Below are 141,616 nucleotides of genomic sequence, written 5' to 3'. Positions count from 1 at the left end.
GCTATGGAGATGACATCCAGCCAGATGAAACTTATCAATTAAGCTCTAAACACACCTTGAAGACATAAACACTTGGATGACTGGTAGCTTTCTATGTTTAGACATAACTGAAGTCATCTTATTTGAAGCACCTAGATACTCACTACCTATAGATATCAAGTCATGGGATTTGCACAGGGTTTCTGTCCTTCTCTTGTGCCTCAACGCCCGCTTCTGTTTGTTTGTCTCTACCTGTCAGGCCTCAAGCAGATTGGATCCTCCTGTATGAGCTGGGTTTTGCTCAAGGTTTCTTTCCGTTAAGAGAGATTCTTGCTTGCTGTGGACGTTTCAGGCTGTGGGTTCTGTAAATTGCCTCAAGACGATTCGGTTGTATTAGACGCCATATGAATGGACATGAATTGGATTAAACAAACTGTAATAATTAGAAACTAAGACACAGAAAAGCCTTTTAATTACCTTTGTAATCTGAAATGAGTTATCATTCTACTTAAGGACTACTTAAAGACTCCTTTGACTTAAATGGACTCAGTCGCTAAGCTTTAGGCTGCAAGGTGGAAGCCAAATTTCCCATTAAAGGCAGCATTGTTTATTATACCTCCATGCATTAATGCGTTTTCATTGGGTATATGCTGCATTTCTGCAAGACACTATATTCATAGTTAATGAGTTCATTTATATTGGGATGTAATATAGAAAAGTCTCCCTATTAAATAATATAAACATGCCATATTAATTAGGTTTAGTGAAGGCTAACCTGTGTCTTGATATGTTGCACAAATTCAGTTTGTTCAATAAAATGCATTTTTATGTAAATATACCGTATGCAATCCAGGAGAAATTGCAGTGCATTGAGGATTTTTGTTTTGTTCTCACGTCTAAACATGTTTCACAGTGGATTATAAAAGAGTTGTTGAAACAGTAATATGAGCTGAACAGGAGTTGAAGCATGTTTAGAAAGTAAAAACTCAAAATTTCTCAGCTTTACCTCTTTTGAAAAACTGTTAAGATCCTGATTTGTTGTAACCAATTTGCATTACTGCTTCACTGGCCATTATGACATAAATTCAATAAAAGCAGAGCTGGAGAAAATCAATCCAGAGTTGGATGTTCTGGCTCAAGAGGCCTAAACCCACGGCTACTGAGTAGATTTACAGCAGTCATTACATGCATGTGTGAATATCAGGTGCTATAAGGGCTGCTTCTTTCTTCTTTTTATTGCATGGTTTTGATCAGAGGAGAAGAAGTTTATGAATAATATGTTTATGTCCACGTAAGTGATACTGAAACTCTGATTCGACTGTTTGGTTTCAAGCCAGCTGCAAGAGTGGAGACAGGAAATCATTTCCATTACTTCCTGAGCTTTTATGAAAGAAAGTAAGGTGATGATGCAGCACGGTCAGCCATTACAGTGAGACTAAAGATAAGAGGTGGAGGATGGTGGGCCAGCAGCCAGAGCTCCATGTCTCCCCCCGTAGTCATTAGGATCTTCCCTGGAGAGGGAGTCTTTCTGTTTGCTGCCTGTCAGCAGCTGGGCCCCCTCTGCCCCCAGAGAGAAGCACAGTCATATACACTGTGAAGCATCCTCTATTGTGAAAGAGAAAGAGAGAGCTGCTGCTTTTCTGGGCTTTTATAGAGTGATTGCTGGTTTATATACGTGATATTCATCTGAATTCATTTGAATATCACATAATATTCAGTGTTAAGTTGAGAGCTGTTTTTCCCTAATAATCTAAGACCTGTTAGGTTTCCATACAACACAATGCTCATTTCTGTGTGGAGGGTTTAATGCTGATGTTTTTTTGACAGCATGATGTTGTCAGGTTAAAGTGCACTGTTTATTCAGGAACTCCATTAAAGGTTTAGTCATCTGGCAGAGTTTTACATTTGCAGTGCAGCAAGGTCCAGTCATGCACATGGATCTCTTTCTCTTGCAACTTTGGAATGAGTGCATGAAATGCCTGCTCTGAGAGCTAGAAATATAAAGGATGGTGCTGAGAGTGCATGTTAGCTAAGGTTATACAAACTGTTGTGTTACTGATGCAACTAATCAAGTGAGTGAGTGAGTAATTAAGACAGTTAGTCAGCAGAGGAGGGAGGGTGTGGTGTTTGGGACCTTATCTGCTCCCTGCAGGACAGTGTGTGAGTTGAGTGCATGTCAGACGGGGAGGGGCCAGCTCTCCTCTGTAGATCCTTACGGTAACTCTTTACTCTTTCTCCAATTACCGAGCCGTATCACTTGCTAACTTCCTGTTAGTGGCTCTGACTCTGCTGTCTGCATGTGAGCTCTCACTGCTAATGCTGCATTTTGTACAGCTCTGCACTTCCACCAGCCAGGGCCCCGAGGAATACAGCATCCTTAATGCAAGGGTAGGTTTTTCAGCTTAATGCTGCCATTTGGAAATACAAGCAAATGAAGGCTCAATGCCTTCCACTCTGCTGTTTATTTTTGTACTTACAGTGAACTCAGTTTTTAATATCAGTGTAAGACACAAAAGTATTTAGAGTTGAATTAAGTTTACGGAGCATTTCGATTGAATGGATAGTTGTTTAATATTTGATCATGTTGGCTGGATCCCTTCAGACTCTGTCTTTACTGATGTGCACTGTGTGATCCTTCAGCAGCGCTCTTGTGCACCTTGAATGCATGGACTATGGAAGATTTTACTCCCATTTGCACTTCTAGCTATGAAGTAAATAACAACGCCTTGATGGCAGTGTCTTCTTAATCTGAAAAGAATGTGGCTGCTGCTTTAGGAGTATATATCTTGTATACACCTATCACACATTATATTATGACCATCTTCCTAATATTGTGTAGGTCTCCCTTGTGCCGCCAAAACAGTTCTGACTCATCAGAGAATGGGCCTTCTGAGCCTTCAGGCTTGCTCCAGTGCATCAGTTTGGGATCTAGGGAATTTGGAGGCCAGGTCAACACCAAGTTGTTCCTAAACCATTTTTGTGTGTGTGCCCGTGTCAGGCTGCATCCTGCTGGGGATGGCTGTTGCCATCAAGGAGTGTCATCGCTATGGGGTGGGGGTGTCTGGTCTGGTCTAGGTGGGTGCTACATGTCTAAGTAACATCCGTATGAATGCCGGGTCCAAACGTTTCCCAGCACAACATTGCATTGTCACAAGATGGTCAATGTTATTAACTTCTCCTGCCAGTGGTTTTAATGTTGTGGCTGATCGGCGTGAGTTTAGACTTTATTTCATAGAATTTTTGTGATTGCGTCTTTAATTTTTAAATCCTATCTGCTCCAATTCCTGTTGACTGTGTTCACCTTATTGTGAATGAACAGGAACATTAACAGACTGAAATGTGTCTTATGCTCCAGCTGTATGGAAGGGCCAGTCATATTTTACATAATGGATAAGTGGCTTAAGATCTCTTTTTTGATTTCTTTTGCAGCACCTATGGCAATACGTACCAACTGCACAGATGTGTTTCAGACTCTCACTCAGCGATCGCAAACGCGTCTTCTGTATAGTTAGAACTCCGCTTAGATTTATGCCACCTTGCTGGAAATGTAACTACATGATGCAGCGATGCAGACTGCAACAGCTGTGGTCGGTCTAAAATGTCTATGAAGGTTCTCAGTCATCCAGGTTATAGTATATTCAAGGAAAGTTGAAAGCAGGGCTTGTAGAGTTTCTTGAAGACGTTTCGCCACTCATCTAAGTAGCTTCCCCAGTTAACTGATATGCATTTTCTCCAAGGGCCGGACAAGCTCAGCTCTTTCATGCATCCAACATACAATTTACTCCAGCGTCTTCTCTCTTCTCTACACTGCAGTCATTTCTGTAAAAGTAATTGTTCAACATTTATTAACCTTCAATGAGCTGCTTGGTTCGAGTCGGCATAGTTTGAAACCTACAGAGAAAGTCAACATAGCTGAATAGCAGTTGGATAGGTTTTTAGCTGCATAATTACAGAACAATGTTAACACAACTGCGCGATAGTGAAAATCCTTAAAACAGTGAAGGCCACTTGCATAGGCGATACCATAATCACAGCCTATGATGTTGTCGTAATGTTGTGTGATGGATCATGCACCACTAACTTGCGGCTTGTGATTTTGTGCAGGAATGTCGCCACAAGTCCAAATACTGTGAGGCTCAGTCTTCATTCTGTTACCCTTGTCATAATGTCAGAATGATTTAGCAGACGTTTATTTAAATGAAAAGAATCCAATCTCTGAATATGTGCTGGCTTTTTGTTACATGAATTGCATAGTTTCTGAAAGCAGCAGACGTCTGTAGGATTCGTTTTTATGTAGAGAGTAACGAGAGCCCAGCCACGCCTTTGTCTTTTACAAAATGCTGACTTTCAGATGTCTGCTTCTGGAACCCTCTCTCTCTCTTTATTTGTACTTAAATGGAATAGACATGCACCAATTTCAACCATAACAGAATTTTAAGTATTTTTAGTTTAAACTTGTGTTACCTCCTTCCGCAACATACAAATAAAATCAACAGAGACCAAGTGTTTGCTGTTATTTGACAGCTAGCTGTAGTGTGGTTTACCGTATCCTTCTTTTTTACAGTTCTCTCCTCCCACACCTGGTTGTAAGACACCCACTTCAAAAACAGTAGAAGATGAGCAAGTCTCCCACCCCTAAGGGCACTCCGGTGCAGCGCAGCCCCAGTGATGGGGTCCCCGAGGGCCTCCAGTCTCCTCAGCCTTCCACCCCCGGCTCCGGACCTCAGCATAAGAAACGCATCTCCAGCCTCCTCCAGAGTCCGGTGAGACCTGTCACTACGATTTATTATTTTTCCTTTTCCCCTCTCTCTTACTGTCCCTCCTCCCTAGATGTGATTATCTCCTCAAATAAATCTGTTCTCAAATGACGCTTGACAGCTTGAGTTACTGTCAGAGCCGGAGCCCATTCTGAGTGCATAAGGGAGGGCGGCAGTGGACGCTGATGAACATGAAGCGCCACATGAGTGAATGTGAATTAAAAGGAGTTCTGATAAGAAACTGATTCATTAAATATGTTTACTCACCATCACCCCTGTAGTGTGTAGGAGTGTTTGTTAATCAGCGCATGTGTTCAAAGCCCACATGAATGTTTATGTGATTAGAGCAAATTATTCTGACAGCATGAGTTTTAGTCGGAGGCAGTCGAGAGGTCAACGAAGACAGAGATGTTTAAAGACTCTAAATGAATATTATTATGTATAATCTGTGCATACATATATGTGTGACAATTTATTGACATCTGATCTGTGTGTGTTCAGTCATTCAGAGAGGAGCTGGATGTGCTGATCCAGGAGCAGATGAAGAAAGGCGGCAGCTCATCCAACCTATGGGCCCTGAGGCAGCTGGCCGATTTCATGGCTTCACATGGCTCTCCAGCTGCACTCCCTGTCTCTCCTTCCAGTATGTATTGAATTCCTTTTGCATAGACTTTTAATATATTGAGTACGCTTTCAAATAAATTGCAGTTTTGTTGACCACATATGCACAAACATTGTTCGTGGCTAGATTTGTTGCAAGTCACTTTGAAAAAGCAGCATTGCAGTGTTGTTTTTACCTACAAGGTAATTCTTTATTCACATGCTCCTCGGATGCTCTAATTTCCCCCCATCTACGGGGGAGTCGTATTTCTCACTTGGTGTGTTTATATACTTTTAAGCTTGGTGCACAACTTGTCGAGTTGTGTTATTTGAGTTGTTGTCCTGATTTAAGGTAGAAATAAGGTTAATTTTCACAATTTTACATTGCACGAGCACACAGTTAGCCCAAAAGTTTTGCCGTCAGCGTAAATCTCTATTATCCATTATTATCCACTCTTTGCGTGACAACAAAGAGCAATGGAAACGGTTTGCTAACATTTGCCAAGTCTGAGTAAGGGTTATGGACTTCTGTCGTGTTTCATATGTGACGTCAAGTCAGCAAGTCGTGTGCCAAAATGTTTGGGAATATTCTGACATCACATGAACACAAAGTTAATCCCAGTGTTTTGTTGTCAGCCTGAGTCGTTACTATCCACTATAAGGCAACCAGCTGTTAACTTGAATATTAATTTTTTTTTAGCGCATTAAGTGTTGTCTCTGACCACCATGACGTTTCTTTAATTTCCTCTTGATAATTTCTTAGTTGTTGTTTATTTGCTATTTGGTTGGTGGCTGCCTCCTTGTTTGCATATATGTATTTTCAAAAACTTTCAAACTATGGCGGACAGAGTATACAGGGATTTGTTCAGTGTGAGATTTGCACAAGCTGTTTGTGCTCTTTGATTTGGTTGGGAGCATAGCAGGGCGTGGCCACTATCTTTTGATATGAAGATTTTTTTCCGGCCAAGCAGCTTAAACACATTTCAATCGGTGGTGCATATTTATTATTTTTTTCTCCTAGTATCCACAAATGTTAAAATATGATGGATAATCTTCCAGGCTACAAAGTCAATCAACATCCGATAACATTACCTGAGGGTAGAAACAAGTCCCTGTAGGCCCACAATGTAGAGATGATTTATCAAACCACTTGAAATCAGACAATGGATGTACATTACAGACTTTTTTTGCCCACCTAATAAAAGATCGATTTGAAGCAGCTCTATCACTGATGTGCTTGTTAACTTAAACCATATTAACCCTGAGAGAATGTGCACTGGCAGAGCTGTCTGCAGACAGATGAGCGTGGGAGGTGTTGGCGGTCCCTGGCCACCTTTCAGTGTGTAAATGGACTTGAGTCATCAATAATGGTTTTAGTTCCACCTGGGCTGTTCTTCCTGTGACAAGTTAGAACTTCCTCTGAGAGAAATGTCTATTACTGAAAATGCATTAGTATCAGTCCACTGTTTCTCATGACTGAAGGAAAAAGAATTGTAATACACTGGATGAGAAGCACCAATAACTTAATCAGGAGAACATTTATCTGTGTTTGTAATAGGCTCTTGAGTACATAAGGGGAGGGAGAGGCTGAAAACTGATAACAAAAGGAAAGATTTCCATGTAATCAGGAAACCGAGGCAAATAAAGAAAGTGTAAACGATAAGCATTTTTAAAATCATGCTTGTTTTGAAATGGGCACATTTAAACAAATCAGTCACTCCCACACTACCATCTTCATTCTGCTCTCTTTGTCTGGTTTTCTCTCCTCCACCCGCTGCGCAGACATGATGATGGTGACGCCCATCAACGACCTGCATGGCTGGGAGCCCGGCAGCATGGTGAAGGGCGAGAGGCTGATGCGTTGCAAGCTGGCCAGCACCCATCGCCTGTTCGACCTCTACGGCTGGGCCCAGATCAGCCGCACGTGCCTCACGGTTGGTTTTGCTGCCTTTCATCCATTGCATTCCTGACTCTTTTATTTTCTTTTAGCTTGTGAAAGACACTTTGATTGGTCATTAGAGCCCGATAGAGGATGAGCTTGAGCTTGTCTCTGCATTAATCTACTTCTGCAGCTGACTTGAGCTGTCTGATAAGTGGAGAAGAAGTAGAATGGACTTGTAATGAGTCATTGATCGATTTGACAGCAGTATTAATGCCCTGTCAGTTAGATCCAAACATGAACAGAGGAAAAGCTATTAATCTACATATTATATGAGTAGGATTAAAATGAAACATGGGGCATATCAACCTGCATTTTGAGCAGTAGATACAGAAGAGAAGTGCTCTGGTGACTAGGTTATGAAGATGACAGAGATCTACTTACACCAATAGAGTTTTTTCACAGTATAATAAGTTTTTACTCTGCTGCCGTCATGTGTTCTCACCAATATCACTCATCTTTACAGCTGCGTGTGAGCAAAGAACAGGAACATTTTCTGGTGCTTCCAGACGGCCTGGCCTACAGTGAAGTGACTGGATCCAGTCTGGTGAGTCAGGATTTGGGTTTCACCGTAGAGTGCATGACTATACGGTATACGGTCTCTCTCTATATTAGAAAGCTAATGAACATTTTGTCCTCAAAGTTAATGTTAGAAGCAGGACAGTTGGGCAAGTTGAAGGGTTTGAGCGACTTTGACAAGGGCCAAATTGTGATGGCTAGAAGACTGGGCCAGAGCATCTCCACAGCTGTAGCTCTTGTGGGTTGTTCTCATTTTGGTGGTGGAACCTATCACAAATGATCCAAGAAAGGAAAAGCAGTGAACCAGCAAGAGGCCCACATGCGGTCAAGGCTCTGTAATGCACATGGGGAATAAAAGCTGGGTTCTGGACCAACAGACGAGCTAGCTCAAAATGATGAAAAAGGTTTATGCTGGATCTGATAGAAATGTATTAGAACACACAGTGCTTCATAGTTTGTTTTTTATGGGGCTGTGTAGATACAGACCAGTCGAGTTGTCCACGCAGACCCCTGTCCATTGTCGAGAGCTCCTACACTGGACATCTGAGCATCACAACTGGACCACAGAGCAATGGAAGAAGGTGTCCTGGTCTGATGAATCATGTTGGCTTTTACATCATGTTTCCATGTAAAACCGTGTTCGCTGATGGCAGTGACCTAAAGCCTGCCACAAGGCAAAAATGGTTCAGGAATGGTTTGAGGAACAACAAGTTCATTGTGTTGAGTTGACCTCTAAATTCCCCAAATCTCAACCCAATCAAGCATCTCTTGATGCTGAGCAAACAAGTCCTACCCATGGAGGCCTCACCTCACAACTTGCAGGACTTAAAGGAACTGCTGCTATGTCTTGGTGTCTTGAAGCAAGTTACAGAAAACATTCATGCAGCTACAAATAACACTTATCACTTGTTGTATTAGAATATCAATGGTTTAAGCACAATTCATTATGTTGACAACCAAACTTTCTGTCAAACTACGGATGACGTATTTTAAAGCAGTGCACGTGCTAAAGTACTGTACCTTTTCACAGGTAAAGGTGAATATCCTGGGTGAAGTGGTGGAGAGAGGCAGCACCAACCTGGGAGTGGACACCGAGAAGTTCAGCCTGCACTCTGCCATCTACTCGGCCCGGCCAGACGTTCGCTGTCTGTTTCACCTCCACACTCCGTCCACAGCTGCGGTGAGTCAGCCTGGGTCCAGTCTGAGGTGGAGCACGGTCTTAGCTTACAACTGCGTCTTATTGGTTGAAGGAGACGCAAACACACAGTTGATTGTCTCTCACATCATTAACATTGCGCATTTTAAATCAAATTAAATGTGAGGTGTAGCAGTTTCAGTGCTGTCTTACAGAGTTTAAGCTCCAATGTCATTCCACATTGTGACTTAACACTACGAATGTGCCTGTCATGACCTTTACTGCCACGACTGACAGCTAACTGTCCCCAGGTTTCAGCTATGAAGTGTGGCCTCCTGCCGTTGTCCCATGAGGCTCTGCTGGTTGGTGACGTGGCCTATTATGACTACAACGGAGTCATGGAGGAGGAGGAGGACAGAGTGGAGCTGCAGAAGAGCTTAGGACCCACTTGTAAGGTAAGCAGCCCACAAGAGACAAAAATAAATGTCACATATAATTACTTCATTCAGCAACTGCTGCGCCTTTGCCTCCCACATTTGTTTCATATTTGATGATGAATGAAGTGTAAGGTATAAGGTGATGTGGCCTTACTCTGGGTTAATTATTGGAGCAGGTGCTGGTGGTCACAGCTGATTTAGTTTTATTCTGTAAGTGTATTTTGTGATTCATCCCAGGTTCTGGTGCTGAGAAATCACGGCATTGTGGCTCTGGGGGAGTCTGTGGAGGAGGCCTTCTACACCATCTACCACATCCAGGCTGCCTGCCAGATCCAGGTAACACACAAACACACACAGTACACTGACAAAGTGCTGCCGTGGCAGGTGTGGGTGTGTATGAAAAACTGAACAGAAGCTAATGTAGATGCACCAGTTTTACACTTAGGCGGTTGCCCTTCTCTTGGTACCCTTTCTCTGTAATTCACCCAGCAGCTCTGCACTGCAGTATAATACACTATAGGAGTGTCAGATGCCAAAGAAACACTGCAGTAGTACTGCAGGTGCGACAGTGCTTTATAGAGAAGCAGAAACCTGACAATAAGATCACAGAGGCTTGTAAACTACCGCAAGGTTATATTTTCCTCATTCACAATAGATATGGTAAAGATGCTTTTTGTGCATGGCACTGAGGAGACTCTGGCCTTAATGGTGCTTGCTTGTGTCACCAGGTGTCAGCGTTGTGTTCTGCCGGTGGAGAACAGAACCTGATTCTTCTGGATCGGGCCATTCACAAACCCAACCCAACCGGCACCGTCGGCTGGGCCGGCTCCACCTTTGGACCCCTGCATAAGAGCCGTGTCGGGGAGCATGAGTTTGAGGCCCTCATGAGAACTCTGGATAACCTGGTAGGAAACACGGACACCAATTTTACACATGAGAATCAGTTTCCTTCAGATTTCTGTGGCTCATTGGTGAGCTAATGCTTGTGATACAGAGCATGGATGCTAGTCACTCTGATTATAGGATGTGTTAGATCTAATGTTGTTGTACTTTGATGCATACCACAGACCATGGGCGTCACACCCGTGGGGGATGGGGGTGTTGCAACACCCCCCCTTTTTCAACAAACTGATTTCATCCCCCCCACTTTTTCCTAAGGTATTAAACCGTTTGCCCGCCCTGGCTGTGTACCAGCGTACTGAAATGGAGCGCACCTCAGTCCCCCAGACAGTTAGATTGATTGACAGCCATCCAGCCAATCACAGTCATTTGACCAAACCCACTAGTCCCGGCCGCCCGGCAAAGTAAACACTAACACGGAGCTGCCGACCATTCACTCGCAGCAGCAGACAGCAAACAGAGCAGCGGTATGAAACGATAATTTAACTAGTTAATAATGTCGAATTTTCTCTGTAAATAACGAAACTATTAAGCAAGCCAGGTGGCAAACAAAGTTAATGCAAAGTTTTGCAAGCATTATTCTTTTTGTTAGGAATGCCAAAAAGGAAAAGGCAGCAGAAGATTGACTTATTTTTCCACTCAAGTTGTCATGTAATTAGGAGACAGGAGGGAAACAGAAAGCTGTCAATCCATAAATGAACTAATTCAATTTTGTAGTAGTACATATTCTTGCATTAATGCCATATGTGTTCATTTACGTAACTTAAAGGTATTTGTTGGAGCTTAAGACTTTCTTTTCAATGAAGAAAATCCCCTACATCAACTCATCCCTGTTATTGCTCTCAGAAACTAGAAAAGAATAGAAATGAAGACAATGAAATGCAATAAAACTATTAAAATCTTATTATCTAATAAGACGAATAAAATAATAATATAGAGTACGATAAAGCAGATAAAAGAACAACAAAAGGAATGAATGTTTCCTCATCAAAATCAAGTTTACATAAAATATTTCAACACTTCCATGTTCAGGAATATTAACACTGAGTTCTTTATGTAGGATGAGGAAGGGAAGTCCAGGCAATGCAATATTATTTGCATATCCTGATGAAGAAAATCTAGAAAGAGACTGAAACAGGGGCCAAAGGCGGTTGCGGTGCTCATGTGCTACCCCTAGAACCCCCCCACTTTTAAAATTGCTGCTCCACCCCTGCCACAGACTACAAGTCAGGATATCTGATCTCCTGATTTTAAACATTCTTCTTTTAATCTCCCAACTTTATGGCAGTGTGAGGCTAAAGTGCTAGATTGATTATCTGTTCTACGATTTGTGGGAAATAAAAGTGTGGCACGCTAAAAGGCTTGCATCATAGCCAGCTCACTGCGGCTACAGCTTTTTTAACCTCACAGAATAAAAAGTGATCGTCTTACAGAAAGCACAGGAAATATCCCACTGAAGACCCACTTTTATTGTACATGACTATTTACTATTGTCTGACTTGTAAATACAATTCAACATAAGTCTTTCCTTAAGGTAATTCAATTCAGAGGATGATATGTACGTGACAAACCAACGCTAGTCTGTGGTCTGTATTGGGCCGTCGGTGAGCATTTGTGACCCTGGTTTTGTTAGTGTTGACAAGGACGCCACTAGTCTGACCCCTAATTCCGGCTTTTCAGATTATTCAGAGTCAGGAAGTGGAATGAGTTGGTCAGTGAGGTCCCTTTGATTGACTGTTTATCTTAGAAACCCAGTTCATGAGAAGGAAACGAAGCAATAAAATGAAAAGGTTTAAAAAGCACATGGAAAGCTTTTCTTGATCAACATCTTCATCTCATCTGATCATTAGAAACAGGGATATTGTGACAACAACATGGCCATCTAGAATGAATAAAATGAAGAGCAACTGATCAGCATGTTTCAGAATAGTCCAGCTGTGTGCAACAGTTTGTAGCCCTTCCTAGCCTCCCAGGTCAGCCTTTGTTGTGGATAGTGCTTAGTTTTGGGTTTGGTGTGTCCGTACTTTAATACAACCAAATCTGTCTGTTAGTGACTTAATCAACTTTCCAAGGAAGCCTTGAAAACAAATTGCTCATGATCACTACGTAACAACGAGAGAATTCATTCACATAAAACAAATCCATCACAGACACACACCCCACAACAACCAGGAGGAAACCAGTCTTTTCCTGTTCCTATTGTCCTCAGTTATCTGATGATGTGAATGCTTTCTTGTCTCCACCATCTGCCCTACATCACGTGAGCACATCACTGGCACTTTAACAAATACTGCTGCATTTCCTGTAGCTGCTTCACAATAAAAGCATAAAAGCCTTCCTGTGGTATTGTCGATGGAAAGCTTTTAATGTGGAGCAGCAGAATCATCAAATGTATAGCTGGCCTCTGGAGTAGTTTAAGACATCAAATACATCTTTCATTCATGTGGAATAAAAGTACAAACCACAGAAACTCCACAGCTCTGGAGGCTGTACAAAGACAGACTTTAAGAAATGTGTCTTTCTTTTTAACAAAGATAAGTGCTACACTACTTAAATGATATCGTAGCATTGTAATCAATACCATACTATTATGATTAAGCCTAACATGACATAGTGCACAATAAAGTAGTGGGAAAGAATGCTGCTAACTGCTTCCCTCTGTTGTGTTTCAGGGCTACCGTACTGGCTACGCCTACCGCTTCCCCGTGCTGCTAGAGCGATCGCGGACGAAGAGGGAGGTAGAGGTGCCGGCGACGGTCACAGTCTTCCACCAGTTTGACGACGACGGAGTCCACCCGGCTCTGAGGCAGCACCCTTTTGCCCAGCGCCAGCAGCAGGAGAGGACCCGATGGCTCAACACCCCCAACACCTATCAGAAAGTCAGCCAGGACCAAGCCAGCCCGGGACACCAGCGCACCATTGTGAGGCTCTGTGAGGGAGGATGTGGATGAATCCGGGGAATTAGTACTCGACACACTGACCACACTAGTTATTGTAGTAGCTAATCCTACACTGAAACATCAGCAACCAAAATGTGGCCAGTGTGACCTACATATGGAGTAGTGTTCTGAGCTAAACCCGGGGGATTGGTGGACTGTGTCAGTTTGAATATGGAGGGCTAAAAATGATGAAGGAGCTCTGGAGAGTAGAGGGATCAGAACCAGAAGTGAGATTAAGGTAAGCTGAGAGGAAGGACAGACGAAAAAGCCCAAAACTTTTCAAAATGAAGAGCCTCGTTTTGAGATGATGCAGGGAGGAGGCGGACACACTAACATCTTTCTGATATACATTTTATTTGGAAGCCAAGTCTATTTCTGCTTCCAAAATCAACAGTTCTTCCTCTGATTCAACCATGGGGCTTCTGTGGTTATTTTCAAATACCTTAGAGGAAAGATGTAGCAGAGCTGCAGCGATGACTCCTTTAGAGACAAAAAAACAATATGAGAGTGGTTGTCTTACATCTAATGGGAGGAGCTTTGCAATCCCTCCCACCTTCCTCTCTCTTCTGTTCTCTGCATTGCAGGGGGAAGCCCACCATCTCTGGAATAACTCCTGCAGTGCAGAGTCTGCCCTCTGCTGGCAAAACATACGTCCTATTAATGATTCCCTCTAATGAAAACAAAAAATACACCTTTTTAAAGGATTGAAAAGGCTTTTTAACAGTGAATCTATATGTCATAATCTCTTTGATACTGTTTTGATGTTGGTTTTCTCTCCTTTAGTGGCAGAAGACAGAAGAAATGACACAGTCTGGCAGCACAGCCATTAAGATAGAGAACCCAAACCAGTTTGTGCCTCTTTTCACCAACCCTCGAGAGGTGATCGAGACACGTAACAAGGTAACTATCACCCATCTTCGCTTCCGTCATACCAAATGAAAAGGTTTATAAAAGCAGTGTTGCTCTCCTCAGATCCGACAGCAGAATCGCCAGGACATGAAAACGGCAGGACCGCAGTCTCAAGTCCTCGCCAGCGTCATAACAGAAGACAGTCCCCCGGTAAATTGCAGTCTTTTGCCTCTTTTCCTCTCCAAGTCCTCCATTTGATCTTAAAAGCTGTGATTTTGTGTTTCTGCCTGTCCATCCATCAGTCCCCGGTCAGCCCACCCAAAGTCCCGCCAGAGCCAGAACCTCCCAACCCTTTCAACCAGCTGACGGACCAGGAGCTGGAGGAGTACCGCAAGGAAGTGCAGAGGAAACAGGATGGAGGCACCAATGGTACACTTCATGCTACTCAAAGCTGCTCAAATGGCTGTATTAACTCCATTTTAGTTCATTCAAATGACTTTAAGTCTGTTAATTTAATAATAAACTAACCACTGTTTTAATTACATCTTTCTTTAAAACACTATACCAATAGACCTTCTTTAGTAATAGGTTTTATCTTATACACTTTATGGCTAAAACTTGAACACTTGACACTTGAACATCATCCCTTAAACTTGGTCTAGAAAGCAGGAAAATGCTGTTGGGCAAAGTAGTAAACAGATGAATGATTAGATTTGATCTAAAACCAAAGAAAAAAAGTCAATCAAATCAGTGTTTTATTTAATTTGTCAGACAAACAGTCATTCACTGCTACCATAACGGTGTCTGTATATTTTTGGCTGTGTAGTAAATGCAGATTAATATGCCACCACTCACTTTCACATCTAATACTTTCTTCTGACCTTCTTAAAGGTGTTGTGTGTACCATTTTAAATACCAGCATGTCAAATTCAAAATTAACTTCATTTCATTCTACCAACTATTCTTTTAAGATCTCTTTAGTGTGAAGCATTTTTACTGCGTGTAATTTACTATAAAATTAACTATAGATGAGGGTGGACATTCTCTGATCTTTTTTGTTCATGACTTAGTTAAATCTTGTGATCAAGTTAAAATGCCACACACGTCACCTTTAAGCAAGCTTCACTTGTGGTGTAAACTGTTCACTTCTCTTTGCCTCACGTGTCTAACTTGCCCCACAGCCGAGCCCTCACTGTCACTCACTGTTTGTGTCTGTGTGCGTGTTTGTGTGAGTAGGGGAGGAGGTGGAGGAGGAGGTGGCTAATGACAAGGAGTCTACCCCTGCTACCTCCCCCGCTAAGAGCCCTCCACCCAGCCACCCTCCTCTGTCAGGTGAGGCCTGGCCGAGCGCTGACCCTCTGCTCGGCTTGCCTTATGTACTGATTATCGAATCACGGCCTGCTCTAAGTCTGACATGAGCTCATGTGTGACTCAGTGCTGCTTCTGCCCTCTCATGCGCTTCACATACTCACTGACAGCCGTGTTACTCCTCCTCATATGAAACACACACTGACTCTGTCCTGTGACAGCACACAATCTGACATAACTAGGCAACAGAATGTTTGCTTTGTGCATATTCCCAGAGATTGTCAAAGGGATTGCCTGTAGATTATTTCCTTTTCATTTGATATAAATATAATAACGTATTTGTTTTATCTCAGAAGTACTTGTTTTACAAAATTGCCAAGTACAAGGTTTAACTTCCAATGTTTTCTGGAGCTCAGCGGCACATGGGTATTCAGTAGAAGACTTAGTGAAGAAAGTAGTACAGTGCCTTTAAAAAGTATTCATCTCCTTGGATGTTTTCCCACTGTGTTGCTTTTATAAATCACAGTCAACATAATTTGACTTTTTTGACAAAATTTCTATACTGTCAAGTGAAAAAAAGATTTCTACATAATTACGTCAATTAATTAAAAATATATGCTAAATTAATTAATAATAAATTAATTCATTAATTAACATAAGTGCCTGCATAAGTCTTCACCTTCTTCAAATCAGTATTTAGTAGCTGCACCTTTGACAACAATCACAGTCTGTGTGGACAGGTCTCAATCAGGCTTGCACATCTGGACGTTGTAATTTTACTTCATTCGTCTTTGCTCAAGTTCTGTCAGATTGCACGGGGGCCGAGTTTGCGCTCAGGTGATCTCCATTTCACAAACTGAAGGGACTGTTAGCACATGTAATTGCCTGGACCTCTGTTGAATAAGGTCAGCCGCTTCAAAGGGGCTCAGCATTTATGCAAGCACTTATATTACATTATATGATCTTAATGAATTGACAAAAAAAGTAAATATATTTTTTCTTCTAATAATAGCCCGAATATATGAACCATTTATCATTTATACAAACAACGTAAGAGGAAAATTCCAAAGAGGTGAATACTTTGTATCGGCACCGTATGAGGACCTTATTTTTTCTGGTTATTTTGTGTAAGTGTCCCCCCATGCAGGAAGTATGTGGTACTTTACGCTCGGACTTTAACAGTCCTGCTCTAAATCTTAACTTCAACTGAGACAGCTGTCGACGATTCAACTGTGTTTTGGAGGCAGTAGGTTTGTAGTACTTTTGAAGTGTAATGTGTTGTACTGACACATGTTTCTATTATTTGGACAACCCCATTTTAGTCAGTGGGCTAGGCTAAATAAGAGAAACACTTTTGAGTTTAACTCAGTCCAGTTTAACAGCACCACACCTTATGGTGTTTTAATATATACTGGACATTATAACGGTCATGAATAAGGATTTAGTGTAGGAATGTTATAATAGAATGCCTTCGTTTTTCGTTGTACCTAATGAACTGGCAAGTGAGTGTATAAATGATCCAGTCTCTATCCCAAATCTCCTTCTTATTATAATTTGATAAATTCATTTGTCAGCTCAAAATGAGACAGCATTCAGAATGCTGCAGTTATACTCTAGTGATATTCTGAGACCTTCTGCATCCTCCTATTACAATAGGCGTGAATGGTGTTTCATTTGTTTAAAATATTCAACGGTGTCCTCTCTCTACAAAGACAGTGTCCTAGTTTCTCTGGATATTTGACACCCCTCACTGCTGGAACAAACTGGAGTGGAGTCTCATGAAGGAGTAACACAGGCTTTTGTTGATCTTTGTCCAGACATTTTGACTCCACATAAGAGAAGAACACAGCAAGTTCATCGACTTAAACAAAAATGAAGACTCGTTTAGCTGTGAACCAGCCTTGAACATGTTATGGAGTCAAAATGTCTGCTGACTACTGTTTGGTTTACATTTGGAACATTTCAGTCCTTGGTAGGGAAATTCATTTGTCTCTCTAGCTACTGTATCTACTGTGCTCTTCTCTCCTCTGTCTGTGTGTCTTTCCTTTTTTGTGTTACTCCACACTGGTTCATAGGGCACACTTCTGGTGCTTTGGTCTTGTCTCACTAGTAAGTACAGAGAAACCAAATAGCAACCCACTTCTCATTAAGCAAGCATGTTCATCTGCAGTGACTAGCATGTAGCTTTGCAGCTCCAGTCGCCTCGAGAGCTTCCGCCTGATTGTTGATTATTCTGTGCTTCTCTTTTTCTTTTAAACAATGCTCGGAGCAGAAGAGGAAAAGACTGATTCTCCGGCCATTCAGAATGGAGGCGAGGAGGAGAAGCAGACCACAGAGGAACTGGAGAAAGGGATGAAGGCTCTTTCAACCAACGACACCTCCTCCACGCCCGCTGCTCTGCCTGCCAAACCGCAAGGTGGCACCCCCGAGGGTTCGCCCTCCAAGTCCCCGTCCAAGAAGAAAAAGAAGTTCAAGCCGCCGTCGTTCCTGAAGAAGAGCAAGAAGCAGAAAGAGAAAGCAGAGACCTGAGACGTCCAACACAGATGCACCAGACCTTGGTGAAATACTGCTGTGAAATACTTCCTAGTGTATGATTGAGTAGCAGATGTTCACCACGCCATTTAAGATGTCAGTCACAAACACGGTGCACTAAATTGACCTTTACATATTTTACTTTACTGCTGCTACTAAACACTGGAAATTATTTTCACATACTATTTGACCAAGGTCAGAAACACAACCCATTATTTTGACACTACTTCTGATCATACACACAGACACACAGACGCACTGTCCCTGTATTACCCTCGTCTTAATTACACCTGCTGTGCTGTCAGTCCATTATTTCACTGTACAGGTATTCAGACATGTACCTTTCTGGAATCACTGCTGAGATCCTGTGCAGTCGCCACTCAGAATTAGTTTCATACTTTCTTTTTCGAATCCACAACTTTGCAAGACACAGTGGAAATTAAAGTCCCCATGAAATATGCACCTCTCATCCATGTATAGGCACTTGGCATATGTAGATTCTAGGACATCGCTTTGGTTGATAATATTATTCATCTTCTAGTCATGATTTGGTTCTAATTATCAGATAGATGTTGCAGGTATACTCTGTGAGCACAGGTGCAGTACATTTAGAAATATACTGATAGCTATTGATTGTGCTCTTCTGAATGCTGGTTTTGTGTAAAAATGTTGACGTTATTACAGCAGGGAGGAACCAGGAAAAATATGCTGGCAACAAAACAAGCCGCTATGAGCGCTACTATCAAAACCAAAAGAATAAAGCATAAAGAATCTGTTACTTGTCAATGCAGTCTTAAACCCAGTAATAGAAGGGCCTGATGGTACTAAACATTCCACTTTTCTCATTTTCTTTTCGGTGTATGTGTGCAAAATACCTCTTAACAGTAGTTATTTTCTGTTTGAGCCAGTAGCTGTTATCAAAACGCTGATGTGTGATGTTTGCTCATGGTTTTTAATTTATTTTATATTAGAATGTATAAGTGAGTGTTGCAAGGTTACCATGTATCAGTCATTAAAGATCAAGTTTGATTTAAAATCAGCTGAGCGTCTGCTTTTCATCTGTCCTCTTCCTCTTGCTTACCTTACACTTTATTTGTCTCATATTTCCGTCATGTTACTGTAGCCTTGCAGAGTGAAATGTTTATAAAATGATACAAAAGGAGGATTGCAAAAGGTATATAATGTTATGGATGTTGGACAATATAACAACTACGACCAGGTTAGTCAGTAGAGTTGCTTGCACACAGGGGCATGCCGTCAGAACATGCAAACCAAGCAATTGTTTTTGGGCTCCATCAAAAAAGAAAAATAAAGGCCCCACCTCAACAGATGGCTATTATTTAGCATACTTAGCATATTTAGCATACATACAAATAAACCCCCTTGTTCATAAACCCCCTTATCGATGCACTGTAGGGCTTGGCCCTCCACTCTACATGGATCGCTATAATGGATCGCCATGGATCTACATAAACTACTATTTATGTAACTAACTAACACATAATTCTTAAAAAAAAAAAAAAAAAAGAATTGTGGGTACAAATGAGTTTTTGTATGTAATAAGAACTGTAAAAATGCGGTTTTCTTATTAGGGCCCGAGCACGAAGTGCAAGGACCCTATTGTTTTCGTACTGTTTATTATTATTAGGGCCCGAGCAACGAAGTGCAGGGGCCCAACGGGGCCATGCAACGGAGTTGCAAGGACCCTATTGTTTTCGTACTGTTTCTTTTTATTATTATTATTATTCTTTTCTGGGTCTTTAAAAAATTCTCACGACTTCAAATATGCACGAAAAGTCCTGAAAATTTGCAGAAAGATTCGTTTGCCCGAAAATTGCAACGTATCAGGGCCTCGAGCATGGGCGTGGCAAAATGGCTCAGTAGCGCCACCTACGGACCTTGTACGGACCAGCCCCTGAAGCCCGTTGCGTCTAAAAATCTGGAAATATGTCACGTATATGTAACATCCCAGGACGCACAAAAAAGTCTCTTGGAGCCATATTCTAAACCCAACAGGAAGTCTGCTATTTTGATTAAAAGTGTGAAAATTGGAGAAAATTGGAGAAAATTGGAATTAATCATCATTTTTTTTTAAGTCATTAAACCTATCAGATAGACTTCAAAAACTATGGAATTAGGTAGTTGAACCCTTGATGAACATGAGCATATTTTCTTTTTGACTTTTCGTCTATGTGGCGTGGGTCTGCTGGCCCCTCAACGTTTTTTTGATGCGCCATGAAACAGGAAGTTGCATTAAACGTGCTTAAACGTGCTGTAAACATGCTTCAATTCAGTCCAAAGTGCATGAAACTTTACAGTATTGTTACTGGTCCCTAACTGAACACATCCATATGTCAATATTCATGCAATTGTTGTAGCGCCACCTATTGTGGGCTGATTTAAATAGAGTCTGTTGTATGAGCTGCCATTCCTGTCGGGATGATTTTTATTGTCTTCAGATGTTATCACGACATACTTATGATCTTCATGGTCACTCCCTGCGAAGATTGTGAGTTTTCGTTAAACTTTAGGGCCTTTTATGGTAGTGAAAGTGAAAAGTTGCTCTTTCTCCCTCATTTCATCATCAGTGCACACGTAGTTCGCTACTTTGTCCAGCAGATGGAGCCAAATCATTTCTCTCTGCTGGCTGAATGTCAGAGTGTGTGTGTGTGTTGGTTAAACTTCTAATGATTGGTGAGGCTGTTTTAACATACTTTGATGACACAGAGAGAATAATTATACAACTGTTTGTTGATGCCACAGAGAGAATACATTCAAAATAGTTTGGTGTTGCCGCCGCTATGGCGATGCTAGTTCCGTTAGCCTGTCTATGGTGTTTCGCATTGTACGTTAGCATTAAGCTAGCGGAGTTTATTCATCGTTGTTATAGATAGAGATAGATAGATAGATGGATGGATAGATGGATATGTAGGTAGATAGATAGATAGATAGATAGATAGATATGTAGGTAGATAGATAGATAGGTAGATAGATAGGTAGATAGGTAGGTTTTATTTGTCCCATGCACAGTTATACATAGTACAATGCACAGTGTAATGTATTGTTGTACCTGCAGCCAGTAGTAAAAAATATATAGTACTACAGTAAACAGTAGTTTGCACACAAGGTAAGCAATAGCCTATAAGTGTAATGTACACCGATAGAGAAATACAATACAATAAAAATAAAAATATAGACTAAATCAGAGCCGAGACTCTCTGTGCTGCCGCTTCTGGCATGCACGTCTCCACCTGAGGGTGGCAGTGTGGCGATTGCGATTGTAGTAGTTTCAAGAGAAGAAGTCGTTTTGCAGCTAAACTTCAGCCTTAATGATCGTTCAGGAGTTAAGAGAACATTTCTCTGTGAGTATTATAAATGCGTAGTCATGTGTGTTGCTGTAACCTCTTAGTATAAGGTCGCGGTCGTTTGATGTTGCCGCCGCTATGGCGATGCTAGTTCCGTTAGCCTGTCTATGGTGTTTCGCATTGTACGTTAGCATTAAGCTAGCGGAGTTTATTCTTCGTTGTTATAGATAGAGAGAGAGCTAGATAGATAGATAGATGTATGTGTAGGTAGATAGATAAATAGATAGATGTATAGGTAGGTAGGTAGGTAGATAGATAGATAGATAGATAGATAGGTTTTATTTATCACATGCACAGTTATACATAGTACAATGCACAGTGAAATGTATTGTTGTACCTGCAGCCAGTAGTAAAAAAATATATATATATAAGTACTACAGTAAACAGTAGTTTGCACACAAGGTAAGCAATATAAGTGTAATGTACACCGTTACAGAAATACAATGAAATAAAACTAAAAATATAGACTGGTAAACTTAAAAGGGGGTTAGTTGTATATGTACATAAATTTACAGTATTTGTCAGTCTTTACTAGATGTAAAGAGAAGAGATACTTTGATATATTTAAGATATATTCTTAATTTTATATTTAATCATCTTTTGTTGTATGTATTTCAGTTTCACAGTAAACTTAAATTAGGAGTGACAAAATAAATCCTTGAAGCAAGAAGACTTTGCCTGTCATTGGAGAACTGTTAGCTATCGTGCCACGGTGCATTGTTACTCCACTGTATCCCCTGAGAAATGCAGTGACCCCGTCCTTGCCGGTCGCCGACAAGCGTGGATTGCGAGGGCCCGTTCAACGCTGCTTGCAGCTTTAATTAGGGCCCGAGCAACGAAGTGCAGGGGCCCAACGGGGCCATGCAACGGAGTTGCAAGGACCCTATTGTTTTCGTACTGTTTCTTTTTATTATTATTATTATTCTTTTCTGGGTCTTTAAAAAATTCTCACGACTTCAAATATGCACGAAAAGTCCTGAAAATTTGCAGAAAGATTCGTTTGCCCGAAAATTGCAATGTATCAGGGCCTCGAGCATGGGCGTGGCAAAATGGCTCAGTAGCGCCACCTACGGACCTTGTACGGACCAGCCCCTGAAGCCCGTTGCGTCTAAAAATCTGGAAATATGTCACGTATATGTAACATCCCAGGACGCACAAAAAAGTCTCTTGGAGCCATATTCTAAACCCAACAGGAAGTCTGCTATTTTGATTAAAAGTGTGAAAATTGGAGAAAATTGGAGAAAATTGGAATTAATCATCATTTTTTTTTAAGGCATTAAACCTATCAGATAGACTTCAAAAACTATGGAATTAGGTAGTTGAACCCTTGATGAACATGAGCATATTTTCTTTTTGACTTTTCGTCTATGTGGCGTGGGTCTGCTGGCCCCTCAAAGTTTTTTTGACGCGCCATGAAACAGGAAGTTGCATTAAACGTGCTTAAACGTGCTGTAAACATGCTTCAATTCAGTCCAAAGTGCATGAAACTTTACAGTATTGTTACTGGTCCCTAACTGAACACATCCATATGTCAATATTCATGCAATTGTTGTAGCGCCACCTATTGTGGGCTGATTTAAATAGACTCTGTTGTATGAGCTGCCATTCCTGTCGGGACGATTTTTATTGTCTTCAGATGTTATCACGACATACTTATGATCTTCATGGTCACTCCCTGCGAAGATTGTGAGTTTTCGTTAAACTTTAGGGCCTTTTATGGTAGTGAAAGTGAAAAGTTGCTCTTTCTCCCTCATTTCATCATCAGTGCACACGTAGTTTGCTACTTTGTCCAGCAGATGGAGCCAAATCATTTCTCTCTGCTGGCTGAATGTCAGAGTGTGTGTGTGTGTTGGTTAAACTTCTAATGATTGGTGAGGCTGTTTTAACATACTTTGATGACACAGACAGAATAATTATACAACTGTTTGTTGATGCCACAGAGAGAATACATTCAAAAGAGTTTGGTGTTGCCGCCGCTATGGCGATGCTAGTTCCGTTAGCCTGTCTATGGTGTTTCCCATTGTACATTAGCATTAAGCTAGCGGAGAATATCCGTCGTTGTTATAGATAGGATAGGTAGATAGATAGATAGATAGATAGATGTACAGGTAGATAGGTAGATAGATGTACAGGTAGATAGATAGATAGATAGATAGATAGATAGCTAGATAGCTAGATAGATGGATAGGTTTTATTCATCACATGCACAGTTATACATAGTACAATGCACAGTGAAATGTATTGTTGTACCTGCAGCCAGAAGTAAATAAAAATATATATAAGTACTACTACAGTAAACAGTAGTTTGCACACAAGGTAAGCAATATAAGTGTAATGTACACCGATAGAGAAATAAAATGAAATAAAAATACAAATTTAGACTGGTAAAATTAAAGGGGGGGATAGTTGTATATGTACATAAATTTCCAGTATTTGTCAGTCTTTACTAGATGTAAAGGGAAGTAAGAGACACTTAGAGATACTTAAGATGTATTCTTAATTTTATATTTCATCATCTTTTGTTGATGGTAAACCTCAATTGGGAGTGACAAAATAAATCCTTGAAGCAAGAAGACTTTGCCTCTCATTGGAGAACTGTTAGCTATCGTGCCACGGTGCATTGTTACTCCTCTGTTTCCCCTGAGACCTGCGGTGACCCCGTCCTTGCCGGACGCCGACTGGCGTGGATTGCGAGGGCCCGTTCAACGCTGCTTGCAGCTTTAATTAGGGCCCGAGCACGAAGTGCAAGGACCCTATTGTTTTCGTACTGTTTATTAGGGCCCGAGCAACGAAGTGCAGGGGCCCAACGGGGCCATGCAACGGAGTTGCAAGGACCCTATTGTTTTCGTACTGTTTCTTTTTATTATTATTATTATTCTTTTCTGGGTCTTTAAAAAATTCTCACGACTTCAAATATGCACGAAAAGTCCTGAAAATTTGCAGAAAGATTCGTTTGCCCGAAAATTGCAATGTATCAGGGCCTCGAGCATGGGCGTGGCAAAATGGCTCAGTAGCGCCACCTACGGACCTTGTACGGACCAGCCCCTGAAGCCCGTTGCGTCTAAAAATCTGGAAATATGTCACGTATATGTAACATCCCAGGACGCACAAAAAAGTCTCTTGGAGCCATATTCTAAACCCAACAGGAAGTCTGCTATTTTGATTAAAAGTGTGAAAATTGGAGAAAATTGGAGAAAATTGGAATTAATCATCATTTTTTTTTAAGGCATTAAACCTATCAGATAGACTTCAAAAACTATGGAATTAGGTAGTTGAACCCTTGATGAACATGAGCATATTTTCTTTTTGACTTTTCGTCTATGTGGCGTGGGTCTGCTGGCCCCTCAAAGTTTTTTTGACGCGCCATGAAACAGGAAGTTGCATTAAACGTGCTTAAACGTGCTGTAAACATGCTTCAATTCAGTCCAAAGTGCATGAAACTTTACAGTATTGTTACTGGTCCCTAACTGAACACATCCATATGTCAATATTCATGCAATTGTTGTAGCGCCACCTATTGTGGGCTGATTTAAATAGAGTCTGTTGTATGAGCTGCCATTCCTGTCGGGCTGATTTTTATTGTCTTCTGATGTCATCACGACATACTTATGATCTTCATGGTCACTCCCTGCGAAGATTGTGAGTTTTCGTTAAACTTTAGGGCCTTTTATGGTAGTGAAAGTGAAAAGTTGCTCTTTCTCCCTCATTTCATCATCAGTGCACACGTAGTTCGCTACTTTGTCCAGCAGATGGAGCCAAATCATTTCTCTCTGCTGGCTGAATGTCAGAGTGTGTGTGTGTGTTGGTTAAACTTCTAATGATTGGTGAGGCTGTTTTAACATACTTTGATGACACAGAGAGAATAATTATACAACTGTTTGTTGATGCCACAGAGAGAATACATTCAAAAGAGTTTGGTGTTGCCGCCGCTATGGCGATGCTAGTTCCGTTAGCCTGTCTATGGTGTTTCCCATTGTACATTAGCATTAAGCTAGCGGAGATTATCCGTTGTTATAGATAGATAGATAGATAGATAGATGTACAGGTAGATAGGTAGATAGGTATAGATAGATAGATGTATAGGTAGATAGATAGATAGATAGATAGATAGGTTTTATTTATCACATGCACAGTTATACATAGTACAATGCACAGTGAAATGTATTGTTGTACCTGCAGCCAGTAGTAAAAAAATATATATAAGTACTACAGTAAACAGTAGTTTGCACACAATGTAAGCAATACTTACAAGCATACTTATAAGAAGGTCGCCGTTGTTCGATGTTGCCGCCGCTATGGCGATGCTAGTTCCGTTAGCCTGTCTATGGTGTTTCGCATTGTACATTAGCATTAAGCTAGCGGAGTTTATTCTTCGTTGTTATAGATAGATAGATAGATAGATAGGTAGGTTTTATTTGTCCCATGCACAGTTATACATAGTACAATGCACAGTGTAATGTATTGTTGTACCTGCAGCCAGTAGTAAAAAAAATATATATAAGTACTACTACAGTAAACAGTAGTTTGCACACCAGGTAAGCAATATAAGTGTAATGTACACCGATAGGGAAATACAATAAAATAAAAATAAAAATATAGACTGAATAAAAATATAGACTTAGAGGCGGGGTAGTTGTATATGTACATAAATTAACAGTATTTGTCAGTCTTTACGAGATGTAAAGACAAGAGATACTTTGATATATTTAAGATATATTCTTAATTTTATATTTAATCATCTTTTGTTGTATGTATTTCAGTTTCACAGTACACTTAAATTAGGAGTGACAAAATAAATCCTTGAAGTAAGAAGACTTTGCCTGTCATTGGAGAACTGTTAGCTATCGTGCCACGGTGCACTGTTACTCCACTGTATCCCCTGAGAAATGCAGTGACCCCGTCCTTGCCGGACGCCGACAGGCGTGGATTGCGAGGGCCCGTTCAACGCTGCTTGCAGCTTTAATTATTATTATTATTATTATTATTTGGATTTTTAAAAAATCCTACAGGTGTCTAAACATGCACAAAAATTCCTGAAAATTTGCAGAAAGATTCGTTCGCCCCAAAACTTAAATGTATCAGGGCCTCGAGCATGGGCGTGGCAAAATGGCTCTATAGCGCCACCTACGGACCAGCCCCTGAAGCCCGTTGCGTCTAAAAATCTGGAAATATGTCACATATATGTAACATCCCAGGACGCACAAAAAAGTCTCTTGGAGCCATATTCTAAACCCAACAGGAAGTCTGCTATTTTGATTAAAGTGTGAAAATTGGACAAAAATAGCGTTTCTTGGAGTCTGTAAATGAGGTATTAAATCTTATCAGATTGACTTCAAAACTATGGAATTAGGTAGTTGGAATCTCGATGAACAAAAACTAAAATAGGCGCATATACTTTTCGTCGAAGTGGCGTGGGTCTGCTGGCCCCTGAAAGTTTTTTTGACGCGCCATGAAACAGGAAGTTGCATTAAACGTGCTTTAATTCAGTCCAAAGTGCATGAAACTTTACAGTATTGTTACTGGTCCCTAACTGAACACATCCATATGTCAATATTCATGCAATTATTGTAGCGCCACCTATTGTGGGCAGGAAATGTCTGATTTTAAATAGAGTCTGTTGTATGAGCTGCCATTCCTGTCGGGCTGATTTTTATTGTCTTCAGATGTTATCAGGACATACTTATGATCTTCATGGTCACTCCCTGCGAAGATTGTGAGTTTTCGTTAAACTTTAGGGCCTTTTATGGTCGTGAAAGTGAAAAGTTGCTCTTTCTCCCTCATTTCATCATCAGTGCACACGTAGTTCGCTACTTTGTCCAGCAGATGGAGCCAAAGTATTTCTCTCTGCTGGCTGGCTTTTAGTGTGTGTGTGTGTGTTGTTTAAACGTGTAATGATGATTTTAGCTGTTTTAACATACTTTGATGACACAGAGAGAATAATTATACAACTGTTTGTTGATGCCACAGAGAGAATACAGTCAAAAGAGCCGAGACTATCTGTGCTGCCGCTTCTGGCATGCACGTCTCCACCTGAGGGTGGCAGTGTGGCGATTGCAATTGTAGTAGTTTCAAGAGAAGAAGTCGTTTTGCAGCTAAACTTCAGCCTTAATGATCGTTCAGGAGTTAAGAGAACATTTGTCTGTGAGTATTATAAATGCGTAGTCATGTGTGTTGCTGTAACCTGCTTATATAAGGTCGCGGTCGTTTGATGTTGCCGCCGCTATGGCGATGCTAGTTCCGTTAGCCTGTCTATGGTGTTTCGCATTGTACGTTAGCATTAAGCTAGCGGAGATTATTTTTCGTTATCGATAGATAGGTAGATAGACAGGTTGCATTTGTCTCATGCACAGTTATACATAGTACAATGCACAGTGAAATGTATTGTTGTACCTGCAGCCACATACTTTGATGACACAGAGAGAATAATTATACAACTGTTTGTTGATGCCACGGAGACAATACATTCAAAAGAGTTTGGTGTAGCCGCCGCTATGGCGATGCTAGTTCCGTTAGCCTGTCTATGGTGTTTCGCATTGTACGTTAGCATTAAGCTAGCGGAGATTGTCCGTCGTTGTTATAGATAGATAGATAGATAGATAGATAGGTTTTATTTGTCCCATGCACAGTTATACATAGTACAATGCACAGTGTAATGTATCGTTGTACCTGCAGCCAGTAGTAAAAAATATATAAAATATATAAGTACTACAGTAAACAGTAGTTTGCACACAAGGTAAGCAATACTTATAAGCATACTTATAAGTGTAATGTACACCGTTAGAGAAATAAAATGAAATAAAAATAAAAATATAGACTGGTAAACTTAAAGGGGGGGATAGTTGTATATGTACATAAATTTATAGTATTTGTCAGTCTTTACTAGATGTAAAGGGAAGTAAGAGATACTTAGAGATACTTAAGATGTATTCTTAATTTTATATTTCATCATCTTTTGTTGTATGTATTTCAGTTTTACGGTAAACTTCAATTGGGAGTGACAAATCCTTGAAGCAAGAAGACTTAGCCTCTCATTGGAGAACTGTTAGCTATCGTGCCACGGTGCATTGTTACTCCTCTGTTTCCCCTGAGATCTGCAGTGACCCCGTCCTTGCCGGACGCCGACTGGCGTGGATTGCGAGGGCCCGTCCAACGCTGCTTGCAGCTTTAATTAGGGCCCGAGCACGAAGTGCAAGGACCCTATTGTTTTCGTACTGTTTATTATTATTATTATTATTATTATTATTATTATTATTTGTCAGGAACTTTGGAAAATCGTACGCATGCCTAAACATGCACATAAACTCCTGAAAATTGGCAGAAACATTCGTTTGCCCCAAAATTGCAATGTATCAGGGCCTCGAGCATGGGCGTGGCAAAATGGCTCAGTAGCGCCACCTACGGACCTTGTACGGACCAGCCCCTGAAGCCCGTTGCGTCTAAAAATCTGGAAATATGTCACGTATATGTAACATCCCAGGACGCACAAAAAAGTCTCTTGGAGCGATATTCTAAACCCAACAGGAAGTCTGCTATTTTGATTAAAAGTGTGAAAATTGGAGAAAATTGGAGAAAATTGGAATTAATCATCATTTTTTTTTAAGGCATTAAACCTATCAGATAGACTTCAAAAACTATGGAATTAGGTAGTTGAACCCTTGATGAACATGAGCATATTTTCTTTTTGACTTTTCGTCTATGTGGCGTGGCTCTGCTGGCCCCTCAAAGTTTTTTTGATGCGCCATGAAACAGGAAGTTGCATTAAACGTGCTTAAACGTGCTGTAAACATGCGTCAATTCAGTCCAAAGTGCATGAAACTTTACAGTATTGTTACTGGTCCCTAACTGAACACATCCATATGTCAATATTCATGCAATTGTTGTAGCGCCACCTATTGTGGGCTGATTTAAATAGAGTCTGTTGTATGAGCTGCCATTCCTGTCGGGATGATTTTTATTGTCTTCTGATGTTATCAGGACATACTTATGATTTTCATGATCACTCCCTGCGAGGATTGTGAGTTTTCGTTAAACTTTAGGGCCTTTTATGGTAGTGAAAGTGAAAAGTTGCTCTTTCTCCCTCATTTCATCATCTGTGCACACGTAGTTCGCTACTTTGTCCAGCAGATGGAGCCAAATCATTTCTCTCTGCTGGCTGAATGTCAGAGTGTGTGTGTGTGTTGGTTTAACTTCTAATGATTGGTGAGGCTGTTTTAACATACTTTGATGACACAGAGAGAATAATTATACATCTGTTTGTTGATGCCACAGAGAGAATACATTCAAAAGAGTTTGGTGTTGCCGCCGCTATGGCGATGCTAGTTCCGTTAGCCTGTCTATGGTGTTTCGCATTGTACGTTAGCATTAAGCTAGCGGAGTTTATTCATCGTTGTTATAGATAGAGATAGATAGATAGATGGATGGATAGATGGATATGGAGGTAGATAGATAGATAGATAGATAGATAGATAGATATGTAGGTAGATAGATAGATAGGTAGATAGGTAGGTTTTATTTATCACATGCACAGTTATACATAGTACAATGCACAGTGAAATGTATTGTTGTACCTGCAGCCAGTAGTAAAAATATATATATATAAGTACTACAGTAAACAGTAGTTTGCACACAAGGTAAGCAATATAAGTGTAATGTACACCGATAGTGAAATAAAATGAAATAGAAATAAACATATAGACTGGTAAACTCAGGGGGGGGGGGGGGGGTAGTTGTATATGTACATAAATTTACAGTATTTGTCAGTCTTTACTAGATGTAAAGAGAAGTAAGAGATACTTAGAGATACTTAAGATATATTCTTAATTTTATATTTCATCACCTTTTGTTGTATGCATTTCAGTTTCACGGTAAACTTCAATTGGGAGTGACAAAATAAATCCTTGAAGCAAGAAGACTTTGCCTCTCACTGGACAACTGTTAGCTATCGTGCCACGGTGCATTGTTACTCCACTGTTTCCCCTGAGATCTGCGGTGACCCCGTCCTTGCCGGACGCCGACTGGCGTGGATTGCGAGGGCCCGTTCAACGCTGCTTGCAGCTTTAATTATTATTATTATTATTATTATTATTATTTGTCAGGAACTTTGGAAAATCGTACGCATGCCTAAACATGCACATAAACTCCTGAAAATTGGCAGAAACATTCGTTTGCCCCAAAATTGCAATGTATCAGGGCCTCGAGCATGGGCGTGGCAAAATGGCTCAGTAGCGCCACCTACGGACCTTGTACGGACCAGCCCCTGAAGCCCGTTGCGTCTAAAAATCTGGAAATATGTCACGTATATGTAACATCCCAGGACGCACAAAAAAGTCTCTTGGAGCGATATTCTAAACCCAACAGGAAGTCTGCTATTTTGATTAAAAGTGTGAAAATTGGAGAAAATTGGAGAAAATTGGAATTAATCATCATTTTTTTTTAAGGCATTAAACCTATCAGATAGACTTCAAAAACTATGGAATTAGGTAGTTGAACCCTTGATGAACATGAGCATATTTTCTTTTTGACTTTTCGTCTATGTGGCGTGGCTCTGCTGGCCCCTCAAAGTTTTTTTGATGCGCCATGAAACAGGAAGTTGCATTAAACGTGCTTAAACGTGCTGTAAACATGCGTCAATTCAGTCCAAAGTGCATGAAACTTTACAGTATTGTTACTGGTCCCTAACTGAACACATCCATATGTCAATATTCATGCAATTGTTGTAGCGCCACCTATTGTGGGCTGATTTAAATAGAGTCTGTTGTATGAGCTGCCATTCCTGTCGGGATGATTTTTATTGTCTTCAGATGTTATCACGACATACTTATGATCTTCATGATCACTCCCTGCGAAGATTGTGAGTTTTCGTTAAACTTTAGGGCCTTTTATGGTAGTGAAAGTGAAAAGTTGCTCTTTCTCCCTCATTTCATCATCAGTGCACACGTAGTTCGCTACTTTGTCCAGCAGATGGAGCCAAATAATTTCTCTCTGCTGGCTGAATGTCAGTGTGTGTGTGTGTTGGTTTAACTTCTAATGATTGGTGAGGCTGTTTTAACATACTTTGATGACACAGAGAGAATAATTATACAACTGTTTGTTGATGCCACAGAGAGAATACAGTCAAAAGAGTTTGATGTTGCCGCCGATATGGCGATGCTAGTTCCGTTAGCCTGTCTATGGTGTTTCCCATTGTACGTTAGCATTAAGCTAGCGGAGTTTATTCGTCGTTGTTATAGATAGAGATAGATAGATAGATGGATGGATAGATGGATATGTAGGTAGGTAGATAGATAGGTAGATAGATAGATGTATAGGTAGGTAGGTAGGTAGATGGGTAGGTAGATAGATAGATAGATAGGTAGGTAGATAGATAGATAGATAGATGTGTAGGTAGGTAGGTAGATAGATAGATAGGTAGATAGATAGGTAGATAGGTAGGTTTTATTTGTCCCATGCACAGTTATACATAGTACAATGCACAGTGTAATGTATTGTTGTACCTGCAGCCAGTAGTAAAAAATATATGGTACTACAGTAAACAGTAGTTTGCACACAAGGTAAGCAATAGCCTATAAGTGTAATGTACACCGATAGAGAAATACAATAAAATAAAAATAAAAATATAGACTAAATCAGAGCCGAGACTCTCTGTGCTGCCGCTTCTGGCATGCACGTCTCCACCTGAGGGTGGCAGTGTGGCGATTGCGATTGTAGTAGTTTCAAGAGAAGAAGTCGTTTTGCAGCTAAACTTCAGCCTTAATGATCGTTCAGGAGTTAAGAGAACATATGTCTGTGAGTATTATAAATGCGTAGTCATGTGTGTTGCTGTAACCTCTTAGTATAAGGTCGCGGTCGTTTGATGTTGCCGCCGCTATGGCGATGCTAGTTCCGTTAGCCTGTCTATGGTGTTTCGCATTGTACATTAGCATTAAGCTAGCGGAGATTATCCGTCGTTGTTATAGATCGATAGAGAGATAGAGAGAGAGATAGATAGATGTATGTGTAGGTAGATAGATAAATAGATAGATGTATAGGTAGGTAGATAGATAGATAGATAGATAGATAGATAGATAGATAGATAGGTTTTATTTATCACATGCACAGTTATACATAGTACAATGCACAGTGAAATGTATTGTTGTACCTGCAGCCAGTAGTAAAAAATATATAAAATGTATAAGTACTACAGTAAACAGTAGTTTGCACACAATGTAAGCAATACTTATAAGCATACTTATAAGAAGGTCGCCGTTGTTCGATGTTGCCGCCGCTATGGCGATGCTAGTTCCGTTAGCCTGTCTATGGTGTTTCGCATTGTACATTAGCATTAAGCTAGCGGAGATTATCCGTCGCTGTTATAGGTAGATAGATAGGTTTTATTTGTCCCATGCACAGTTATACATAGTGCAATGCACAGTGTAATGTATTGTTGTACCTACAGCCAGTAGTAAAAAAAATATATAAGTACTACATTAAACAGTAGTTTGCACACAAGGTAAGCAATAGCCTATAAGTGTAACTGGTAGAGAAATAAAATAAAATAAAAATAAAAATATAGACTAGTAAACTTAAAGGGGGAGTAGTTGTATATGTATACATTTACAGTAGGCCTATTTGTCAGTCTTTACTAGATGTAAAGAGAAGTAAGAGATACTTAGAGATACTTAAGATATATTCTTAATTTTATATTTAATCATCTTTTGTTGTATGTATTTCAGTTTCACGGTAAACTTCAATTGGGAGTGACAAAATAAATCCTTGAAGCAAGAAGACTTTGCCTCTCATTGGAGAACTGTTAGCTATCGTGCCACGGTGCATTGTTACTCCACTGTTTCCCCTGAGATCTGCGGTGACCCCGTCCTTGCCGGACGCCGACTGGCGTGGATTGCGAGGGCCCGTTCAACGCTGCTTGCAGCTTTAATTTTTATTATTCTGCTAATTTTCTTAACCATCGCCATGACAAAGCGCAGAGGCGGACTAGCCTCCAGATCGGTAGAGGGCGCGCTTTGCAAGAGGTATACCGGAAGTTTGCCTCCAAACCATAACGGAACAATCACTGGCGCAGACAAGCGGTCGTCGACGAAATACAAATAGACCCCAGTTTTCATTTAATTTGTCTGCAGTATTTGTTTTCTGTTAAGAACTACGTTTATTTGCGGTCCAATAAATTGACCTGTTCGGAAAATGGGTAGGAGCAGGAGTCGAAGTCCTCCAAGACGAGGTAAGACGCTAGAAGTAGCTAGCTACGGTAGAGTTAGCTTAGCATCCAATGCAATTGTTTTGCTCTGATAACGTTGTTGCCGCTGTTTGATTATAAAAAGACAGTCACCTTTGTCTTTATGTGAACACGCTCTTCTTACCAATGCCTACAAGATACAACCCAAGTGATCAAACAACAAAATGACATTGAACTGCTTTGTATCGCTGAAACAGTGAGTTGCTCGGGTAGCTAATAGAAAATTCTAGCATTCACTGTAGGCTCCAGTACGTTTCCTTCTCGTTGACATTATTTAGCGTTATAGATAGATGGATGCTAAAAGGGCGAGTCACCTGAACACAAACGCCTTGTGTATTTACTTAGCAGCAGAACAAACAATACTTTCTAATAAAAAATGAACTAATATTTTTTTTCCATTAACAAAGAAATACATGCTTTGCCTCTTTTATATAACTTTTAAGTGGCACAATTTTAATTTCTACCTGGAAAGACTGTGAAAACAAACTTAGTGAAGCAGAGTTTTGTATTGTTACCTCTATACGCTTCCACATTGGATTTAAAATTAACCAGTTGGGATGCGATTAAGTGTGGAATTTCACCTTTAATTCAAGGAGTTCAACAAAATTACAGACATTTAAAGATTGCCCCACCATTTTCACAGGTTCAAAAGTAATTTGACAATTAACTGGATAACTTTAAGCAGCTGCATGGTTTATCTCCTTATTATTATGACAAATGAAGTATTAAAGGCCCTGAGTCTGAGTGCTGAATTCTCAATTAGCAACTCTTTCAGAAAGTGGAGGTGTCAGCTTAAGTGGAGTGGGCAATCACTTGGCTTAAATAAACAAAGGAAACACATCAGAAAAAGAGCTGACGCAAAACATTTATGGATGGGGGATCTTTAGGCATGCTTCCAGGCTATATGGGTAAAAGTATTCTGTTTAAAATGCCCCAAATGCATGGTTAATGTCATGATATCTCTTGCTCTTTCCCCTCAGAGAGAAGACGTTCCCGCTCACCCTCAAGGGAGCGTGAGCGGAGGCGAAGGGAGAGGGATCGCTCTCGTTCTCGAGATAGGGACCGAGACCGGCGCAGAACTCGCTCACGATCTCCGCATAGGAGACGTTCAAGGTAAAAAAAAATAAAAATAGTGTCTTTCTTTTTTTTTTTTTTTTTCCCTTTATTTTTATATTAATTTTCAATAATACACATTAATACACATTCAACAATACCCAATAATACACATTAATACACATTCAACAATACCCAATAATACACATTCACACAAAATGTATGCATACATGTTCCAGACAACATAATCTAAATCGACACTAAGGCATACCAACTGTTCCAAAACAAACACAATGGAAAAACTGGACATCCTGTAGGAAACACCCACAACAGCAGAAATAACATACAATAGACAAACAGGCAAACAAGACAAACAAAACAGCAAACAAACAAAGAAAAATTCAAAAAAAACTAAAACAAACTACAACATCATGAGACCCAAGAACTGTTCAGAGAGAGCTCCAACCCTCCCCTTACACTTAACTCCTTCCCGCCCCCCTGTGACCCTCCTCTGCTGCAAAAAATAATAATAAAAAAAATAATAATAAAAAATAAAAACCATACATGCCTATCTACATTAGGGTCTTGGCTAACTCTAGCGCCTCTTTCCTGATTTGAATGGCCCTTCCACTAGAGAAATAAAATAAAATAAAAATAGTGTCTTTCTGTTAAACTATTATTGTTTTCCACGTCCCTTGATATTTATGAGGTATTTCCTTCTGCAGTATGTATGATACAGAAAGATGGTGAAAGTCTATTACATTACATTTATCTTATTTATTTTCCTTTAAAGAGCACATTAATCGAATGGTTTAAACAAACATTAAGTACTTTAGTTGCAGATGTGCCAGCTCACAGTAGTTGTGATAACCCTCCTGCAGCCATCTTTGTGATCGTTCTGCAGGTCTCCTCCTAGACGTCATCGCTCCTCTTCCCCTGACAGACGTGAAGATGACCGCAAAGAGGTTAAGGAAAAGACAGCAAAGCCTATTCAGATGTCAGGTATTTGGCGATGAACATACATGCACACACATTAAGAAGGAAATGTAGTTTCAGTGCCACTAGCAATTGCAATCAGAATGATGAAAAGTATAACATTCTTTTTATTTTATTATTTGCAGCAGAGGACATGGAGGGCAAAACAGAAGAGGAAATTGAGATGATGAAACTGATGGGATTTGGTTCCTTTGATAGCACCAAGGTGAGATTACAGTGGTGTCCTGTGTTGTGCAGCCACAAGGAGGTGCAGTTTAGCTCAAATAAAATTTAAATGCACACCACAGCTAATCTTAAAGACACATAGTATGTCTGTGTCAATTTCAGTGGTGAAAATGTTAAAAATCAGTTGCTGTTGCAATAGAAATATCCACAATGCCCAAACAACAACTAGGATCTGTGAATGTGCCTGCTTTTTAGTAATGTAGTCATCACCCATCATGTTTTTTTTTTTCCCCTTTTCCGTTATCATGACACCCTTTCTCTGGGTTATCTAGTGACGAAAACAAACAACAAAGTGTATGGGTCTAAATTAAAATGTTTTCTGGAGAACTTCTTCAATATTGTGTTAGTCCCCCTTTTGCTACCTAAACAGCCCTGACCTGTCTAGGCATGGACTCCCCTAGACCCAAGATGTTAGCGGCATATACACTGCTTGGCCAAATAAAAAGTCGCCTCCTGGATTTGACTAAGCAAATAGGTATCCTATTGGATAATTACTGCAAGGGTGATTATCTTTCAGCTGGCAACAAGTTATTTAACCCCAACTGATGCAATGAATAGCTTCTCATTTCTTAAACAACCATGTTGAAAGACACATCCTGTTTTCGTGGAAAAGATGTTAGTCTGTAAGAGCATTTGAAACCACTAAGAGCTTTTAAACGCGTACAATGTGAAGGGAACTCAAGAGATTGGGACTGAACAGCTGTGTCAACCAGCAGGCAAACCGGGGAAAAAAGGCTTCAATTTGCTAGGGAGGATAAAGATTGGACTCTGGAGCAATGGAAGAAGATCATGTGGTCTGATGAGTCCAGATTTACCCTGTTCCAGAGTGATGGGGGCATCAGGCTAAGGGGGCACCCGTCATGCCTAGTGTCTACTGTACAAGCCTGTGGGGGCAGTGCTATGATCTGGGGTTGCTGCAGTTGGTCAGGTCGAGGTTCAGCAACATTATGTGCCCTAAGAATGAGGTCAGCTGACTACCTGAATATACTGAATGACCAGGTTATTCCATCAATGAATTTTTTCTTCCCTGATGGCACGGGCATATTCCAAGATGACAATGTCAGGATTCATGGGGCTCAAATTGTGAAAGAGTGGTTCAGGGAGCATGAGGCATCATTTTCACACATGGATTGGCCACCACAGAGTCCAGACCTTAACCCAAGTGAGAGTCTTTGGGATGTGCTGGAGAAGGCTTTGTGCAGTGGTCAGACTCTCTCATCATCAATACAAGATCTTGGTGAAAAATGAATGCGACACTGGATGGAAATAAATCTTGTGACATTGCAGAAGCTTATCAAAACAATGCCACAGCGAACGCATGCAGTTCTGATGTTCACACGCCCATTTTTGGCACTTTCAGAAGTGGACAGGGGTCAGCATAGACACCCTGACTGTTCTGCGGCTGTGCACTCCCATATGCAACAAACTGCGAAGCACTGTGTATTCTGACGCTTTTCTATTAGAATCAGCATGATCTTCTTCTGCAGTTTGAGTTACTGTGGCTCGTCTGTTGGATCGGACCACATGGACCAACTTTCGCTCCCCACATGCATCAGTGTGCTTTAGCCTCCCACATTTGATAGATACGGACCACTGCAGACCAGGATCACTCCACAAGAGCTGCAGTTTTGGAGATGCCATGACCCAGTCGTCTAGCTGTCATAAACTGGCCCTTCAAACTCACTAAGTCCCTACGCTTGCCCATTTTTCCTACTTCTAACACTTCAGCTTTGAGGACAAAATGTTCAGATACTTTAATTATATCCTGCCCACTAACAGGTGCTGTGATGAAGAGATAATCATAGAAAAATTGTGGAGATAATAAGTTTATCTTTATAGTAAAATCTCAAATCTTATTTTTCTGAATACCAATTGAAATCAAGCAGAGACCATTGCATTTCATATTGTCACTAATCATCTTGAAAATATTTTTCAAAACAGGGGAAGAAAACGGACGGATCAGTAAATGCATATGCTATCAATGTGAGCATGAAGAGAAAATACAGGTATGTCATTAAACAAAAATAAATATTTTCAAGTTTGCTGGTTTTTCAGATGCACTTAGCCACAGACAATTTTCCAGACGATGCATAGGCCCTTGTTTTTGTAAATGTTAGTCATTTCAAAGTTCTTGTTTAATCCCCAGTTATTGGTCATATTGCTTAGTTAACAACACAAACATTTCAGTCCTTCAACAGTGAGCACTCACAGCATCAACCGCGGTTAAAGTAGCCAATCCCCTCTGCAGGTGTTTCTATGCAGAGATCCCGACACTCCCATTGGTGCTTGATGATGTAATCTGCAAGTGTTGCGAGGGAAACAGTGATGTAATGTTTTCTTATATATTTATTTCTTTTAGGCAGTACATGAACAGAAAAGGTGGATTCAACAGACCGCTGGACTTCATTGCTTGATCAACAACTAGTTTCCTGAGAAGTTTATGTCTGTTCTCCCTTACAGTAGTGGGTGGCATTGGGTGCCCTGTTGTTTCTAACTTGTTTTGTGCAACGCAACTCTGTATATACATATATCTTTTTCCTGAGTGAAGGCATAAATGTACATAATAGTGCTTGCAGTAAGTCACGGCGGAGTAATGGTAGGAGACTGAGCTTTATGTTAAGATGGATAGTGTTTTGTATTTGCAATAAAAGAATTTTAAAAATGATGTTGCAATCTTAACTGTGAAAGATATACACATATATATTATATAATGATTAATTATGCACACTATGACAATGATTTAAAAAAAAAAAACTGACATCAGTATTGGACAGGCTTTAATCATCCACAAAGGAAATTGCTTGGTCACAGTAGCTTAATTGCACATAAAAAACAGAACCACAAGTAAAAGACAAAATAAGATATAAGTAAAAAAATCTAGTAAAATACAATAGTATAAAAAAATTTACAAAGCATATGAACAAATGTACAAGAAATGGAGATGGAAGTGTATATTCTATACATAGGAAGGATTAATATGGTGCAATAATGTGCATTAACATAAATAACCTGGAGTTATGTGTTGCAGAAAGGAGAGTTGTACAGCTGGATAGAGTAACGTTACAGTCAGTGTAGCTGGCATTTCTGGTTTAACTCATCCTGCACTCAGAGATGGTTCTTGGGTTTGTTTTGTTGTGTGCCCATGTTATTTTTTGCTAATGCTAGTTTCACTTCATGTTCTTATACTAGCGTATACTTATTTGTTTTTCTGGTACTGGTGCCATCTAACATAATCTAATTTATTTATGTATCCTATTCAGAGGTTTTCCATCCAGAATAAAATGTAGTTTTAGGTGAAAGACGATTTTCCTTTAATAATATGTTCTGAAATTAAATTGAACATCCGTCTCGGTTTGATTGGAGAAGCAAGAAACCAACAGTAAGCGAGCATGTGATTCTGACCAATCTTCCAACACGAAATAAGGCAAACAACACAGCGAGAGCCAATCATCGTTATACACCGCGAAACAGCATGGCAGAGGGGGCGTGTCACCTGTCAAAAGCGGGCGTTGTCTCTTCAGCTCGTGGCCATCGGGGACCAATAGCTCACAAGTTTATCAGGAAACAACCAATCACGGTTAGTTAGTCAGCAACTCAGAAATGACCTCCATTGTGGCTCTTTTTAGTGTATTTTCAGCCAGTGTGAATATGAGCCAAAATGGCTGATCCAGCCCCTCAGTGGCAGTCAACGCCGAATCCTCTTGATAATTGACGGTTTAAACAGCCAATAAGAAGCGCGAGTTGGTATTTCCAGTATCCAATCATATAGCTGAACAGAGAAGCTTTGTGGTGAAGTACAGTAGTTAGCTGCCGTCCAGATCAACAAGCCACTATTTTGGAAGCAGTTTGAGAAACAGTCACTCTTCCTCAATTGATGTCAGTCGCTATCTGCGTTTCCAGACAGACGTGTTACGCGTTATCAGCGATAAACCAGCACAAAACCAGCCAGCCACATAGCCCCGAACCGATAAGGTTGGGTGACATCGTCGGTTGAACTTTAGGACAGCTAGCTCATTCTTTTTTTTTACGTTCAGTTCACATCAGGCAAGTGTGTGACAACCTGTACAAGCGGAACTTCTGCTTTCATTTCATTTCTGAAGATTTATAATTTAGCTAGAACTTCCCATCGTTTATTCGGCAACTTGTCATTAGCGCTAACGTTAGCCAACTTTTTTCCTGAAAAACAGAACAGCACTCGGTTTATTTTTATATGTCAAGCTACCGTTCGCTGTGTTTTTGTCAACAAGGCACCCTTTCTCGAAGAACTACCTACGGAATTGTCGACATTTAGCCAGCCATTTGGTTTGAAAGGGGACAAATTAAGCTTATCTGTTGAAGAAGACGTGTTATCGTCAGCCCCGACTAGCCAGCTAACAACAAGCCTTTCATAAACCATCATTTTAACCATCACTAAGGAAGAGACTTGTTTGGTGCTGCATTCACGACCTTTAACTTTTAAACAGCCCGACGCTGCAGGAGCGACTTTTTAACGTCCCCTCTCGTATTTTAAAATAATACCTGAGTGTTTAAGAAAGGAGAGCGAGACCTGAAGCAGGCTGTGTACAGTCACGGAATCCCTCATCGGATTTTTATAATATCAGTGTTATTGTTGAAAATGGCGGCGGTCGGAATGGTGCAGATGTTGATCGAAGCAGCTGAGTACCTTGATCGCAGGGAACGAGGTAAAGTATAATTGTATTATTTGCTGCATTTGTTTTTTTTTTCCTCTTGCCCCCGAGAAATTACAATGACACCCCTCCCCCCCAAGTCGTGAGAATTTGTATCATTTTAAAGCGGTTTTGAAATCAGTTAACGTATCCTTTTATTAATCAAATAAGCGGGTAGTGCATTAAATATATTAACGTTTTTTTTAATTTGCACAACAATCCAGCAGGCTGCATCGCCTGCCCCCTCTAAACAGCCACTAATCTCTAGGACATAATAGATATATTTGGTGCATAAGGCATATGTGCAGTGACAAAGGTGCATTTGCATTGCTGATGAAAGAAATAATGTATATGTGGCAGATGCAGTCAGACATTGTTTTCATGGAGGCCCCTCCTTTCCCTCTGTTGTGGTTTGCTAGTGGGGTTTATTTCAGTTCAAGATGACATCATGGTCCAGGCTGAGGGGAGAAAATACTGTCTAAAGATCCTGCATGATATCCATTCATTGCATGCCGGCGATTCAGTGCAAGGCAATGCTCATGGATTCCAAAAGATCAAGCTCAGATGTGGTTCATTTTGCAGCCTGGCTTCATTTCACTGTCTGTATTTTTGCATTGCCAGATATTGGGACATGTGACCACTATGTTGTTTATTTGCTTGCAGAAGCTGAACACGGCTATGCCTCCATGCCACCCTTCAGCAGTGGAGAGAGGGAAAGCTTGAAAAGGAAAAGCAAAAGCAAGAAAAACACAAGTAGCAGGTAAAGGTTGTTCAGGTTCTCGTGCCCCAAAACCTTTGCTTTTTTGAGTACTTCAAGTGTGCCTTCACTGATTGCAAAATTAAGCTGTTGTCACAATTATAGTTTGCTATGAACTGACTTGTTTTATGTGTTTGGGTGCCATGCCAAAAAATACCATGCTAGCTCAGAATTTGAAACCACCCCCGTTAAAAACCGTGGACTGGGTTTTAAGTTTGCAGCCAAGTCTGTATATGCATATTTATTTACACACATATTCATGAAACTTTCCAGTTAAGGAAGCCATTTGAGTGTCTGCTGGTATGCTTAATGAATCTACAGAATGTCCCTACTGCTCCAACACTATTTGTGAACATCGCTCTCTGAAAGTCTGAGAGAAAACGACTCCAACCAAATGCAGGGGCAGTAAATAATAAAAAGTATGCCAACGACATTAACATGTTGTTGCTGAATTCAGAGTGAAATGTATATTGACACTCAATTATTTGAATTTAATTCATGCATAACACGCCAAAAAGATGCTCTGTTATTGTAAGCTGTGGGTGCATGTGTATGTGTGAATCTGTTGGGTTAAGATCACATGCAGATGTCCCATTGCGTTCTTTAAAGCATGTGACTGACAGCAGCAAACATCAGTCTGGCTTAAAGCAAAAGACCACTCTGTAAAGCAAAGTGGGTCAGTCAAGGTGACTGCAGAAGACATTTCGGTGAGGGGGCATGTTCTCAACGCCAGTCACCTGAGTGGACACTAGTGCGTTCACTGTCTGTAACGTGAATTCCATCAATCAGTTCCCAAGGACAGATATATGTTGCATTCCCACCCCACAGATCAATATGTGCTCTGTGATTAGATTGCAGTTAAGTTCCATGATCCTGTGCAGGTGGATGTACAGTTAATACTGTAGACAATTTTTCTGTCTACCTGCTTTTGTATTTACTAAAAAACTTGAAAGGCGAAAACAAATAATTGGTGTAAAAAAAATGTCATTCCCTAAAAACACTGACAGGAAAGGAGATAATGCATAATAACCTGTTCAGATTGTATGTATACTCTGTTAGCTGAACCTTCATATGGTCCATATCTGCTAATCTGTTATGTGGAAATGATCTTGCAGGGCACCTGAGGTGGAACATGTTTATATATAGGCCTCTTACCTTGTGTGACCCAGTGTACAACTCTTAGCTTTCAAAATGTTCATTTTAATGCCTCAGAAAATCAGAGTCTATCCCTTACTTGACCCCTTACTTATGTTTCATTACTTCCATTGCTTACCTTGTACATTGTGTGGATTTAGAAGGAAAATAAATGAAATTTCAGTATTATTTTAACATTATACAGGGCTGGTTTCCATGAGTACTTTTTTTTTTATAGTTCCTGTGAAAATACCCCTTTTTTTGATGAAAATACACCTTTTTTTGTGTCCTATCAAGCAGGAACTGCGAATGATCATACTGTAGTTCTACAAAGTTAGTTACAGGTTCTTAATTACCTTTTACTTTATGTTAGGTGTTTCCATAGCACAAGGGAAACCTCGACGCATGTAATTGTATGTTGACTGATCAAACACATGAATGTAGCACATTTTTTTATTTTCAAGAACAAAAAAATGGGTTGGTAAAACATTGGCTAGCAAACAGCACCTCTTAACGTTCACAAATGGAACAAAACTGTGATGTATGGAGCAGTAAAGTCCAGGCTGCCTATGTACAATATTGTTGCATGAATTGAGTGACATTGTTTTACAACCTTCAACCAGCTATTGAATCATTTAAGCGTTCCCAGTGTTGGTCCAAATGGAAACAGAAAAAGGCCTTGAAGGTATGTAGCTTTCTGGTGGACTCCCATTGTGTAGTTCCCCTCAGAGAGTGACCCGAACTGTTTGGTCTGAAATCACCTGATGATGGTGTGGCTGTTCAGAAGAGCTATAAAAAGACACCACTTGGAAGAGCGGTGAAACGTCTTCAGGAAAACAAGTCCAATCGGCTTTTTGTTTTAGCTTTGTTTTTGCGCCATGACCTTGTCTTTTCAGCTGTCACATGTTACTTTCACATGTTCACCTGACATGTTTTGGGAGCATGTTTGTTTAAGGGATACCCTGAACTAAAGTGTCCACAGACTGGCTGTGTGCCATGCTTGATGTCCTATTCATGGGGCACAGAGGTGAAGCATGCAAAACACAAATAAATACAGTACGTGTCGTCTGCATTTTACGCATCATAAGCCACTATGTAGCCATGATACACATTCTGTGAATCTAAAGTTAGTCTACTATACTCAGACTTTGAGTATTCCATAGCTTCAGCTATTCACAGCCCCAATAGTGAATCACATCCCCTTTTGCCCATTTTGGTGTGTCGACTGCCATTAGTGTCCGTCTTCATTTTCTGGTTCTTGAGTTGATTATTTATTCAGAAAGCGTGTCAGTGTCATGTGTTGTCTGGCCATCAGTCCAAAACCCAGTGATATAACCAGTGAGATATAAATAGAAGTAAATCCTTTCTCCGGAGAAGCTGCAACCAATGAACGATTGGTATTTTTCTGCATAAATGATTATTAGATTATCATATTTGATTGATCCGTTTTTCTCTAAATCAGCTAATTGATCCAGCTATAATTGACTGTCGACAGTAAATTTACCTGCATTTACCTCATTAGTGTACACGATTAACAGGAAATGGTTTTTCATTCATTGTGTGTAGACACATGTACATAGAAAACTCTGGTATTTGAAACGATCTTGTCATTAATCAGATTGATTAACATGTCTCTTGAGTTTGACTAAGTTGTTATTGGCAGTGATTCATTTGTCGTGTGCTTCTATTGGCACTATGATCTAAAGGACGCAGGGTGTGCAGTTCTGCAGGAACATGCTTCCAGCTCAGCTTATGTCTTAATATGCTTAGGTGGCACTACAGTTTTAGATGTGCCTAGTGAACATGGGACTAGCTTGTTATGTCGAGTGGACTCAAGCTCCTGCAGATTTTGCCCCCGTTTCCAGTCATAAAACCCTCACCAGCATTTACTTTTCCCATTTACAAGGTTATGTTAAACTGCAGTGACACCCGTGTTAGTTGTGAGCACATTTTCACTATTACTCATTGCTATTTAAAGGCACTTGTTATTAATAAGGGTTTCTACAAAGCCTAGATGATTTGATATGGTCCGATGTGATCTTGGCTCTCGTTCATTAATAGGCAGACCAGCACTTGTACTAACTGAATTTGCCTCCTGGGGAAAGGGTTGATGTCTGCAGAAGAGTGGGTCATGGATTGACCATCATAAGTGTTATTTGATCGATGTTGTTGGTGTTAAGATTTGGTGAAATGTAGGGCAGGCAGTCATGTATATGTTTGAAGTCACTCAACCCACTATGTACAACCCCCTCCAGTTTCTGTGTTTTTCCTGAAGCATGGATGTGTGAGTACTGGGGGAGGGGACTCACCATGTTTCTGGTGTGTATGTGTGTCGGTAGTAGTGACTCCCCCCTCCCCCTCATTTCTCTCTCGCTCTCTCGATCCTCACCTCCTCCTCCTCCCTTCCGTGTCTTTCCTGCTCACTCTTGGCAGTCATTGGAGAACACCAGCTCCACCATTACAGAGATGGAGAGAGCCATCCCCCACCTCACACACACAGTGTATAAATACTGTGCACTATGGAGCACATACCGTGTTCTTGACATCGTTGCAGGCACTTAAGCCTTTCAACGCCCTGTGTTGTTGTTTATGCTAATATGGGAGACTTGGGTGAGGCCAGAAGAAGCCTTGTAGACCAAGCTGAAGAAAAGCTTTCTAAACATTCTGCATTAAGGCCTCTGACATAGACAGTTGTACATTGAGTAGTAAGACTTCATGGGTCAGTATAGGAAGATTCATAAATTCAAAGTTGGTAGTGTGTGTATATACACTGATCAGCCACAACATTAAAACCGCTGACAGGAGATGTTAATAACATTGACCATCTTGTGACAATACAATGTTCTGCTGGAAAACGCCACTGGAGCTAAATATATTCTGAACGACTAAAAATGACACCAGAGTTATATGGGTGAGTAAACGATCGTATTATATGCCAAAAATAAGGTCCAGGTTGTAAAAAACGGTAGTCCCCTTTAATTCATGTGGCTGTTGTTAAACCAGCCAGTCCAAGATTAGCTTATTGCAAATATATTGGTATTGCTGTATGCAGTTTTTGGGCCGATATATGGAACATTATTTCCTAAATATTCCCACTATAGAACAGGCCGATAACGATCTATGAGTCAGTATTAGTTGTTTCCATTCTTATGTCAGTTATCACTCTGCTCTTTTATAATGCCACTAATGAATTGGCTGATTCAGGAGTCACATTGATCTGTAGTCGAAGAAGTTATTTCCTTGCTACAGGTGGTTAGTTAGACAGATCTGTTTGAATTATTATTATTAATATATTATAGTAGTATGGTGATCCAGTGGAATATGGTGTGATACTGTGTAATAGCCAACCATATCAATGTGGTTCTATTGGTAAAGCCGGCAATTTAGGAAGTAGCAATGCAAACTATTCATTATTGTACATCACTCACAATGAAGAATCTAGGTCTTCCTCTGTGTCACTTAATATCAGTTGTACAGTGTGGCTGCACTGGGTGTGTTAGGTAGAGGGGCCGAGGGTTACAGGACACAGGCAGGAGGTGGGAGGTGTTCCAGGTCCTGAAATCCAGCCTGAATAAGTGGGATCACTACCCCGCTGGCGATGTTATGTCACCAGCGGCTGTCTGCCCTGTGCTGGAATGCACACTAGCTGGACGGGGCGAGTGAGATACAAAGCACCCAAGGTGAAACAAGATTGATACCTCGCATCCACACACATGCATGACAGTTTACAAAATGAGGGAGTTTGTGGTTCTTTCTGCATCAACTCATAGCAGGACTTGAAGGGTTGTAACTGAGGGTTGTTGTCAAATATGGCAACAGCATGGCGGTAACAGTATAGAGCTGAAAATGCACAGGCTATTCTGGGACTTGTGGTGACGGGATTAGAGGGTCAGGTGGAGGTGGAGGAGAGGTCAGGAATGTAGAGGGGCTCTTCTTTGCTTTCTCCTCATCTGTCCCACGAACCTTTTCTCACACAGGTCAAACCGACACTTTTTTTCTAACCAAAATGTACTCTTGACCCCTTTTCTGCATCTGCTGTCTGTGTGTGCTGCTTTAAAACTGCAATGCAGGAGTTATTATGCTGGGCACTAGCGCACCTCCATCTTTCATCTTACGTTCATTATGTTGGCCCTCACCTCCACCCTGTTCATTACTTCATGCACAATGGATAATTAGGCAGTATGAAAGGGCATACAGTAGTCCCGTCTACTCCGGGCTTCTGTTTCTGGTTACTGTTACTATGTTTACCCCTGGGCCTCCTCATCACGTATCTGTGTGCGAGTGTGGTCCTTAAAAAAGCTTCCTCTGTAGAGCAGGCCATGGGTACCAGGATGCCCAGCCTACTCTTCGTTTGTCCTAGAATCTCATTTTGTCGTCCACTCTGACTGCTCATAGACTCCCACACAGCCTTTACTCTTGCGCTCACTCCCCTGCATTGAGGCCCTGTACCGCAGTGATGGCACATGAAGTGAAAAAATACCCTGTTTAATCAGCAGCTCTGTTATTATGTGCAGTTTCTGATGTGTGCTTTTGTTTTATCTTCACAGGTCTACGCACAATGAAATGGAAAAGAACAGGTATGAAAACAATCTTCATATCTTTGTGCATATTTATGCTGCTCCTCAGTACATAAGAATATGAGCTCACACCACCCAAAAATCAGAATCAGAATACTTTATTAATCCTTCAAGGAAATTGTTTTGTTGCTGTTGCTCCCATAAAGTGACAGTTGCAAAGTGACAAAGTCAAATACAAATAGAATAAAAAGTAATATAAATATAAATAAAAAATAAAATAAAAATAAAAAAATAAATAAAAGTGAGATGCATAAAGTATTCACAAGAGTGTTAAGATGACCAACACTCAGCGGGAGGAGTTATGAAGTTTGATGGCCGCAGTTGGGGGCGGCTGTGGTTCAGTAGGTAGAGCAGAGAGAACAGTGTTAGCTGAAGAATCAGGAAGAGATAGTTGTGATTAATAAAGACAGATGTAGGAGAGGAGGAGGACAGTAGACAGCAGGTGTGCCCTCTTCCTTCCGCACCCTGTGGTTTCAAACATAGACTGATGAATGTATAAAGGAATTTCATAGTAACCAGTTTACAATGGATGAAAGCACTTTTGTTTTTTGACTGCCCGTGGAACCTGATTTCTGCGTTTGTGTAGGAAGACGTTTCTCGAGGAACAAATTCTGAGCTAATAAGGAGACAAACGAGATGAGCTGGTTCACAATTTTGATTTCCACTCAAAAGAAAGCATCCATCCTTCAAACCAAGAGCAGAGAAGCAAAAACCACTACAAAATGTTCTAACAACTCACACTGATGAACCCCTGAACCCGCTCAAATGCTGGCATCACATAGAGCAGTTAAAATTTTTTGCTACATTGATGTCAGAGGTTTACCTCCAGTTATCGAACATTTAGTTGCAGTTGTTGCTGCTTATGGAGGCACAACTAGCTATTACTTATTTTCACTCTGTTGATTAAGGTTGAAGAAAAGCTTCTTGGTTCAAAAATCCATTCATTATCGCACAATTATTTGTGTAGTGTGAGAGAACAACTAAGCTTTTACATGTCAAAGTTAGATTTTCCTGTTTCTTATTTTTTATAACTAATTAATATAATATGTAGTTGAAGAACCAGTGTGGATAATAAGCATACAGTAGTCCAGTTTGGACGAATGAAGAATACCAACATTAAACAGGATGAGGTGTTCACATGCATCACTGTCCCAGATCCTATCAGAATAACCCTGGGCACTTGCAGGTGAATTAAGGTCCTAACAAGGAATGTGGATCTTTTTGAATTGGCTACATCAACAACAAAACAAACAAACAAAACCCAAATTTAAAAGTGGGAACCTGGGAATGTAATGGTTTGTATTCTTTCTAAGCCAGTCCTTGGATGACAGAGATTGATAACGATAATGATGTTTGGGTACTTAAAACGGTTTCTAGTCACTGAAACATTTATTTATTTATTTATTTTATTTTTTTTGCCGTGCCCTCCCGACACTGATGAGACAAATGAGGTATCATAGTTGTATCAGGTGACTCAGTGTGTCCTTTGGCTCCTGAGAGGGGCTGATCTTGTTTCAATAACGTACAACTGAGCAGGCACTTGACAGCATTTTGTGGAGCTGGTAGACTTATGTTCTATTTTAGGCTGTGCGAATTTGTCAGTCCATTTCCCTGTCTGATTTGCTTTTCATTTGATTGCGATAATCAGTTTGGTGGAAATGATTTAGAGCTGCAGCGGTTAATCGAATCATATACTGGTTTCAGCTTCATAAATGTGCTGATTTTCTTAATTATATATGAAAGCATCATGAGTATCAGTAGAGGTCGATTAATCCAGTGTTGATTTATTAAATTGGTTTTGAAAACATCTCACTGAGTTGTAGGAAATTATAAGATTTCTGGCATTTTTATAACAAAAGATGACACTGAAAATAATTGAAGACAGATAAACAGATCAGATAACTACACATATTAACAGATATGAGTAATATATTTTTTATTTGATCAAACTGCTGCTTTTTGAATCTGAATATTAATCTTTCTTTGTTCGGAGTCTCCAGCACACACAGTGCCTCTTTCCTGTGCTACTTCATCCAAATCAGCAGCTCAGTGGACTGCCTGAATAATACATAGCACTGAGGCCTGTGCCTGGGATTTAGCCCTCTGCATGTGTGTGCAGGATTATGTGTGTGGAGACTCCTCACACCTGACAGAAAGTCAAAATTATGACCACTTGAGAACATTCATAGCTTCATAGCTTTTAACTGGTTTCCCCCAGCAGTAGACTGATGATAGAAAGCCATCACAGGCAAATAGTAAACGTGTCAATGCAAACCGCTGCTAGCAAAGCCAGAGGAGCAACATTGCCTCAAGTGAAATCATACCACGCCTTAAAAGTCTTGTTTTGTACTTCCTTCTGTCGTTGCACACAGAAACAGGAGCGTGCGTGTGTGTGTGTGTGTGTGTGTGTGCATGTTTACATTCACGTAACACGACTCCAAGCACCACCAGCACACCGATTTTACAAGTGTCCCCAAGCAAGGAATGAACTTTCATTCCTAGTGGTCAAGTGTAAGAGTGAAGACAACGCAGGTGATTTACTGCTGGTCAGGCAAAGTTCACCAGGTGACCTGGTTGTAGTTTGTATTAAGCGAGAGGCTGCTGCAAGAGAAACAACTTTTGGTTGAAAACGACAGCATAGCTGCAACAGTTCTTATGCAACACATGCAACTTGCACATTCACCTGATTTTGGACCACACTCAGACTCGGCCATGTGTACTTTTTAAATGCACACGGCTGGTCCAAGTGCAAGTGTGAAGTGATGCCAGAGAAATGTAGGTTCTGGCATTAGACTGTAGCTCCACATGCATATCACCCATTGACACACTGAACTAGAATAACCTGTTGTTGAAATAGCACTGTGTTAAAGCTACATAGGCTTGTATGCATTGTTTCCTTTTCACTCAAATGCCATGTGACCTGTGCTGTTTGATTGCTCATCAGTGTTGTTTGACAAACATTAACTAGCCCCACTGATCCCTTACTATGTCAGAACACCACAGATGAGGACATTTCCATGTTATGTAATAGCAGTCTGCATGCCCTTTGGACTGAGTCAGCTAAGAAACAGACACTTGGTTTCAGCTGCTTAGTACTGCTTTGTATGTGCATGCATGGACTTCACTTGCAGGGTGTATGCGTGTGTTTAAAGGGCAAGGGGTAAGAATATATTTGTGTGTGTCCTCTGCCCACAGCCAAATCAGTCTCACACTTCTCGAATTTGAATAAACTCTTTTCTGCAGTGACGTTCGCATTTGGGTTGCGTGCGGCAGACAGTAAATGAACAGCTCATCCAGCCAGGCCAGTAAAAACATAAAAAAAAAAAAATGTACCCACCGTCTGACGTGCACACACCCACTCACTCAGCCAAACACAGGCATACAGACACGTACACACTCTTGACGAGGCTGGAGCTGGAGGTGTGTGTTGTGTAACAGCAGGGTCAAGTGGTCACCAACACCCACCAGACCTTAGCAACTGGCAAGGCTGCTGGCTTAGAGCGGCTGGGATCCGTACAGGAGGAAACGAAGTGGAGATGAGGAATGTAAATGTGAACTGTGTATATGCGGGGGTTGTTGCAGGACAGATGACATTAGTAATCAGTTCAGATCTGCTCATATGTCTCAGATGATCTTTGGTTTTACAGCATATTCCTGTTTTCTTGTCATCTAGGGAACGTTTACACTCAATGAAATGGCCTATGTAGCAGCATTATGTAAGAATGCTGAATGCTGACGTACTGAAAATATACAAATATACATCATTTCATACGGAACCTTAATATCAACAAACTGTTTACTCACTACCTCTTAGTATAGATGATTAGCTCTACCATTTGTGTCAAAAAACACAGGTTAGGTGTATTTTCATAAAGAAAGCACATAAAGAAAATACACTTAACCTTTAATACATTTTTCTAAAAATTCTTTCATTTTGCTGGTGAACAGGACTTCATTGTTTGTGACATTTGTCATGCTTTGATCCCAAATTTTCACAGAATTCTCACACTGAAGACAGATCCTACAGATACATCTGCATATGTGGACAAACAAAGTCTTTTGTAGGTCCTGAATGACCCACCCAAACTCTGTTGATCAGTGTCCTCAAGTGACGACTCTTATCAGTGTCATCACCAGCTGACAGTGGTGTGAAGTAAGACAACAGTGAGTGTATCAGACCTCTGCTGCCTGCTCTCATGGGCTGTAAATACAGATGGATGAACCATCTGTGATTTCAGCCATAGGTTACCTGAAGAGCGGGTTTGAAGCCCAGTGTGGTGGCTCCGGCCTCCACCATCACCATATTGGCGTTCAGTGCCTGATTCACAGAGAAGAAAATTCTTTGTTCTTCTCACTTTCACCGTTTTCCTCCATCTTTGTTTCTTCTTCACTCCCTGCAGACGGGCACATCTACGGCTGTGTTTAGAGCGCTTGAAATCCCTCGTTCCCTTGGGACCAGATGCCAACAGGCACACCACCCTCAGCCTGCTGATGAAGGCCAAAGATCACATCAAGGTACATGTGTGTGTGTTCACTGCTCACCTAATCAGTTGTGAAGAGGGCACTTTGTTGACCTCAGCGGGTGGGTTAAGAGTGTTAGCATGTTAGCAAGTTGTTGTGGACATGGACACATGCACATAGATACATGCACATAGATACAGTAGCAGCTGCTCCTAAAGTGGTTTACTGTGTTCAACCCTGTAGAGGTTGGAGGACAGCGATAGGAAAGCTCAGCACACCTTGGAGCAGCTACAGCGGGAGCGGAGACATCTGAGGAGGCGTCTGGAGCAGCTGGGAGTCGAGAGGATCCGAATGGACAGTACAGGCTCCACTAGGTCCTCTGACAAGTCCGACTCTGACCAGGGTAAGTCGGCACAGCTGCAGAACCGTGGCCATTTCTCCAGACTCTGTCATCTTAACATGATTCAGAACTTGTCACCCAAGTTTGGTGAGAAAGTGAGAAGTCCTCAAAACTATCTTGTTGAAATGAAACAAAAGAAAGTAATTCCAGGAAAAAACATGAAATCTTTTTTTATATTTTTGTAATTTCATTGACAAAAAAAGCAGCAAACATATTCATTAAACTGTACTTATAACTCATCCATATGTGATAAAATAAGACACTTACATGGTAAGTAATTTCTCAAGTCAGTTTTTCAAAAATGCAATAGACAGTTTTATTGTTCTCTAAATCAATAATACCAAATATTATCAGGATTTCAGAAATTCAAAATAACTCAAGCTGCCATCCCCTCATACAATCATGTTTCTCAGGGCCATGACAAAACGAACCCACTGCATGATGGTTTGTAGCTCTTCATGCCTTTGACTAACGCTTCCTCTTTCCCCTTTGGAACGATGAACACAGATTACTGCCTCCTGCTGGTATGAAGAGTTATTATCTTTTAACCCAGGTGAAGACGTACACTATGTGCCATCTGGGTGTTGGCTTTAGTCTTTGCTCTGTGTTCAAGTGGAGCTTCTTGGTCCAGACACAGGCAATGTGAGGTGACTTTACAGTCAAGTGGTAATAACAGCGGTAAGTCACGAGAAACTACTGAGCAACTGTTGTCATCTAGACAGGACAAGACACAGAGGCTACCATTTAAAGTTTACGAGCATTTAACTTAATGTAGCAAATGTAAATGTATAACAGAAAGCAGCAGTAATCCTTGGTCTTTGCAATTTATTAACTTACCATTCACTTCCTGAAAACATCGGCAAACACATTAGAACTTGTGAACGCAAACTCTATTGAAAATTTCCATTTGTGAGGTTGTGAATACCACAAAACAGGACCATGCATGTGGACACTTCTCGTGACCACTGGATACACAACCCCATATTCGAAGGCACCAAAACTACACCTGCACCCTCTCTGTAATAATATGTCACAACGCCTGTTGTGAAGTAGGCCATTAAGAAGAAGCCCCAGGTACAGAAGCATCTGGAGGTTGTGGACTGTGCTTATTGGTCTGTTTGAACTTCAGTTCTGCTATACACTGAACACGGACTCATTCCTTTGTTACAGCAAGCCAATGTTTCACACAGATTTCAGTAAAAATATTTTATTTTTTTACGTTGTTGTAAAATGATGACAACCCTTGAACATACCATGAAATGATTCCACTTAACATGACTTAACTCTGTAACTATAAACTCATAGCTATAAAAACGAAAGAAATAAACTAATACATGAAATTAAACAATGGAAGTTCAAAAACTTTCAATCTTTTATCATATTACCCCCAGATTTCACACATAGCTCTACACATGTTGGAACAATTGACTGAATGGATTGTTCCCCACTTTGTTTAATAGAAAAAATTCACTTAGTAACATGAGTGTCCTTCAGAGAGACCTGAATAGATAAGTGACTTGTCATTCAGCCCTGTAACGATGCTGTCTTGTTCCAACAGAGGACCTGGATGTGGATGTGGAGGGGACAGACTACCTGCTGGGTGATCTAGAGTGGAGCACCAGCAGTGTGAGCGACTCAGGGGACGAGCGGGGCAGCCTGCGCAGCAGCTGTAGCGACGAGGGCTACTCCAGCGCCAGCCTGCTGCGCCTGCAGGACACTCAGGAGATGGTCAAGCAGCTGGGCTGCAGCCTATAAACGGCACTGGTTGCTGACCCAGCACCCACCTCCTCCTTTCAGCCAATCCCGTCCGAAGATTATCTCACCACTCCTTGGTTCTGCTCAGACCTCCACCCCCTCTCTCCCTTTCTTCTTAGCCAGGACTGACCAAGGCCTCTCCCTGCAGCCAGGCCTCTGCAGACTGTGTGTCTGCACGATGACTTCCATTCAGACTATAACACCTCTGAGACACCCGCCTTCATCCAGCCCATCATCAGCGGTCAGTCTTTAGGGTGTCGCCTGCTCTGCTCTGCACCAATCAAACGAGCGGGATTTTAAAGACACTCCACCCCCACCGCCCCTCCATCCGTCAGAAATACAACTTTCAGCCAGAGAATGTTACCACACAATGTCCCACTGCCTCTTTTTGTATGCCTCAAGAGCCATGGGAAGCACGTATGAGATTTCACCCTTAATTCTCTCACACACACACACACACACACACACACACACACACACACACACATACATTAAAACACACATACACACACCCCTCCATTGGTCCCAGTTGTACAGTGAGACCCAAAAGTGTGACACTGACATGATGTGGGGCTCTTTTTCTGCCCCGCTCACTAGTCAACCATCTGTGCATGGTACTTTGCACTTAAAATTACTTTTGTAAACAAAACTGTCATCTTTTTCAAACACTGTCTCTTAAAAACGTAAAGGCCCCCCGCTGCAGCTATGGCAGAAATGTTACCAGATGAAATGAGTGTTTGAAATACATGTCGGTCAGCAGACTTTATGGACACTAATCTAGAGTGTTTGTGGTGTTAACTGTTTGGGTCCGACAGCAATACGTCCCTTAGTACCCAGGCTTTGGCAGGCAACCTCACAAAAACCACCCTGTAATTTTATGTCCACACCTGCCATTCAGAGGAAAAAAAGGAACAAAAACAAACAAAAAAATTGTGCAGCATGAGATTGTGAAGGGGTTAGGGGCTCACGGGAGGGTTTTGATGTTTTCTGCCTCTCTCTGATGACGGTGGCGTTTTTAGGGAATCCTTTTCCCATATGTGTGTATGTCACATCTGAGCCTGGTGGTGATGGTGGCTGTTGGCAGGTATGGAAACCTTTAACACCAGCCACCAGACTGAAAGCTGGTGTATTTTGGCAGGTGCTGGTACATTCTTGTACACTACTCCTTCACTGCCCCGCTCACCAGGTATTAACAGGAAGGGAAAATCCTCTCTACTGAGAGCAGTCACGAGACTGGAGCACATTCCACTATGTAGAGAGGACAGGCAGGTGAGACTGAGAGCATTATTTTTGTTGGATGTTCCGGGCAGTTATTCTATGAAGGGGGTTTGAGAGAAGGTAGAGTCACCCTAAAACAGAATGACTGGCTTTGACATTTTTTGTGGGAACACGCTGAGAAGAGCCTCAATCTTTCTCCATGTTCACATCTGAAAAGCACTAAAATTTAAAAAAAAAAAAAGCTTTTTCTCCTTTGCCTTCATAGCTATTTATTGTTTCAGCAGAAAAGTACTCCTTTTAATGTAAATACTTTACAGAAAGATCTCTATGTCCACAAAATGTATTTATTAGATATACTAAATATATAGATGAATATATAAAATTATATTTAATCAGTCATAGCTTATGTTCTTCTTGTGAGGTTTATTGAGAGTTTCTAATATGTAGTTTGTTTGCACAGCCTAGTCAATCCATAGAATATTTAGACATGTTTCTTGTGCCTCGAGGCTTTTGTGTCTGTTGAATTTGGCACGGTGCTCCTAGAAAATAAGTGTTTTCTTTGTGGTTGGTTCCAATTTTTTGCTGTTTCAAGCCATCTTGCCCTTTGAATGGTCGCATAATAAGACAAAAAAATCTGAATAACCTTTAAAAAAAATGTGAATTAAAAAAGTATAAGAGTGAGAGGAGTCGGTGGCCAGGTTGAGTTTGGCGACAATTCCTCCGGCAACACTGCGTTGCCTGTTTCATCTCCATGCCTAGGAACCTCAGACAAAATGGCTGCTCAGCCTCGTGAGATTTTAGCCCTTTCGTGTGGTTCAGAGATGCCGCGGGCAGGGAGAGGATTGCAGGTTTCTGAATGTACATGTCCTCCTCTCTGCAGTGTAGCAGCGCGGTTCCAAAGGAAGCTCCCTGCTCGCGCATGCGCCACTTCCAGATCTCAGTTAAAGCATGAAGATGGTACACTAAAAAAGAATAAATAAAAAAAAAAAGCTAAAGAAAACCTGATTTTAAAAAAAATTGATTGTTTAGTCACTGAGTGTGGAATGCTGCTTATGTTTGTCAAGTTGAAACCTTTTCAAAGGGAGAGGAAGTATGTAGCCAGGCTTACAAGGAGACAATGTATTGAAAAGTAGTTGTGAGTGGGCAGGTGTGTGATGTGTTCACCGAAATGCCATCTGTCGGTGCGTGCATGTGTATACAGTATGTGTGTGCTTATTTCGTCACTGTCTTCAGAGAGAATTTTTTTGGGGGGGTTGTAGAGGGTGGGTGGTTAAAAAAAGAGAAATATATATATATATAAACATACAAGGCTGTGTTTCTGTTCGGGTTTCCTTTCCATTTGTTTACTAGTAAAAAGCAAAAAAAAAAAAGCCCACTTGACGAAGACTTCATGTATTAACCTGAGCATTAACGTCTGTCTATGGGAGTATCGTGTTTGCTCCTTTACCCCCCCCCCCCCCCAATCCATGACCTGTTTTGTGTTCTGCCAGTCTACCTGTGTGCGTGTGCATTTCCTGTACGGATGTGTTTGCCAAGCAACCATGTGAGAGTGTGACTCCCTCCTCTATATGCTGCGTTGGCATTCGTGGTGCAGGTGAGGTGTGTGTGTGTGTGTGTGTGTGTGTGTTTGTGTGGTGTGGCAGCATAGGAGCAGCTACATGCCAGTACTGCTTCTACGCTGCCAGCCTAACCCCGCCCCCACCCCACCCCGATACAAAGACCCTGGTGCTCTCAGCATCTGCCTTAAGACGCAGGTGTGGAATCTCTCAAAGAACAACACTACAGTCAGACCAGTTGTTTAAGCTATAGCTTTCAGCATCAGGGGAAACTCACGTTCTTGTGGATATTTGGTTTTTGCACATTTTGTCCCTGCATACAAAGTGGCTAACAATGCCTTAAAACAAGACACAAATGTAAGACCTAGCAGAAGAAGTGTATATGATATGTATGAGTGTTAATGATATAGCAACATGTATCACAAAGGTCATTCCTCTTCATTGTGACGGTCTCAGGCATGGTGCTTTCATGCATTACACACTAAACCCACACATAGCTCCATGGACGTCGTCGTCACCTGCCGCCTTTCTCCTCAGAAAGGGTCAAAAGTCTATTTGCTGAATAAGGTGGACGTTTTGTGCACTTACTTTTTAAGAAATTGGAGAATTTGGACACTTCTTCTAAATAAATCACATCAAATGTGGGGAAGTAACGCTTTGACAACGAGTTGTGGAGCAGCAATTTATATTTGCCAGTGATATTAAAGAAATAAAACATTTGAAACCCTTGTTTACCTACCTATCTTGTGGCCGTGGTCTTTATTTGTGGTTCAAGACATAAAAGCGGCAGCGGTAATTACACTGAGAAGACAAATGGAGGCTTTAACCGAGGATCTCAACCCACCAGTTTCTCATACAATGAATAATTTTCAGTTAAAGCTTGAATAAATGTTAATAAGGAGGTTATATTTTTGTTTTTTTTTTGCACGGGAGAAGAAAAGAAAGCCTCCACGAGGGCTTGATCCTCGCCAGCCGTCCGGTGCGTTTCACAGTAATCTGTTGGCCAAATCCCAGGTTTGTGTGATCACAGCCATCTGACTGCTGCTCAATAACCAATACACACAAAGCCATAACAGGAGAAAGAGAGGAAGGAGGGGGATGGGTATCTTGAAAAGCATTCTGCATCCCTTCTGGAGATGTCAGACTGGTGAGGGGGGGAAGGGAGATTATTATTTTTTTCTGCCATGGAGAGCCTCCTCCTCACCAGCTTCAATAACATTTCAACCTATCACATGTCTTGGACAGGTCCTCATGCCTGAGGGCTGAGCTCCAAAAAACAGACATGCACCCAATTCATTCTGGATATGATACAGTTCTTCTCCAGGCTTTTCACCCACGTCCGTATGCACTTCACACATTCACAAGACTTTTTTTTCACGTCAGACGTTTTAACTTGTCATAGCAGGAAAGCACAAATCACGCTTAGTGCGCACACAATACCTGGAACTGGCTCATCTAGATGGAATGCACATTCTTTCACTGCTTTCACCTGCATTTCTTTTTCCTGCTGTGACAAGCCACAAAACAAAAATAAAAATGATCTGTTCTAAAGTGAGCAGATAAATTACACTGTTTTTGATTGTCACATTTCAGCCAACCATCCCAAACTTTATATGAAGTTCAGGAAGAAAAGCGTGTCTGACCCCTTTCTCTGTGTTTTGTCTCAGTTCTCAACTCTGACCTTCCCTACCCCTCCCTTGTCTCTTTCATTACAGTAATCAGGGGACAAGGAGCCCAAGTGTTGACATCCTTGCCCCCACATCGAGTCCCACTCGCTTCCCTGGCTTCCTGCAATCTCTGCATTGGGATCCCATCCCATCCTTAACCCCGAGGTCCCGTCAACCAATAGATTAGTGTGCTCATAAATCTTTACTAGCTAGTTGTAAAGTTGAAAATCGGATTGCACCATTAAAATTCAAGAAATGTTTTATAAGGTGAAGACTTTAGTTGTGCAAAAAACTGTTGCAATGAAATATTCAGAGCGCTATGTCAGCTCAACAAGAGAGCAGTGTAAGTTACCTGTAGCTAAAAGCTGACAGTCTTTATGGCCAAACAACATATTAAAAGTTACTCATTGATCCTTTGATAGTGTACGTCTTACACCCGTGTACATACGTTGTTGTATATGAGCTTTAGAGTACTTCACAGGAATGATCTGATCATGCTAAACTTAGCTGAGATATCTGGCCTAACATCTCACTCTGAAACTGGTGCTGTATTAGCCAGCTAATGGTAGAGGACGTGTTGCGAATTCAGTTTGCCACACGTGAGTTTCGCCATGAGTGAGTCATTTACAGTGATTAAACTACTTTGTGTGGTTGAAACATGTCTTAATTAAGTGGTGTGCACATTCCCACTTTGTAAACACTTTGCAAAACCAATAGACACCAGAAACTATTTTGATGGGTTGTGGGACTTTAGACCTTGCTTCATCTGAACGCAGCACACGCTGAACAGGAAAAAAACAAGAAAAACTGTTCATTCCATGGTGCATAGTCCATTACTAGAAGCATCATCTTGTAAAGAAAATTATTCTTAGCCCTTACAATACAGCAACAAATAAAACAGTCCATGTGTATGAGTCATTGTTAAAAACCCCAGCCGTGTGTCTTGGCTGTATTTGTGTAGAGTGCTGAGGTGATGGGAATGCGTCTGCTATGTGATGGGGTAGATAACTGCAGGGTAGGCGCTGTCAAGGAAAAACTTGAGACAGGCTCTGGACAGAAGACTTGAGTCTTTGAGGACAGCAGAGTGATCAGGACAGTCCCTGGATGCCTGAATACAGCAGTGTGCACACTCTGGACACATCTATCTATCTATCTATCTATCTATCTATCTATCTATAGTCTTAGTCACATCATATTGAGAAACACTCTGAATGAAAGCATCCACCAAAAGACACTTTACATTTAATCTGCACATGAAACAAGAGCCAGACTCCGCAATGCAGCTTATCCTAAGCCAAGTACAACATGCTCCAGCTGAGTGTATTGACATAGCGTACCTGCTGGTGTGTGTATAGAAATGTTATTGACGGAGTGGTGTAAGTTAAGCATGTTTGTTTGCGGGTGTTTGTGTGTCAGGGTCACAGGCCTACTGACCACCTCTCCACGTCCTTATTTGTCAGATTAATCAAATCCAGCGGCTTATCCCGGACCAGCACGCCCAGCTTACTTTGACCTTCGCCTCCCGTGCACCGCCCCGACCAGTCACCTGCAAACGCACACACACACGCGCTCACGCAAACTTGCATTTAGACACCTGATACAAGGGGACACACCCGCATGACACACACACACACCCGAGCATGACAATCAAACAAGAAATGACATGTGCCATGGAAACACAACAACAGCACCAAGCCCTTGGGGACAAATCAAGTGAGGACTCAAGGGATTTAGTCGCTAATGGGTATCAGGTCACTAGTGGAAAAAAAGGCCATGATTCGCTCCACCCCACAGTCATGGCAGTTGATGACAATGATTAAGTACATACATTTAAGTACATATTGTTTATTTGACTGTTATATTACCTTGAGAAGTCACGATGTCTGTTGGAGAACAGGCTAATCAAGCTCAATCAAGCTGTGAGACTGTAGCTCTGCCTGTTTTCTGAAGGTTTTTGAATCTGAATTAGAAACTGACTGTGGAAGTCAAAAGGCAGAAATGAAGAAAACAGAGTCCTGTCCTGTCAAACCTGTGTAATAGTGCTGCAAAATCTATTGCACAACAAACATGTAATCAGTCAAACTGTATCATCCATCATAGCAGAAGGGGGTCCATTGGAAACCAAGAGCACACATCCAGTTAGATATCTCTCTGTTCAGATGGAAACTTTTCATCCAAACCGAAAAAAAAATCATCAAAGCAGGATTTTGCCACAAGAATAGACTCTTAGCAGTAGCCAAACGCAGCACGGTCCTGTGGCTGAGTGACAACAGCGGTACACAATGATCCTCCATCATAGCTGACAGCTCAGATCAAGGGATAGAGGTTTGAGTGAGTGTGTGTGCAAACAGATGGAGGAGATCGTCCGCATGCGGGGAAGGGAGATCTCGGGGGACCAGAGTGAAGAGTGCACATCAGACAAGATCGCCGCGTCCGAGACAGAACAAAGGCAAAGGGAGCTGAGTGGCGTGCACGGCGACAAGTAGAAAAGCTCTTCACAGGAACCCTCGCCTCGTGCTCGTGAGCAACACCTGGCATATCAAAGCGCCAAAGAGAAATGAGTTTCAAAGGAGCAGTGCTGCTGGGGAGTGGTTTCTGTCTGGGCCTCCGTGGAAATGCCATTGTATGCATGAGATAAATAACACAACTGATTGATTAGATGTTGAACTATACAGCAATCAGGTGAAAACTGTTCTCAATATTCCCAAGGAACACTGAGCACTAACTGCACTGATGAAGGCACATCTACTATCAATATGTGGGAATAAGCTTACTTTTAAGTAGTTCCTGTCAGTGCTGTGTTTTAACTGCAGTTAAACAGCTCTGTGAGCGGTCACTATAGAGCAGTGTTTACAAGTCAATTAGATGAAACCACAGTGAGGACAGTGTGGCCAGCAGTAGTTGGCATAGGAGACATAGAAGGCTAGAGTAGTAGGCTGGCAGGTGAGTAGTATCATTGGAACCTAATCTAAAACCCAGGTTAGCATTTACTACGGACACAGTTTCAAAGAGGATTTAATCTGTGCCAGTACAAATCTTTAAAAAAACAGACGGGATGTTTAATGACTGTATTTTCTGTACAATTCTCCATAAAATTATTCTTGAATTTACCATAAAGGGAATCAATAAAGTTATACCCTGATAAGCCATAGCATTATGACCACCTGCCTAAAATTGTGTAGGCTAACAGCGGATCCTTTAAGTCCTGCGAGCACATCCCACAGATTCTCAGTTGGATGGAGCGCTGGGAAAATTGCAGGCCATATGAACACCTTGAACTCATTGTTGTATTACTCAAAGAAGAGCAGAACAGCAGGCTTGTCCTCCTCCCATTGTGCATCCTTTCGCCATTTGTTCCCAAAATTAGGGACACAAATGCACCTGGACATCCGCGTGAGGTGAAAGAAAGTTTGTTGCATCAGACCAGGCCACTTTCATGTATTATTTGTGGAAATGCTACATTACAGTTGTCAAAACTGAGCCCCTCTCAAAGTCGCTTCCACTTGCTTAATTTTCCTCCATCTAACAGAGGAAGAAATGTTCATTTGATGCCTAACATGTCCCACCCACTGACAGGAGCCACAAGCACAAGATAATCAGTGTTATTCACTTCCCTTCTCAGTGGTCACAATCTCATTCTCATCTGAATGAGTGAAAAATATCACTGCAACTTATCCTACATTTTTGTAGAAGCAGAAGTGTCTACGACGTTGGTTATAGCCGCTAGCATTAGATGTAGAATTCCAATGGCAAATGATATAGTTTAACAATGAAAATGCTATACCACCCCCAGGTAGCATGAGCAATGCTAGCGGCTAGGTTACTTTAGCATGTGTACATATTCAGAAGCCTCTTCATTCAGAACATTATTTCAGAAACATAAGAAGAGATTAGCATGACTTCCAGCTGTCAAAGTATACAACATACTAAACTCATGCCAGAATTTTTATATAAGTGCAAAGTCCATTCATTCATCTTTTGTAACCGCTTGTCCTGTGAAGCTGTGAAGGGTCATGGAGTGTGCTGGAGCCTATCCCAGCTTAAGTGCAAAGTATCTTATTATATTTATTCATACAAAGCTTTACTCATGAATGACCATGTCAGTCTAGGATTTACTATTAATTATTTTATTGTTATTTGCTCCACACTGACCACATCACTAAGTGCAAAGAGCTGAATGTGCAGTCTGAGTTAGCTGAGTGATTCCTCTGCGGGCATAGTGAACATTTTTCACACATTACTTTTACAATTTCAGAGTCGGAACCTGAATGTCTTTATTGGTAAGGGGCATTTCTCAATCAGGCGCAAGAAACACATAAGAGAAACACAGTATATGAAAAAACAACTGTCAGCAAAAACTCGAAGGTAGTAAATAGGTCAACGTAGCAGGAACATGAGCACATACGGTATATCTCTCTCTATATATAGATATATATATGTGTGTGTGGAACTGAGGTAGATTTTGCACATACCCATGTATTTTTTTTATGAACATGTATTACACAGTACCAATGTCAAGTATAGATCAGATATTCCACATTGAAATTGAACATTTGAAATTGCACAGTAAATTGCACAGTTCAGAGACTCAGCTCGCTTATTGCTTTTGGATGGAAACTGTTAATGAATTTGTGCAGTTGATCGCATAAAATAGCTTCTAATATCCGTCACCTTATAAGCTCTTACAGTGATGCCGCTCAGAAGCTTGGCTATAGGGGTTTCTCATGGCGGACATCTTGGATGGGTCACAGCAAGAATGAATGGTGGCTTGGTTTCATTAGCTGCCCCAGTAAACCATGTCAGCTTGCATGATAAACAGTGTGATGCTAGAGTGGATTAAATGGAATGTGGTCATTATTAACGTGTGCGATTCTCCCTGCGTGGCAGGTCTATTACCTGGCATCGCTCCATGTGTGCTTAAGCTCCCTTTTCCCTTTTCTGCTTAACATGACATGCATTTTTTATGAATCCATCAGCCTTTTGCTTGTTCCACCATTTGCCATTGCCACACACCCTGGGACCTTTATTTCTTATTCTGCTAGGAGAACAGTGCCCTCTTTCTGTTATGTTGATCTAAGGCACTCAGCAGCATGTCTCCTGTGAAATCCAACTAGTGGTGCCGCTTGCATGCACGAAGCAACATGGGGACAGTCCTGCTTATTCACAGCCGCTGCACTGATGCCTCTGAATTAATATGATAGTTGTTTATTGGTGCAAAATCCCTCCACATTTCACCACACTGAACTGAAAGTCAGCTTTGAGTGAGTAAGGCTTTGATAGATTTATTGTAGAATAAATTGAATAAAGGCGCAGTTTGTCCTGTCACTGTGCTTTTTGGTAACTGTAAAGGAGTAGTGAGGCTGAGTGAGGCAGAAAAGGACAGAAATCAGACGTTTCTGGCTACCTGTCATTTCCTGCTGAGTCACTTGCACCCTCCTTCAGTAGGTTCTTTTGTTACCACAGACTGTCGAAATGGCTGGACACCCAAGGTCTCTCGCTCTCTCTCTCACACGGACACACACTTAAAATCAGAGCTTTTCTGCTCCAGAATACATATCATTTGTGTTCTTTGTCGTGATGACTCTATTTACATTTTAGTACTCAAAGCCTGATCCTCATTCTTGTCTAACTGAACAAAATTTTGTGGTTTTCAGTGTTTAACATCATGCCAGTGCCCTTATATGGTGCTTGTGATCTTGGGGTATCCAGTATATCATCTTGTTTTGCTTTGTTTGATCATTGAAGACCACGGACAGGAGCCCAGTAGACATTAGACGCACGATCAATGTTACACCTACAGAGCACGACAAGTTAAAACGTGTTGTGATGCTGGAATGAGTGAAAATGTGCTCAGCATCAGCTCTGCTTTGCTGCACAGGTGTGTAACACTGGTGCTTTGGCGCCCCCTACTGTCCATGTTCATGGAAGACTAAAATACATATTAAGTTTAAAGACATTGTTTTCCACCAGGTTGGACTAAAGATTTAAAATATATATTTAAAGCCAGTTAAGCCTAGCGAGATTACAAGATTGATCAAATGTTTTGATGGGAATCCTAAAAAATATCCAGGCCAGATGACACAGGTTATTACTGGTAGTGTCACTCCTGTTTCAAAGTCATTATGTTGTTATAACAGCGTTTGCTCGATAATTTATTTATATTAGGCTAGTTATAAAAACGCAGCCTCTTGAAAAGTAGTTCAGGGTGATTTAGGATGACTTGGCAGTGTCTGTGTTGGACATTTTCTCTGTTTGGGCTGTGTTCCAGACAGGCGGCTCGATCCAGAGCACTGGAGGCGCCTTGTGTTGTGTTTGGAGGTGTTGCGGCAGCAGTCCCGTCGGTCGTGGGTGGGTGGGTGTCCTTTCCTTTGCATGGGCGTGGTCGTCCTCCCTGGTTCTCCTTGGTTCAGCACCAAGGCCAGCGGCAGCACTGCGCAGCACTTAAACGCAACACAGGCCAGGCAAGATCAGAAAGTATGCACCTAACACAAATTTTAAAACTCACGAATTAATAAACTTCTGTCTGCCTTTGGATATTTGTTGAATCGGGCATCATATCAGTGAATACAGTAGCTGCTCTGAGTTATTTATTAAGTGAATAGTTGTTACACATACTGAGATAAAGATTGCAACCTTCAACAAATCATAATGTAATATCATAGTGAGATATTTAATCAACATGTGGGAAACTGATGTCTCTGCATTTCATTGCTGTGGGTGAAACTGCAGTGTCGTGGGTGTGTGAGAATCAGACCACTATCCTGAGTCTCATCCTGTATTCCGATACTGCGGAGGGCGGCTGGATGCAGACTGCGGCACCAAAACACACCGTGGTGCACGGCTTTACACATCGATCCCATTTACCATTCTGCTGGAGCAGCAAAGAAATGCTGCAATGACAGTGGACAGTGTGGACTGGGGTAACATGACACAGTCCAGTGGCATAATAAATGTACTGCGAAAATGAGATTACAGGTGTTTTATTTCATTCAACATGAAATAAATCGGCGAGCCGGACTAACTCAATAAAAAGTTTAACTGAGGCTCATGTATAAGATATCACTTCAAACATAGTTGCATATGTCGTTGTGGTGACGCCTGGGCTACAGGGCAGAAAAGAGGAGCTGCATGAGTGAATTCGTGTCTCCCCAGAGGGTGGAGGCTTTCTGCTAGAGCTTGCAGGTTTCCCCTCATCTTCTGGTGTTACTGCGTCAAATGATGCGCCGGCTCCCTCACTATAAAAGCACCTGTCCTGGCCAGACATCACTCGCATCTCACTTTCTCTCTCTCACATACACTCACCCTCACTCCTAAACTCCACACACTCTTTCTCTATCCCGTACAGAGCAGAGGCACCGGCCGGACTCCACTAAAGTAAAGGAAACATGAGTTACTCCAGCGACATCTACAGCAGCAGCTCCTATCGGAAGATCTTCGGAGATGCCCCCCGGTCCGGTCGTAGCGTGGGTCTGGGCAGCAGCAGCCCGTCCCGCATGCACTCTGCGGGATACCGCAGCGGCCACCGCACTTATGGGTCCCCCTCCGTGATTTCCTCCACCACCTATCGCAGGACAGCGGCTCCCGGCCGCGTCTTCTCCTCCATGCCGGAGTCCGCGATGGACCTGACCCAGTCCACCGCGGTCACCAACGAGCTCAAGATCATCCGCACCAACGAGAAGGAGCAGCTGCAGGGCCTTAACGACCGCTTCGTGTCCTTCATTGAGAAGGTGCACAACCTGGAGCAGCAGAACAAAGTCCTGGAGGCTGAGGTGACGCTGCTGCGGCAGCGCCACACCGAGCCTTCGCGGCTGCACGAGCTCTACGAGCAGGAGATCCGCGAGCTGCGGGCGCGCGTGGAGGAGATGACGCACGAGAAGAGCCAGATGCACCTGGACTGCGTGCAGATGAACGACACGCTGGAGCGCGTGAGGGAGAAGTTGGACGAGGAGACCAGGCTGCGCGAGGAGGCGGAGAACACCCTGAAGGGCTACCGGAAGGACGTGGACGACGCCACCTTGGCGCGCCTGGAGCTGGAGAAGAAAGTGGAGTCGCTGCTTGACGAGATCGCCTTCCTCAGGAAAGTTCATGAAGAGGAGCTGCAGGAGCTTCAGACGTCACTGCAGGCCTCACAGGTACATGTCCCACCGGGTTCTCATGCCCACAGACTCACGGGTGGTACCAGTCAGGTCCACATATCAGATTTATAACCCTAACCCATTCCACCACCAGTTCTCAAAGTCATATTATCAGAAACACATTAATATTCCTGAAGTGGTATGCCCTTCAGGTGTCAATGTCATGCCATATCATACTCAATTCATCAGCCCACTATCATTATAATCTCCTCAATGACTCCTTAATGGTTTTAATAGACTATAACATTCAGCCCAGTACCCAGGCTTACAGTCTATAGGTTTTCGGTAGCTATTAACAAGTTTCCATTTGTATATTATAAAGTTTGATAGCAGTCTTTTATGTTCGACATACTGTGTCCTCCTCAGTCTGAACACTGCGCACTGGGAAATTGATGGCACTGCAGTTCCGTTTCAGCACCACGCGCTGTCCCTCCCTCCCTCCTCCTCCTCTCATAAATAAGGGGGCTGGAGGGTGCCTGCAGTGTCCCGTCACGCCCCCGTGCAAACTTAAAGACAAACGGAGTTTGTATTTTTTATTTTCGATAGTTTTATTTTCGTCGGTGCCTTTTTTTTGTGTAGAATGGCGTAAAGTTATCCTTTGGATTACAATGTGGGTATCATGGTCTGTTACTGGGGTGCTGCCTCAGATCAAAAAGAAATATATATTAGTAGCCTGCATCAGTGTGGTTAGAAAGTTATGTTAAAGTGCTCTAAGATCCGCCATTTGAAGTGATGGTGATGCTTTCATTAAAGGCGACGAGGAGGGGAGGGCAGAGGGGGGAGAAAAAATGCGGAGAAATAGCGCATAATCCAGGGGTGTGGTCGCCCCAGGGGGCAGGACACACTCGGGGTGCTTACACTAGCACATGCTTTGTATGCATTTCAAGCAGCTCAACCCATTTAACGACATCACAGCAGTGAAAATAAGACGACAATTTAACTAAAACAAAGTTTATGCCGCGCCCTGAGCGAGGAGTTTTCGCCAACGATGCCATTAATAATATCGATTTGTGTACAAATATTGAAGCTCCTCGAGTTACTCTGAGTTTTATTTCTGGCAGAGCTCATGTTGCAGGGTAGGAAACAGACTTCACTGCAACATTTAAGTCAGTGTGCAGTGATGTTAAGTCGGTCGTGCAGTGGTGTTGCCGGGTAGATTTCTCCAGGGTTTCTAAACTTCCCTCCTGGGAATATTACTGCCATGCAAGCTATTGACAGCACAGCTCCCCCCCAGCAGAGACTCCTGAGTCAGCAGTCAATTCATCAGTCCTGCAGCAGTCCACTTCACTGGACTGCAACTCAGCTCATCAACACGCTGCTCACCTTATACATTTATGTATGTGTCACTGTAACTGCAGCACAGACGAAGACAGCGAGGACAGCACTGACTCGCATTCACTGTAGGCAATGAATTAGTTTATGCATTTAATTTTTTGCTTGATGTCTTTGAAACATGGCTGCTTCTTGGCAGACAATGTGGCTTGTCACAACAGGAAGACTACAGGTGTATTTATGATGGCTCAGTTCCATTAAGTGTCTCAGAATCACAATGGAGCACATTGCTCAAAAACAAGACCTTCTCTAAATGGATTGTAGCCATAATTAAGGCACCTGAAATGCAGCAACTTCTGCAAACCAGTGTGTTACAGTTCCTTTAAACCATTCAGTAAGTCAAAAAGAACACAAAAAAACTTGCTCAGAGAAGCTATATAAGCCACTAATGTCTCCACCTTTCCTATCCCAATCATATTTTGTGTCTTTTTACACGGGCCATATTGATATTGTTCTTTAATGAACATTATAAACTCAGATGACATCTTAGCAACCTGCAAAAACAGCACAATTACACATTTAAACAGTGAACAAATTTGCAGTTTTCTAAATGTACTCTCACTCATACATACACACACTGTGAAACCCTTGAAAATATATGTTATTTTTGCATCCAGGTGTCAGTGGAGATGGACATGGTCAAGCCTGACCTGGCCGCTGCGCTGAAGGACATCCGGGCCCAGTATGAGAACCTGTCTGCCAGGAACCAGGCCCAGGCTGAGGACTGGTACCGCTCCAAGTTTGCCAATGTGACCGAGGCTGCTGCCCGTAACCAGGACGCCATCAAGCACTCAAAGGAGGAGCTGAGTGAGTACCGCAGGCAGGTGCAGGCTCGCACCCTGGAGATCGAAGCACTCAGGGGCCACAACGAAGCCCTGGAGAGGCAGATTGCCGAAATGGAGGATCGCCATAACAATGAAATCGGGGAGATGCAGGTACGCAAATATGAGGTGGAAAAATGTTGTGCTTTTTGATGCTAGGGAGACCCAGCCAAGGTAGGAGCATGAAGCAAACAACAAAAAAACAGACAAAATAAAACAAACATGTGACCAAATGTTGTCTAATGAGACAGCATAATACAAGAACAATGTTTCAAGACGTTTTTTTTTTGTGTCTTTGTGTAGGATACCATCCAGCAGCTGGAGGCTGCCCTGCGTAGCACCAAAGGAGAAATGTCCCGTCACCTGCGTGAATACCAGGACCTGCTGAATGTCAAGATGGCGCTGGACATTGAGATTGCTGCCTACAGGTCTGTTACATTAGACAATATAGCAAGAACCACTCTGGTGGATTCTGGTGGAAATTTCACAACAGCTTGCTTTACTGTACATAAACCTTTTAAAAAACACCTGATTGGAAGTTCAGTGATTTAAAATGTTTTTAATTGGTATCTTGTCAAAACTAGAAAGAGCTTCAGAACCACTCCAACTTTTATTTGAAGCAATTTTTATTAGAACTCTTGAGGGGCGTAGTGGCCTAGTTTGTAAGACACTTTCTTCATAACACCACGATTCCAGTTTGATCCAGTGGCAGTAGCTCCATGTAATGCACCCCTCCTTGACTTAACTACTCCTATCGACATCCACATTGTAATATGTCCTAGATTGTGGTTTCGAAACAGAGAAAACAATCTTTTTGTAACAAGATAGATAAGGGGGAGTGATTCAAGGTGAAACTGACACAGCAAATGCGATCACAGTGATCACTGCAAACATACAGCAGAGGTGCTGCCACTGATAGTGACATTAGATCCCTCATGAGAGACAGAGTGAGATAATTAAAGTAACAAATCCAGAACAGCAGGTGACGCCACTGTCTCTCTCTGTGTCTGCACAGGAAGCTGCTGGAAGGAGAGGAGTGCCGCCTCAGCTCTGTCGGCGGTGCCATGGTCCAGTCTGGCTACCCCGGCTTCTCCTACATGTCCGCCCGCACCTACACCCTCGGAGCATACAGGAGGTCTGGAGCCAAGCCTGAAGAGGAGGAAGAAGAGGCAGAAGAAGAGGAGAAAGAGGAGGAGGAGGGAGAGGAGGAGGGAGAGGAGGGAGAAGAGGGAGAGGAGGGAGAGGAGGGAGAGGAGGGAGATGACCAGGAAGAGGGCGAGGGAGAAGGAGAAGGAGAGGGAGAGGAGGAGGAAGAAGAAGAGGAGGAGAAGCCGAAAGAGAAGGAGGAGAAGGAGAAGAAGAAGGAGAGCCCCACCGGGAAGAACAGCAAGAGCTAAACTGCTTGTGTCGTCATGGTCATCTTCATTAATAACTCATTCCACATCCCACCAATCACTCATGGATCTGGTCTCTGTTCACAACATCTCTGTGTCACACACACACAAATCTGCACACTCCAGTTGCCTCACACCTTCTGTGTTTTTCTGTCTCTGTTTGCTCTGGAAGTCAGAAGTGATCTTTTCACGCGTTATTAGACAGAGAGGGAGCTTTAGAAAGGAATAGATGGGGCGGCAGAAGAACTTAAAATATTTCCATACTCTGCTCAGCAGTGCAGAGAGGAGCGCAGACAACTAGCATGATGCCACAATGTTCAGTGACTTTGGAAAAGAAATGTTTCTTCTTCATACGAGCAACAATAAATGTGCCATTGATGATCAATATCCACAGTAATAGCAAACACAATCTTGAAAGTAAGGATTTTGTCAGCACACAGACTTCTAAGATAAATGCACAGACCTTGGAGCATGAGAAACAGCCAGTCCAACTTTTAAGGTGCTATTTGATTTTTACATATAAAAGTTGGGTAGTCCTGAAGGTGAAAAAAAAATTATATCACAGAACAAAGATCCACCAGCTCACTCTTGAATGTCGGCTTGTTAAGCAGGAATGTAGCGGCGAAACTGCTTCTGTCTGAACTCGAGGTACAACCATACATTTAGCACAGCAGGTGAATGCTTCCACTCCTCTCCATTATTGTGCATTTAGTCCTTCATCACATCCCTCTTTTATTTCCTGCAGTGTCATACGAACTGTACATACAAATGTGTTGGGAGGGTGGGTGGTAATTGTCGGATGTTGGAAAGGAGAAGTGCTGCAGCTTCTCCTCGAGGAAGTGCATCTTTGCGAATGAAAAATGTAGAGTTTAAATTGCTGCTATATATATTTTGGGAATATAAATTATCCCCTCTTTGACTGATTCATTTGTCATTTATCTCACACGTCTTCATTTATAGAGAAAACCAACCTGTTTTCTTTCTCCCTGCATAAATGTCGTGGTGCTTTTGTTTCATTGAGCTGGAAACAGGAAGCTAGGCGAAGGTGAGCGTCGCTGTCAGTGTCTGCCAGCTGAAGGTGACACTGACAGCTCTCAGCTCAGACTGCAAGTGGCAGGTGGTGCAGACGCTACTGGGTTCATGGTTATACGGTACAGAGTCACATATAAGGGCTATTTTCCCCGTAACCCCTTCGCACACTTTGCCCTGATTGTTTTTTTTCTTTTTATCACTGTCGTTCATCATCTCCCTCCCTTGGCCTTGGTTTTATGACAAATGAATCAACCAACGGGCATGAATGCATGGCCTGACTCTCAGAGCTTGAATATCTGCTGGATGGGATAGATTTTTGCTTGTTGTGTGTTCAATTAAAAAAAAAAAAAACTTGCCTTAACCATGACTGACAGTTAAAATAAAACATGTTTTCACCTGCATCTCACTTGTGTCTGAGGAGGCCGAGGAGTTCTGACACTTACCAGACCGTTCTGCTATACAACTGTGACTGTACGTGCTGCTGTCTCATGCAGTGATATTCCTCTCAAAGCCAAATAAAGATATTTATTAACCAAACGTTTGCTGCATCTCTGTCTTCGCTTTAATGAAAATTTCATAATGGTTGCAAGTCAGGCCATATTAATTTCTTTCAGCGCTGAATGAATACTAATATTGCATAACACTTGCTAGTTCATTATGTAAGCTATATGAATGCTTTCAGATAGTACTGTTTCAGATAACAGTCCTGCACTAAATGCAGCTTTATGATGGTTAAATGTTCAGTTAAAACAGCCTCAGAATTTAGCCTCTAATTTAACAGTATGATTTATTTGGAGGATGTAGATTGTGGTGCTGTTAAACTGGATTGAACTAACACAAACGTGTTTCTCTTATTTAGCCTGGCCACTGACTAAAAGGGGATTGTCAAAATAATAGAAATGTGTGTTGTTACCACACAATACAATTCAATAGTACTACAAACTACAGCATCCTAATTGAAAATGTATAAACATGCTGAATACCATAACCTTCATGAAGATTTCGAGCAGGACTGTCAATTAGAATGCATTGGTTTCACTAGTGTACCTAATTAACTGGCCAGTGAGTGTACGTATGAAGGTATATTACAAGAAAGAAATTGATAAGCGATTATAATACTGAAGTAATATAGTAAAGTCTGGCAGTGTATCATAAAATGTAGCTAAAACAAAGACAACTGGATTCATTTGAATTCTTCAGGTCTTCAGTTCCAACCTGAAACGACTAAGGTCTGTTAACAACCTAATGCTTACCTGCAAAAGGGGAATTGTTCAAGTAAACCTGGGTCTAGCAGTGTGCAGCTTGAATTTCAAATGAATTAAGTGTAAAACCAAGGATGCAATCTATTTATATGTACACTTCTGTGCCGATAGAGCTGACAGGGACAAATTATTCAGTTGGAAAGGTTGCTGAAAGTGATAAAACATGATAATGATGGTCTTTGGAAGAAAAAGGTGACTCTGACATAAAATAAAATAAAAGCCTGTATTTAATAATGACATAATCCCCTTTTTTACTTGTATGCTCATACCTGAACCTGCCTGCAGCTAATAAACCTTTGCATCCCTCCTATTTATCCAATGCTGTTAAGCAGCTGATCCCAACGTGTCTTACTGTGAAAGGCAGTTAACGACAAGGCCACCATAACCACAGACTGTATGTGTTCATTTTTAAGGTTCAAGGTACGTACTTCAAAAATACAAGTAGGTTACAGATTTAACTGCTTTCAGTTTGTACACTTCAACTTACAGTACATTGAAACAGTTTACAATTCCTATATTACAAGTATTCATCTTCTACTCTGGATAGGTCTCCAGTCCATCGCAGGGCTAACACAGAGAGGCAGACAACCATTCACACTCACAGTCACGCCTACGGCCAATTTAGAATCACCAATGAACCTAATGAGTCATGTCTTTGGGCGGTGGGAGGAAGCTGAAGTACCCGGAGAGAACACAGGGAGAACATCAGTGCTAACCACCACGCCACTGTGCCACCCTATATTACAAGTATTTCCACTGCTTATTCTTTATCCTACATGAGCTGCTTTCAGCTGACATGCTTTCCTTGCTTATACATCTACTGGAGCATACACCAACCAGGCATAATATTAAAACCACTGACACAGCTGGTTTGGAGGCACAAGGGAGACCTACATAATATTAGAATAGAAATAGTGTTGTCATAATGTTATGCTTGATCGGTGTATAGGCTGAGATTTTACTCTTGTTTGTCTGAACCATTAGTACTAAAATATTATTTATGTTCTGGTTAAAAAAACTGGAGGTGGGATGCAGTTAAAATAGATTAAACAGTAACTTGTTGAGATCTTTTATTAAAAGTGTTTTTACCCACACAGAAAGTCAACCTCCAGTCAAACCAGTGCCTGCCTTCTTACCCTTTAGTCTGCACTCAGTGGGTGAAAAGGGTTAAAGCTCGGGGACTCACAAGGTTGGCTCATCCCAGCTTCTGCCTGTCTGTTACCGACACTGGCCCACCGCCACTGCTGTCAACGGCAAGAACTTCATCACAACCTGAGACTGTCTGTTTCCCTGCTGACAGACTGCAGTCCTCCGGTCCTCCCTGTCTGTGTGTGTGTGTGGGAGGGAGAATCGGCACCGCGGCGAAAAACATTATCAGCACTAAGAGATAATCAATACGAGTGTCAGGAAAGCAGGAGGCAATGGAGCAACGTTTTTCACTGTTAAATGAAAAGGAGCACATGTGAGTTTCGGGAAAAGAAAATGTGATACACCTTCACCGGGACAATCAATAAGGAGGCTAATTTAGATGCTATTTGAAACAGAGAATTGTGTACTGAGTTTATCTTTCAGCATATTCATGTCTCTCACACTCCAGTTCTTTGTAGCTGCACAGGGTCTGTCAAAACTACAACTCTGGGACCACATAGCAAAAGTTTTTATTATATATATATTATTTTACAAGAAATCAAATTAAATACTACTTAAGTCAAATTGTAGTGCTTTGTCATCGTTTCGTAGCATAAATTGTATTGTTAAAGATTTTGGGAGACATGCTTAATAAGATAGTTTTAGAAGATATACAGTGCCTATAAAAAGTATTCATCATATTGGATTATTTCCCCACTTTTATTCCTTTTATAAGTGAATCATAGTCAGCATAATTTGGCTTTATTGAGAAAAAATTTACAAAAACAAAACTCTTCCTGGTTTTCCACTGAAAAGCAGGGAGGTGCCTGCACCATGGTAAAAATAAATGTAGCAAGTCTGTGAGAGAGCTACGACTCCGGAGAAGGTTTAAGACAGGGATTAAACCTGCTGCTCATGCCGGTTCCACAAGCGTCCTGACAGAGCTAGACCAGTTTTGCAAAGAAGAATAGAGTAAAACTATTAGTGTCCAGATGTGCAAGCCTGACTAAGACCTATCCACACAGACTCAGTGCTGTGATTGCTGTCAAAGGTGCATCTGATAAATACTGACTTGAAGGGGGTTAATATTTATTTTAAATTATGTATTTTAATTTGTTGACATTCATCTGTAGAAATCCTTTTTAAGGTCAAATTATTCAATCAATGTAAAATCAAAAAAAGGGAAAAACATCCAATGGTGTGAACACTTGTCATACAGTAGATACTGTCAATATGAAGCTACAGCCAGCAAATGTTATTGTGACTGAAACAAGAGGGAAATAAGCTACATGCACAGATCTGTCATAACATTATGACCACCTTCCTAATATTGTGTAGGTCTCCCTTGTGCCTCCACAACAGTTGTGACTCATCAGAGAATGGACATGGGCCTTCTGAGGGTGTCCTGTGGTGTCTGGCAGCAGAATGTTGTTAGTGGAGGCCTTTGGGTCCAATTTCTTCCAAGGGATACAAATAAAGACACCTTGACACCTTGACACATCGGGTTGACAGGAGCAGCCTCTGTGGATCATCCCACAGATACTTGATCAGTTTGGGATCTAGTGAATTTGGAGGCAAGGTCAACACCTTGTGCTGTTCTTCATGTTTTTTTAGTTGTTCCTAAACCGTTTTTGTGTGTGTGTCTGTGTCAGGCTGCATCTTGATCAAGGAGTGTCATTGCTATGGGGTGGGGGTGTCTGGTCTGGTCTAGGTGGGTGGTACATGTCTAAGTAACATCAACATGAATGCCAGGTCCAGAAGTTTCCCAGCAGAACACTGAATTGTTACAAGATAATCAGTGTTATTTACGTCTCCTGTCAGTGGTTTTAACGTTGTGGCAGATTGGTGTAAATAAATAACCAAGGTAGATGTATATATTAGAATATCACTGTGTAAGGAAACAAATGATTGTGCCAAACTTTTCCTTTAAAAGATCCATCATTCAAAACACCATGGTGCACAAACCTTATCCATAACTGGAAATCAATGTAGTTAACAAGTAACTTAAGTTAAAGTTACTGTTTGGTGCTTTAAAAAGCTTGTAAGTAAAGTCTTGGCTGCTCTCTCTGCTGTGTAAACACATCAGGACTGATGCTCATCTCTCCTTGATGACACAAGGAGAGTTATGACTCAGCATGGACCTCTGTGGTGGAGAGTCAGGCAGGGAACGTGTCAGAGGGTAGATTTATTGAAAATTCAAGAGCCCGATCAATCCCACAGCAGCTCTGCAGGCCTCTGGATTGCTGGCCGGAGCGTGGAGTCGTCCTTGATTTGGCCGTGCTGCTGCTGTTGGGTGCGTGCCGAACTCTGCTGTCAGCAGATTCTGTTGTTGTGGGGGTGCATACATAATTGAACCGCTCTCCTCCTCCTCCGCTGCCCTCCTGAGACCCTTCAAGATAAAGCAATAAATACTGAACCTCTGTGTTTAACACCACACTTCCCTGCTACTGTTGCCACAAGCATGTAATTACATTTCCTCTTTTAAGTGAGTTACATTCTGCAGTACTGTTAAACACACTCATCAGTGTTGTTGACAACCTAAATGGACAGTTAGTTGATGGTTCTGGGGTTTTCTTAAGTAAAACAAGGGTTTCACAGCTCTCAGTTGTCACGAAAGAGTCAGAATTCAAATTAAGAGAACAGTTGAATGCTTTCTGTGAGCACATTTCCAGTTCAGTGATCACTCTTTTCATTCATTGTTTCCCTCTGTCTTGTTCTTCCCCTCTCTGTCTCCCTTCATCCTTCTGTCTCTTTGTGCCTCTCTCTCCTTCCCTCTCTCTCCCTGTAACTCCATTGCTATATATAGACTTCTGCATTGCAGATGTCCCAGAGCCCTGCAGTTCTGAAAGGGGCTGCTGAGGAGCCCCAGCCAAAATTTTTGGCTGTCTGACACATGGAGGCCAGGCGAGGAGAAATAGCCGACCAACTGTTCACCAGAGGATGGGGCATTTACAGCATTACAGAGCACAGTTCATGTGTTGTCATCGCACTGCAGCAAGGATAAAGTGGAGAATATAGTCATAACCCTGCAGTCCTAATCTTTGGGAATGTGAGTGTGATGTCATGCTAATTTTCTGAACCATTCCCCTTCCGCTCTTGATTTTTTATTCTTTTTTCTGAAAAAGAAATGGCAACATTAAAAAAAAACTAAAAAAAACTTCAACGTTGCGGAGTGAATAATCAAATCTTCAAAAGCAACAACAGTCATATTGCTTTGAATTATAACCTAATTTCCCCACGGACGGGGATAAATAAAGTCCTATCTTATCTTATCTAACAATTCAATGTTCTGCTGGGAAACTTTTGGACCTGGTATTCATATGGATGTTACTTAGACATGTATCACCCACATAGACCAGACCAGACACCCCCACCCCATAGCAATGACACTCCTTGATGGCAGCAGCCATCCCCAGCAGGATGCAGCCTGACACAGGCACACACACAAAAACGCTTTAGGAATAACTTAAAAAAAAAACAAAAAAAACAAAAACATGAAGAACAGCACAAGGTGTTGACCTGGCCTCCAAATTCACTAGATCCCAAACTGATCAAGTATCTGTGGGATGATCCACAGAGGCTGCTCCTGTCAACCCGATGTGTCAAGGTGTCAAGGTGTCTTTATTTGTATCCCTTGGAAGAAATTGGACCCAAAGGCCTCCACTAACAACATTCTGCTGCCAGACACCACAGGACACCCTCAGAAGGCCCATGTCCATTCTCTGATAAGTCACAACTGTTTTGGAGGCACAAGGGAGACCTACACAATATTAGGATATTAGGTCATAATGTTATGCCTGATCGGTGTCTGTAAATACACCAAATATAGATTTATCAAAAGTCCATATAAACAGTAATAGTCGAAAATTTTTTATATAGATTATTTTAAATTTCCCAAAAGAAGTGACAAATGAATAGAATACTTTTAGAACAGAAAATAAATAAATAATAAAAATGGAATTTAATGAGGCCCTGAGGACAGTACTAATTAATACATTAGTTCATTTCATTTTGGTTTCAGTTAATCAATCACAAAAACATCCATCAAGTTACAGAGACAATATAGAACAAAAATAAAGATTAAACATACTGACAAATTATTTTCAAACCTCCTATTGTGACAACAGACTCTTCACATGTTACTAAAGCCAGAAATTAAATATAAAAACAGGAAGACATAGAATAAAATAAAATAGTTGATAAAAGGACCTGTCAACAAAGTCATTCAAACACAAGGGAGGGAATATTAAGACAAAATTAGATGATATTAGAAAAGACCCACATCAGAGGACATTAATGGCTTAAACCAAATTAGGAGATAAAAATAAACTTGACATGCATCAAGGCAAGACTTGGCAGAAGAATGTGAACAGATGCAGAATATATTGAGAGATTTAGATTTGATCTCTTATCCCCGATAATGAAAAGACATGGTGGGCCATTCATTTATGCTTAAAGGTCACGCAAACCTGTACAGCAGTACATGGTAGCATGGTATATTGTAATAATATAAAACTGTAAAGTAACCTAAAGACAGGTCTCAGGTTTTGGAGACTGAGTGATTGGTGACAGCTGCCTCTCCCTGTTGATCCTGAATTGTCCTACTCCGTTTCACAGGCTTGGTAATGTCATCCATCAGCGACTAAAGAGAAAGTGAACACCCTACGGTGCCATGTCAGATCCTATTGAACTGTTGTATTTGGGCTGCAGTGCTCACCCTCCTTTCCTTGCTGCTGCAACAGTGGTAAGCCATTAAGTATTTATAACTGCTGGCTGCTGTCAGGCCACAAAGCTGACACGCAGACACACACTTACAGCGAGCGTTTGCTGCCACTTGGTGTTAAAGGTGCAAATTACAGATAACTCTAGAGGCAGGAGGCTGACTCTACAATTAAGTGTTCTAGCTTTGAGAGAAACCCGAGAAAGCAGATTTTAGCCTACATTAAATCTATCTATCTATCTATCTATCTATCTATCTATCTATCTATCTATCTATCTAACCAACTAGGTAGCTTAGATAGATGGATATAAAGAAAAATGGCCACATTGGTAAATACAGTAATTTATGTAGAGAAATGTCAGTGATGTTAAGCAACAAAATAAAAGTACTCAAGTACTGCTTGTAGGTACTATTTTGAGTTACAACTTTACTCAAGTATTTTAATTTTATGCTATTTTCTACTTGAATTCAACTGTATTTCAGCAGTGATGTTGTACTCTTTACTCAGCTAGATTTATGTGACAGTTAGTTACTTTACTTGAGAGCCGATTAGGGCTTAATAGACATTAAACAGCATGGACATCCCCTGATGCTATACAGTAATTAAAGTCAGCTGCAATTAATAAATACGGCCTGTATGTAATATAAATATAATACAGGCAGAGCCCATTGTGGTTCGCAGTGCATACTTTACTTTCAAACTTGAAATATATTTAACAGTAATTCAAGTAAGATTCGTATTTTAGGACTTTCGCTTGTAAATTGATATTTTTAAATTGTTGCTTCTTCACTCACACACATCGCACAGTATTTTTCTTGAATACAGCCCCTCCACCCCCCCACCCCATGACATCAGAGGCTGCACAGTCAAGTTAGCCAGAATACAGTTAAACATTAGGAAACTATGCCTTTAGCAATAAAAGCACACATACATGTTTGTTGAAACAGAAACATTTAAAACAAATACGGCAGAAAAAAACGAATTGTAGTCAAAGAGTCAACCTGTGAAAGGATGAAAGCGTTTTTGTGTTAAAATGGAGATACAGTATATCTGATTTAACTTGTCACTGAGGATACATCAGACTCTAACTAATCAATAATAATTTTATTGTGAAAACCGGAAGCTCTTCTCGTGTTTTATTGTGTTAGCTTTGTGGTGATGACAGGGTTCTTCGAGTGAAGTGTTGCTGGAAAAATCTAGCTAGGGAGCTTAGCAGAAGGTCTGTCATTTAAAAAAACAAAACTTAGTTAGCGCGTAGGAGCCACAGGAGCTTCGCTGTTGTCGGTAGGTCACTACCCGCTAAGATGACAGAGCTAAGGCACCGTGTGGCCAAAGAAACCGACCCGACGTTACAGCACCAACCGTCAGAGGACAAGGTAACGATAGGATTCAGCGATGCTAACGCTAGCTAGCCAGCTAGCTAACTGGTGGATGTATTATCCTGTGGCTAGAAATTTTTTTTTAAAAAGTCATGGCGGAATGTAATAAAATTCGGCATTTTAACATCGTTTGTTACTTAGTGGATACTCGGAGAGTTACCAGCTACTGTAACGTGAAAGCTCTTAAAATCCTTGTAAACACCCCACACAAATCATCCGCCAAACTACTCAAATTTTAGACTTGATTGGCTGATGCTACGTGCGGTTCTTCCTGTATCCGTGTGTTGCGAAAACAACAGCAAGCCAAACACTAAAGTTAAGACTGTATTAAAATCTCTTCCGTTTTTTTATATGATATATGCCGATGTGTAGAATGGCTGTTCTTATATAACACAGCATTTTAGAGTGTATTTGAATAGTTTTTATTATTATTATTGGACGCTAAGCAATGTAATAGTAAATTGCGAAATGTAAACTGATGTTTGGTATGGCGTTTTACAGCTAGTCGCATATACCGCCTTAAAAGTCTGAAGCTAACCATGTCGCCGCCTTTATTTACTGATGAATGTTGCGTTTCCTGTTGAATGTGTGTTTTTAGAACAGCGTCAGCTAAAGTTAGCTGTTTACTTTAGCTTGTTTACTGCACGACTGCTGGCCGGGCATTACTCGCAGACATCGTCCCTGCAAGTGCAGCAGCATTAGCCTGGCTAGTCTGATTGCTACTATAATAAGTACTGTTGCCAGATATTGTGTTTATCTCGTGCTGCATTCAAGCTGAACGGAACTAAATGCTATGTCTTTGTCAACATCGATGTCAAAGATGTGTCCCAGTGAATAGTCGGAGCCAAGAAAGGGGCGTGGTGATGCTGTGGTGGATGTGGGGATCTATCTGGGACGACATGATTACTCAAAATTATAGATCAGCTAAAAGCATTGAGTGTAGCCGAGGCATTAGCTCCATCCCATCAACAAACCAATTGACCAGGAAATCCCAATGAGTGCTAGGACTTTTTCATAAAACGTGTGCTTGAATATGATTTTTTTTTTTCGTCATCCACTCATAGATATATATATATATGTATTGTGCCATTTATGTAATGTTCTCACAGTTCTGTGCTGCCCTTCTGTCATCATTTAAGCTTGCAAGCAATCAGGGCTGTTTAAGTAATGACATACAGTCATGTTTAAGGGCTGCAACAGGCGATTATTGTCTTAATAATAATTTGTATTGCTCTATTGACTGTTTTCTGAGTCATTTCTTATTTATTTGATTAACCACTAGATAATTTACAGAACCTCCCTCATTACCTTTTTATACACACATAGTCATGACATATACATGATATCCATGAATGAAAGAATCATTTCAAATTTTAACTTAATGATCCTGTTCAACAAATGTTAAGATTTATTAAGTGTTGGCCCAATTAGGAAATGTGTATTGTATTGTATTCTTAGATTAATTAGGATAACATATTGTTGAGTATGATTTAACTTCAATGACCTGTGCGATCCCACAACTTTTATAATGTGATGCTAACCACTGTACCATCTGCATCTGTATTATTTATCTTTTTCTCACTTAGAGTGTAATTTTAGTTGTTAGTTTTATTGGTCTATATGCACAGAAACAAACTGCTACTTGTAAATGCGCTGGTAAGAAGTGCTGCCACGCTTGCGTTTAGCGTCTTTTGTTTTGTTGAATTCTTGCCTGAAAATCAACAGATGAGGACACATCGACGACTCCCAGCCAGTGATGACAACTAACAGACAAAACTCACTGTTACAGCTTAAATGCTGATGCTGTCAAAAAGTCAGCGGATGTTCTTGGTTAAGGTGTTTACGCAAAGCAGTTACGCAACAGTGATGGACCATTGCATTTTGCTGGTTCTCTGTTTAAACAATTCCCATGTTTTTATGTCTGGGTTTGGGCTTTTGTCCATGGATGTAGACACTTTGACATGTCCCATGCAAAACAACGTACAGTATTAACAAGTTGTTGCAGCCCTAAAATACACCTAATACAGAATACCATCTTCTTGAACCGTTATTTTATAGTAGTGGAATTGATGGCAGTGCAAAGCAGAATCTGTCCATATGAATCAGTTAAACCCTGGTTTTAAAAGAACAGGGAACTATATCCCACCCCTCTACCTAGTGAAAGTGCCTGATTAAAACTGGGATTTATTTAGAAATATCTGGCCAAATGAAGGTGCACATGTGGAAACCAAGGCAACTATGTGTGCCAAAAACAAATGCCTTATAAGGTCACATGGAAATTCAGGCAAACAGTGTGGTATGTTAGAGGGGAGTTAGTAACACAAATGACTTTGCATTGTCATCTACATGAGGAGGCGTATTACTGCAGGACATTTAGTTGATCTAGTGGATGAATGTCCAGCAATTCAGTGATAAAACCAAGTAAAAGGTGACTGTTAAATCTCTTCAAGCTCTGCTGTGACCTTTTTATTTAGATCAGCTTTATATGCTCTAAAGACAATGACTTTGGTTTATAAAACTGCATTAGTTTAGACAAGGTGCGTTTAATGGTGGTTTGCATAAATGGGAGTGGGGTGAAGTTCAGTTTATAAACATGACTAATGCTTTGATCAAACTACATAGCCATTAGATATGACTCAAAAATGTGCTGCAGTGCTATGGTGCGTCATCTGGCTGTGTACTGCTGTTTGTTTCTATTTAAATCCTTTCAGGAGACTCGTTCTAAACAATCGGACCACACTATCAGACTATACAAAATATTTCGCAACAATTTCTCAGATATGTTTGTTGGATGAACTCACAGCACGACATCCAGATCACTAGTCCCACTACGCTGGGTATAAAAGCTCTAAAATCTTAATAAAATGGCTTTCAACAGCTGTTTCTAATGAATTACAGATGAGAAAAAAAATAGCTAAACCAAAAGAGACACTGTTGCCTCTGGTGTTGGAGACAACATGAAAGGGGAGGAGTGTTTATGTGAAAAGAGAGCCTATTTTTAACTCAAGCATCCTGAATGACGGATATTGTCTCCATAGAAACCAGCAGATGGAAAATGTGTGTGTGTGTGTTCTTGTGCATGCTTCTGTCTTCAGCTGGTAGGTTTTGGCAACTATGTGACAGCCTTTTCTTAGTATTTACAGTAAAGGAATTTCTTAAAGTTTGAAAAACACAGTTTTTATTTTTTAAGATGAATTAATCTATTAAGGAATTGCAGTTTTGTTCGGGGACACTGGTGGAGAGAGACTGTCACAGATGTTAAAATGTGATGACAGATTTCAACATCAGGTCTCTCTAAAGTTGTCGGAATCGGCATGGGATCACAGTATTTTGTTATAATTCTCAATTCGTAATGGATTGATGGATCTTTTTATTTAGTGCAGCTGCTCTACTCACTTGGAACAGATGCCCACAAACACTGTAGTATCAACTCCATTATTCCAGGAAATCTGTCAGTGTTTACTGCCTCCGTTAATGTGTTTATAATCAGAGAAGGGAGAGTTGCAGATATACTTCATCACTTTAGTTTTAATGTTATTGGAAACATTACAGTCATTCTGCTCCTGAATGTTACCAGCACTATTAGCTACATCTGGACTTAAGCGGTCTTTAGCACGCTCCTCAAATAACTAGCTAAACTAGACAGCCCCCAGACACCTTTTTTTTTTTTTTTTTTTTTTTTTTTTTTTAACGACTTCTTAGGCTATCACCTAAACACCTAAGACTTGATCTCACAGTGATGACGTTACTGCAAATCTACAACACATTTTGTGACAGTTACACTGCATGTCCCTCATTCTTTGTCTTACTAGTTAATATATGTTTTGTATACTAGATTATTAATAGCAATTAAATGATTAATAATTATTAGCATTAAGTTAAAGCTGAATAACTTATGAATTTATTATGAAAAATATCCAGCTGCAGCACTGTTGTAGGGTGTAGTTGTTAAAGTGACAGACTGAGAAGGGGTTAACAAAAAACAGCAGGTCGACCATCTGCTCTGTGAGTGTGACGTGACAACTCCGAGCCTAATTTGGTCACCAGCAGCAGAGAGGACAGCGTGGGGGGTGAAAAGTGAAAGGACAAGCTGACCTTAAGAAAAACCTCTGCTTTAACCATAGGAACTGTAACACTGACATCCATTCTCGTCAGTACTGTTACTATAAAGAAGTACAGATCAGTGTGTTTTAAGCAGGCATCCATCAGTGAACAGATGGTTTTGATAAATCAACAATATGGATGGAGATCTGGTGCAGTGTTTAGCCGCCCACATGCAGCCCTGTACTGGCAGTCCTGCTCCTGTTTGCTTCATACAGTGTGTTCACCCCAGCTATGATGAAGCTGATGCTGTTTCTTCAGCAAGATGTCAATATTTGTCTGAATACATATGAATTAAAGTACACAGACTATTAATGTGTTTTGAATTTAGTTCACAATAGGCTGCCATGGCCGTGTTCCTCAGTGGAGCACACTTGCTCTCTCTTGTGGCATATATCTTAGTTAGTGGGCTAGGCTAAATAACAGAAACACTTAAGTATTTAACAGCACCGCATATTAAGCTGTCCCAAATGATCATACAGTTACATTACCGCCTGTGTTACGCTGTTTCAACATAAACTGAACATCATAACAGTCATGACGCTAAGATTTAGAGCAGGATTGTAAAATTTGAATGCATTTGTTTTCAATAGTGTATCTAACATACTGGCGTGTGATTTAAAAAAACAAAAAACTTCATGGTATACCTTCAGTTTAAGGCCACGTTGCATAGAATTATGTTTCAGCCTATTGACTGTATTTCCACTCTGACAGACATTATGACTAGCACTGACATCTTTGTTTGTTTCCAGCTTCTAGTAGTATAGATGAAAAACATCAATAAATGGAACTGAAAAACTCAGAGGCTCAGAGGAAATTTGATTATTTTAATTCTTGAATGGACCTGGTACTTGATTCCTTACAGTAAGCTAGTTATTACTGCACATGTAAGACACTGAACATAGTTGCCGTTGTAACACAAATTAATTGGAAACATGAAAGTCAGCTGGTGGAAACAGGTTTGAGTTGAGTTAGTGTTATAAGCTAGCTGTCCACCAGCGATATTTATTTTTTTCACCGGCTGGTGGTTATACATAATAGACACCCACTTTTTGTTTCAAGTGGGAAATCAGGGAGGATGGAAAGTCGTTGTCGTTATGTAAAATGCTATCTACTTAAACTGTTTATAATATAATTTGCATTCCTTTAGCTTCACCGGCTCTATGCTGGCGGTCATAACACAGTCATGTGCCATATTTTTGGTTAATGGGACATTAAGGTCGACAATGAAACAAGCCAAAATCTATCTCTTTAAATTCAAAAAGTACTGACACCCCACATCGTCATCTAAGAACTACAAACGCTGATTGTGACATCACCTCACTTCGCCTGTGTCTGGTCCAAAAAGTTCAGAAACCATGTGAACAGACTTCCAGCACTATAGCCAACAGGTAGCCAGCACATACAGTACGTTCTGCACTTGCACAAAATACATAGCAACTGCCTGGGAGACTAAGCTGCTGCTGCAGACGTTTAGCGATGGCTTGACACTGGAAAACAGGAATCCATTAGCTTGTTGTATCACAGCCCAAAGACTGACGAGACACTTTGATACACCTGTGCTATTTCTACAGAACCATATATCTGCTTGATGCTATTTCCTTATGTGTCCTCTTTCTGTCAGGGTTCAGACAGTGAGCTGAAGGTGGAAAAGGATGGGGTGTCAGACAGCGAGTCCAAGGGGGATTCGGGGCTTCCAGAGGTGCCAGTCCCTCCTGATGACACCCCCGTGGTTCTAAACAAGGCCTTGTCTGGACTCTCCTCAAGGTATGCTTGGTATTGAAGGAAAAAAAACCCCATATGGATAAGTTTTGTTTGTACTGATAAAAGCTGTCAGTTTACAACTTGTTTAAATGTATGAATATAAAGATAGTTTCTCTGATCATGTAGTACATGGACATATGTCCAGCATTCACTATCCGCTCAGTATTCTGCATTGTGTAATGAGCTACTTACATGCTCTGTTTAAACTAGACACACACAGAGTTGATTCATACAAGGAATCACTCCTCACACATGGTTTCTTTGAACAGCAGATATTAATCATGTAACTGGAGGATCTGTATTCATGGTTTGTTAATATCAGATGTGTTTGGTGTGTAGTGGCACAGTTACACTATTGCAATTGTGGAAAACACATGATCACAATGGCACAAACTAAATGGTCTACATATAAAAAGCTGTCCTGATATACAGTATGAAAATACTTGCCATATTATTACACCTTGCAGTATAGCAGAGATCTTTTACTCAATTACAGTTGTTAATTCTAATGTTTGGTTGTGTATTTTATTCCCCGTTGAGCTGACAGAAGTGTTTGTGTGTGGTTTTCTTCAGATGGAAGAACTGGTGGGTACGAGGCATCCTCACACTAGCCATGATCTCCTTCTTCTTCTTCATTATCTACCTGGGCCCAATGGTGCTTATGATGATTGTAAGTGCAAAGTGTGCAGCAGTTTGTTGCCCTACAGAGGATGTCAAGTCATTAACTGCCTAGTTTATCTTATTAATATTTAAGTGGAATTTTGAAATGCAGTTGCAATTTCAGTCCAGTAGATACTGGTGGTAAAATCAAATGCTGTTTAATACTGCAGCTCACAGTTTTCTGGGGGTAGTTAAACATGCTAATGTGTTTTAATAGTAGTCATTTAATAGTAGTGTGTGATCTGATTTTATGCTGCACCTGGCATGAGTTTGCAAAAAGCTGTGGTAAAAGGATTTGGTTGTGCAACTTGTCGCCTACAGCTCTAGAAACAAGGGTTGTCTTGTTTTGTAGACAAATTAGTACTTCATAATAAAAGTCGAGGCGTGTTTTGCAAGTTAAATGCTTTTATTGTAGAGCTGCTAGAGAAAAATAGAAATGTTCAGTTTGCAAGAATCACTGAACCTGTAGCCTGTCGTCTGATGACAATTTAGCATTCTGCATTTTTTTAGCAGTGACTTAATTTGTATTTTTTCCTGTAATATTAACACAGATTCCCATTTCACAGTAATGGAAAATATGTAAGATAATCCTTCATTTATCCCACTTTCATCAGTGGACCAAAGGCTCATTTCCCCATTGTTAACACCTTTAGTAATAGACAGTCCCTCAACAGATGTGTATTTAAATGAATGAACTGTCACTTGGAGGTACAGGCGTAGTTCATTTTCTCAGTCACTGTATATTGAGGATGTACTCAGCTTCTTAATTTCTCTAACACACAAATCAAAAACTAATTTTGAGTATTAAAGGGGGTTCTTGCTTTCTAGTAACATGCAGGATTACTGCCCCTGTCATCTGGGAATTCCCTGAATATAGGCCTGTCAGCCATTTTGTGTCAGTAGGGCAAATACGGAGCCCTGATGCTCCTGTGGTTTTGTTCCCTGGTGACGCAATGTTTCTCTGTGCAGGTCCTCTGTGTTCAGATCAAGTGCTTCCAAGAGATCATCACAATCGGCTACAGTGTGTATCACTCCTACCACCTGCCCTGGTTCAGGACATTGAGCTGGTGAGGACACACACAGACATAAGCAATCACCTGTTTTATAGAGGTGTCATGAATGTAGCGGATATCCATGTTGGCTTCTTTCTTATTGTTTTGTGTCATATTTTATTTTGTTGCAGACGTCCTGAGGTTTGTTTTTCTGGCCTGTTTTAGATCATAAGTATCCTCTGGATTACTAAGACAATCAAGAAATCATAGCAGAAATACTGTGAATCCTTAGTGCTCTTTGATTTTAGTGGTAGTTTCGTACAGTGTAGTGTGATAGATACCAGAGTCTTGACATTCACTGTGCCAAGAGGCTGAAAAACCTGCTGAAAAATAAAAATGGTATTTCCATGTACAGTTGCTATATGGAAGACAAAACGTTTAGCCTTCTTGTACTTTTTGTGAATATGTCAGCCTCACTGGTTTTTCTGCAGGCACATTGAATTCAGAGACTGATGAACTGTTCTTACCACAAAGTGACATCTGTACATTTGCCCCAACCCTTTTGTCCTATAGGTACTTCCTGCTATGTGTGAACTACTTCTTCTATGGTGAGACTGTGACAGACTACTTCTTCTCTCTGGTGCAAAGAGAGGAGCCACTTCGCATCCTCAGCAAATACCACCGCTTTATCTCCTTTGCCCTCTACCTCACAGGTACAAACACTGTAAAGCTTAAACTAAAAACAAACCCTGTCTACTCTCATATTGGTGTGTTACATTTACTGAAGAAAAACACAAACACAACATCTCGCAATTGAATGATGAGTTTTCAGTGATCTTTTCGTCATTGTCTCTGTTGGCCACAAACAATTATGCAACACTTTCAGGTTATTCAATATGGACTTCAGTCATGTTCCGTATGTTGATCTGTTTTAATTAACATTAAACTTATATCAAACATAAATGAGCTGCCATCATCTAGTGATTTACTTGATCTAATTAGAAGAGACTGCATCAAGATGGGGCGGCACAGTGGCGTGGTCTGTGTGGAATTTATATGTTCTCCCTGTGTCTGCATGGGTTCTCTCCGGGTACTCCAGAGTGATTCTAAATTGGCTGTAGGTGTGAGTGTGAATGGTTGTCTGTCCTGCGATAATGGCTCATTCAGGCTTTCGCTTGGAATATAAAAATAAATGTCCAATTAACAATTAGTTAGTAAATGAGTCTCAGTGATCTCAAGCTGTCTATATTACCATGATAGTTACTTATAAGGTGATTTCAGTCCCCAAGTGAACTGGAGAAGTCCCACTTCCTGTACTGCAGATGATGCGTTTGCAATACTATACCGGTAAAGCTTCTGGCAGATGCCAAACAGGATGTGGGGAGGAAGGAAGCACACTGACTATTTCTGCCTCTTGCCTACTAGATTCAAGGTGAAACGGAATGGCCCAGCTTTCTCACGTCTTTGTCACACAGATACTGTGAAGCTAATGGTGTCACACCTTGAAGTGAAGAAAATGTGCAGTTTAGTAGTGTCATGTTGTATGTGTTACATCTAACCAGGAAAAGAATCATTGTCAGTTTTAAGAGTCCAGGAAGCTGGGCCCTCTCACTCACAGTCCTTTTTTGTCTGCTTGTCTGCTCTGCTTCCTCTTCACTTCAGTCATGTGAAAATGGCTTCAGCAATCCCAAGCTACTCGCTGCACATTAAACTGGGAAATAGGTCAATCTAATTTGAATCATAAATTTGACCACTAGTGACCTGGATCCTGAATTAATTCTCCTCCTCCTTCTCCTAGCTGCCACAGTTCTGTATTTCATACCTGATTTGTTCTGCTGTTGCAGGTTTCTGCATGTTTGTGCTGAGTTTGGTGAAGAAACATTACCGCCTTCAGTTCTACATGGTAAGCAAGTGGCCCCCTCTACTCCTGCCTCAAGGCTACTGAGTTATTGATGAAGCTTTCTAAATTATTGGCCCTCAAGATAACTGAGAATTGGGCCAGAGATTGCTCTAATAGAAAATGTATGGATCAGTCATTCAAACTGTGTTTGGTATATTAACCATAGACTTGTCCTGCTTCACTTCAGTTCTATGGGTAAAATACACGGATTAGCACTTATGACACATGGCATGAACACAGAAGACAAAGAGAATGATTATGTTTCAGCATTTTCCGTGGCAATATTTGCATCTACAAATACACACAACCTCAAGGTTTGTAACAATTTTCTGCTGTGTGTGTGAGAAACTCATCCAGTTCTTATTGCTGAGAGGAGACCAGCATTTTCCAATGTGTGGGTTTAATCAGGCCATTATCTGGTCACATTTGAACTTTTTAGCTGTTGCTTTCATCAGCTTTTCTTGTGGTGACCTTTGTGACACCAGAAGGGATTTATAAGTCTCAGAAAATGTTACTGTTGTGAAGAAAAGAGTCTGTCCTTATCACGAATAGTAAGGTGTTAATGTAAACCTTTCCTAGGGTAAATATACTCTGTTGATCTTGTCGTGTTGTCTCCACAGTTTGGTTGGACTCATGTGACTCTGCTGATTGTCGTGACTCAGTCTCACCTTATCATTCACAACCTGTTTGAGGGGATGATCTGGTAAGTGAAGAGTGTTTTATCTCCTTTGGTACTGTACACTTGAAACATGGATTCTTCTCTTTGTTAATGTCTACTCGCAATGTAAAATCTAATTATTTTGAAATTACATTATCTTGATTCTCTCCTCCTAACCCTCTCTGTAGAACTTTAGCACATGTAGATAATTATGCTATAATCTCTTCTTTGTCTGATTAGGTTCATTGTGCCCATTTCCTGTGTGATCTGTAATGACATTATGGCTTACATGTTTGGTTTCTTCTTTGGCCGAACGCCACTCATCAAGGTTGGTTTCTCAATGATTTAAATTTAATGCCACAGCAAGTCATATAAGAAATACGCTGTACATGATGGTATATTAATAATCCTTTGAATTTGTTACAGCTGTCACCCAAGAAGACATGGGAGGGATTCATTGGTGGACTTTTCTCCACCATTGTTTTTGGCATAATGGTAGGTTTTTCTTTTTTTAGACCCAGGCTTCTCAACTTGTTCTCCTGTGTTAATTCAGTTCATTATTGGTATAGTTTAAGACACTAAACGGAACCCAGAGCCTGAAACCCTGAGAGCAAGCAATAAGGTGACAGTAGCAATAGAAAAACTCCCTTTTAACAGGAAGGAACTTGGAGCAGCTCATACTAAGGGATAATTATGTTAGCAAAGTTAACTTCAGCTGTAACAATGTGGGCACATATTTTCAAATGAATCTAAACAAACAGTAAATACACAGATCACCCCAGAATTCAGATTTGAGATTCATCTCTTTTTGTATCGAGGTCAGATAAAAAAAATTGAAATTGTTGTGACTGAAGAGTAACTGAACCTCTCTCTCCTCTCAGCTCTCCTATGTCATGGCCGGCTACCGCTACTTTGTATGTCCAGTGGAGTTCAACAACGACTCCAACAGATTCCAGGTGGACTGTGAACCATCAGAGCTTTTTCAGCTCCAGGATTACGCCCTGCCCGTCATCCTGGAGTCTGTCACTGGATGGGTAAGACTCAGACGGCGTTTTATTTCTCTTAAGTTATCTCTGTCACTAACCATTTCAAAAACAATATTTTCTACTGGGCACCCAAAGATATTGTACAATTGTACATTTGTGAAGGCACTATTAATAATGAACGATAAGTACATATTTTGGACAATCTTCAGGGGAGACCTCACTTAGGAAGCAAGACAATTCAAAACTTTTTTCTTCAAAATTTTACATTTTAATTAGTGAAAGAGAACTTGCCATCTGTTGAAACTATTTGGTAAAAACACAACAAAGGAAGTGTTGAGTGCAAGAATGCATTTAGGTTACCAAATGCTTACAGGCTGTGTGTCAAGAGAAAGGGTGATGCAACACAGTGGTCAACATTGTCCTGTTTGTGGCATCAAAATCTAAATGACAATATATTCCAAAAAGCAATAAAGCTTAACAATTTCAACATTTTTGGAAACGAGGGTATTTTCAGTTCACGTGTTGCAAACCACACAAAGAATGGAATTTAGTAATGCCCATAATGCTGCAGTACTAACATTAAAACTGAATGTTATTGGTGTGACACTTCCTTCTTGTCTCCACAGACAACAGTTCGCCTCTATCCGTTCCAGATCCACAGTATTGCTCTCTCCTCTTTTGCCTCCATCATGGGACCCTTTGGTGGCTTCTTTGCCAGTGGCTTCAAGAGAGCTTTCAAGATCAAGGTATGGATGTGATCACAGGCCCTCAGGAACCGCTTAACATGCATGCAGCCCCAGTCCACTTTCTTAGTAGTTCATAGTCTGTTGAGTGTTCATTTGCTCAGTATAAGACCACTTTATATGGCATTGTGGCACATACTGTAGTGTGTATTGGCTACATACATAATATTTTCTTGAGTTTAGCTTATTTTATCTTTAATGTCCGTTGCTTGTGTTCTGTCCTCTCTTCTTTCAGGATTTTGCCAACACTATCCCAGGTCATGGTGGCATCATGGACAGATTTGACTGCCAGTACCTCATGGCCACATTTGTTAATGTCTACATCGCTAGTTTCATCAGGTAAACACCTATTTGAAGTTTTTGACACTATATATTAAATTTACTTATTCTCAGATTGTGTCTTAATTTTCCAAGTTAGTTGGTAATTGATAGTTTAATGGGAGTTAATATTTAAGCCTGCAAAACATGTTTTTAAGGTCACTACAATATTGCTTAATTTAGAATTAAAACGATATGTTTTTGATTTCAAAAGAAACGTCGCATTTTCTAATTTAATTTTCAGCTAGGTTTTCACTTGGCTCATTTAGTCAGCTGTAGCTGGCTAGGTAATTAATCTCTATGACTTGGTTAAACATGCTGTCTCCTGCTGCCTTTTTCGTGTCTCCATTTGATTATTGGGTCATTCAGAATGCTCTTAAATACACAGATCAGCCACAATAATAAAACTAGCTGTCTGATATTGTGTAGGTCTCCCTTGCGCCTCCAAAAAAGTTCCTGGAGTGTCTTTTACCAGGATGATGGTAGTGGGTGCCTTTGGGTCCTATGGGTTTAGGGGAGGGGTCACATCATCCTGCTGTGGCTGGCTGCAGCTTTCAGATTGTTGTTGTTGTTGAGTGTTGGTGCCTGATGGTTTATTTTGTCAGGTATGTGTCTTAATAACATCACCATGAATATCAGGAATATCGAAGTTATTGACTTCACCTTTCAGTGGTTTTAATGTTTGTGGCATTAGTTAGTTCGTGTGTGTAGACTTGAAGCTAAAAGTTACAGGTGTTGCTAGCATGAGAAGATAAACTCTACTTGAACTATGGATTCCCCCAAACTTACTGGAACAAGGGACACAAAGTTTAGAATTATGCTTTAAACGGTTTTTGAATTTACTAAAAGAACAGGCTTTACAAATGAGGACTGACAAAACCTAATGCTGTCTCGGGGGAGGGGCTGGCTTGCCTTAAAATCTAGTTTTAAACAGAACATAGTCGCTGATTTCACCCTACACTATGATAGCCTCCAGAACCAGCTCCCAGACTCCTACTGATGTGCTAACTCTGTCATAAAATATGCAGGTAATGAGCATAATGTTTATCGAACATCCTGTTATAGTGCTGCAGATGTTTGTGATGTCCACTCATACTGGTTGAGAGTCTGGCTCAAACATGTACTGATGGATATGAGAAGTTGCTGTTTTCAATCAATGATGAAATGATGTTACTTAGTAGGTTTAGTTTGCTTTCAGAACTTCCTTAATTCATGAAAAGCTGACTTTCTTCAACAGTGGATGAACTGAGGGGGGTTCATAGATTTTTTTTAAACTGTGAATCATGCAAAACTACTATAGTTCAGTCTTACCAATTCAGTTTGTATCATTTGTAATAGAAAGTTTGTGTTTCTTTTCTCAGGGGCCCAAACCCCTCCAAGGTGATCCAGCAGCTCCTGGCCCTCCGTGCTGACCAGCAGCTCCACATCTTCAATTCTCTGAAGGCTCACCTGATGGAGAAAGGCCTCTTGCCAGCGCTGGAGGAGGCAGCTGCCTAGAGCCACCTACAGCAGCTCGCCATGAGGTGGGGAGATGGAGGCGGAGGGCAGCCCCCAGGGGCTCGGTGCAGGCCCGGAGCTCTGGGAGACTCGCAGCGCTGTGTGTGAGCGAGAACACATCCAAAAAAAACCACAAAAAAAACAAAACCACAAAAAAAAAAAAAACAGCAGCCTTGGGTCATTCCGTTTCATTTGGTCATGAGAGTCGTGTTTGTTCATACAGTCTGTGAAACTTGTTTCTGACACCAGTGTTTTCAGGTTGAGTTTGTGAATTACTGTACTGTACACATTTCCATTGTAGCCGGCTTCTATCTATTAACACTGTTAAACAAAATGTCAACTGTGCATTTCTACCTGTATACAGGATATCCTCTATATAACTATTAATGTGTGTTAATATTTAATTATTTTTTATTTGAATGCACTGCTCTCAGTCCTGTTACTCACTGTATTCTTACTTCAGCTCCCCTCCAAGGTTCAATTTTAATTTCCTTTGTTGTGATCGTTTCTATTTATACATAGATGGTTTTTATATTTGCTATGTTCTATTATATCTTAATGCTGTGTCTGCTTTATTTGGGCTGATTTCACCTTTCACCAGATGCCATGTTCATTTGTGTTGCCACTGTTTTAGTTTTTTTTTTTTTTTTTTTTTTATCGCCATCCATCATTTCAAAGCCTCTCATGCTTGGCCATATCATTACATCATGTGATATATATTCATCAGACGAACAACTAATTACACTGAAGTATTTGAGTCTGAAACACGCTTCGTCCAATCTGTGAGTTCCCAACTGTTTGTGGTTTAGAAATGCACCTTTCGAACTTTTTTTAAGACGATTCTAGAGATTACTGAAGACCAGTGCAACGGACACCAGCACCTCTTTTTAGCACGTCAGCCACAGCTTCTTCTGTTTCTGTTCATTTTTGTCTCTTAACATGGAGCCTGTTTCTGATTTTACATGTGTTCTGTAAGGTGGCTCGATAGTTGTGACGGTACATGTAGAGCACAGTGATGGTTTCTGCACCATTATCTTCTCTCTGTGGTGTAACCTCGCCACGTTTGAGGCTTCAGAGCAGAACCACTGCCTGTATTACTATTTGTAATACAGGCAGTGAGTGAAACCTTTGTTGTAAAGTGGCCTGTTGAGTGCACACTCATTTGTTCAGATTGGGCTTTGATCGTATATAATGTTCATTCCCAGGTGTTTTACAGTAGGGTTCTTTGTTATTTATGCCAATCACAAGTGTGTGTTGGATTTGTTGGTTAAAATATATAAGTTGAAGCTTCTTCACTGCTGGGTTCCTTTCCACTTTTTGTCCATTTGAACTAAATTCCATGCACAGTGTATAGTTCTGTTGGCAGATGTTTTATAAAGTGTCATAGGAAGTATTAATCAGTAACTTGTGTGGAGGTCTGAGGATTAACCATGATGGTATCATAGTGAGCTTCTAAAATGCAGTTTGACAAGTTAGGGATAATCAAAGGCACTTTTGAGATGCATTGTGGGAAGTGTAGTATCTGCTAAAAGTTAACTCTTGCAAGTCTCCGACTTTAGGAAAGTGTAGTTCTTTAAAAAAGTGTCAACACAGTCTGCATTGTTTTTCCAGTTTGTTTTACACCAAGTCTTATTCAAATTTGACTTTATTTTTCAATTTGTGATTGAGCCTTTGACTCCTTTTGAACTCATTCATATTGAGTTATTGATAAATTACAACACGTAACAGTTGGACATTAAATTTGCTTGCATTTTAAGAGGTTTTATTTATTTATTTTTTTTGAGAAGCAAATTAAGCTTTGTAAATCTATCTCAGCCGTTGTGGGGATATGGTGCTATAGGAAAAAATATTTGGACCTAATCATCCTACCGCGCTCATTAATCCACCGATCAGCACCGTTTTTGTGCACATTTCATTGTTCTTTTTATGTTATTTTTCATGAGATCTGTCCTTGTCAGTGAAGCCAGATGAACTCTGTGGAGGTTGAATAAAGGTGTACTCAGTGTTTTATGAGAAAGCTGCAATATGAACATTCATACAGTAGTCAGTGTAGCAGGGATGTGAAGGTCAGTACTGGGTGTCTGTGTGCTAACCAGAAACAACTGACATTTGTGCTATTATCTGTGTACGGTAAATGAGTGCTTCACAGAATTGTTGTGAAATTAGTTTCCCACCTTAAATCTCCTCTAATCAGATACGGTCCTCAAAATATTACCTATATTGTAAACAAATGACTCGGTAGTTTTAGCTTTCAATTATTGTGGCTGTTACTTTAAAAGACTTCACTTTCTTTCTTTTTTTTTTTTTTAACCATGAAATGAACCTCAGCATGGCTTTACATTGTCCCCTATATTTAAATGGCGTTCATATTTATATTGATGTCAATCCATTCATGATATTTGTGTGACATCCAGCCAGTCTTAATTTTGTCTTTCTTGGAAATATTTATTTTATTCACTGTAAGGAAATCAAACCTTTTCAAAGTTATTATATTGTACATTTATTAAGAACATATTTAGGAACCTGTTGAGTGTCCTTTAGTATTTTCTGCCATATAGAAAAGAGTATTGAGATAGCAGAGAAGTATTTTTCTTTCTGTAACTTAAGTGCAGTTGGATGATTTCTAGCCTCCTCCCAGCTAGCTGTCGTGTGTCCGCTTCTACAACACAGAGCAAGTTGAATCAAGGTGGACACTTGTTACTTGTGGAACATTTTTTTACCAGTGGTTTCCAAAAAGTAGAATGAAAGGTGGTATCTTTTTTTTTTAGTTTCCTGGGCTTTGCCGCCTCTGGTGGTTTTTTCGGTTTTAGCCCTGCAGCTGTGTACTGCCATTTCTCTGCCTGGTGTTCCACATGACCACTAGAGAGAGCTGGAGCTCGTGCTCGGCCCGTTTTGAGTGTACCACTGATGCAGGAGTGTGACACTTTGTTACTGCTGCTTGATACATTCCAAGTAAGTTGAGATTTGCTCACAAAGACACAGAATATAAGATACCACTACTAAATAAAACAAGAAACCTGACATTATTTTATTTTGAGGCACTTAGGGTTCACATCTGTGCCATTTTTAATCAACACAGTGCCACTTTGCTGTTGTGCATCCTGCCCAGCCAGGAGAAAAGGAATGTATGGGAGTTGTGACTGTCCCACACACTGTAGGCTCCCCTTAGTGGACATTTTATTTTGTGGTTATAGATTCTCTCACAGAGTTGTAAGGTTTCAGTATATAATTATGAAATTAAGTGCAATGGTTTGTGTTCAGTTGTACGTTGTCTAGAGAAAAGCTGTTCTTTGATGCTGAAATGTGCTTCGCCTTGTTTCACAGTAAAATAAAGATATTAAAAAAAAAAAAAAAAAAAAAAATCATGTGGCTAGCTGTGTGACTGGTTTCTTCCCCCTTGGTCTTGTTCCCCATTTTGAAACCCATTCGGCTGATTGTCTTGCATCCATTTTATTGTAGTTGTTCCTTGTTTTAATGAGGGTTACACATAGCAGTGAGGGTAAACTCTGGGCCTGTAGAAAACACCAAACCATTCATCTACATCTACATCACCACATCTTTCTAAATACTTCGCAGCACTCCCATTTTTCTCACTGTCGCCTGTGAACACGTTCATTTATAGTCAAACCCAGAGGTAGAAACCATTTCCTTTAAGAAGACGCTGGTGGTTTTTTTCTTGTGACATCAGTTGAGCATTAGTCACTTGAAGACTCACCACTACGTACAGCCCTGGAACCCTGCACCTTTGAGTGAATCAATCTGGACGCCGTATACTGTATGCAGCGCTCTATCAGAACAAGTATGAACATGGAAGTAAAGGCAACATGAGGGAACGCGTTGTGGAAGGCTGAAAAGAAGAAGAAGAAACATTAACACACAGGAAGTAGGAAGTGTGATCTGCGATATCTCCGGCTTGTGTGTGAGGTTGTGTGAGTTTGTGTGTATTTGAGTGTGTGTTTGTGTGTGTGCGTGTGTGTGTATGTGCTCGTGTGGGGGGCATGTGTGAACTGAACCGCTGACCTGTGCTATGAGTTAAGGACAATGTCTTTGAAACTACCTCGCAACTGGGACTTCAGCACCTTCAAGGCTGAGACTCGAATAGGTAGGTGACTGTGCTGCGTTCACTGACAGCCAGTGTCTCTTGCAATGCTTTCACACGTCACATTTTAGAAACTGTTCAGACATTTAGCTTGAGCTTTCATCCAAAGTGATGCTAATTTAAGTCATTTTCCATGAAACTAGGGATGGTGTTAAAGAAAAAGCAAATGCAGAGCAGACTGTGTCCATTTTAAACATTTTGTGTCTCTTCAATTATTTGAATTTACGGTGCACCTTAAATTCACCACCTTCAGTGTACGTGAAGGACCCATCTTGCTGGTAGAGGGGTTTTGAACAGAGGTAATTATTGATTGACTCTATGTGGGTCTTCTCAGTGCGGGTGTTTGGTGGTTGTGTGATGAGAGTAACCAGAGATCCTTTTTAGCCTGTTTTTGACAAAACCAATCACTGTTACCTAACAATGAATACACACCTTCTGTATTTAAACATAGTTTGACATATAATACACCTGTATTTCTTGAGTGACTCAAAAATAGCCAGTGGTTGACCAGTCTGTATGCATGTAAAGCTATGTGCAGTCATGTGTTTTGAAGTTGCTGTGTGGTGGGTAAAGCCCAAGTAATACTTGGCTCAGCAGTGTTTGCATTGGGTGGAATCCGTGCATTAATATGTCTCGTTGCCTCTGGAGCATGCATGGCACAACAGTTGCAACATTCACATCACAAGAGGCTTGCACACTGGCTATGACTGAAGGTGTTCTCTGGTTTCTGCAATTGCTCACAGCATGCATCCCTTTTGCTTCAGCTCTAATCGTTTTTACAATCAGTAGTACTGGTTGTTCAGAACTGTGGAAGGAAGTAGCTGCCTGCTGTTGCTGTGCATTCATTTTATCTACTTCATGTTGTCTGAAAATCAGCCACTATTATTATCATGTTCTTGCACCAAAGTATAACTTCCTCATGGCTATTGACTTTGTCATAAGTCTTTTCTCTTGAGATGTTTTGTAGACCATGACAAGTGACTAATAATTTTTTTGGCCCAGGAACTGGAGTGATGCAGGTTTTCAGCAGGAAACTGATTCAAGAGCTCAGTTTCTGCTCTGACTTTGCGGCTGCTTGCGTTAACTTTGCCTACTTGCAGTATTTGTATGTGTGGGGCTGTGAGATGCCTATACAGTCATACCGCTTCTGTCATTTCCGAAAGATCTGAAAGGTCGGCCATAAACCTTCCAGAGAATGTCAAAGTGACAAAACATACCTGACTACCACTTCTTCCTGAACCAGCAGACTCCTTTAAACTGCTGCTTCAGGCAGGATTAAAGAAACAGTTAAAAATGTGCTTATTCACTTCACTGAGTTGGTTCAGAAGATTAATACAACTTAGGTCTACCGGCCTAGGAGGCAGCAAGAATGTGGTTTGCTTGGGTTAGCATAAACACTAGAAACAGAGGAAACGGCTAGCCTAGCTTTGTTGAAACATAACTCCAACAGCACTTAAAAAGCTCCCTAAATAAAGCTGTGGATTCTTGTGTCGTTTGGATGGGCCTTTTTGCTCAGTCCTTATACTAGTACACAAAGCTATGCAAACTGCCTGCTTGCTGACTCATATTAAACATACAGATACAGCAGTTCAATCTTCATATATAACTTTTGGCAAGAACTGGTATATACACATACACCTTAAAACATTAAACTTATTCTTTTAAAACCAAATATTTCTTAGAATATTAATGAAGTCATGCTTCCGTATCACAATCCACCAGGAAGTAGAAACCAAACTGATCATATTATCAGTTATTATGGAGGCTCATGGAAATTCAGACCACATTTTACATATTTATATGTAATGGTTTTCTGATGATCCGATATTTGTCATTTCTGTGGGAAACTGGATATCATTCCATGCATTCATCGTGACGTGAAAGTGTTGCACTTGCCGTAAATTCCTCTTTGATGGTAGTCGATGGAGACATCTTTTGAGGCCAGTTTTAAAGGAACTGTGTGTTTGTCAGCTGAGGGTGTGGTGTAACATCAGCCTCTGAGTGTGCGTGTGCGTGTGTGTGTGTGTGTGTGTGTGTGGCCTTGTGGTTCCTCAACCAGCACTTTAACTTTCCACTTATCAGGGGAGGGTGGTACTATTAAAATTAGACCAAAGCACTCTCAAGCTTGTAGGTGGAGACCTTCAAAGTCTACTGGGCCTCTGGCAATGATATCAGCTGCTTCCTGTTTATGCTAGTGCTGCCCTTCTTCTTCTCTTCTCCTCTGTCATCTTGCCTAACAAGACATGGTGAATTTAAAAACAACTGAGAAAGTGGGCTCAATCTCAATCCAGCTATCTGTACAGCCCTACCACCCTGCGTGTTCGTCCGACCGTCTCTGTCTTGCTCTGCCTTCTCTGGGCCACGTACACCTCTGCCTCTGTGCTTTCATCACTTCATGGAGCCATTACACCACGGCCTCTCACAGTCACGGGTTGACATTCTTAATAAAAATAAATAAATAGCATTGCATTTTGTGTCAGTTCAAGCTCAAATCTCTGACCTTTACAGCTTATTGTTCGATAGTCAGTCTCTTGCAGATTGCTGTTATTTATACATCACAATCACTGCTGCATTCATGTACCTTGTACAGGAAGCTGGTCAGCTCAGACCAGCAGTTTCCTTTCAACCTACCAAAAAAAAAAAAGAAAAGCTAGATGAGGAACAAAAATAGGTTGCTGCGAGCCGGTCTCTCAGTCCTGATAGGCTGATGCATATTCATATCAAAATAAAAGGAAGTGCTCTGCTGCAGTTGAGTGGTGCTGATGTTTTGGTGGTATTTCACAGCTTCAGCTTTGACACAGCATGTGGGAGATTTGCCGCTTTAACCAACCAGTTCTTTCTGGTGTTTGGCAGCGCGATCCAAGAGTGTGATACCTGGAGAAGGAGCCCCTGGCCCGGGCTCGCCACGCTCCTCCAGGTCCATGGAGAGGCCGCTGAAGGCTGGCTGGCTGAAGAAGCAACAGAGGTCTTTAGTCAAGAACTGGCAGCAGCGCTACTTTGTGCTGAGAGGAAGCACTCTGACCTACCACAAAGATGACAAGGAGACCACTGTCCAGGTGGGAAACTGCAAAGAGGCTTATTTAATGTCACATTAATGCTGTTTTTTTAAAGTTATGTTACTTTTTTATGTTATTTTGTCCTTTAGCAGCATAAAACACATGTGCTCATTACTTCCAAAGCAGTTTATACACATGCCACATATTCTAAAGTAATTTCAAAATGACTTATGCATGGGCATAGGACTGTGTTCTGAATTGTTTCTATATCTGTACTACATGTTGATGTTCTACACCTTTAACATATGGCGGTAAAGTAATAAAACAAACCAGCATTGCACTATAACTACAATGTACAGTCACATTAATGTTATATTTTTTATTAAATGTGTTTTACATTCATAGATTAACACATTGCTCAGACATGACATTTATCACGTCTAATCAGCGCCAATCATTAAGCTGTGTGGCTAACTTGCACACTTCCTGTACACAAAACAAGTGATGCTTGAAGCCACACGCGCAGGGCCTCCTGCCACTGATCTGCTTTCTGATCCACTGCCTTGCATTCATATCCGTAACATTCATTCACGGGGGGAATGAAACCATTAACTGGACTATCTGTTCAGAGAGCGTGGTCGAATGTGTAGATCATATCGATGTGCAAAATACCAACGAATGAAAAAAACAAACCCCTGATTCTTTGGTCATTTTATTTCTTTTGGTGTAATATGTGATAAGGGCTCATTGTGTTGCCTGGTTGGCTCCCGTTCACCACTTTCCTCACAAGTTTTCACTTTTATCCCTTACTTCCATTAAATAACCCACAATTATTAGGAAATATTCCTTAGTTTAAAAGGCATTTCAACTTTTGACCGCAATTTTAAAACAGACTAGTGGGACTGTGGGTGGAGAGAATGTGAGAATAGTAGAGGAAGTGAAAGCCCACTCTGTTGTATTTGCTTTGACAAGAACAGTAAAAATTAGCAACCTCTAAATAAAAATAAAAAAGGCAGTGAGTCAGCATTTCACACCATGTGGTATATCTGCGCCAAAAGCAGGTTTCAACATACTAGCATTTTATGCCTTTACTGCATTGACATAGACACTATATGTTCTTCTATGAATGCCAATATGACTGGCTGGTTCTTGGCTTGAAAAAATTCTGGTTTAGACTTTACATTTCATATGTGTCTGTGTGTGCCCCTGAATGTTGGTCTGCAGGGAGTCATCCAGCTTCGCTTCAGCAAAGTTAATGAACTTCCTCCCAACTCAGATGACCCTGGGAAGTACCTCTTTGAGATCATACCCCGTAAGTATGAAAAACAGGCCATAGATGTGTAGCAGTGAGCCATTTTTAGTGTCGCTGGTGGCATTGCATCATTCCTTTCTTTAAGCTTTGTGTTAAAACAACAATAACTGTTTTACAGGTTCCACCGGGGACAGAGAGCGATGCCCCTATGTGTTCATGGCAAACTCCCAGAGTGACATGGAGGAGTGGGTCCGGACTCTGCGCAGAGTCATCGGAGCACCGACGAGTGGAGGTTGGGTAAAACTTTTCATTGTCATGGCAGCTCGGCTTATGTATGACACTGCAACTCTATTAAGCATCTTTGATGTTTACCTCACTGATGTTTACTTCACCTGACACTAGAAATTAAGTAATAATTGGACACAATGACAAATTCACTCATTCACTGTGTCGCAAAGGGTTAGACGAGAGCACTGATATAGTTCTCATATATGCCCTTTAAATGTGGAACTGCAAGCAGCCCAAAAAGCAACAACCACGGCTGAAAACTTAGGCCCACGCAGATGTGCTGAAAACTGTACGTCCTCTAAAGGCCACTTGAGGCTGGCTTCAAACACAAGTCAATCTCCATAAACTTCCATGTTAAAACATTTAATTATGTTTAGAGCCTAGTACAAAATGAATGTTTTTGGTCTTTATATCTAATTTCCATATATGTGAAAGCTGGGCAGGTTTGAACTCACCTTTGTAAATTGTAATAAGGCTTAAAGTGATGCATAATTAAGGCCGTGGTCACTAACTGTCTGCCCAGACATCAGCTGCCTACTCCAGCTCCGTTGGTCTTTGACCATTTTTGAATTAGTCAGGCTCATCCAAGATGGCGACGCCAGGCAACACCACACTAAGCTTCAAAACTGCTCTACAGGAAACCCATAGCCCTCTGTGGTTTGTCCATCTTTATATGCATTGTTTGAGCCAGCCTTTGGTTAGCTTAGCTTAGCATAACAAATGGAATCAGGGTTAAAATGTAGCCCTGACTCTGTCCATCATCTATTACTGCTTAAACTTAGAGCTTCAGTTCCTATCCCAGCGGTCGTTGGGCAAGAAGCGGGGTGCACCCTGCATGGACAGGTCGCTACTCCGTCACAGGGCTGACACAAAGAGCCAAACAACATTTCACACTCACATGCACACTTATGGCCAATTCAGAATCACCAGTTAACCTAACAACTGTCTTTGTATTGTGGGAGGAAGCCCGAATAGCTGGACAAAACTCACCCAACCCAAAAGTGAAACAAGAATCAAACAAATCAACACATAAGCCTCCCATAAAAACATTTTATAAATCTGATAGAGATTATTAGGAATACTTATAAGTAGATATACTTAAATTGTGGCATTGTCAGGCTGGCTGTTTCCCACTGTTTCCAGACTGTATGCTAAGCTAAGCTAGGCCCACTAGGCTAAGCTATCAAGGTGTGGGCTGAATATTCATATCTCCTGTATGGACACAAACCTATGGACCATATCAATCTTCTTACTTTCTTCAAGTTAATAAGCTTTTCCTCCCAAATTTGCACTATTCTTTGAAAGTAATTGAATAAAACTCTCTTGATCTTCCCTCTCTGTGCCTCTGCAGTGTTTGGAAAGAGTCTTATGGACATTGTAACATACGAGCAGCGCTTTGGTCCTCACATGGTGCCGATCCTGGTGCAGAAGTGTGTGGAGTTCATCAAGGAACATGGGCTAGATGAGGAGGGTATCTTCCGTCTCCCTGGTCAGGACAACGCTGTCAAACAGTTCAGAGGTGCCTTTGATGCTGGAGAGAGGCCCTCCTTCCCCAGGTAACCCAGCAATTTAATTACGGTTCATTTTAATTGAATGTGTTGTTGAATGTGGCTTAATGTGTGTATGAGTGTTAATCCCTGTAATAAAATTCAAAGGAAATGAGCTTCACTGCCATAAAAGGAATCAGTGAATCAACAGCATCAGTTTTTTTTACTGAGAAGGCTAGGACAGATGAGACAGATACAGAGAAGCTGATTGATTTCTGTCTGCTCAGAGATGGAGGCGATACCACATCCTGTTCTGGTAGGCACACAGGAGGAGGCTTGTGTTGCTCAACATTAGCTCCTCTGACAGAGCACTGTCGATTAACACACCCATGAAACCTCAGCTGCAGCGGCAGTCAAGGGGCACATGTTTGCAGCATGTCATGTCACAAATCGAAAGAGGCAAAATAACTGTTGTTTTCCCCGTGATTCTTGTCAAAGTCTTGTCAGATGTTGTATATTTTGGGTGTTGCATATTAAGCTGGTGCTAAATAAACAACCCAACAAAAACAGAGAGGGCTTTGTCTTCAGCGGTGGATATTAGGTTGCAAAAAACTAATAACTTGTTTACTCCATATCCCACCATGTCAAGGCTTTTTCAGTCCAGTAAAATATTTGCACAAAGATCAATAGAGAGGAAGGTAAACACTGAAGACCCGCAGTGAACAAAAACACAAGATGATCAACAATACCAGCGATATTAAAATGCGGAGATGAATAGAATCCATGGAGCTCTTGTTAGATTTAGCCAGGTCAAAGGTGCCCATGAAGACTGTCTTGTGTCTGTGGTGTAGAGGGCAGGTTCCAGTTTTTATAAAACAAATGACACATCTGACTTCACACTGGAGGTTCAAGGATTAAGTGTCAGATATACTTGTGGTGCATGCTCACTGAATAATGAATAACGTCTCAATGCAACCAGTGACACAGATGTCCACACGGTGGCGTCACTACTCAAACTCTACCTGCGGGAGCTTCCTGAACCTGTGGTGCCCTGGACTCAATACCAGGACTTCTTGGATTGTACCAACCTAATGGATTATAGCTGTAAAGAGGTATGTTATTCGTAATAGAGCTGGAATAATCTGCAAAAAAAAAATGAGTCTACGCACATTTTGTGTAAGTGTACATGAAGGTCCTGCACGTCCTTAAATCTCTCGCTCTTGTGTGTCCTCTCAGGGTTGGGAAAAATTGGAAAAGCAAGTCGCCCTTCTCCCTAGAACCAACTACAACCTTCTCAGCTATGTCTGCAGGTGAGTGGAGGCTGAAACGCAAAGCATTGTGGGACATTCCAGTGAAAAACCAGGGTGTCTTAGTGGTTAGAGTGGACGCCTGTATGTGGAAAGATTGTTGTTCACTAGCATGCCCTTGGGCAAGACACTTGACTGTACAGCTGGCAGATTTCACAAAGTCCCTGTTCTTCTTTTTGCGTTCAGGTTTTTGTTTGAGGTGCAGCTTCACTCCAAGGTGAACAAGATGAATGTGGAGAACTTGGCCACTGTAATGGGGATCAACCTGCTTAAGCCTCAGATAGAAGACCCCATCACTGTGATGAAGGGTGAGAACACAACATTCACTGATGTGTACTGAACTAACCTGTGAGCAGATCTGTAGCCTTCTGAGGGCTGGTCAAACATACTGGGCCTTCTAATGTATTCTGAGATACTGCGAAGACATGAAAGTACTGTATTAAACTGCAGTGTTTTATTTCTTTATTTTGACTAGGCAGAATTGTAGTCCTCACACACATTAGACTAGATCCACTATAAATTTTATTAAGCACATGCACAGACTGACAATCCAATCTGTATTTGTATTTCTACTTCAAACATCTCAGTAACCTGCTGCTAAACATCTTACTGTATGTCTGCCTAACTGAATTTTTAAAAGCCATAACAAGCCAACCAATAATTTTCACAAAAGCCTAAAGATAAGACACTTTAATCCTAATCTTTTCGTGTTTGTGCATATTTTTCTTCACAGCGACTCCTCAGATCCAGAAGCTGATGACAGTGATGATCAGACAGCATGAGGCTCTGTTTCCTCTCTCCAAAGACGTGCTTCCCTCCCCTCCCTCCAACAAGGCCGAAAGCCAGAAGAATGCTCCCCGAAGCTTTGTGGGCTGGGAGTCAGCAGAGGTACGTGTCCTTGACCATGTGTTACGCCCTCTGCAAAGTGCTTTTTCATGTCCTGTTTGTATCAATTTGACAACATCTATTGTCAACCCCATATCCTTGCCAGCTACTTTTGCCAAATACAGTATAGCTGCCAGGTTTTCAAAAGTGTCAACAGCTAAACTAACTAACAATAATTCAACCAGTCAAACTGCTAGGTTGACACAAAACAACTCAGTTGTGTTTTTACACTTTGGCTTGTGAATGAATTAAGCACACAAGATTAATTGTTGATTCATGGTTTGGTAGATTTGTGTTTCTTAAAGAGGGCAGGGTTACTTGTTCTCCTCTGTTTCCAGTTTATATGTTATGAAGCTAAACTGGCTACTGACTCCATTTATATATTTACTGGCATTGCTATCCTCAACTAAATCTTGTCAAAAAGCGAATGAACATATTGCGAAATATATGTGTGTTAAATACTTACAAATTAAGTCCTCATTTGAATAACTATGTTGTATTTGATCTTAGGGTTTTGGTAACATGGTATTTGGATGGATAATATAATTCCTAAAGTCCTTTGCATAAAGTAAATGATGTGTTTCACAAAACCAAAGGAAATTAGCCTTAAGCCACAAATATTATTTACAATTTATTAAACAGGCACATTTGACAATGGATCTCTATGAGAAGTGTGTTAAACTTGCCTTATGTCTGTTCAAAATCACTACTCATTTATTCCGTCGTTGGTTATTCTTCATCAGCTTATTTCTGCCTCCATTTCTTTCCTCTGACTCTAAAATTCCCCTTACACACAAAAGACCTCTGTACCTTTATCAGTCATTAATCTTTATATCTTTGGTTATCTCAGATGGGTGATGCATCTTTGTCTGAGTCTCCAGAAGAGGAGGAGGACATTGACAGTCCAGGTCCAAATAGAGGAAATTGCAGCCCCCAAACGCCTGTGAAGGAACCTCTCACTCCTACTACAGACGACTGGCCTGGGGGTCAACGCAAACGCACTCAGACCCTGCCCACCTTCAACTGCCCCCTCACCGGGATGGCGGCCAAGGCCGAAGCCCTCAACAGGTGGAGTCGCATCCAGGAGAGCAGCGAGGAGAAGAGCGGGACATTTTCCGAGGACATTTTTAAGCTCCTGGACCTGAAGAGTTCGGGCACGTTTTTTGGGGGGTCTCAGATGAGTGACAAGGAGGGAGAGGATAGATTGGTAGCCCGAAGAGGAAGCGACAACACAGGCTCGTCTGCTGCTAGCACCATAAAACCTGAGAGTGACCGCCCACCCATTCGGTTGCTGCTTCATCAAAAGAGTGCTGACACTCTGAGTGTTTCAGGTCTGCAGGTTAACAGCAAACCAGAAGAGAAGAAGGACAACCAGCAGACTTTAGAAAGGTGAGTTCAGCTGAAACCAGAATTCAATGTCACACACTAAATGATATGACTTTAAATGTGTTGCTTCCAGGTTTTGAAAGGGTTTTGTAGATGCTCTTTTGTAGGCAACCCAAACACAGTCACAGTCAGTGTATTGTAACTCAGCATGATAAATCAGATCACTTAAGAACGACCAATTAAATTAAGCTTTATTCTTAGAAACAGCAGTGTGGCCCTTGATGTCCACATAGGGAGTGTGTCCTCTCCCATGGAGTCTGACATATTGCTCCTTCGTGACTCCTAGAGCATACAAACAAAACACTGGATCTAAACAGGACCTGTTACATATTTCCTTTGAAGCAGTGGTTATAATACATTGTCCTGCATACTTGGAAACTGAGTGGTGAGGAAGGCATATTTAGTCTGCAGCCTCTCTGCTAAACAACGTGCCACCTATTCACCGCTAATCTGAGCCCTCTGTGTCTCACTGTCTCTTGCAGCTTGCAGCAGGAGAACAAGGAGTTGAAGGCCGCTGTGGCCGAGCTCCAGTCTGCTCTGAAGGAGGAGCGCCGCCGTGTGGCCGATCTGGAGAGCTGCCTTAAAAATGCAGAGCAAAGTCGCGATGAGGCCCAGAAACTCAACAAGGAGCTGCAAAGAGACATTCAGCGGTTCCACAGCAGAGAGAAACAGGCTCCTACCTAAACGCCATTGTCTGTCTCTCTGGTTCATTTCACAGGAGCTGGTCATGGAAAATACCATCAGCCTCCTCCTGACACTGGATTGTTTCCGTTTGAGCTCAGTTTGGCCCCAGAAGATAAATTATTGCGTGTTTGTTTGCGTCTGTTGTGTGAGAAAAGTCTGTTAAGAATAGGCCTTAATATCACTATTCACATTTTAGACCCTGAACACAAGTTAAAAGGAGTCATGAATGAACTACAATGTTGGCTCTGCCTGAACGATGTGATGAGAGGACAACTGGACTTTATAAGAATAATGTTGGACAATACAAATACTATGAGTCACATGGACATCATCATTTGAAGCTTCATTGTTAGTAGTAACTTAATAAAACTGTGCAAATCTGAGTGTTTTTGTTGATGCCAAAAATAATCCGATATGACAAACTTCCTATACCAACACAACCAGCAGACACATGGCTTTTTAAGATATTTCAGATATAAATGAACTGATCTCACAATGAATCAGAAGCTGAGATAACGGGAGAAAATGGAAAAGCATGAGAAAATGTTTTATAAAGCAACATCAGAACAGATATACAGGCCTAAATAATAAGAAGCATGAAAAAGGTTAAAGGTTAAAATGCAACCAAAGCCACATTTTTTTGACCATTTTGCAGTCTTGATTATGGTTATTGTGTTTTTCAAAAAATACCCATAGCGACCAAAAACCATGCAGCTGCCTATTCTGTGAAAATGCAGATGTTTAACTAAAACAGCACTCAGCAAAATTTTAAAAACATTTAAATTAGCAATCGATTTGAAAACGAATGCATGAAACTGAGAGGTGTGGCATATACCAACAGTCATATTGCGACATCCTCTAACTGTCCATTATAGCTCGTGAACATAGTGTAGAGGTGCATTTAGAAGCCAAGCAGACAGATGTATCCTGCAATAGTTGGTGAAAACCAGTGCTAAGCAGATGAATTATAGGACTGTTAAATACAAACGAGTGTTAACGTTTGTTGCTGTCTGTTGCTTAACAGTGTTACCATAATGACTTGGCCACAAAATGAATCAATGCTGCTTTGATTATAGTTGAAAATAAGTAAAATATGGGTATATTGGGTTCCAAAAACAACTCTGATCTGAAGAGATTTTGTTGCGACAGTCTGATCTGGGAAAGTGTCAGTTTCCATATATTTTTATCCCAAAAAACAAAAACAAAATAAAACATAACATTGTGGTCCAAACGGATGGAAATCATAAAATAAAGGGAATGAGCAAAAAATATTGTCTGTTAGAAGATTCAGTCCAAAAATAGCACCCGTGGCCTCCATTAATCCTCCCTGAGGCCCATAATGCAGACCATATGGAGGGGCCTGGCTGTGTGTGCAGAAGGACATTGCCACTATCAAGCCTTCTTAAGGCCATCAGGAAGATGTGATAGTTGCAGCAGCAGTTTAACAAAGCAACAGATAGCAGCACGTCTGTCAACTGTCAGCCTGGCAGATGAGTGGCAGAGGCAGGAAAAGCTCATTCCTTCCCATCTGCGTGACGCACCAGAATCAGGAGTGTATCTGCAGGTCACACAAAGAAGCTCAGGAATGAACAACAGTTGTGGAGCGGGATTAAGTCTCAGGTGATGAACGGGGCAGTTATTAGAATCTGTTGAGGTGTCAGAGACTTATTAATGTTGTTATTATCAATGTCAGAGCTGTGACAATCTGCTTCACCATGTAGAGTATGTCCATACTTTGAGGGATGACTTGCTGGATGGAAGTCACAAGTCACCCGCTTCTTTCCATAGCCATCACCTTTGACTTCTTACTGTCTACCTGATTGAGAGGAATGTCTCTGTAAAGTTTGTCGGCCCCTGGTGAGACCCTGTGAACGTGACTCGTCTCTTCTTACATTTGAGAAGCCTCTGGTGACCAGTTCATGCATTTCAAACAAAGCAGAGGAATCACATTTTGGCTAACATAGCCGCTTTGGTTGATTGTTAATTTGTGAAATGAACAGGAATGATTATTTTGTACTGCCCTGTCATTTTCATGAGCTACTAACAATGTTCTCCAGACTCAAAGTGAACTCAGTATCTTTCATCCTCTATCATTAAGGCCTCACACCTCATTACATTTCAATTTCATTTCGACGAGTGTCGGCTAATAGATGTATCCTGTTACACTCAACGATATCAACATACCCATAGTGTATTTTGTCAAAAAAGAAACGGTCATTGAGCCTAGGCGGCAGCTCGCAGAACTCCACCATTTCCAAAGCAAATAAACAAATGAAGAAAATCAACTCTGGAGCACCCACCCAAACAAAATAGCCCTTCCACAAGGAAGAGGCTACAGGACAGTGTTTACAAAATCCTCATTAAGGAAGTTGTGAGATAACACACTCACGCTCATGTGCATCACACAAAGTTGAAGGGAGAGCACGCACGCACGCACACACACACACCAGCAAAGAGACCATAAGCACCACCATATCATAGATAAGGGACAGAAAGAAAGAGCTGGGAAGGGAGAGCAGAGTACAGAGAGAGACTGACAGAGGAGAGGACACAACAGAGATGAGTCGGACAGACAAAGACAAGAATCGGCCACCCTGTCACCGGAACTACAGCCCTGTCGCCAAGGACATCAAAAGGTGTGCATGAAAATAAATGCTGTGACATCTGGAGGAGAGCATCAGGAATACACGCACCTTCAGAGAGGCTCACATTCTGTGCAAGGGTCAACAACGTGCTGCAGCTCCAGTCGGGATACCAGAACTTTCTTAGGCTGCAGATGAACTGACCATCAGTCAAATTAACTTTGGATTAAGGCGTTCAGAGATTATAATCAAATTCTCTTACTGTTGCATGAGCTTATCCACAGGGTGCATAAACTACAGTGCTGCAGATTGTTTCTCCCATGGCGTGCATTTGGGCCGCTCAACCGTGGACCATTTGCAGCTTCAAGACTCTGTTACTACTGTTTTCCACCCTGCTGCTGCGGGGCCCTCTCTGTGTAGAGAGCAGCCCCATCTCCAGCTCCCATCAGAGATATCGTCCCGCTCCAGGACTCGGAGACGGTCATGGAGGGGTGGTGGATCCCTCATTCCAGGATCAGGGCACCAACATGGACATGCAAAGCCTGGTGGAGAGTCTGAAGGAACAGTTTCTGCGGACTTTCAACCTGTCTGGCTTGGGCCCTCCGCTCCTGCCTCCTGGAAGTACACGAGAGGAGCCGCCTGAATACATGATGGAGCTCTACAACCGCTTTGCTAATGACCGCACTGCCATGCCCACCGCCAACATCATCCGCAGCTTCAAAAATGAAGGTAGAGCTCTGCACCATATGATATTGTCCCTCTTGACCATAAGCATTGAATTAAAAAAAAAAAAATTCCATTTTCTTTCATTTACATGATCTTTTACTTATCATATTATAATTGCATGTTATACAAGGTCTGGTCTGCAAGGCTAAGGTATGAAGATAGCTGAGAACAAGGTTTTTCTAGCATCCATGAACTGTCCCTCCAAACACGTAACATGCCAAAGCAATGACCCTTATCTTTGCTACTTCTGTTTAAAAAGAAATGTTCATATCCAAATTATACTCACATTCTCACAGGGAACATTAACATTAAGTTGGCACTTTAATGTCTCTGTGTTTTGGGATATGATTAGGATATATTGCATAACTCTAAAGTGAAAATGTATTTCTATTCTTCAGATTTGTCTCCCTGTGCTGTTGGTGTTGGAGGGGTGAGGCGCCACCCACTCCTCTTCAATGTGTCAGTCCCCCATCATGAACGCGTCACAGCAGCTGAGCTTCGCCTCTACACTCTAGTCCAAACTGACCGCCACCTCTACGCTGGTGTCGACCGCAAGGTCACCATCTATGAACTGGAATCACACAATGAGCACGGCAATATGACTGATGTGAACACAGCAAGGGGAGACGCATTCAGCGACACAGATGAACAGATAGAGCTGGTGGAACTGGCCTCGCGGCAGGTCTACGGCACCGATAACGGCTGGGAGGCTTTTGACCTCACAGCTGCAGTCCAGCGATGGCGCAAATCTGACTCCGGCACGACGCACCGGTTAGAAGTGCATATCGCCAGCATTGCTAGTGATGACGATGTTCCAGGTATGAAAGAAGAAAGCAAAGACAGGAGTACGCCTGAAGGTGACATGAAGATCGACACCAGCCCAGAGGAAAAACACAAACCTCTGCTGATCGTTTTCTCCGACGACCAAAGTAGCGATCATCGTGACGACAAGCGAGAGCTGAACGAGATGATCGACCATGAAACCTCTAACATGGCTGAGGACTTGGGGACTGGTTTGAACGGGCTGTGGGGGGAACTTGGAAGGAACAGGGAGGAAGGAGATGAAGATGGTGAGCCAGATGAAGAAGACCTTATCCAGATGCGCTCCAATCTCATCTACGACACAGCGTCCCGCATTCGTCGCAATGCCAAAGGAAACCACTGCAAAAAGCAATCTCTCTACGTAGAGTTCAAGGACATCGGATGGGACAGTTGGATCCTGGCCCCCACTGGCTATGATGCCTTTGAGTGCAGTGGCATTTGTTCTTTCCCACTAACAAAGCATGTCACCCCCACTAAGCACGCCATTGTCCAGACCTTGGTCAACATCAACAGTCCTCAGAAGGCAGCACGAGCCTGTTGTGTGCCCACCAAGCTGGACCCAATCTCCCTGCTGTACCTGGATGACACAGGCGTGGTCACGTACAAGTACAAGTTTGAAGGCATGGTGGTGGCTGAGTGTGGCTGCAGATAGTCAATACTTTCAGAGAGTTAACCTCTTCGTAAAGTCTTACAGTCAGAGGAAGGACATAAAACTAATGATAAGCTGAAAAAGGAGATCAACCAAAAGAGAAGGACAATTGTTGGAATCTCTGCAAGGGTTATTCAGTGACACTGGAAGTGCATCCACTATTCATGAAATGATGTGCACTCCGATTGAATGAGTGTGGACAAATATATATTTTGTACCGTAAGACAGAAACAAATATTTCATCTTATTCAACAAATGCAGTGATAGTGACAGGCAGTGGAGAGGCTGTAGAGGTGTGCAGCAGAACTACAGTAAAGTCAGTGTGTTGTCACTACTGATGCCCACAAGACAAAAAAAAAGCTGGAGATTTTCCAAAGAACCAGATCCATTCTGCTGTCTGTGCGGCCTGGTGGGAACTAGTGGGCCTCGTTGTCTCCCTCCCTCTCCTTTCCCCTGACATCTGTCTTCCTCTCCACTTATCTCTGGCTTCCCCGTTGGATGCAAACACTAATCAGCACTTCATGTGCTGTGGCGCAGTGAAATGACCTCCCTGAGGCAACCTGACAAGACATGAACTCTCCAGGCCCACCTCCTGCCTCCTGCAGCCTCCTGATACGTGGGTGCTGTGCAGGGTTCTCAGTGGCGGGGTTATCTGTCAACCCTGTTTCCCACTTCACATGCTTCTTTTCCACTCCCCCGAGCCGCAGCGATAGCGAGGTGTTGGGGGTTGAGAAACATGAGTGCCACCGCTCAGGCTTGGAGAACTTGAAGCCATTCTGGGCAACTTTTGAGGTGGTGTGAGGGGGTAGTGGGACAGGACAAGAGGGGGCAGGGGTTGTCCACATTCCTAGGCAACAAACAACCTTAACTGGCTCAACTCACTGACCTAGCACCCTGTGTCCTCGACATATGTCTTTGAGTCATTCATCAAGTTTATGGTAAAAATGGCCTTTTTGGAAAATTGACTCTTAGGCCCCACACTGTTGCATTGCAGATACCCAAAGAAAATATAGTTCTTTTCCTTTGTTTAAAGCCTTTCGATACCTCTGCTGCTTCCGTCAAATAAAAGACTATTTATTGTTCTAATTTATTGATTTTTACAACAGAGTAGATAACTATATATGTACATTTGTAAGTTAGTGTAGAGCAGGTCTTGTAACCGTGACAAAGCATTTGCAGCACAAAATGAATTTTGTTGGGAAGAGAAATGGTAACAATTTCTAAAACAATAAAGAACAATTACTTTGGAAACCAAAAGTCTGTTTATGAATGAATCACTGGTCCTCGCTGGTTTTGCACACTGTGTTATGACAAAAGTCATAAGGAGTATGTCAAACGTATTATCTCATATCAAGATGAACGTAAATATTTGGAGCCAAAATGCTTCTCTGACATTGTTTTTCAATGCTAATTGTGCATGATGATTTATTTTCCACGTTACAGCCATCATGTCAGAGCATCTTCCCTTCCATCACTTTAGGAAGAAGCTGCAAGACCAATGACACAATGCATTGCTCACATTCAGATCATTCAGGCCAGCAGTATCAGCTCACAGGTCATAGTTCATATACGACACACAAACAAAGAACCATGGGAAAATGAGTGGAAGGCCTGCTAATGAACGAATTGGATGGCCTGCTGCACGCATTGACATCTACCAGGCTGCAGACAGCTGCGATGGAAAACCTGTGGAAGAGAAAATGTGCAAAAAGCAAACTAAGGCCTGGATTCAATAATCTTCTTCTGTACTCAGCAAATTGTCTCTGGATGATAAATTAGATCCGAAGAGCACTGTGTTGTTATTGTCATGTACCAGTGTACACCGGGAAAACAACACCCAGACAGAGCCTGAGATTTTATATTATGCTAAGATAACCTTAGCTTTGACTAATATCAGTCTTCTTCAAAAACTGAGAAACTTCTGCAACAAACGACAAATATTACTGCAGTATTAGTATCATTAATGGCTTTGTGCCTGAGAAAGGTGAACGGTTTGGGATAAACATAATCTTATGCAATTAAAATACTATCTATACTGTTGCAAAATAATAACTATGCAATGTTTCTGCTACTCTTTACTGGGCTATTTTTATAAAATTGCAGCAAAAAAAAAATGAGTCTTTGGCAACAGCCCATTAATGACAAGTGCAGTGAGGTTTCAGAGAGCAAACAAGTTGGACACTAACTGACCTCTCATTTAAGATGAGAGCAGAGGTCGTCTAAAAATAGTTACAGACCAGAGAGCAAGAACCTAGGTTACTGTGACAACGGGCGGTTTCAGCTATGTAAAGCTCACTAATTGAATATTTACAGAACCATGGGAGAAATATGAATCTGGCCTTTGTCACCGAACTGCAAACTCTCAGAGAATATGATGAAATGGGAAGTCTTTAGTGTTTGCTCTGATGATAAGGACTGCTGGAGAGCGCTCTGTGCTTCCTCTCGCTCATGTTTTGACTTGGCTTCATCTGTCAGAAGTATTTGAATCTGGACGCTTGTTTTTTTACGCTGAAGTTTAAGAATGATTTAGCCTACGTGATAAATTTAGGAGCGCACCGAACGAGTAAACAATCTGCACAGTTCCCAATGTACAGACAGCTGGACGTGCTTCAGGATCCTGGAAGTCTCCACTGACTGACATCATGACGCTGTACGACGCTGTGAACGTGTGTTTTGGTGTGTGTCGTCCGAAGCTGCATGACTCGCCCTAACTCTGACGTGGGGTCTGTAATAGAGCCTGATTGTTTCCGTTTTGGGTCACATGTTTATCGTTCCATCTCGAGGCATCTCCACCACCCAGCACAATCTCTGACTCTGTCCTCCAGTCTCCTCATTTCGAAAGCGTCGCTTGCTCAACTGCTGCTTGAGGTTCACATTCAAAAGTATCCCCGAACTCATTTTAACAATTTGCGTGTAGTGTTGCAAGACTTCAGAAAGCACCCTGAGTCAGTAATGAGGAACAGATGTGCAGTGTAGTCAATGCCGAGCAATAGTGTAATCAGAGATTTCTCAGGAAAATGAGTTGAATGAAAGCCAGGACAAAAGCAAGCATGCAACTGTCATTCTTCATTATAGCTTTCACTCACCTGAGACCCTCACAAAATACATTATTAGCAGTTATTAGGTTTACACTGTTCACCATTGTTTTGCTTGACTTTTCTCACAGGTAGCAGCCAACTTTATCTCTCTAACTGAGTTACATTTGACTTCCTGCTGAGTCATTAAGTGACTTGTGTATCCCTCGAGCACACAAACGTCCAAGTTGTGTGCCTCTCTCTCTTTTTTCTCACACTCCCTCCCCCCATTTTCTGTTCTCAGTCCTGTCCTTTCATCCAGGCTTCTCTGTGCTAGACGATTAATAGTTTTCTATATACCCCTCCAGATGTTTTCTGTTGGATCTGGGTCTCTGCTCCTTTCCATGAGATTCAGCATATATATATGATCTACATCTCTTCTCCCTCCGACTCATGGGGGGGTCAGGCGTAGCGCCTCAAGCTGTTTGAAACATTCTTTAATGTCATTTTAGATCATATTTTATGTTTACAAGCTGCAATTATCCTCATTGTTCACTCTGCTGGTTGCATGTGTGCCTGTTGAGTTCTTTTTTTTTCGAAGTAGCCCCTTGAGGTGAATTTGTGATAATGGGACAAATAAACTGGCTCGACTTGACATGACTTGACATGACTTGACACCGTAATGAAGTGCAGGAAGCTCAAGCAATTTCGCTCTCTGTGTTTCTTCTGGATTTTATGGGTGTTGATGGCAATTGAGTCGTAAAACAAAAGAAAGTTACGGCTGCAAATGCATTTCTTCACATTTGATTCTGATTTCTCAGTCATATTTCCATGGAAACACATGATTGCGGGGAGGCCATGGGCAGAAGAGAAAATCTCTAACCACAGCAGCACAGCAGCAATAAAACACCAAGCCTGTGTCCTGCTATCATATATATTCTCATGCCATTCCAAAACATGAATGACCAAACAGTACAAATTATACGCCACGTGACTCAAAGACAAACCCTCATTTGAAATATTTACATTATTAAATGCTCTAGATTACTCCTCTTAAATGTCTAGGTTTTGCATGAACTAAGTGCTGAGACTGATATGAAATGATTTCTGTAAGGTTAAAGGAATTTGTTTTTCCTTCAGTCACATTAGCCTCTGGTTCCTTGTACTTCATAATTAGTGCTCAGACATGCCAGTGGTATGAATCTTCTCCCTGCAGGAAATGAAAAAATGGGCATTTTTCCAAAAATACCCATACATGCAAATATCATACAAATAAATCTGTCACATATGGCTGCCTTAAGACTACAAAAGCAATGTAAAGCATATAAATCAGTCAACACTTCGGTTGTAATCAAAATTATTCAACCCTCATTGCGATTTACATTTATTGGAAAAATGTAAACTTGCTAGAGTTGTTCATTGCAAACTGCTGTTTGCAATGAACAACTCAAGCAATTTAAATAGCTCAACACAACTATTATTACAAGTGGTTTCTCCAAATTCAACACAAAATGGCACTTTTAATGACTACTGCAGTCTCAAAATTATTCAACCCCTTCGTGACAAGCATCTTTAGTACTTCATAGAAGACCCTTCTGCTGTTATGACCTGCTGCAAACATGATGCATAGTGAGACACCAGCTTCTGGTAACGTTCCTGGGGAATCTTAGCCCATTCCACATGGGCAAAGGCCTCCATTTCACTAATATTCTTGGGTTTGTGTGCTGCAACCACCTTTTTCAAATCCCACCAGAGATTTTAAATGGGGTTCAAGTCAGGCGACTGTGATGGCCACTCTAGTATCTTCCAGTGCTTCTTCTGAAACCAAGCCTTGGTGGACTTTGAGGTATGCTTGGGTTCATGGTCCTCCAGCTCCAGCTTCCTTACAGAAGGCATGACATTTTCTCCCAGGATTTCCTGATAGAACCCATTTTGCCCTCCACACCCTGCAGGTTTCCAGTGCCAGGAGGAGACAAAGCAGTCCCAGAGCATCACTGAGCTACTGCCATGCTTCTGTGGAGACTGAAACCTCAGTGCCTTTCTGCCGTGTTGAACTTGCCAACTATGCTTCCAACTTTATCTCTGGGAATATTCAGTGCCTTTGCTGGCTTTTTGTATCATTTTACTTGTTTGTACAAGGCAAGAATCTCTTCTGTGACCTTTTTTGACAATTCCCTTGACTCAGCGATGTTTCTAACATGCAATCAAATGTCACCATCAACAGTCCAGGTATTTGAGGTGTTCTATCTCAAGCACACCTGATGCAACTAATGAAGCCCTTGATTGGTTTTATCGGGTGTGCTTGAAACCACCTGATTTGCAAAAGTGCGCTCTTATGAGGAATTCAGGGGGCTGAATAATTTTGACACTGCAGTAGTCATTAAAAGTGGCATTTTGTGTTGAATTTGGAGAAACCACTTGTAGTAATAGTTGTGTTGAGCTATTTAAATTGTTCCTGTTTAAATTGTTTTTTGCAAACAGCTACTAGTTTGTACATTTTGCCATTTTGATTGCAACTGTATGTCACGAGGGAACAGCAGTTGCACAATAGTTCAGGCTTCAGTTCTTTGTAAGATGTTTAGATTGTCCCTCCTCTCGTGGTGCATTCACTTGCAATGGGACAACTTGTAAACCCATGCTTCTGCCTCCAGAGTACTTTCACAAGACCATGACATTCTTGACTTTAAGACAATACAGTATGTAATAAACAAATGGAACTGTCCAAATTTATTTTCTGTTATTCTTATTATGTTGCTTTAAAGGGATCTCTATTCTAGGATTTGCAATTAAAATATCAGGTAAGTGTGCGCATGAAAAGCTTTCTCTGAACAACATAATGCCAGAGCAAATATCCTTCATTATATCCTGAAAGGTTTTCTGGAACCTGAGCAATCCCCAGTTTAGCTGCATGACAGTCTTCTTATGTTCTTCGAGAATGCAGCACCGATGCACGGTATGTACCAAAGAGGTGGTCCCAGTGGGTGAAGTAGGGGGCGTAGTTGCCATTTTGCAGACTATGGTGAGCGTGGTGGTGTGGAGCTCCTCCCAGACAGGGCAGGAGTCTGTGCGGAGCCCAAGGCAAATTGTAGCCACAGTGGCCCTCGACTGCCAGCCAGCTGTTGAGGAGGTGAAAGAAGATCTCACTGAGGGGGTGGCAGCCCACCAACCAGGCGCTGCTCAGAGCCAGCAGCAGCAGAGACAGCAGCTCAGCTGAACTGGCATCCTGGGCAGCTAGAGCGAAGGGAATGTGGTGCTGGTGGTGCATCTGGTGGATGCTGCGGTACAACCTTGGAATCCTGATGAGGAACACACACACACACACACACTCAGAGCTTATGCTGGCTTGTACTGCAATGGAAAATTACAGGACTATTACCAGAATGTGTCCAACATCTACCCCTACCACTGTTACTGAAACTACTGCTACCAGCACAGCCGGACACTCCAACAATTTCAGACATAAAGAGCAGTTAATGTTCCTGATGATGATGTCAAAGAGTCATCAGCATTCAGACTGAAACTTTACATTTGGAACATGCGTCACAGTCTGGATTGTAACATGTATAAAAAACATAGGCATTTAAAGCTTGTTCATTGCAGAAGACAAAATCAAACGTCAGGACACTGCAGCTGTCACTGGTGACTCCAGTAATATAGTGCCTATAAATTTAATAAATACCAGCATTATTGCATATTATTTAATGACATCTGTGAACGCTTGTCAATCTATAAACCTTAGCAATGTCCTGAGAGGAGTTTAACAGTTTTTAACTAACTGTTGCATTTAAAAAATGCCCAGTACTTGATAAGTACAGTGGAATAAATATAAATTATTTTCCACCATTGATTCCATTTGCAATGTTCTAAATAATAAAAGAAATATTAATATTTTTGCATTGAACCTGTCAAAATACAACAACATATTTCTGCTGAAAAATTTAACTCTCCAAGGAAACTCAATAAAACCTCCATCAGTGCAGCAACAAGGTTCAACAGCAAACTATACAGGTGAAGGCAAGACACATCAGAGAGTGAATTTACCAACACAACAAAGCTTCTCACCTGTGCATGGTGTAGTGCCAAATAAAAAAGAACGTGTCAAAAAGCAGAAAACATGCCACCACTTCTACAAAGAGGAGCCAGCAGGACGGAGCGAGCTCTGGTAACTTGGGGCTCCGCAGAGCTTGAAACAGCGCCGTGGCGGGGAGGACAGCGTACATGTATTTGTACAACACCCTCCAAAAACATTCAAACCATCGCCGGAGAGACGGCGGCGGTCCCGAGCCTGCTGCAATCCTCCACGACCGGACCCGCTGGCAGACGGTGCCCAGCGAGTCCAGCGCGAGGAAAGGTGCGCAAAGCACGACGTGCGTCAAGAAGGCGCAGGATGCGGGAAGGTAAGGGGAGCATAAGATAACCTCCTGCCCCGTTTTCACATACTCCCATAGCCCCTGCAGGATAGGTGCAGCATTATCTGTGATAGGTACGTGCATCACGGCGTTCAACTCTTTTCCACTGTCTCCAACATTTTCTTACTTATGCGGTAGCCTACTCCTGAGCGCATGCTCCACTTTTCTTCATAGGTGTTATTCTGGCCCCGCAGCTTTTACCAGAGAACCTTCACTTCCACATTGTGGTAGGAGGGGCTCCGCTTCCCTTCTTATGTAAAGCTAATTAAAATAGTCTGTGTTACCTGACACATGCAAAAAAGCCCTAGAATGTAGCTTTACGCAGAGGAACCGTGTGTCACCCGCCGTGTGGAAATGCAGGGGATTTCTATGAAGGCACAGTCACAACAGGAGCTGATGAGGGGGTCCGATGCGGTTCCACACAGAAACGGATGATGCCTCCTATGTCTCTGAAACTCGGGAATTTCCAGGAACCATTAAAATCTTCAGAATGAGTCTCCAAACTGACCGAGCAGATCAGACATTTTAAATGTAGCTCCTTATTTTGAATGACTATGTCTAATAGTCTTCACAGCTGGCATAGGCTCCAGCACTCACAGGACAAGCGGTTGCAGAAGATGAGTGAGAGACGAATAATAGCCTTCACTTTACCTTTCTATTTTTTGGCATCTGCCTTCATTAAAACAATAGGTAGGAAACATATGTTTGATTTTTTGAGTGCAATCAAATCAATTCTAATCATATACTTATATACTTTAGAGTATAGGAATATAAAAATTTGGTTCCAGCTGCTGTATTATGATGTGAGGTGATGTAGGGGTTTCTGTCAAAATATTTCGTTAATATCAGGAGCCAAGGTAGCAGGCAACAGTGTGAGTACGACAATTTGGCACCAGTTGCAGGTAATAATGGAACAGTAACCTTAAAGGAACAGTATGTAAGATTCTGGCCAAAACTGGCCAAAATTGGTACTGCAATCACTTTCAAAATAGAATCTAATTCTTAGACGTATTTAAACATACATTTTATTTAAAAAGTAACGCAATAGTTACTTACCCTGGTAACTAGTTACTTTTATAGTGGAGTAATTCAGTTACTAACTCAGTTACTTTTTGGGAGAAGTATAGTAAGTAAGTAACTATAACTAATTACCTTCCTGCAGGGAGAAGATTCATACCACTGGCATGTCTGAGCACTAATTATGAAGTACAAGGAACCAGAGGCTAATGTGACTGAAGGAAAACAAATTCCTTTAACCTTACAGAAATCATTTCATATCAGTCTCAGCACTTAGTTCATGCAAAATGTCAGCACAACCTCGTCCATGCTGCTGCCGTTTACACATCCATGCATCCATGACAGCAGTAAACATATAAAATAGTTAAAAACACTGTTGTACGTTGACAGAGCTTTTTTTCTTCACTTTATTAGAACACTTTAATGTCAGGAGACTCAAACATAAAAGTACGTCGTTCATTAGTCATAAGTCAGTCATTCAAAATAATCAGAATGACTCGTGAAGAAAGTGGCCAGTATCAAAATTCCCAGACGTTTAATCAGTATACAATCATCTCTTCACCTCTTCCCAAGAGGTGATCCTTCAACTACTTACAAATTAAGCATTAGCAAACACTCTGACCAGGGCCCAAATCTAACATCCCGTAAAACCATGAACCAAGATGTGTAATAACATTACTGATTTGTAGAGAAATGCAAAGTGTAAAGAAACTTTCATCATATTCATTTTACACATAAAATAAATTTAATTAGACTAAACAAGACTTTTATTAAAACATCCTATACATCACACTGTACTTGTGAAGGAAAAATTGTCATAATGTCATTGACTTCCCAAAGAATAAAACAGTACTTTATTGTCATAAGACAATATCTTGATTGTACATTCACAATTGAAATCAGTGCAAAAACATTTGCCTGTAAAGTCAGTGTCAAGTGTTAACTGATCTGTGATCTGAATAAAAATGAAGACAACCAGAAGTCACTTTGAGAGCAGGCTGGTCCACTATTAGAGAGTGCTGATATTACAGTTTTTCTCAGTCGCTTTGGTGCTTTTCTCAGATCAGAATGAAAATTCTCATAACTATTAGTTCAACCTCCACAACATTTAGTCATTTGTGCACATCATAGTAGCAATTTCTCCTTCCTCTGAACAAATTGCCAATGATTTTGGACATGTATCAGTTGCTTTCATACAATTCTCTGCTGTTTTATAACATTATCATTTGCTTTTGTCATGTCAGTCAAAATGAACTACACTTATGAATGCTGAATAGTCATTCCCAATAAAACTAATAGTCTTCATTTCATTGCTTGAGTCATTACATACAAAATTGTTGAACTAGTTATCAAATACTGTCAAGCAAATTTTATACCTTTCTTTATCATTTTTTCCTGGAAATGTCTCCTAAATTGAACAATTGCTCTCAGGTGAACTTCAGCTTTCACTCACGAGGAGGTGTGTGAAGTATTAGTTGTGACCAATGACAAGCCACTTGTTCACAGTCACTCAGGGATGAATCCAATGAACCCTCACTTGGCAAGCATATATGAACCGAGCAGGACATAGTGTGTACCATTTCTACAATTCTGTGACACAGAAATGGAAGGTCAGTATCGTGGAAGAGGGGTGAGGATGCGGGGAGGAAGGGGAAGGGGAAGGGGACAAAACAGGGGAAGAGGGAGAAGAGGCCAAATACATAGGCAGATTCCTGATGAAATTAGGGCTACACTTGTGGACCATGTTGTCAACCACGGCCTCACAATGGCTGAGGCTGGTCGGAGGGTGCAACCAAATGTTGGAAGAACCACTGTGAGTTCAATCATTCAAACATTTCGTAGGGAGAACAGGTATGTATAGTATTGGACAGTAATTCAACATCTCATAATATCTCATGTTTACTGTACATCACTGTAATTTTACTCTGCACCACATAGGATTGAAAGACAACCTCGCAGAGGTGGAAGAGGGCCCCTTTTTACCCCGCAGCAAGAGAAAGCCATTTGTGCAATGGTGATTGCAAACAATGCAATAACGTTGAATGATATTCAAAGCACTGTCATAGAGGATAACAATGTATTTGGCAATATTGAATCTGTGTCAATTGCAACAATTGACAGAGTGCTCAAGAGAAATGAAATTCGCTTGAAACAATTGTACAAAGTGCCATTTGAACGGAACAGTGAAAGAGTGAAGGAGAGCCGTCACCAGTATGTACAGGTAAAACATGTCTTCTGTTTTTACTCTAATGTTCAGCACTGTAAACTGTTTTACTTTGTGTAGTTTCATGCAGTACACTAGAAATTCTATATATGTATTCACAGAACATACTGTACAATATGTTTTCCAAAATGCTCTCTCTCTCTAAAGCGTGTACTGGAGCTGGAATCCAGGGAACCACTGCACACATTCATATACGTTGATGAGGCGGGTTTCAATCTGGCCAAAGGTAGAAGGCGTGGAAGAAATCGAATTGGACGGAGAGCAACCACTGATGTCCCAGGCCAACGCGGAGGGAATATTACAATGTGTGCAGCCATCTCAGACAATGGCGTCCTCACCCATATCCCCCTTCTTGGTCCATATAATACACAACATCTGCTGACTTTTTTAGACACTCTTTACAGGGACATAGTCCCTGAGAATGAGAGGGGTGGAGGCCAACTCAACAAGTATGTTGTTGTGTGGGATAATGTCTGTTTTCACCACTCACATCTGGTCAGACAGTGGTTTGCAGCACATGACAGGATGCTGGTCGAATATCTCCCTCCCTACTCTCCATTCCTTAATCCGATAGAGGAGTTTTTCTCTGCCTGGAGGTGGAAGGTTTATGACCGGCGTCCACATGTGCAAATGGCCCTGCTAGCAGCCATGGATGCAGCATGTGATGACATCACAGCAGAGTCATGCAGAGGGTGGATTCGCCACTCCAGGAGATACTTTCCTCGCTGCATTGCAAGAGATGATATCCGTTGTGATGTCGATGAAAATATGTGGCCAGACAGACAGGAACGTCTGGATGTGCCAGAATGATTTACCTATGTTCAGTTACAATATGTTCTGTTATATTGTTCATTTGTGCACAGCTCTACCAAAAGGGTGTTTCTTATGTTTGTTCTAAATAAGTGACTGTAGTGTATTTTTCTTTTGCACAATGCTGTAGAATTGCATATATACAGTAAAAATGTGAAACATACGTATTCAGTGTCTTGTACTCACTTACTCCCCTAACTACAGCAATGTGTAACTTTACTGTAGTTTTCAAATGGCTGTACAAGTAGTGTATAGTGCTGTCTTGAGCATTTTCAGGTAGTGTCACCGAGTTCTGACCTTTTTTTTTACATTGGAAAACACAGAGAATAAACTGTCATAATGAAAACATGACAAAGCCATTTGACTATCATGTTCATAAACAATGGTGTCAAGACTTCTGATTTTGATGACACTGGCAGTTTCATTGACATGAATACTTGCTTTTGAGGAATGGACTATCCATTTTGAGCAAGTGACGCGCTTTTGCAGGTCATCCACTAGGTTTTGCAGTTTGCACTAATTGTTTTGAGAAATGCACTAACTGCTGTGCAAATGTTAATACTGATGTGAGAAAAGCACCAAAGCGACTGAGAAAAACTGTAACACTTGATAAAACTTGACGTAGAAGAAATGTTCTAACACGCCCAAAGCAACATCTGGAACCGAGTTACAAAATTAAACGAGTCAGTCCTTGGTGTCCTTCGGAAAGTTACTCCAGCTTTCTGTGCAAAATCTTGTTGATGTAATGCCACAAAAAAATTGACCAAATCCTGGAAAGCACACAAAAACTTTTTTTTTTAACTGAACATGACTTGCAGAGAACATAAGTGATCACACATTTAAAGGAGTTTGGTTTTTGGTCCTCATAATGTCAAGCTTTCTAAAGACATGTATCCACAGTGACTAATGGACTCCTGCAGATAGGCAGCTTTCTACAGTTCAGTCAGTTTCTAGTTTTCAGGGTGTACAAGTTCATACTCCTCCAGGGCTGCATCATGCTGCCAAAAGGCTCGAAGGCAATTAACTACACATATTCTGTAAATGTTTCTTCCGAACATCCATGAAACGATTACATAGCCAAAATCTGTCTTGTGAAAGCTGTAGTTTGGTTATGAAAACTGGACTACAAAGGCAGTTTTTTTGTGTCATGATTAGGGCTGGGTATTGCTACTGATTTCCTGAACTGATTAGATTCCAGTTCACAAGATCCCGACTGGATGTGGTTCTTCAGATTTGTGATATTTACATAATATATTACCTCTAATTGGCACATCTTGCATATGTCTCTGCTTTCGTCCAGCCCTTTCCTGTTGTTATACTTTTTAAATCTAAAATGCTTGTCATGTTCTGGATGTCCCTCATGAGTAGATTAATGTCGTTTCGTGATCTCACAAGGGTCACTGTGCAAAACCACTATTGCAAGACTGCAGTGAGATTTTTAACAAGAGAATGCAGGAGAAAACTTTGTCTTCTTTTTTTTTTTTTTAATTGATCACAGGATTTTATGATTCGATAACAGATCTTTGATATTAATTTGTATTATCATTGATCATTTGTATGATCAGAACAAACAATTAAAATCAGTCCTAGTCATAATCCAAAATAATATTTCCAATGTGGTCCTAACCTATAACCTTGGTAGTAGTTAAAACTGTCCCTCATACAAATAATACAGTGTGAATAAAAAATTAAAAAAAGTGCTACACACATATACAGAAAATGTGGTCCAGCATAATACGGTTGGATAAATTCAGTGAATATTCAGTAGATCAGCTGTGCTTGGAAGTCACTTTAAAAAAAAAAAAAAAAAAAAAACACATTGATGATATTACATTTGACAGTCAGCAGCTACCACAGTACATTCTTCATCCCTGTATCAAGCCTGTATTTGTGGCCAGGGCCCATATTTTTCAAGCAGGTCAGAAGGAAATCACAACTGGCCGACTATCCTCACAGCGACATTTGTTCCAGCTAAAGGAACATTTTATCTATCGTTCTGTAATGTACGCCATGTAACTGAAAATAACAACATGGTTTCTTCAAATATATTTACTGTAAGTGAAAGTCTTGTGACTGATTTTTGTTCCTGGGAAGTTTTGCTTGATTGTTCACTAAAATCCACCTAACAGCTATTGTCCTGAAGTGGAGTGTGTTGGATCATAGAAAGATTACTCTGAAAAGATAATCCTCCCAACTCTCAGTACGAGTCAAACTAAACATGTAGGAGGAAAACTGATGATGATGATGATGGAAGAAGAATGTAATGGACTTTGAAGGCAGCATTAGATCAATGTGGTTTAGCGATGAACCAATTAATGGAAAATTGACAATACAAATGAAATAACCTGGATTTCAGTCGTTGGTGTCTCAGTTCACTGCACCTAATTAGGATGAGACATCAGTAATTTCCATTAACATTTTTGCAGGATCTTCAATGTGTCACATTGATGAAAAGCGTAGTATAAACACAAGATGGATTTTTGATACTGTATGTACAGACCATGAGAGCTGAACTGCAGAGAGGCCTTGTCATTTAAATGACACTTAAAGGAGCTTATCATACTCCCACAGAGGATGCAGTTTTATTCTAATTTAAAGCTTGATGTCTAGATGATGTTATTCTCTGTCAAGACAGAGTAAAAACAGCTTCTTAAAAAATACAAGTTAGGGTGGAGAACTTTACATACTAGTAAAACTTCCAATGTGATTTCTAGCAGTGATTCTAAGGTGTTTGAGAAATACAGGCCCTGGCCAGCAGAGCTTCTTTGGGCCACTGGAGAACCTGCCAGCCAGCCAGCCAGCCAGCCAGCCAGCCAGCCAGCCAGCCAGCCAGCCAGCCAGCCAGCCAGCCAGCCTGTGTGCTGGACTCCTACCCTCCAGCAGAGTGTCCTCCACCCCTAGGTGGTCCTGTGGGTCCCACCACTTGCCTTGTTAATCCAGGTCCAGAATCTGCTCACCAAGAATGTCCATGGCTGCAGAGGCCTTGATAGAGCTCCCTGCAGAGGCAGAGTCCACAAACATCTGGGGTATGTCGTTCCCGAAGTAGATTTTGCTGTTGGCTGCGATGGCCTTGTACTTCATTAGCTGCAGGTACTCTGGTGTCAGCTTCAGCTACAGGAGGGAAATACAATTTATATAATGAAAGAGAGTCTGGATTTGGTGGAATACGTGTTTGTGTCATCTCCTTACCTTATTGGCCTCAGCAGCTCTCAGTGCTGTATAGTACTCTGCATCTGCTTTGGCTTTCTGCCGGGCCAGGTAAGCACCGTCTGCCAATCCCAAACAAACACTTTCAAGATTCAACAGTGGGAGAGTGGTTTAAAAAAATCCACTCTGCTTTACAGGGCAGGGGGTGGAAAGCTACTGAGAGCTACAGATATCTGTTTGACCTAAACTGATAATTCCCTGACCCCAACAGCAAAGCAGTACCTAAAACAAATATGCACATTTGGATTCTCAACAGTTCTTCAGGCCTGCAGTGACCTCTGATGCACTTCTTGATATTGTGCTGAAGGGATCATATTTCACCACTTTTACTCAATATTTGTAGAAACTTTTCTTGAGTGCTTCCAGTTTGTGCTGCTTTACATTTGTACTTGTATGACAGTGGCTCAGTAGGCAGAGCAGGTCCGCAACCGGAGGGTCCGGAGCACATGCGGTACATTAACAGGGGACTGAAATATCTTTGAGCAAGACACTGAACCCCCCAAGTTGGTCCTAATACTTAATGCTTAATAAATAAATAAATAAATAAATAAATGGCTCTTTATAAAAGGCCATTTACCATCTCCTTAAATTCTGGTTTTTAAAGACTTTATGTGATGACTGTATTTACGTTTGATTTAAAACAAAGTGAAACAAAGTTGGATAGTTTTTTTATTTTTCTTCCCCCACCATAGGATACCAACCTTCGATTTGAGAGATTCTTTTTTCCGTTTCCTTCTCCATGACTTTCTGTCCAAACTTGATTTCTGCCACTTGTGCCACTTTCTCAGCCTCTACAAAACAAAGAAGCAGAATACAGTTTAGAGCTGATCAAATACTACCTATCAATATACTATCTCAGAAAATGTCTCAGATACTGCCTGAAATGCCGGCTTGTGTATTTTCGACTACCTGACATCAATTCTTATTTGCTGTTTTAACACAGTAATCCCACATTGGCACGCTCAGTCTGCACACTAAATCTTGGATATTAACTTTAGTCTCAGTGAAATAAATCCTAAAGCTAAAAGAGTGTTAAAGTTATTTTTGAAATCTGGTTTCTCTTTTGTGAAAGTTAGGGTCCACTTTAAACACTATAATAGAGTATACGGTTTAGGCATCAGATCCATATCACCGTCATTCATTCATTCATTTTCGCCAGTCTATCACAGGGCTAACACAGAGAGACAGACAACCATTCAAACTCACATACACATCTACAGCCAATTTAGAATCACCAATGAACCTAACCAGCATGTCTCTGGACAGTGGGAGGAAGCCGGAGTACCTGGAGAGAACATGCAAACTCCACACAGACTCAAACTCACCTATCACAGCTTTAATCCTCTCTGTCTCTGCCTCCTTCTCCACAACCTTCTGCGTCTGTTGAGAGATCAGCAGCTTCGTCTTCTCGCTCTCCCTGCAAACACACATGCACACTTTTTAAAAGAAAGCCTTGACGTGCTTCACTTCATTTTCTCCTCTGAGGACTGAGTGGACATTGTGTCCCTCACTCTCATGTTGAGACAATGAAGTAACTATGACATAATTCCCTACAAAATCTCCAGCTCAAACATGCAGTAATCAGACAAAATAAACCAAGGCACCTGTGTGGGTGTGCAGAGAATTATCATGCATCCTTAGAAGCCCAATTCTCAATTCCCAATTTCAGTGGAATTGTTATGGCCTTTCATTTTGATGTTTAGGTCTCACACTTGAGTGTGCACATCAAACACATGATTTAATATACAGTAGTATTCAGAGTTTAATTATCACTGGACTTTAGCAGACCTGAGGAATCCATATTACTGGTCTTTTAAGGTACTTTGTGCAATTAAGTCTGTGAAGGTTCTCAGTCATCTAGGTCATGGTGTATCCACAAAGGTTAAAGAAAGACAATTGGACTTGTTTCTTCGAGGTGTTTCGCCACACTTCCAAGAAGCTTCTCCAGTTCAGTTCTTAATTTGTACAATTAAGCACCGAGATGAATATATACAGGAGCTATGTGATAAATCAAAGTGCAGTGTAATCATTTTTTATTATTACTTGGACGAGACCGTAAAAGGGTCATTACACTAAATCCCATATAAAATTATTGAGGCACCGAGCACTGCCCCCTTTGCATCTGCAAAAAATGCAAAACAAAGTCCTCAGGAATATTGTTTTGAGCTGTACAAATAGAAACTTGGTGGGACTTTTCTGCTTTCTCCGATTTAGTTTTTCATATTACATGGCTAAAGAACTGTAGAGTAGGCAATTTCCTCAAAAAGCCCAGCAGACAGGAAGTGTTACTTGAGGAGAGGATGTGAAATGGCACTCAAAAGCCAGCTCAGAGCCGTGGCAGACTTTCTGGGAAAGTTTGCCTGAGTCTAGGGTCCAGCACCGTCTTGGAAATGTCGACTAAATGCTCAGTCTTCACACTAAATCTTGGATATTACCTTTAGTCTGAGTGAAATAAATCCTAATGCTAAAAGAATATATATTAATCAGGGTCCAAAGTCTCTTTGTCTCCTCGCTGATCGTTCCAAATTAAACCCATCGGCTAAAAAGTATTCATTTAACAGCTGAGAGTTATTTCCGAAATCTGGCTTCTCTTTTGTAAAAAGTTAAGTCCACGTTAAAATGAAACTGTCCTCTTCAAGGAAAGCAACATCCGTGCCCATTCTGCCAGACAAGCTGTAAAAACAGTACTGTGGCTAAACACTTTTAGAACTAACAAAAAATAGAAATCAAAAGTATGCTCATCCAAAATCTGCACATTACAGTTGCACTGATCATCAACAACAGACATTAGTTCTCCAGACATAAGCAGAGTCAAAAAGTTGCTTTTCACTGGTGAATACAGGAATTAGCAGGACAAACAGAAAAACTGGAACATAGGGAATTGGGTAGGACCCCTGGCTGCTGGAGCTTTGCTAATGTCCATTTACTGGAAGTTTAAAAATAAATATCACTGTCTCCCTAGAGCTCAGCAGATACCATAACACACAGGAATGATGGCAAACTCTAAAATCCTTCAACAATGAATACTGCAAGCTATATAGCTTGCAGCTTCACTTTGGTGAAAAATAAATAAATTCAAAATTCCTGTTGAATCCTGTGAGAATTTAGTTGAATTTTACTTTGAAGTCTAACTTCCGATGTCATAGTTATAATTTTTCCTAAGCTTCCTGAAGCGTCACAAATCCACTCAGCTGTACAGGTACACTAGTGAAACATATTCTAATATATCAATACTGCACTAAATCCCTCTTCATGACTGTTACAGTGTTCAGTTTATATTGAAACAGTGTAAGAAAGCTGGTAATTCAACTGGATGAGCATTTTGAAGGATGTAGATTGTGGTGCTGTTAAACTGTATTAAATTTAACACTAAAGTGTTTTTGTTATTTAGTCTAGCCCACTGACTAAAAGGGGACTGTCAAAATTATAGTAGATTATACTACCATAAACCACAGCCTCCAAAAGAAAAACATAGTTGAATGGACAGCTCTCTCTGCTATTTTAAGCATATTCTGAATACCATATCATGCATGAAGCTAAGATTTAGTGCACGACTGTTATGAGCTCCAAGTTCTTCGTCTTGATTACTGTTTTTGCAGTTTATGTGAGGAAGTTACTTTGAACTTTTACTTTACATTAGCTCAAATATGCAACATTTTGGATCAAAAGATTTATTTGTGAATTCATCTGTTAACTGCATCTCAAGAGATGTTTATCAAGGTGCTTGTGTTTGTTTGTATAGATGATTGCCATATTGGCTAGAATGAACACTTTCCCCACAGAGTTACACAGACACAACTCAGTTGTTTAAGAGACAGTCCATTTTATGAAAGGTTTGTTTGACTGCAGAGCCCTTCATAAACATCTCTCACAGAATGCATTCTTGCAGACTTGAGAAAGTTCATCAGTCACTGTAGGAAGTACAGCTTCAAAGAAAGACTGTGACATCATCTCAAGTCTGGGCCAAAAAGTTGCACAACAACACACCGCACACTGTACAGCTAATGCCCAAGTTCTGCACTTGCATAAAAGGAAATAACTCCGGGAAAGAAAAGAAAGAAAAGCTCCTTTTAGTAGCGAGTCTCCAATGCGGGGAAGAGATAAATCATCGTACAGAGCTGGTCTCTCCTGAATAATGCTGATTAGCTGTTCTACAGACTGTTTATACTATATGATCATGTTGTTCAGCGTAGATAAAGATGTAAGACAAGAAAAGCATTCTGTATGGCCTTAAAAGTCCAGAGATCTCTCACTGACTTGTTATGGCACTGCTTCAACGTGCTGAGTTGGCTGAAAAGCTGGCAACAGGGGCCCAACTAGTGCCAGGGGTGCAGGACATACTGGAAAAACTAGCTCACTGAGAGCCCGACACCAGAAAATGGGAGATCGTCGATTTAGTATGTCACGGCCCTTACAAATATTATATATTCCTCTTATAAAGAGTAAAAGAAATACCCATTATGTTCTGTGAATAGTTTACAGATGTCTCTTTTATATGGGGATTCCCCGAGTCTTAATGTCCATGGTGGAAGCAGTGAGAGCTGAATGCGCTGCCAACTCTTAGCCTTCCAGCTTTCTTAATTTATTAAATGGTCAATTAGCCCCCAAATAATTTTTTTAAATGATAACGAATCAATAGTTTCTAGGCAGAACAGGAAACTTTTGTTTACTCGCCTTCTTGTGAAGGATGGAGATCACTGCTATCACTGTGAACTCTACATGTGACCTGTCAGAATGAAAACGTCCCTAATTTAGTTGATTGCTACAAACAAACCATGGCAGGAGGCAGGGCTCAATGAACAGCAAGTTGCAGGTATGCAAGTTTGTGCATGATTTTCCTACTACAATATCTTTTGGTTATTATTTATTTTATGACACTTTAATGGAGTTTGCTCCTTTCATTGTGGACATCACAGAAAGCCTGTTATTGTGATGCCTTTCAATTAAGAGCTGAAAGACTTCCAGATGAGCAATATAATGATGTTAGAAATCTCTATGCACCACAAAACAGACGCAGCTGTGGGTAACAAAGACCAGTTGAAAAATGCATGTTGCATTAACTCTAAGACTTCAGTTCTCTCTTTTATTTTGTCCTCACTTGAAGACTTTCACTTTCAACATGAGCAGTATCCCTGAATCTAAACTATGAAAGGCCTTTTTGGACTTTTTTATTACAGGGGCTGTGACTGAACACATGATTTGGTTCAGGAAGACAAAGTTGGAAGCTCACGCACAAAGACAGTCTGTCTCCTCCAGGGACTGTTTGATGCAACTCAGTTGCTTTTAAATACACAAGCTTTGGGGGTCACAGAATTTTGCTTGTTGGTCGTGGAAAAAAGACAACTCACATGAGCTCATAGTTCCTGCGAATGCTCTCTGGGATGTTGGGTTTTGTGACACGGACAGCCTGTGGACCAGCAAGACAGAGAAGGAAACATTTAACTTTGTTAAGACAAGAGATATGGCAACACGAGTTCTAACAAAAAACATAAATCACCAGGGGAGATGTCAAAGAAAACATGCAACTGAGGAGAAGCCCAAGGATAAAGACTGTACTGTTAAAGACCACGTGAACTGTGGGACCATTGCTTCCTCACAAATAAATGTTGCTGTTATTTTAACTGAATCCGGGAACTTACAGTAAACACAGCGCCAGAGCATTAAAGTCCAGTGGAGCAGTTAACACTCAGGAATGAAAGGTTTGCAGAGAGTGGGTGAATTCAACAAACCACTCAGGATCAGTTTAAATACATCACATTACACAACAGTTAACTTGCCTAAACAAACAATGCCTTGTGTTTTTAGGATAAAAGCTCCAAGAGAGGCTTTACTAAGTGCCTGGGAAAGTTTGTAAAATGTTAACAAGACTGAATTCTGTGTGTCATGAATCTACCCTTACTATTTATATTTTCAGTACCCTGTCGAGAAATGTAACAAGCTAGACAAGTGCTGGTCAAGACAAAGGCAAAACATTACTGTCTTAGTAGTAAATAAAAAAAATAAAAATAAAATAGCAGGAATGGTAAGATAATATCTATTCATGGTGCTGTTAGTATAGCTGGAGGAACTATGATGAAATGTTGGACAGCTGCCTAATTACTTATAATTACCACAATGTGTTTGTTGCATTACGTTCTAACACGGCTGCTTTATTTAAAAAAAATAATAATTAAAAGTAAAAACTATATGATTTCAGTAGTGTAAGCCTAGCAAAGTGCAAATACACTAGAACGACATGTCACATACTCTGTGACACCTCCAACTTCATAACCCTGCGTGCCCAAACAAGCCAAACAGTTTAGTTGTGTTGTGTTATATCTGTATCATATTCATCTTGACTGGGTGCTCTCTGGTGGTCCTACTGTACCTGTATGATAAGTCCAGGTGCCATCGATGTGAGATCTTCTTGAAGAGTCAACTTCAAGTTTTCATCAATTTGGTCTGGGAGGGAAAATCATAAAAAAAAAAAAGGGTGTGTGAGCGGACGGGTATAAAAAGAATTTTAAAAGAAACAGAGTCCGTTTCAGACATGGAATATGTTAGATTGCTGGTTCCATGATGAGGAATCCTCTTATCTCTACTCTAATAATGTATTAGGCAATGGCATCTTTAGGCATCTTTTAGAGCTCTCCTTGAGGCAGCCAGGAGCCCAACATCTGGAAGACATGTCGGTAAAAAAACGTACCCTAGCACATCTCAATTTGTCTTGGTTATGTGAACTACTTTTTAATTATTTATGGGCTTGGCAATTTTTTCTTTCTTGATGTTAATCTCTGTTCTGCAGGGTCATGTTTGAATCTCCCCTATGGGAATGAATAGATAAGGTACATCTTATCACTTTCAACAGAGATATGCACAACTTCTTGTTACCAGGCTACTCGTATGTTGTATTTAATATGTTTTGTGGGAAAAACATTTTCATAAACTGTCATAGGAAGAAGCTTCACAACAACTCTGTCTTCTTCATTTGTGTTTATATTCAAGATGACTGATCTACACCTGAAGGGCAGGTAATGAGAAAGCAGTTTAAAACCAAACACTTTTGCCTAAGCTATCAAGATTTGACTGTAATTTACTTTAATTCATTAACATCACCAGGCCCTTTCAGCTTGTTTACTGTAGACTTTTGTGTTCAATCCAGTTCAAATAAATTTTATTTATAAAGCATCAATAACAATCCAGATCGTCTCAAGGCGCTTTGTAGAACCCAAAGCCTGAAACACCCACAGCAAACACTAAGCTGACGGTGGCAAAGAAAAAACTCCCTTTTAACAGAAGAAACCTTGAACAAAAGCCATTTCATGCGTGTGTGTGTGTGGCATATAAACATGATACGGACGAGAGGGCAAAATATTACCACATGCATCATACAAGGGATTATAGGGGTATAATAATAGTATGTGGGGCCATGCATTTCCTGGTATTTCAAACAAAAACTAGCAAAACTGTTATTTGATTTAAATAAAAACACGAATAAAAAAAATAAATTAAAAAAAATTAAAAAAAGTGCAACAAGTCCAAAAACAAAAAAGCTGTATTTTCCTAGAAACAGGAAGCGGCCTACATCTGGAGCACTTTTACGCTGCTCTCACAGGTATGAATCAGTACGACAGCCCGGGCCATGTTCACGGTTCGGAACTAAATTTTCAGATGTTTCCTGCAGAAAAACCTGGTGCTTCTCCAGATTCAGAAGACATATGTTCAGATATAAATTCAGATAGCTTGTGTCATAAAGTCTAAAATTACATCTGAATATTGTTCTGAAGTCATGTCTGTGCTCCATTATTTGACAAAAAGAAGTTTTTTGTAGATAGCTAAAAAAATAATCTGTGACTGCAGTAAACAACTTCTTCGTCTTCTTCTCCTCTACCAACAGAAACTTGTGTTTCATATGAATCACACAACAGCCGTTTTTTCGTGTAGCTCTTTCTGTTTTCTCTTTTCATACATTAAAAGGATAAAAGGTAAATTTATTAACTTAGCATTTTTTGGTGTTGCTTTATAAAAAACAAACTGTAATTTATCTATTTTTTTATTGTACAGTCTAAAACAAAACTTGAAATACCAAAAAGTTCACAGACCTATGTATCTCAGCATTATGGCATGTCTGTGTTTGCATTCTGTGGACTGTGGTTGTTCAGAAAGGTTCACAAGGACAGGTTCCCTTTAACAATGTGAATAAAAAAACACAGCCAACAGCAGCCATATGCATAGCAGCTGCTTATTAATGAGCCAACCTATTCATTTGGGCCGTGCTGAACTCTCAGCTGTCGATGGACTACATGCTGTGTATGCAGATGCACCATAAAAATAGCTGGGAGGATATACTTTAAAGCAGCAGTCAAACCCACTCTGCACTCCAGCATACTCACCGAAGAGCCCGATGTAGACCTCCTGCAGTGAGTGAACGCTGCAGAACTGGTTGAGCTCATGGTGAACCTTGTTGAATATCAAAGCTTTGTCATAGTCTGCTGTGAAGTTCCTCACTATATCATACACTAAAAAAAACAAAGATACGGATTATTTTTCAGAAAGAAGAAGTTGTCTGCAGATGTATCTGAGTGAAGGGAAATGAAGGAGGGAGTATAGGATGCCAGATGTTTGGTCTCAGTTGAGTTGAACACTAGTGAATTTACCTGCTGATGGAACGAGGTAGTTCACCACTTCGATACGGTCAAAGTAAATCATCACTCCTCCACTGTAAGAAAAAAAATACATTCATCACATTTAAACAAACACCTGTCCAGAATGAGAGGGGCCGTATCTTCAGTGTGGGTGCTGCCAGCAGTTGAGACATGTGCTGGTGAAACTCCTGAAGCGTTGGCGTAATACTACTGACGGACTGTGTGGGGCACATGATGAATGATAAGTGCAATAAGTCTGTAGACCACATCTGATACCACTTAAAATAATAAATAAAAACAAAGCAAACCTACCTTGTCCCACATGGTACATTCTTCACCTCATCCGTTTGCAGTGTTGTCTGCGAGACAAAGACGCGGTTTTATTACTTTTCATTCATCACTGTCTTGACATTTTTTATGTGTTCCAGACATCGTTACAAAAACACCAGAGACGGCAGTGGGGCTGAGAGTAAATCCGACACCATACAAATCCAAGTAATTCAAGATCAGTTGCATAAATGACAAAACACAGCAATAGGAAGTTTCTGTTCAGTATCCTGAGATGCAATATAGCAGCACAAAGAGCGGAACCTCGATGATGCAATTTGTCAACAAAACTCAGCATTACACAGAAATAGTACACATTACAATCTGTTGTACTGGATTCTCGGGTGCATTCTTAACATTTATTTGGGAGAATCAATCTTTTCAGTTCCTTTCCTGGAGCAGCAGATTAGTGGTGGGCTGATGTCTCAACCTCTGTGCGTCACAACTCAACACAGATCAGTGAGCAAATATCTTGTGGCCAGAAAACACTCTATTTCTATAAAGCTCTCTCTTCAGAAATGTTGGGGAAACATCAGGCTCCCTGCAAGTGGCAATCAAAGCAGAATATTTCTAATGAAGAATCCTCCCCAGAATAATCCTCCTGTCACTTTTACAAACAGGACTCCCGTATAGATAACATATTGTATTGTCCTGGAGTCTTACAATTTGTAACAAAGATGTAATAATCAAACAGCAGTAGTGCAGTATAATATTTTTGGCTGCAACATCAGATAAGGATGTTATTATTGGCCAATGGAAACACACTCATTCTCTACTAATCTCCACAGATGCACTGGCATATATTAACAGCCGGGAGTAATTACGGCTAACATACCTAATCTAAAATGCATACATTCAGAAAGTACTTGGGTCTGTGGTAAAGGAGTAGATTTGGTCTCTACTTCCTGTTCCCCTCTCCTGCTCTTGTACAACACAAGCACACACTTTGATCCGTTTGACTACGTCCAAAAGAAGCAACTGATAAACAGTCCACTTACACACAAACAACATACATTGCCCTACTACCCTCCTACTACCGCGCTGTTTTGTGTGTATCTCATACTAAAAGGTGTCAACAAAGACAACCTGAGAAAAAACATAATAGAAGAAGAAGTTTTAAATCAGATGCATGGGTCATCTAATCAGCTAAATGTATTCACAACCTTAGTTACTAAATGATATCTGATTGCACACACAGACCTGATGCTACCTGCCCGGCGCAATGAAATCACTGCTTTATCAAACCGTTTTCAGAAGCATTAAGTTAAACACACCCTACGCCAAAGTTTGAAGGAATTTCAGAAGAAAACAAGATTCAGATATCCAACGAATTTCAGGCCTCCCTCATCCCAACAAAGGTCATGACTGAACTATAAATGGTATCAATGGGAGAATCGCAAGCAGGAAACCTCTGCTACAAAACACCTTGATGACCATCACAAATTTGAATGTTCTACAGACAGATCAGTTTAAAGTTGAACTGTTTGCTTGTTTCTTCTGGTATAAACCAAACAAGGATTTCCATTCAAAGAATAGTATAGGGTCAAGTATGGGGGTGGCGTCAGCTCACACATCTTTTTTTGCTATAACACGTTATGCACCTCTGAATGGCCCATTCATTCATTCATTCATCTTCTGTACCCGCTTATTCCTGTTAAGGGTCGCGGGGTCTGCTGGAGCCTATCCCAGCTGTCATCGGGCGAGAGGCAGAGTACAACCTGGACAGGTCGCCAGTCTATCGCAGGGCTAACACAGAGACAGACAACCATTCACACTCACATGCACACCTATGGCCAATTTAGAATCACCAATGAACCTAATGTCTTTGGATGGTGGGAGGAAGCCGGAGTACCAGGAGAGAACCCACGCAGACACAGGGAAAACATGCAAATTCCACACAGAAAGGCCCAGCCGGCCCATGGATTCGAACCAGTGACCTTCTTGCTGTGAGGCATCAGTGCTAACCACCTTGCCACTGTGCTCTGAATGGCCCAAAATGAACAAAATAAAAGCTTAGATGTGGACTAACTATAATCTAGTTCAAAACCCCATTGTTGATGAGAGAGCTCAACACACCACAACTTAAGAATGTGCATGCAAACACAAGCAAATAAAAAAAAACCATCTTCATCAATTTGAAAACACGTGCTGCTCAGGACAACAACAAATACAGAAACTTAATACGAGTAGCACAAACGACACAAAATGTTTCTAGCGGACCACAAAATGTGATGACCCTGGCTGTGACACGCTTGTGGATCAAAGCTTCATGGCTTTTGAAGTTGTTGACGTTTGCTACTCGCCAGTGTCAAAAAATCTGATGAATACACAATCAGATGAATTTTCTGATTAATGGCATCACAGTGCATTGAGCGCTGTCATAACGAAACAAAAAGAGAAATGCAAGCTCACAAACCCTTCAATGTGGCTGCACAAAAACACTTTCTGCAAAGAAAACTGGGGCAAAGTTTCACCACAGCAACCTCAGAAAACTGATGTTTAGTAGTCAATGAGGACAGTTTTATTAATAATCTGGGCTTTGCAAAAAAATATATGTGAGCAGAGGTAAAAGGCTGATGAAAAGCCAGGTGAATTTATCTCCCAAAGCTGACAAACGACGGGCCAAAAACAGAATAACCCACTCTGAGAACTGGTTTGTCTGATTGTCACTCAGCATTAAAATCTAGACATTACTTGGGGCTCTAGGCGTACAATCAAAGCTAATGTTTGGCAAGTTAACCTTTCAAAGAGCAAACACAAGACATACAAGGATTTTTTCTACTGTTGTGGGGACACTGCCAACTGAAATAAAAGTAACCCACCCACATTTTGCCGTTTTTTACTCGCAGTCGAGACATTTAATAGTGAGCAGAAATGGCTCCACATGGCTACTCTCCCCTTCTGACTGTGAGGGGAAACAGTGATGCTTAGTGGCTTGTTAACCTGGGAAGCCATCCAGTTGTGGGAGGCTACAGGACTGACATTAGTAAACAATTTCATATGTTCCCAGCTTTCATTTTGCACCTCGATGTTCAGAAAAACACAGTCATTTTCATGACAGGGGATATTTAAAACTTGAGACTTGACTCACCTGAACAGGCTTGTAGGTGGTGATGAATGGGAGCATAAGATGGAAACCAGGGCCGCTGGTGGTGGTCAGGAGAGCCCCTCCCCTGTTTGACGGACACAGAATTGGTTATTTCATATGTATAAGAGTTCAGAGCATGATTCAGCTGGGAGGATTTTAGCTGGTAATGGAATAAACTGTTCTGATCCAAATAAGACACGTGGCAGTCAGGGTAGAAGATAAAATCATTTTCTCACAGTTCACAGTAGAAAGAATCAAACTTCACTCTTGACTGACAGAACCGTGAATCATAAGAGAGCATAGTGTTATTCATTGGCAGTATTACCAGTGTTAAATCCCTCTGAAGCAAACAGCTTTCGTGTAATCTGCATGTCTGTGCAAGTAAGATATCCTGAATCTAAGAATTGCAGAACAGTACACATAATCACACGCTGTTAACTGTTAAGATGTTTATAGCCAATGCCTTCAAAAAGCAGGTGCTCCATTACTCACAGTCTTACTGTTTTACAACAGAGCAGTGTAACACTAATCTCTCAGCAACGACATAAAAAAAAACCACCGGCTCACCTGTAGTAAACTCCAGTGTGTCCCTCGTCGATCTTGTGCACAGAGGCTAAGAGCGCTGCTCCTCCAAGAGCTGCAATTATTGAGACTATGGCACCCCACTGTGCCATCCTGGCATGCAGACATGAAAGACAGCATATGAAAATGAGCAGATGGAGTTTTGCTTTTTTTTTTTTTTTTCACACAATGCCCTCCTTAATTACAATCGAGTGTTCAGTGTTTATATTCCCAAACATCCAAGTCATGGTGAATCCAAAAACAAAGCTAAAACAAAGACAGCTGGGCTAATTTTAGGTTTCTTGAAGAGGTTTCACCACTCATGGCTTGTGGGGAGTTTAGGTTTTTATTAGAAACGTCTGTGGATGTTGCACAATCAAAACTCACATGAGTGGTGGTGTAGTGTTTTAGCACAGAGTCTCTAACAATCTGTTACTTGTCAAATAATATCTTCAGAAAAGCAAAAAAAACAAAAACAAGACCACTTGTCTTAGCTTGTGTTTTAGGTCCATTTTTGGATTTTTGAACAATCTTCCAAGTAACTGATGCTTAGTCTATCCAGCCAGTCAAAACACATTGTCCAGCAGTTGTAACACAGTGAAGTTGGTTTCTTGCTCACTGGTTTATCTCCTCTCAGCTCAGGCTTAGTCAGACATCAGCTGGGACTCACTGACCTTGTCACACTTAAAGAGGATTGAGGCAAAAGTGCAGAAATACTGTCACTTCTCTGGTGAAACATAATATCAATGAGAAAAAGACATCTACATCAATACCTACATTCCTCCATCTATCTACATATATACAAATAAGATGATATTTTAGATTGCTTGAGCAGAAGGAGTAGAAGGATGAGAAGCTGTGTCAGCTTTGGTTAGTAGGGATTTGCAGAGATACAATCTGGTGACCCTGCTGGATCAACACTGGGCGTGTGTCCAGATCAGCAGCAGCAGATTGTTGTGTAATTACTCCTTATATGTTAGGATGTATTAAATAAAGTCTTATTTACATGATTATCTTCAATATGCACTTGGATTTGCTCAGTGTGTAACCTTAGCCACAAAATGAAAGTGAAAGCAGAGCAACAACTGTTTTCCATCAAGAACTCTAGGCCCTGGCACGTTTAAGGGAGAAAACATTACAAATACAAATCCTTCGTCCAGGCAAAAGCTGTTTCAGTATATTGCACGAACAGAGCGGGTTTGCCAGTATTTCAGCTCGTAAATGATCAGCCAAAGAGAACTTGGAGGATCAAAGCTAAACTTAGTCTGTGAGAAGTTGAGGGCAGCTTCCTGTTCTTCACGGAAACAGCTACATCACTGCAGCAGTAGCTCAACGTTCAAAGTTATCACATCAAAAATAACCACGTGTTTATTTTATTACATGTATGCCGAAAGGAAGGGGTGGCACTAACTTTGTATCTGAAATCAGAAAATAATCAAAACATGACTGGCATATGTGATTTATGAGAAAGTAAAATTAAAATATGACAGTAATGGTATGGAGTTCGGATTCACGGACTCGAGGGCTAACTGTTTTAGCGGGCTATAAGTGGCTGTATATTATGGTTACCTCGGGGACAGGAGCCTTTTTGAGCAATAGACCTGTTTATTTATAATATCGGTTATCTAAATGTCCCAACCTGCACTTGAGTGTCAGCGTTACAGCTGGGCACAAGGCCAAATGTTGATTCACCTAATGCTAATGCTGCAAATTAGCAAAACAAGTTCAGCACGTTTCATTACATTTTAACATACTGCCATATAAAATTAAACCTAGTACATTGATGTAGATTAAATACATATGAACACATGTTACTCCTCTACAGTAGGTCTTACCTTAATATCGTATAGATGACTACAACACTGATAAGAAGCAGGCACCTCAGGCACCTTCTTCTTCTTCTTCTTCTTCTTCTTCTGTAAAATCAACTACCCAGCTACAGTGTTGGGTGAGCGCCATCTGGCGGATGATTAGTAAACAGCACCCGAGTTTCACATCTACAGGTTTGGTGCCCCTGGTGGACGAAGTTGAGCTCAGCGTCAGTTCGAGCCTGATGGCTCACAAATTCCTCTTTTCTTCCCGTCATCATTTTAAGTACAAACATTTTAGTCTGTTCCAACCTATCGAGAGACATTAAAAAACAACAAACATGAGCTCAGTATAATTTTACTATACCATATACCCAGACAGTCACAGAGGTAAATACATCTCAACTTGAGATGTATTTACCACGATTCTCAAGTCAAGTTTACACACGCCTCAGCAATACATTTAAACCCACTGTTTCATATTTCCTGACATTTATGTGTAGTAAATATTCCCTGTCTTAGGTCAGTTATGATCACTCATTTATTTTAAGACTGAAATTGAGTGAAATATTTATTTCAGCTTGTAA

General features: G+C 41.1%; 9 protein-coding genes across 14 annotated transcripts in view; 7 read left to right on the top strand and 2 right to left on the bottom strand.

The window, feature by feature from the left end:
* The window catches only part of add2 (adducin 2 (beta)), a 20,849-nt gene extending 1,916 nt beyond the window's left edge, over positions 1-18,933 (top strand). Inside the window, exons 1-15 of one of the 3 annotated variants that reach the window (XM_084552019.1) lie at positions 2,215-2,367; positions 4,544-4,742; positions 5,238-5,379; positions 7,119-7,270; positions 7,742-7,822; positions 8,825-8,974; positions 9,241-9,384; positions 9,604-9,702; positions 10,095-10,271; positions 12,939-13,187; positions 13,989-14,105; positions 14,178-14,264; positions 14,357-14,483; positions 15,291-15,386; positions 17,635-18,933. In XM_084552019.1, coding sequence (XP_084408145.1) covers positions 4,596-4,742; positions 5,238-5,379; positions 7,119-7,270; positions 7,742-7,822; positions 8,825-8,974; positions 9,241-9,384; positions 9,604-9,702; positions 10,095-10,271; positions 12,939-13,187; positions 13,989-14,105; positions 14,178-14,264; positions 14,357-14,483; positions 15,291-15,386; positions 17,635-17,891 — 2,025 coding nt within the window. In that variant the 5' untranslated portion in view covers positions 2,215-2,367; positions 4,544-4,595 and the 3' untranslated portion in view covers positions 17,892-18,933. Of the gene's footprint in view, positions 1-2,214; positions 2,368-4,543; positions 4,743-5,237; positions 5,380-7,118; positions 7,271-7,741; positions 7,823-8,824; positions 8,975-9,240; positions 9,385-9,603; positions 9,703-10,094; positions 10,272-12,938; positions 13,188-13,988; positions 14,106-14,177; positions 14,265-14,356; positions 14,484-15,290; positions 15,387-17,634 lie in introns of those variants that run through there. The other 2 variants (XM_084552020.1, XM_084552021.1) reach the window with 2 other exon arrangements.
* Positions 18,934-33,292: 14,359 nt separating this feature from the next.
* Positions 33,293-38,427, top strand: snrnp27 (small nuclear ribonucleoprotein 27 (U4/U6.U5)). The gene is made up of 6 exons (XM_084550855.1): positions 33,293-33,473; positions 34,469-34,601; positions 35,446-35,543; positions 35,663-35,742; positions 37,704-37,768; positions 38,122-38,427. Exons 1-6 carry the CDS (start codon positions 33,437-33,439, stop codon positions 38,174-38,176), a joined length of 468 nt encoding a protein of 155 aa, XP_084406981.1. The 5' UTR covers positions 33,293-33,436; the 3' UTR covers positions 38,177-38,427.
* A 631-nt stretch (positions 38,428-39,058) lies between these two features.
* On the top strand, positions 39,059-57,191 carry mxd1 (MAX dimerization protein 1). The gene is made up of 6 exons (XM_084552210.1): positions 39,059-40,444; positions 41,093-41,189; positions 46,868-46,897; positions 51,298-51,412; positions 51,602-51,761; positions 53,317-57,191. Exons 1-6 carry the CDS (start codon positions 40,378-40,380, stop codon positions 53,511-53,513), a joined length of 666 nt encoding a protein of 221 aa, XP_084408336.1. The 5' UTR covers positions 39,059-40,377; the 3' UTR covers positions 53,514-57,191.
* Positions 57,192-65,284: 8,093 nt separating this feature from the next.
* neff1 (neuronal intermediate filament family member 1) lies at positions 65,285-69,679 on the top strand. Its single transcript, XM_084552377.1, has 4 exons — positions 65,285-66,086; positions 68,039-68,356; positions 68,546-68,670; positions 69,258-69,679. Exons 1-4 carry the CDS (start codon positions 65,340-65,342, stop codon positions 69,637-69,639), a joined length of 1,572 nt encoding a protein of 523 aa, XP_084408503.1. The 5' UTR covers positions 65,285-65,339; the 3' UTR covers positions 69,640-69,679.
* A 9,077-nt stretch (positions 69,680-78,756) lies between these two features.
* On the top strand, positions 78,757-96,105 carry cds2 (CDP-diacylglycerol synthase (phosphatidate cytidylyltransferase) 2). 2 transcript variants are annotated; one of them, XM_084551295.1, is made up of 13 exons: positions 78,757-79,155; positions 84,884-85,026; positions 85,597-85,693; positions 86,653-86,750; positions 87,249-87,283; positions 88,520-88,578; positions 89,196-89,278; positions 89,474-89,561; positions 89,660-89,728; positions 90,115-90,267; positions 90,846-90,965; positions 91,198-91,301; positions 92,642-96,105. In XM_084551295.1, the coding sequence occupies exons 1-13, from the start codon at positions 79,084-79,086 to the stop codon at positions 92,775-92,777; spliced, it is 1,257 nt and encodes a 418-aa protein (XP_084407421.1). In that variant the 5' UTR covers positions 78,757-79,083; the 3' UTR covers positions 92,778-96,105. The 2 variants fall into 2 exon arrangements, with proteins under 2 accessions (XP_084407421.1, XP_084407420.1); XM_084551294.1 differs by having other exon boundaries at positions 87,249-87,388.
* Positions 96,106-96,165: 60 nt separating this feature from the next.
* arhgap25 (Rho GTPase activating protein 25) lies at positions 96,166-108,017 on the top strand. The gene is made up of 11 exons (XM_084551293.1): positions 96,166-96,879; positions 99,730-99,932; positions 101,097-101,184; positions 101,303-101,416; positions 102,764-102,968; positions 103,879-104,011; positions 104,136-104,209; positions 104,393-104,514; positions 104,940-105,094; positions 105,942-106,480; positions 106,960-108,017. The coding sequence occupies exons 1-11, from the start codon at positions 96,819-96,821 to the stop codon at positions 107,159-107,161; spliced, it is 1,896 nt and encodes a 631-aa protein (XP_084407419.1). The 5' UTR covers positions 96,166-96,818; the 3' UTR covers positions 107,162-108,017.
* Positions 108,018-109,939: 1,922 nt separating this feature from the next.
* bmp10 (bone morphogenetic protein 10) lies at positions 109,940-112,147 on the top strand. Its single transcript, XM_084551241.1, has 2 exons — positions 109,940-110,472; positions 110,868-112,147. Exons 1-2 carry the CDS (start codon positions 110,064-110,066, stop codon positions 111,941-111,943), a joined length of 1,485 nt encoding a protein of 494 aa, XP_084407367.1. The 5' UTR covers positions 109,940-110,063; the 3' UTR covers positions 111,944-112,147.
* Positions 112,148-115,381: 3,234 nt separating this feature from the next.
* Positions 115,382-120,437, bottom strand: ch25hl3 (cholesterol 25-hydroxylase like 3). Its single transcript, XM_084551608.1, has 2 exons — positions 119,017-120,437; positions 115,382-118,250 (listed from the first exon to the last, which is right to left on the bottom strand). Exons 1-2 carry the CDS (start codon positions 119,445-119,447, stop codon positions 117,875-117,877), a joined length of 807 nt encoding a protein of 268 aa, XP_084407734.1. The 5' UTR covers positions 119,448-120,437; the 3' UTR covers positions 115,382-117,874.
* Positions 120,438-120,443: 6 nt separating this feature from the next.
* Positions 120,444-141,115, bottom strand: erlin2 (ER lipid raft associated 2). 3 transcript variants are annotated; one of them, XM_084551603.1, is made up of 14 exons: positions 141,057-141,115; positions 139,228-139,335; positions 138,664-138,745; positions 135,558-135,604; positions 135,258-135,319; positions 134,994-135,119; positions 132,989-133,062; positions 131,970-132,028; positions 127,947-128,038; positions 127,323-127,412; positions 126,604-126,683; positions 126,342-126,525; positions 125,760-125,795; positions 120,444-125,203 (listed from the first exon to the last, which is right to left on the bottom strand). In XM_084551603.1, exons 2-12 carry the CDS (start codon positions 139,332-139,334, stop codon positions 126,346-126,348), a joined length of 999 nt encoding a protein of 332 aa, XP_084407729.1. In that variant the 5' UTR covers position 139,335; positions 141,057-141,115; the 3' UTR covers positions 120,444-125,203; positions 125,760-125,795; positions 126,342-126,345. The 3 variants fall into 3 exon arrangements, with proteins under 3 accessions (XP_084407729.1, XP_084407728.1, XP_084407730.1); XM_084551602.1 differs by having other exon boundaries at positions 120,444-125,795; XM_084551604.1 differs by having other exon boundaries at positions 120,444-126,525; positions 141,057-141,102.
* Positions 141,116-141,616: the final 501 nt, after the last annotated feature.

This window comes from Chelon labrosus, assembly GCF_963514085.1.
Source record: "Chelon labrosus genome assembly, chromosome: 9".
NCBI classification, from domain to species: Eukaryota; Metazoa; Chordata; class Actinopteri; order Mugiliformes; family Mugilidae; genus Chelon; species Chelon labrosus.
Note: the sequence above shows the minus strand (reverse complement) of the source record. Positions and strands in the feature narration are given on the sequence as shown.

What these genes read in the sequence shown, in the direction of transcription:
- arhgap25 (XM_084551293.1), top strand. Translation starts at nt 96,819, where the DNA reads ATGTCTTTGAAACTACCTCGCAACTGGGACTTCAGCACCTTCAAGGCT. An exon ending in CGGAGCACCGACGAGTGGAG is followed by an intron (nt 101,417 to 102,763) that starts GTTGGGTAAAAC and finishes GTGCCTCTGCAG; the next exon opens with TGTTTGGAAAGAGTCTTATG. An exon ending in TGGGCTGGGAGTCAGCAGAG is followed by an intron (nt 105,095 to 105,941) that starts GTACGTGTCCTT and finishes TGGTTATCTCAG; the next exon opens with ATGGGTGATGCATCTTTGTC.
- cds2 (XM_084551294.1), top strand. Translation starts at nt 79,084, where the DNA reads ATGACAGAGCTAAGGCACCGTGTGGCCAAAGAAACCGACCCGACGTTA. An exon ending in TGGTTCAGGACATTGAGCTG is followed by an intron (nt 86,751 to 87,248) that starts GTGAGGACACAC and finishes TTTGTCCTATAG; the next exon opens with GTACTTCCTGCTATGTGTGA. An exon ending in TACATCGCTAGTTTCATCAG is followed by an intron (nt 91,302 to 92,641) that starts GTAAACACCTAT and finishes TTCTTTTCTCAG; the next exon opens with GGGCCCAAACCCCTCCAAGG.
- bmp10 (XM_084551241.1), top strand. Translation starts at nt 110,064, where the DNA reads ATGGCGTGCATTTGGGCCGCTCAACCGTGGACCATTTGCAGCTTCAAG. An exon ending in CCGCAGCTTCAAAAATGAAG is followed by an intron (nt 110,473 to 110,867) that starts GTAGAGCTCTGC and finishes TCTATTCTTCAG; the next exon opens with ATTTGTCTCCCTGTGCTGTT.
- ch25hl3 (XM_084551608.1), bottom strand. Translation starts at nt 119,447, where the DNA reads ATGCACGTACCTATCACAGATAATGCTGCACCTATCCTGCAGGGGCTA. An exon ending in TGGCACTACACCATGCACAG is followed by an intron (nt 118,251 to 119,016) that starts GTGAGAAGCTTT and finishes GTTCCTCATCAG; the next exon opens with GATTCCAAGGTTGTACCGCA.
- erlin2 (XM_084551602.1), bottom strand. Translation starts at nt 139,334, where the DNA reads ATGGCACAGTGGGGTGCCATAGTCTCAATAATTGCAGCTCTTGGAGGA. An exon ending in AATGTACCATGTGGGACAAG is followed by an intron (nt 135,320 to 135,557) that starts GTAGGTTTGCTT and finishes TTTTTCTTACAG; the next exon opens with TGGAGGAGTGATGATTTACT. An exon ending in GAGGATTAAAGCTGTGATAG is followed by an intron (nt 127,413 to 127,946) that starts GTGAGTTTGAGT and finishes TTTGTTTTGTAG; the next exon opens with AGGCTGAGAAAGTGGCACAA.
- mxd1 (XM_084552210.1), top strand. Translation starts at nt 40,378, where the DNA reads ATGGCGGCGGTCGGAATGGTGCAGATGTTGATCGAAGCAGCTGAGTAC. An exon ending in AAGAAAAACACAAGTAGCAG is followed by an intron (nt 41,190 to 46,867) that starts GTAAAGGTTGTT and finishes TTATCTTCACAG; the next exon opens with GTCTACGCACAATGAAATGG. An exon ending in AATGAAATGGAAAAGAACAG is followed by an intron (nt 46,898 to 51,297) that starts GTATGAAAACAA and finishes CACTCCCTGCAG; the next exon opens with ACGGGCACATCTACGGCTGT.
- neff1 (XM_084552377.1), top strand. Translation starts at nt 65,340, where the DNA reads ATGAGTTACTCCAGCGACATCTACAGCAGCAGCTCCTATCGGAAGATC. An exon ending in CGTCACTGCAGGCCTCACAG is followed by an intron (nt 66,087 to 68,038) that starts GTACATGTCCCA and finishes TTTTGCATCCAG; the next exon opens with GTGTCAGTGGAGATGGACAT. An exon ending in ATGAAATCGGGGAGATGCAG is followed by an intron (nt 68,357 to 68,545) that starts GTACGCAAATAT and finishes GTCTTTGTGTAG; the next exon opens with GATACCATCCAGCAGCTGGA.
- snrnp27 (XM_084550855.1), top strand. Translation starts at nt 33,437, where the DNA reads ATGGGTAGGAGCAGGAGTCGAAGTCCTCCAAGACGAG. An exon ending in GTTCCTTTGATAGCACCAAG is followed by an intron (nt 35,743 to 37,703) that starts GTGAGATTACAG and finishes TTTTCAAAACAG; the next exon opens with GGGAAGAAAACGGACGGATC. An exon ending in AGCATGAAGAGAAAATACAG is followed by an intron (nt 37,769 to 38,121) that starts GTATGTCATTAA and finishes TATTTCTTTTAG; the next exon opens with GCAGTACATGAACAGAAAAG.